At 44.1% G+C, this 144,179-nt stretch overlaps 4 protein-coding genes across 4 annotated transcripts; 2 read left to right on the plus strand and 2 right to left on the minus strand.

Annotated features, from left to right (window-relative positions):
* The first annotated feature begins 622 nt into the window (after nt 1-622).
* On the plus strand, nt 623-86,724 carry LOC120031455 (sodium bicarbonate cotransporter 3-like). The gene is made up of 25 exons (XM_038977220.1): nt 623-714; nt 28,352-28,433; nt 39,830-39,973; nt 40,158-40,296; nt 40,395-40,555; nt 40,702-40,890; nt 49,168-49,277; nt 52,607-52,764; nt 52,942-53,029; nt 53,161-53,307; nt 53,477-53,577; nt 57,096-57,270; nt 57,394-57,527; nt 64,117-64,362; nt 70,971-71,076; nt 71,748-71,909; nt 72,076-72,189; nt 78,910-79,071; nt 79,752-80,003; nt 80,275-80,343; nt 80,654-80,827; nt 81,009-81,140; nt 82,730-82,812; nt 83,594-83,701; nt 84,567-86,724. Exons 1-25 carry the CDS (start codon nt 670-672, stop codon nt 84,646-84,648), a joined length of 3,363 nt encoding a protein of 1,120 aa, XP_038833148.1. The 5' UTR covers nt 623-669; the 3' UTR covers nt 84,649-86,724.
* A 12,210-nt stretch (nt 86,725-98,934) lies between these two features.
* On the minus strand, nt 98,935-104,151 carry si:dkey-11p23.7 (V-set and Ig domain-containing protein; the record flags this gene model as incomplete). Its single annotated transcript, XM_038976491.1, has 3 exons — nt 103,743-104,151; nt 103,171-103,546; nt 98,935-98,947 (listed from the first exon to the last, which is right to left on the minus strand). Coding segments are annotated over exons 1-3 (798 nt in total), but the record flags the coding sequence as incomplete, so codon positions are not given.
* A 3,706-nt stretch (nt 104,152-107,857) lies between these two features.
* Nucleotides 107,858-113,087, plus strand: siglec15l (sialic acid binding Ig-like lectin 15, like). Its single transcript, XM_038977243.1, has 9 exons — nt 107,858-107,940; nt 108,314-108,709; nt 108,830-109,183; nt 109,276-109,344; nt 109,892-109,936; nt 110,026-110,124; nt 110,232-110,270; nt 110,451-110,524; nt 111,699-113,087. Exons 1-8 carry the CDS (start codon nt 107,898-107,900, stop codon nt 110,480-110,482), a joined length of 1,077 nt encoding a protein of 358 aa, XP_038833171.1. The 5' UTR covers nt 107,858-107,897; the 3' UTR covers nt 110,483-110,524; nt 111,699-113,087.
* A 20,350-nt stretch (nt 113,088-133,437) lies between these two features.
* Nucleotides 133,438-141,218, minus strand: cmtm6 (CKLF-like MARVEL transmembrane domain containing 6). Its single transcript, XM_038977254.1, has 5 exons — nt 141,091-141,218; nt 140,540-140,669; nt 134,440-134,616; nt 134,165-134,263; nt 133,438-133,952 (listed from the first exon to the last, which is right to left on the minus strand). Exons 2-5 carry the CDS (start codon nt 140,660-140,662, stop codon nt 133,788-133,790), a joined length of 564 nt encoding a protein of 187 aa, XP_038833182.1. The 5' UTR covers nt 140,663-140,669; nt 141,091-141,218; the 3' UTR covers nt 133,438-133,787.
* Nucleotides 141,219-144,179: the final 2,961 nt, after the last annotated feature.

A 144,179-nucleotide genomic window follows, 5' to 3' on the forward strand; every position in this document is an offset into this window, starting at 1 on the left:
ACAGGTGTAGTAGACCTTACTGTGAAATGCTTACTTACAGGCTCTAACCAATAGTGCAAAAAAGGGTATTAGGTGAACAATAGGTAGGTAAAGAAATAAAACAACAGTAAAAAGACAGGCTATATACAGTAGCGAGGCTATAAAAGTAGCGAGGCTACATACAGACACTGGTTAGTCAGGCTGATTGAGGTAGTATGTACTTGTAAATATGGTTAAAGTGACTATTACTTGTAATGTATATAAAGTGCTGTTCAGATTTTCAAAGGTGGGGTGAAGTGTCTCAGAAAACCAATATGAGTTCACTATTTTCCTTACCATCAGATGAACTCATGGGCCAAAAGGCTTGACAGTAAAACCAGAGATAGGCCAGACAATCAACACAGCATCCTTGCTCTTTCACCAGCCCCTCCGGGATAGGCGTGTCGTATACGCCCATTTGTCTTTTCTACTCTTATCATTGGTCAAAGGAAACCGGCTCCTTGGATATGAAAGGAGAACATAAACTGCCAATCAAAATAGGGCGGGTTATGCTCTGTATGTAAAAATTGCTACGTTAGGTTAGTAAAAATGTCAGTCAGTCGAGTTAGTGTCTGTGACACGTCAAAAAAGGGTATTTCGGTTTTCGATATTCAAATTCTCCCAGAGGATAGGGGACAGAAATTTGGACAAATGGAAGAAGAGGCCAGTGAACAGATGCGACCCCTCTTGACATCCGTAAGTAACAAGTCGTGGTCACGTTTTTTGTTTTGTTCACCTTTTTTAAAGTTTCTGGAAATTACTTGTTAGCTTGGTGGCTAGCAGTTCAGTTGAGGGCGCATTTCTCAAGAGAAAGGAATGGGTACGAAATGGGGGTGGGGGTTCATTTATGCTTTGCCACCAAGGCATATCGAGATGGAAGTGACAATAAACACGTAGTTAGCTAACTTACAATAGGAAACAACTTCATTGCTGTTACTTAATACGTGGTATAAACGTGAGACATAGGTATGCACATATGTTTTCCTTTGTAATTGTGGTTGGGTACCATGTGTGTGCCAGGAAGTAGCCTATATGTCGTCGGTCTCTCTAGCGATGATTCAGAGGCGAAGGATGTTGAAACTGAGAGGAAAAGCTTTTATTGTTAAGAGGACATGTGCGCGCGCCCGGGGTGGTCAGAGGGTATCACCTCGTGGACTCCCAATGTCTCATGTCTCCCCCTCTCTCTACCGTAGCTACAGGACGTTTACTGTAGCTAAAACTTCTTATGGTACATTTCAATGTTTAAATCCACCGTTTCATCACTATTGGATCCCTGACCTCAAATTATTTTATTGAAGATACTGAGTTATCTTGAAAGGCAGTTTACCATTGTGTCACACGGGGGTATTTCCCTGTTCTCCTCCTGACATTCGAGTTCAGCAGTGTCATATTCATTAATTGTTTTCTGTTGCAAAATGTTTTGCTACAGTGTTTCCTAACGAATAAGACCCTGACGATTGTGTGCAGTTGGGAGAGATGGTAGTCCATATCCGGGCCAGAACTTTGTTGAGCTGACTGGACCACATATGCGAGCCACAAATTGACCATTGTCTGTACCCTTCTTTTCTGTCCCCTCTCAATATCAAGGCTCAATATTTCCCAATCTCTGTCACGATTCTGTCTGTCTGTGTGTGGTCATGAAGTTAACCTACCAAATAGTATCTAGATTTACACTTTTCTAACGGGGAACTAGCCTATTCCTTTAAGTCCTCTCTCTCTCAGCATGTGTATGTTTATAGCTTGGCTGTATCACAAACTGATGTTGACATTCATAAAGCCTAGACAACACTCTACTGCATGAGTCCATGGCTAACAATACAGCTTGTAGTCCTAAAACCTGGAAATGAGCTACCTCTGGCTCGTTCATCCATGGGGAAAAATGAATTGCGAAACAATAGGATTTTGCAATAAAGGCAGAAAATAAGGTCTGCGGTTAATACAGGCTCAGGAGATCTGATGTGTTTTTTTTCTGAGATCATAGCAGACAGTTAACATGACCTTTATTAATGATGAAGCCTTTATGTGCTTTGTGTTTTATTTAAATGTACATTAATTCACAGTGACATTAGCTGATGATGATTCTCATAGAACAAAACGTATAACATCTCCTTAACCTGTGTTTGCAACAGACCCTTCGGCGTTTATCCACAAACCCTCCAAAAACACCATTCAATTCCCCTATAGGCTTTGTTGAACTAACCTATGGCGGAGTTAGTGCCCACAGAAAGACGCAATTACCATTTTTCTCAGTACAGCCACACATGGGCTATAGCCCAGAAAAGATCACATCTGGTAACATACCCCCACTTGTACTAAGTAGGCCTAGATCATATCTGTTGCAGACATGTCAAATCGCTAATAAAGAACAGGACCAGACTTGTTATAAACCTACACATAGTCAACACTTGAGTAAAAAATACATAAAACAATATGTTTTATTTTCACATACAAGGTGCAATTGCAGTGAAATGTGTTATCAGGGTCAGCCATAGTAGTACGGCACCCCTGGAGCAAATGTAGGTTAAGTGCCTTGCTCAAGGGCACGTCTGACAGATTTTTCATCTTGTCGGCTCGGGTATTCGAACCAGCGAGCTTTTCGGTTGTGGGACCAACGCTCTAACCTAGCTGAGTGGGTGTGGTGGGAAATTATAATCCCATTTCCAACACTTTGCCATGTGAATGACGCAGCACCTTTTCTTAGATCATATATTCACATGGTTTGAATATAGGTTGCTATTGGTACAGTAGGCTGTTATATGGGCGGCAGGTAGCCTAGTGTTTAGAGCATTGGGCTAGTAACCGAAAGGTTGCTAGATTGAATTCCCGAGCTGACTAGGTAAAAATCTGTCATTCTGCCCCTGAACAAGGCAGTTAACCCACTGTTCCTACGCTGTCATTGTAAATAAGAATTTGTTCTTAACTGACTTGCCTAGTTAAATGAAGGTTAAATATAAAAAATTGCAGACATATAGATAGATAGATAGTAAAACGATGCTGCCGAGTACAGGTAGTTTGTGAATGGGTATAGAAATCCACTGTATTCTGCCTCCATGGTGATACTTTCTGATTATGTTTGTGGGACGCTTCCTTGCTGTGTAGACTCTGGAGCGTCAAATATTTCTTATTGCGTGTGGACCCTGACCTCTAAACAAAACACAACAACATGACAGCGTGTGTGGGGCATGTTATGTAGTATCACTGTGATTGTCTTTTTAAAGTTTGAAGTGCTCAATGCTGTCACGTGCAAGACAAAGTTCCATTACAGACATTGAATTATCAGACTAACTCTGTGAGATTTGAAGTAGTCTCCATCGCTTAACATTGTTGATATGCTGACTAGTTACTAGCTAATTACCAGGCACACGGCTGCTTTATTGTAGTGGGCATAATCTGTGATTGCTAATCCTATACTACAAAATTGACCCTTTACGCCTCTGATTTGGGTCAAAGGTGTTGATGTAAATGGTTGGGTAAGTGGGCACATGTCTAGCCCTTTCTAAAGGGAGCTTTGACACCAGGAAGCATCATTGTGTCTGTCTGGAGACTCAGCAGCTCGGGTGCTGGCAGGGCTGAGCAGACAAAAGCAGGGGTAAAGCCAGCTGACTGACACAGGCACACACTGGGAACGTCAGAACTCACTCCCACACACTGGGGACTGCTGGACACAGTCATGAGCTCAGCAGGTTGAGGCCTACTGCAGTCTGGTACCCTGGGCTCTGGGACTGGGACCTCCCCCTGCAGCTTGTGGCTGCTAACAGGACAATAGCAAGGACCTCCCCCCTCCTGGTTCAGCTACACTCCTGACTGCACTGGAGCTGCTCTATTTGTCACCATGAGACAGAGAGCCAGAAGCCTACCATTTGTGCATGTTTATGTCATAACATAGGCTACATGCTCAGACACAAGTCATATTAGGGGTCAAGTCCCAAATGATAAGCATTTGTGTTCTTAGTCCACACTTCCATGTCAAGGAGCTAGCGAAATGTGAATGAGTTCTTAGTCCTGTCTGGAAATGGAATGATCATGACATCACCTGTTTACCATTTGAACACTTTGTTTTCCAAGCTTTCCAAGTTCCAACCCCTTCTGTGAGGACAGCCAGGGGTTCATGAACTTTGATTTCTTGTCCAGTCTTTTCTGCCTCAGGGCTTCCAGGAAGGACACTAGAGTAGGGCTCTCCAACCCTGTTCCTGGAGAGCTACCCTCCTTTAGATTTTTGCTCCAACCCTGTTCCTGGAGAGCTACCCTCCTGTAGGTTTTTGCTCCAAACCTGTTCCTGGAGGGCTACCCTCCTGTAGGTTTTTGATCCAACCCTGTTCCTGGAGAGCTACCCTCCTGTAGGTTTTTGCTCCAACCCTGTTCCTGGAGAGCTACCCTCCTGTAGGTTTTTGCTCCAACCCTGTTCCTGGAGAGCTACCCTCCTGTAGGTTTTTGCTCCAACCCTGTTCCTGGAGAGCTACCCTCCTGTAGGTTTTTGCTCCAACCCCAGTTGTAACTAACCTGATTCCTCTTATCAACCAGCTAATTATTAGAATCCCAGGTGCGCTAGATTAGGGTTGGAGTGAACCTACAGGACAGTGGGGTTGGAGAGCCCTGCTTTAGAGACCTTACTGGGACAAATCAAAACCAAACGTTAGTCTACTAAAAGGTGATTTATATAAAATAAAATTCAGAAAAGTGAATGCACAGAATGAATTCTACAATCACATCTTTCCGATCAGATGTAAATGGGGTCTCTAATGGAATTTCTCTGACTCACACAGACCTGCCTCATTCAGGATGTCACTATGATTGGAGGCCTCTTGACCTGTTATTACACTGTAGTAGAGGGCTGAAGGGGACATGTTCGTCTTTTCAAGGTCTATTGAGTTACGCCTGGTGTATTAAGGTTAGGCTATGTTTCCCACGGTGGAGGCTGATCTCCATCTGTCTCATTTGGTTCTTCCTCTGACTGTTTTCACTTCCCTGTTGAGTACAGTGAGTCATGCAAATTAGTCTTACTGACTTCCCTCTCTTGCAGACGGCATACAAACACTTAGAACAGAGTGGGAGATAGGTAGCAATTGTATGGTTTTCTGTACGACTCATCAGCAAGTGACCGAACCTGCTAGAAGATAATTCGCAGTATTTCTATTTTAATCCTATTTTTTTGTTTTTGATGCATTGGCAGTGTTTAGACAGGCAGCTAATTCTGATCTTTTTTTCACTAATTGGTCTTTTAACTAATCAGATCAGCTCTGAAAACATATGTGAAAACATTTGTGATTGGTCAAAAGACCAATTAGTGAAAAAAATATCAGAATTGGGCAGCCTTTGTGAACGCAGCCCTATTTACCCATGGTCATGGCCACTGGCCTCCCGGGTGGCGCAGTGGTCTAGGGCACTGCATCGCAGTGCTAGCTGCGCCACCAGAGTCTCTGGGTTCGCGCCCAGGCTGGGCTGGGTTCGCGCCCAGGCTCTGTCGCAGCCGGCCGCAACCGGGAGGTCCGTGGGGCGACGCACAATTGGCATAGCGTCGTCCGGGTTAGGGAGGGTTTGGCCGGTAGGGATATCCTTGTCTCAGTATGTAAAAAAATGTAATAAAATGTATGCACTCTACTGTAAGTCGCTCTGGATAAGAGCGTCTGCTAAATGACTAAAATGTAAATGTGAAATGTCATATTTTTTGCTCCTATCAAAACACCAAACAGAGCTGATTTTGACTTTTTTCTGCATCGTGTTGAACATCTCCCTCACACAGACTGTACTGTGTCTGCCGGTCGGTATGACCGTCCCTGCTATCAGGAACTGAATAATTAAGCTATTGAGACTGAACCCTGAGGAACTCCACCCCCCTCTCTCTCGTGCTTTCTCTCCCTTTGACTCCAACCCCCACCTTTATCTCTCCCTCTCTGGTGTGTGTGCCAGACTGACAGTGATTGGTTGACGGGGGACATTAGAAAATCAGCCTGACTGGATTGGTTGCTGAGCGAGCAGCCGGTTAATAGAGTGCATTGGTCTGTCCCCTTTTTTCCATGCACCTCTCACTCTTTCTTTCTCCACCTCTTCTTCTTCGCACTTGTGGGATGGTCTTTGGGAGATGCATGGCTATCTGGAGATGCATAGATTCTGAAATGCACCGTGGAAGCTTAAAACCTAGGATACATTTACATTCCTACCCCTCCATTAAGAACAGGAGTTACCCTGCCTGCAGTGATTCTTCCCCGTTATGGAGAAGGGGGAAGGAGAGCATGTGCTGCAGAGGGTAAGTCTGTTTACATCTGTGAGGAGAGATGAAGAGCAATCGGGGGAGACAGGAAGTAAGAGGGGAAGATAAACAAGAGAGGTGGGTGGCAGTAGTGTGAAACGGAAAATAGTTTCTATTCAGCGTTTGGTAGGTTTTGCTACATCCTCGAGTCTGTTTCACAGCTGTTAAAATGTTTCACTACCTTTTTTTTATGTCACATTTTATACTGTGTGTGTGTGTGTGTGTGAGAGAGAACTATCCTTGTGGTACCAAGTCCCCGCAAGGATAGTAAAACAAGGACATTTTGTCAGTCCCTATGAGGAAAAATGCTAATTTAGGGTTAGGCATAGATTTAGGGAAAATAAGATTTTGGATGGGAATCAATTCTTTGGTCCCCACAAGGATAGCAATACCACACTGTGTGTGGCCTCAATGTATTACTTTATAGGTCTAGATTGCAATCTACAAGTAGTCAGGAGTTTAGTGGGTTCATGTTGCGTTTGTATCCATTTCTTTTCAGCTGGTTGTCCTCAAATGGAACAGGGGATTGAGTGAGAACAAGAGAGAAGCAGTTTGAGTAACTTGGCTGGTTTACTGACTAGCATGATACAGCACTTGTTTCACTGTGAATGGTTCAATGTGAGAGTTTGAGGATATTACAGTACAGATGACAGGTTGTGTGTTTGCTCGCCATTTGTTCATATATACATTCTGATATCTCAGATGGCTTGGTGGTGATGGTGTGTTTTTCTTTGCATGCCTGTATATCATTATCCTGATCAAAAGTAGGTTAAGTGGCGGGTTCAGAAAACGTTCAGATTAGGCATCAGGAGACTGTCATCAGAAAGTGGAAGGGATAAGGAACACCTAGGCAGTTGCACAACTGAATGCATTCAACCGAAATGTGTCTTCTGCATTTATCAGAGGTGTGGGGGGCTGCCTTAATCAACGCCCACATCATCAGCGCCCGGGGAGCAGTTGTTGGTTAATTGCCTTGCTCAAGGCCAAAACGGCAGATTTTTCCAGTTTGCTGGCTCGGGGATTCAAACCAGCAACCTTTCGGTTACTGGCCCAACACTCTTAGCCATCAGCGTAGCAGTAGAGTAGAACGACTTTCATGTTTTCTTCCGCTGTTATTTTTATTAGTGATTTTAGACCTACAGTTTTGTGTATAGGCCTCTTCAGTGTAATTGCGATATGGGTGTGTGTAGGCCTATATGAGTCGTATATCACCCAGGCCTACCCAGAGCGGATTAAGTGTCAGCAATAGCAGCACCGGTGGGTTGTAGCCTGGAGACAGAGCTAAAGAAAGCCCCATGGGTTGTCCTCCTGACTACTTGACTGAAACAGAATTAGAGGGATGTTACAGGGGCCAGTATCTCATTCATAGGATGTTACATACACTCATAATCTCTCATTCATAGGATGTTACATACACTCATAATCTCTCATTCAGAGGATGTTACATACACTCATAATCTCTCATTCAGAGGATGTTACATACACCTCTCAGCACGAGGGACTTTACATAACATACGGGAACCCATGGGCACTAAAGTGACGTTCATAGCAGCACATCAAATTTGGTGTCAAGTGAAAGCTGAGTAATTTATTAAGTGAAGGTATATATTAATTGTTTGAATAGGCAAAGGATCTGATTTCTGGTGAAACAGATGTAAAATGGGTCTTCAAAAACATCTACCAGGAAGTCTTAAAAAGGTATTAAAATACAGTGTGTGTGTGTTGCATTCAAAAACTATTCAGACCCCTTGACTTTTTCCACATTTTGTTACGTTACAGCCTTATTCTAAAATTGATTAAATATATATTTTTTTATCATCAATCTACACACAATACTCCATAATGACAAAGCAAAAACAGTTAAAAAAAAAACATTATGACAAATGTATTCAGACCCTTTACTATGAGACTCGAAATTGAGCTCATGTGCATCCTGTTTCCATTGATCATTTTTTATTTAACCTTTATTTAACTAGGCATCATCCTTGATGTTTCTACAACTTGATTGGAGTTCACCTGTGGTAAATTCAATTGATTGGACATGATTTGGAAAGGCTCACACACCTGGTGTGTGCATACACACACACAGACAGAAGTATGTGGACACACCCCTTCAAATGAGTTGATTCGGCTATTTCAGCCACACCTTGCTGACGGGTGTATAAAATTGAGCACACACCCATTCAATTCTCCATAGACAAACATTGGCAGTAGAATGGCCTTATTAAAGACCTCAATGACTTTCAATGTGGCACCGTCATAAGATGCCACCTTTCCAACCAGTCAGTTTGTTAAATTTTTGCCTTGCTAGAGCTGCTTTGGTCAACTGCAAGTGCTGTTATTGTGAAGTGGAAACGTCTAGGAGCAACAACGTCTCAGCCGGGAAGTGGTAGGCCACACAAGCTCACAGAATGGGACTGCCGAGTGCTGATGCGCCTAAAAATTGCCTGTCCTCGGTTGCAACACTCACTATCGAGTTCCAAACTGCCTCTGGAAGCAATGTCTGCACAAGAACTGTTCCTCAGGAGCTTTATGAAATTGGTTTCCATGGCCAAGCAGCCACATTACAAGCCTAAGATCATCATGCGTAATGCCAAGTGTCAGCTAGAGTGGTGTAAAGCTCGCCGCCATTGGACTCTGGAGCAGTGGAAATGCCTTCTCTTGAGTGATGGATCATGCTTCACCATCTGGCTGTCTGACGGACGAATCTGGGTTTGGCAGAAAACGCTACCTGCCCCAATGCATAGTGCTAACTGTAAAGTTTGGTGAAGGAGGAATAATGGTCTGGGGCTGTTTTTCATGGTTCTGGCTAGGCCCCTTAGTTCCAGTGAAGGGAAATCTTAACGCTACATTATACAATGACATTCTAGACGATTCTGTGCCTCCAACTTTGTGGCAACTGTTTGGGGAAGGCCCGTTCCTGTTTCAGCATGATAATGCCCTTGTGCACAAAGTGAAGTCCATACGGAAATGTTTTTTTGAGATCCGTGTGGAAGAACTTGACTGGCCTGCACAGAGGCCTGACCTCAACCCCATCAAACACCTTTGGGGTGAATTGGAACGCCGACTGCGAGCTAGACTTAATCGCCCAACATCCGTGCCCGACCCCTGCCAACTAATATCAACATTTTATATTTAGTTTTGCAGAAGTGATTTGCCTTCTGTAAGTTACTGAAATATTGCCTAGTGTCTTGTCATTCTGTTACCAAAAACCCATGTGTCTCTGACATTTTCTAATTTCACTCCCTCATGAGGGAGGAGAATGAAAGTTCACAGAAGCAACAATTTAAAGGCAGACCTACCAATTAGTTAGTGTTTTTACTCATTTGGTTTGTGATTTTTAAAATGCACCATTCTCTTACCAAATCAGTAACAGAATTTCCAGTTTTCCACTAATGCCGGCCGTCGGCTATAGAGTCGACTAGACATATTTTCAGCCGGGTACTTTTTCCATTTAGATTAACTAGGCAATTAGATAGTCAGAAAAAAAAAGTCTGCCGAGCCCTCTCCCGCAAGAATGAATGATATGCATATTTTAGTGATCTATTGATAGGACAGGCACCTGTCAGTCACAAAGTTGTCAGTAACAAAGTGATCGAAGACAGAAATACTGCTGGCAAAGCTATTTATACCTAACCCAAGATAGTTAATCTGTGTCGTTTACCAGGGGAGCAAATGAAGCATAGTGGGTAGAACAAGCAAGGAGGTGGGCAGAGCCCAGCACGAGCTAGCAGGATCCCATTGTAGCATGTATTTCATATTTCCGTTAGGGAGCGCCTCCTCTGAAGCACGCGTGTGCACAGACTCAATTCGACTTTGCAGTCCAAAACAACGCCATTTTTTATTACTACGGCAAAGCGACAAGTCTTTACAACTTAGTGCACTTTGTTAGTAACAGATTTTTGTTTTGGCAACAGAAAAATGTATTGTGATCAGATGTTTCATCAATGAGAATGTGCATATAGGCAGCCCAGTTTCACCTAGTTCCATCCTCTCCCACTACCTGCGACTGGACTTCCTCTCACTAACATTTGGTGAGAAAATGTTCTAAACAGATGCTTCAGCTTTATAGCCCCTGTGACATGTCTGGGTTTCTCCTTCTGTCTATGCTGATGGTGTGTGTGGTTGCAGTCAAATGTTTTTACACGCAGGGGAGAGCGCATACATTTGCACATCCATATAATGTGAGTGAATTTGCTCGTCCCATATAATGTGGTAACGATGAGTCTCCTGGGCTAGACTTTTCAGTGCATTTTGCTATTTGTATTTGAACAATACGATTGGCTGTTCATTTCAAGCTCCAGCAGCGTCACAAATTCTCGAGCACTCGGCGTCTTGATTAGTAATGAGTACATTTCGCCACACTCACAATAACATCTGCTAACCATGTGTATGTACCAATACAATTGGAGTTGATGCCTTCACACAGCACATGCGTGCTCTCCAGAGTAAAAAGAAGTGCCCATCAATCTACTTGCTGAGCTTATTTATTTTAAGGAAAGTGATTTACAAAAGTAAACCTTCAATAGTGAACATACTAGCAATACACTTGCCGCTGTTGAGTCTGCAAAAAGGAAGTTACAAAAAGACACCTAGCATTCGTCTTGGCTAGCCTACTGTAGCCACAGGTGGACATCTCTTCTGGAACATCTGTATTAAAAGGGGCAGCGTCCTATTTTCAAATCTTCTCAATTACACTTTAGAAACAAATGCATGCAATTACTCCAATGCAATTATAAAGAATAGAGTAATGACTTGCATTGCTAAATTATACTACACGGCTTTTTAATGCATGTCTTAATAATCCAAAAAAGCCTATAGGCCCTGCACGACCTCAATGTATTGAACTACAACATGTCCAGGACAGTATAAATTCTGTTCGGGACAGTAGATTTTTGACCAACAGGGAAAAAGTAAGCGTTGGACTCTGGCCACGGAGTGGTGGCGCATAGGCTGTTTACTGTGCTTTGATTGACGAACAGCAAGCTTGACTAGTTTATAAAAGGTGACGAACTGAGTAAAGTTGATCTTGTGTATATCCCTGCCATTTATAAGTCCTATAACATAGTTCTATATCCATGGTATTGCACTAAACATGTTGTTTTTATTATGGATATGAAGTCCATCAGGACTTGCCAGGCAGTGACGTTACAGTGAGTGACTCCTCAGTATCCTAACAAATTGCATTGTTAAGAGCGCTGCTCATTTGTCTCCCTAATTTGCATTCTGGTATGCTTTTTTGCGATGTATGTTCAGATAAATTATGAATAGATTAGATAGTGAATCCTCCTCACTGCAGGAACAATAGGTAGTCAAGTGGAGAAATGGCCTCACTCTAGTCCAAATGATAATAAAAGAAAACGGATTAAATTGTTTTAAAAGTGAATGATACCTATGGTATTTTCGAAGATATTCATTATAGGTCTACTGATTTGTGTCAGCAATGGATTAGTCGACTGCTGCTTTCCGCTGCCCATGTTTTAACACCTGTTTCATTCTCCAATCATACCTGTATTGAAGATAGCTGGGAATGTTCTAAAAACCTGTTTTCGCTGTGCGTGTGAATACATTTTAGAATAAGGCTGTAACATAACAAAATGTGGAAAGTCGAGGGGTCTGAATACTTTCCGAATGCACAGTATATCCACCAATCCCCCACATGTCAATTGCTCTTGCTGACTAACCTTCACACACAATACCCACCCCTAACAGACACCAGTTAGTCACCCACACCAACCCCTCCTTACTAATAACTATGCTTTTGTCCAATTTAGACTTCAAACTTAACATAAACAATCAACTAAGCCTCCATAATACAGAACTACAGTAGAAGATGTAGACTACTTCTAACACACCAACTATGACAACAAAACACAGACCATGTTTATGCCTAGCTCCAGTATATTTATTTTCTCATCATGGAGTCATGGAAAGATTTAGCAAAGGTGACTTATACTAGTTCCTTGTGCTGAGCTTGATGTTGATGCTCCTTCTGTTGTTGACGGGATTGGACTATGTAAATAGAACACACAGTGCATTCGGAAAATATTCAGACCCCTTCACTTTAGCCAGATTTTGTTACATTACAGCCCATCTAAGATGGTTTAAATCTTTTTTTAAATTCCTCAATCTACACACAATGCCCTATAATAACAAAGTGAAAACAGGTTTTTAGAAATGTTTGCAAATGTATTAAAAATATGAAGGATACCTTATTTACATAAGTATTTAGACCCTTTGCTATGTGACTCAAAATTGAGCTCAGGTGCATCCTGTTTCCATTGATCATCCTTGAGATGTTTCTACAACTTCATTGGAGTCCACCTGTGGTAAATTCATTTGATTGGACATGATTTGGAAAGGCTCACACACATGTCTATATAAGGTCCCACAGATGACCGCATATCAGAGCAAAAACTAAGCAATGAGGTTGACGTAATTGTCCGTAGACCTCCCGAGTCAGGATTGTGTCGAGGCATAGATCTGAGGAAGGGTACCAAAACATTCTGCAGCATTGAAGGTCCCCAAGAACACAGTGGTCTCCATTCTTAAATGGAAGAAGTTTGGAACCACCAAGACTCTTCCTAGAGCTGGCCATTCAGCCAAACTGAGCAATCTGGGGAGAAGGGCCTTGGTCGGGGAGGTGACCAAGAACCCGATGGTCACTCTGAAGGAGCTCTAGAGTTCCTCTGTGGGGATAAGAGAACCTTCCAGAAGGACAACCATCTCTGCAGCAATCCACCAATCAGGACTTTATAGTAGAGTGGCCAGACGGAAGCCACTCTTCAGTAAAAGGCACATAAGAGCCTGCTTAGAATTTGCCAAAAGGCACTTAAAGGACTCTGACCATGAGAAACAAGATTCTCTAGTCTGATGAAATCAAGATTAAACTATTTGGCCTGAATGCCAAGCGTCGCATCTGGAGGAAACCAGGCACCCTTCATCACTTGCGGTGAAGCGTAGTGGCAGCATCATGCTGTGGGGATGTTTCTCAGCGGCAGGGACTGGGAAACTAGTTAGGATCGAGGGAAAGATGAACGGAGCAAAGTACAGAGATCCTTGATGATTACCTCGGACTGGGGTGACGGTTCGCCTTCCAACAGGACAATGACCCTAAGCACACAGCCAAGACAACACAGGAGTGGCTTCGGGACAAGTCTCTGAATGTCCTTGAGTGGCCCAGCCAGAGCCCGGACTTGAACCCGATCGAACATCTCTGGACAGACCTGAAAATAGCTGTGCAGCGACACTCCCCATCCAACCTGATAGAGCTTTAGAGGATCTGCAGAGAACAATGGGAGAAACTCTCCAAATACAGGTGTGCCAAGCTTGTAGCGTCATACCCAAGAAGACTCGAAGCTGTAATCGCTTCCAAAGGTGCTTCAACAAAGTATAGAGTAAAAGGTCTGAATACTTATGTAAATGTGATATTTCCGTTTTTGTTTAGTTTTTATATACATACATACATACATTTGCAAAAAATTCTAAACCTGTTTTTTGCTTTGTCATTATGGGGTATTGTGTGTAGATGGATGGAACAAAAATAAATGTAATCCATTTTAGAATAAGGCTGTAAAATAACAAAATATGGGAAAAGTGAAGGGGTCTGAACGTTAGCCTCTGCGGTATTTAGTCATCTAGCTAACGTTACCTCTGCTCGTCGTCCGGGTTTGGCCGGGGTAGGCCGTCATTGTAAATAAGAATTTGTTCTTAACTGACTTGCCTAGTTAAATAAAATAAACACCTTTCACACTCTTGCCTACATCTGCCAGATCTAAGGTGTAATCATTAGTTGCAAACGAGAGTTTCTATTGGACAAATTCAGTCATGTTTTAAGAAATGGTTTTCAACAGAATCGACATAATGAATAGTTCCCTGATCACCTTCATACAGTTCACTTTCATAGTAGCCACATAGAAACAGCATTATCACTTTTCTCGTTGTATAATTCCTTCTCGCATCTACACGTTCTCCTCCTCTCACCTTTTTCCTTTGCTTGTGGACTGGTCACACAACAGCTGTCTGTGACCAAACGAAAACCTTTCCAAGCCAAACCTTCATACCATAACCGCTACACACAGCCTACATCGTTGTCACCATATTAGCTAACGTCATAGTCAACATGACTACTAGAACTAACGCGTTAGTAAACCCACTACAATCATGCAGTGCAATTTATCAGTTACACTGGCAGGCCCCGGTGGCGTTAAATTAATAAAACCAAAAGCTTACCTTGGAAGAGTTCCGTTGTTGGATAGCCAGCTAGCTAACATAGCCTACTGCGGACCGATGTCCGTTGAAAAGTCGTTTTTTAAATTTGGTCAGTCTGAATCGATCGTAATGTCTGTTTCACATGTTTTTACAGTAGAGTACAATTTACTGTACTGAACTACACTGTGTACAAAACATTATGAACACCTGCTTTTTCCATGAGACTGACCAGGTGAATCCAGGTGAAAGCTATGATCCCTTATTGATGTCACTAATTAAATCCACGTCAATCAGTGTAGAAGAAGGGGAGACAGGTTTAAATAATTTTGTTAAGCCTTGAGACAATTGAGACGTGAATTGTGTGTGTGTGCCATTCAGAGGGTGAATGGCCAAGACAAAATATTTAAGTGCCTTTGAATGGGGTATGGTAGTAGGTGCCAGGCGCACCGGTTTGTGTCAAGAACTGCAAGGTTGCTGGGTATTAACGCTCAACAGTTTCCCGTGTGTATCAAGAATGGTCCACCACCCAAAGAACATCCAGCCAATTTGACACAACTGTGGGAAGCTTTGGAGTCAACATGGGCCAGCATCCCTGTGGAATGCTTTGGACACCTTGTAGAGTCCATTCCCCAGCGAACTGTTCCGAGGGCAAAAAGGGGGTGCAACTCAATACTATGACGGTGTTCTTAATGTTTTGTACACTAAGGTGTGTGTGTACTGTACTGAACTATGCTGTAGTGTGATGTCCAAACTTAGCCTTCTATGATTGGTACAGATTTGGGCCTGACCAACCAAATTTGGTCTTGTTTGGGGGCAGAGTTTATTAGAATAATTGCCAGTGTGTACAATAATACCCAGACATGCTAAGGAGGATACTACATGTTTCTACCTTTGGGTACCTATTAAGGATGCATCACCATGAAGAGAATGGCAATTTATAATTATACATTTCTGTATAGATCAGGGACTCGTTATGTCATTCTGTTGCCGGGTGTTATTCCACTTCACTTACTGTAGTTGAAACTCAATGTATCATCATAGCTGACAGCCCATTCTTTCTGCAGACATCTTTGAATATTAATTCTGAGTGGATGTTTAACGTGAGTTTTTGGAAAACGTGGTTAAATAAAGATTTTACCGTCATTCTGTTACCAAACATTTGCACTTTTTTCCAGAGTAAATGTGTTTTTGTAACATTCAGTGGAGATTAGGGATGTAATGGTACAGGTATTCTTATCAAACCGTTCGGTCCGCACTGAACCCGAATTGATACATACATTTTTTTTATTAATAAGTAAATTGAGTAAATCTGAGCTCAAAACGTTTCAGGCACTTCCATTAAAACAACTAGAGCCTATGTGCATGTTGTAATCAAAATTCTAATCTTAATTGGCGCATTTCAAACTGTCCTTTTGTGAAGCGCAGCTGGGGACTAGTTCTGTATGATGGTGAGTGGTGGGGTTGATTTAAACCTGAATCCTCTGTTTAAATCTCCAGTTTGGGAACATTTTGGCTGTAAACGTTAAAGGTAAAATAATAAAACGTTAACAGTATCTCACCACGCTCAACAAGAATAGCCTAGCTGCCAACACCTCATATGTTGACAAATTTATGCCTACATCACCCCAGTACACTGGAGCAAGATGGAAATGTAAATTAACCACAACACGACATCGCTTCCCTTCTGCAGCCCTTGGCAGCTGACTGACCAGGCTAAATAAATTATAAGAGCCATAGGTAGGCTATGTTTATATTTTTTGTCTTCGGTTTATAGCTGTGGATATGCACCCATTCTTGGTGTTTGAGAATGGGGGATTTCAGCACCTTGTCCTCGAACCATGTTTACGAACTTCCTTTTTCTGTTTTTTATGCATTTCAGCAAACGGGTAGGCCTAGTACCCTCTCTGTATAAGCAAGCCAAAGCTTTCAATGAATTGGCCAATGCATCATGTGTTGCGCTTACTTAACAGTGACAGCCCATCACATAACCCGGAAAGGGTGCTTATCTGGCACTAATGGAGGCAGTGACATGGTGCATTTTGTAACCAAGGTGGAAGTGAGAATTTGCCACAGACGACTGGGGAAAAATAGACTTAAATGGCACTGGACAAGAAGGCAGACGTTTTACGTGCCCCCAATGTGTTTCTTAAAAAAATAAAAAATAAAATATTTGCGGCGTTTAACTTATTTTGTACATAATGTTGCCGCTACTGTCTCTTATGACCGAAAATAATTTCTGGCCATCAGGACTGCGATTACTCAACACTGACTAGCAGAATCCTTTTTTCCCTTTCACGAGTCTGACGAACCCGCCGCGAACGATATACTGCTTTCTTGGGAACAGACCCAGATCCCTGTGATTTGTGTGAAGAAGAGGCAGAGAAAAAGGGGTCAGAGGCCGGGCTGCCTTCTGAGAATTCGTAGGCGATCGAATAAACCCCTACTTCCTTCCATTCTGCTAGCAAATGTGCAATCTTTGGACAATAAATTGGATGACCTACACGCAAGATTAAACTACCAACGGGACATTCAAAACTGTAATATCTTATGCTTCACAGAGTCGTGGCTGAACGACGACACTATCAACATACAGCTGGCTGGTTAAACGCTGCAGGATAGAACAGCGGCGTCTGGTAAGACCAGTGGCGACAGACTATTTTTGTAAATAACAGCTGGTGCACAATATCTAAGGAAGTCTCGAGCGATTGCTCGCCTGAGGCAGAGTACAGGTGCATCAAAGCGGGGACCGAGAGACTGAAAAACAGCTTCTATCTCAAGGCCACCAGACTGTTAAACAGCCACCACTAACATTGAGTGACTGCTGCCAACATACTGACTCAACTCCAGCCACTTTAATAATGGAAAAATGTGTGTAAAAAAAAAAAAATGCTTCACTAGCCACTTTAACTTCTCTTGGGTAGGGGGCAGCATTCGGAATTTTGGATGAAAAGCATGCCCAAATTAAACTGCCAGCTACTCATCCAGAAGATAAGATATGCATATGATTAGCAGATTTGGATAGAAAACACTCTGAAGTTTCTAAAACTGTTTGAATCATGTCTGTGAGTATAACAGAACTTATTTAGCAGGCGAAACCTCGAGGACAAACCATTCAGATTCTTTTTTTTTTTGAGGTCACTCTTTTCAATGAGGTTTCATTGGGAAACCAGATTTCTAAGGGACCTTCTTGCAGTTCCTACCGCTTCCACTGGATGTCAACAGTCTTTAGAAATTGGTTGAGGTTATTCCTTTGTGTAATGAAGTAAGGCCATCTTGAAGGAGGGTCACTCGAAGTGTCCTGTTTGAAGCGCATGACCAGAAAGCTAGCTACATTTGGTTTTAATCCTGTATTGAACACAGATCATCCCGTCTTCAATTTGATTGATTATTTACGTTAAAAAATACCTAAAGTTGTATTACAAAAGTAGTTGGAAATTTTGGGGCAAAGTTTACAGGTAACCTTTGAGATATTTTGTAGTCACGTTTCACAATTTGGAACCAGTGTTTTTCTGGATCAAACGCGCCAAATAAATGGACATTTTGGATATATATCGACGGAATTAATCGAACAAAAGGACCATTTGTGATGTTTATGGGACATATTGGAGTGCCAACAACAGAAGCGCGTCAAAGGTAAGGCATGAATAATATTTTGATTTCTGCGTTTTGTGTCGCGCCTGCAGGGTTGAAATATATGCTTCTCTCTTTGTTTACAATGGTGCTATCTTCAGATAATAGCATCGTTTGCTTTCGCCGAAAAGCCTATTTGAATTCTGACATGTTGGCTGGATTCAAAACCGGTGTAGCTTTAATTTGGTATCTTTCCTGTGTGATTTAATGAAAGTTTGATTTTATAGTAATTTTTTGAGTAATTAATTTGAATTTGGCGCTCTGCATTTTCTCTGTCTTTTTGCCAATTTTTGGGGGGATATAAATATGAACTTTACCGAACAAAACATACATGTATTGTGTATCATGAAGTCCTATGAGTGTCATCTGATGAAGATCATCAAAGGTTAGTGATTAATGTTATCTATATTTCTGCTTTTTGTTACTCCTCTCTTTGGCTGGAAAAATGGTAGTTTTTTTCTGTGACTTGGCTCTAACCTAACATAATCGTTTGTGGTGCTTTCGTCGTAAAACCATTTTGAAATCGGACACTTTGGCTGGATTTACAACAAGTGTATCTTTAAAATGGTGTAAAATACTTGTATGTTTGAGGAATTTAAATTATGGGATTTCTGTTTTGAATTTCGCGCCCTGCAGTTTCACTGGCTGTTGACGAGGTGGGACGCTACCGTCCCACATACCCTAGTGAGGTTAAACAATGCCACTTAATATAATGTTTACATACCCTACATTACTCATCTCATATGTATATACTGTACTCTATACCATCTACTGCACCGTGCCTATGCCGTTCTGTACCATCACTCATTCATATATTTTTATGTACATATTCTTCATCCCTTTACACTTGTGTGTGTATAAGGTAGTTGTTGTGAAATTGTTAGGTTAGATTACTCGTTGGTTATTACTGCATTGTCGGAACTAGAAGCACAAGCATTTCGCTACACTCGCATTAACATCTGCTAACCATGTGTATGTGACAAATAAAATGTGAAGTGTCTTCACTGTCATTTTCAACCTCTCCCTGTCCGAGTCTGTAATACCAACATGTTTTAAGCAGACCACCATAGTGCCTGTGCCCAAGAACGCTAAGGTAACCTGCCTAAATGACTACCGACCCATAGCACTCACATCTGTAGCCATGAAGTGCTTTGAAAGGCTGGTCATGGCTCACGTCAACACCATCATCCCAGAAACCCTAAACCCCCTCCAATTTGCATACCGCCCCAACAGATCCACAGATGATGCAATCTCTATTGCACTCCACAATGCCCTTTCCCACCTGGACAAAAGGAACACCTATTTGAGAATGCTATTCATTGACTGCAGCTCAGCGTTCAACACCATAGTGCCCTCAAAGCTCATCAAAAATCTAAAGACTCTGGGACTAAACACCTCCCTCTGCAACTGGATCCTAGACTTCCTAACGGGCCACCTCTAGGTGGTAAGGGTATGTAACAACACATCCGCCATGCTGATCCTTAACACAGGGGCGCCTCAGGGGTGCGTGCTCCGTCCCCTCCTGTACTCCCTGTTCACTCATGACTGCACGACTCCAACACCATCATTAAGTTTGCTGATGACACAACGGTGGTAGGCCTGATCACCGACAACGACGAGACGGCCTATAGGGAGGAGGTCAGAGACCTGGCCGTGTGGTGCCAAGACAACAACCTCTCCCTCAACTGATCAAGATAAAGGAGATGATTGTGGACTACAGGAAAAACAGGACCGAGCACGCCCCCATTCTCATCAATGGTGCTGCAGTGGAGCAGGTTGAGAGCTTAAAGTTTCTTGGTATCCACATCACCAACAAACTAACATGGTCCAAGCACACCAAGACAGTCGTGAAGAGGGCACGACAAAACCTATTCCCCCTCAGGAGACTGAAAAGATTTCGCATGGGTTCTCAGATCCTCAAAAGGTTCTACAGCTGCACCATCAAGAGCATCCTGACTGGTTGCATCACTGCCTGGTATGGCAACTGCTCGGCCTCTGACCGCAGCAGTGCGAACGGCCCAGTACATCACTGAGGCCAAGCTTCCTGCCATCCAGGACCTCTACACCAGCGGTGTCAGAGGAAGGCCCTAAAAAATGTCAGACTCCAGCCACCCTAGTCATAGACTGTTCTACTTGCTAAAGCACGGCAAGTGGTACCGGAGCGCCAAGTCTAGGTCCAAGAGGCTTCTTTACAGCTTCTACCCCCAAGCCATAAGACTCCTGCACACCTAATCAAATGGCTACCCAGTCTATTTGCGTTGCCCCCTCTCCCCCTCTTTTACACCGCTGCTACACTCTGTTGTTATCATCTATGCATAGTCACTTTAATAACTCTACCTTCATGTACATATTACCTCAACTAACCGTTGTCCCCGCACATTGACTCTGTACCGGTACGCCCTCCCTGTATATAGTCTCGCTATTGTTATTTTACTGCTGCTATTTAATTACTTGTTACTTTAATTTCTTATTCTTTTTTTAAACTGCATTGTTGGTTAGGGGCCGTAAGTAAGCATTTGTTGTATTCAGCGCATGTGACTAATAAAATTAGATTTGAATGACCCTCCAACTGGTAATTACTAGTGCGAAACACGTCTTTAATCCTGAGCACCCATTTTACATACTTTTGTCATTTAGCAGAAGCTCTTATCCAGAGCGACTTACACTAGTTGAGTCCATACATTTTTCTTATTTTTCTCCCACATGGTGACCTCTGATGTCACCCAGTAAGGAAATGGCCTTTAACAGCATTTTTGGCAGTTAAATAGATTGCGTTTTATTTTTTTATAGTTTGGTTACAATCATGATAGCTGTACTTTTAGTTTATGGTTGACGCAGCTTGTTGGCCATTAGCCAATCAGCGTTTCTCAACAAGTTCAAATGACATGAATGCATTCAGCTGTTATTTACAACATCACAACTGGTAAATTCCCCACCTCCCACATGGTTACAAACGCAGCATCAGAGTGGAAACTTGAGGCCCTACATAACAATCCTGTCACAAGAGGCAATGCCAAGAACATTGTGAATGGCATTTCATTTTCCTGCTGTACTGAAACCGATCCAAACCGTGACCCCAAAACCACAATACGTACCGAACCATGGGTTTGGTGAACCGTTAGAACCCTTATTGTAAATTGTTAAAAGTAGTCCTTGTGCATAGAGTTGTGGTTTGTTTGTTTAACTTTACAATCAATTACATTTTTTTGGCATACTTTTAAAGTAACATCCAAGTCACTGTTACCGTGGAATTGCCCAGACCCAGACTTGTCAGCCCTCCAGACATTATTCCCAGAAGAATGCTCTGCTTCCTGGGCCCTCGCCCTCCCATGGATTGTCTGACTGTTTGTTTTGTGCCACCATGGAGCCTAAAAATGTTTTTTTTTGTGTGAGAGAAATTTAAAACCGATGAATAGAGTCGTCTGCCTTGATTATCAAAGCCATCTATTTCCTTCTACATTGTATTATATAAAAATTTCAAAAATTGGGGTTTTTAATTTAACCTTCATTTAACTAGGCAAGTCATTTAAGAACAAATTATTATTTACAATTACTGCCTACCTCTGCCAAACCTGGATGACGCTGGGCCAATTGTGTGCCGCACTATGGAACTCCCAATCACAGCCGGATGTGATGCAGCCTGGATTCGAACCAGGGACTACAGTGACTCCTCTTGCACTGCAATGCAGTGCCTTGGACGGCTCTGTGTTTGGAGGATGACACCGATGTCAGTGTCGGGTCACAGGGCACTTGAGGACACTTTGGAATCTGACGGTAGCTCACTGTAGCTTATTGCTTTCACTTTTTTCCTAGGGTTGGGTGGTATCCAGATGTCCATACCTTCATGCCATGCCTGTGCCATCCCGGGATATATGGTATTACTGGTAGTGCACACAAGGGGCGCTATTAAAAAAATGTACATCGAAAAAGTCCCAAAACATCACTTACCAGAATGCTAACAAGTGCTAGGGAATTCTTATAGAGGATGCTAGGTAAGTGCTAACGAGCGCATGCAAACATTTACTACTAGGACAGACAACCCAGCTCATAAAGTTATGCTAGTATCTCAAAACAGTTTTCAGCATGCACAAAACAAATGTTAGGGAGCAGGGATCTTAATCCCGGAGGAGATGTTCTCTGCTGCTCTTACCAAGAAGCTTGATCTTGCGAGCTAACATGTTAGCCACTTTGCTCCGTTCATCTTTCCCAAATCAAATTTTATTGGTCACCTACATATGGTTAGCAGATGTTAATGCGAGTGTAGCGAAATGCTTGTGCTTCTCGTTCCGACAATGCAGTAATATCTAACAAGTAATCTAACAATTTCCCAACTACCTAATGCACTCATCTAAAGGGGTGAATGAGAATATGTACATATAAGTATATGGATGGCCGAGTGGCATGGGCAAGGTGCAGTAGATGGTATAAAATATGGTATATACATGTGAAATGAGTAATGTAAGATATGTAAACATTATTTATTTAAAGTGGCATTGTTTAAAGTGACCAGTGATCCATTTATTAAAGTGTCCAGTGATTGGGTCTCAATGTAGGCAGCAGCCTCTGAGTTAGTGATTGCTGTTTAGCAGTCTGATGACTTTGAGATAGAAGCTCGATCCTGACTAGTCTCTGTCTCTGCTGCTGAAAAACATCCCCACAGCATGATGCTGCAACCATCTTTCACCGTAGGGATGGTACCAGGTTTCCTCCAGATGTGACGCTTGGCACTCAGGCCACAGAGTTCAATCTTGGTTTCATCAGACCAGAGAATCTTATTTCTCATGGTGAGTCCTATAGGTGCCTTTTGGCAAACTCAAAGTGGGTTGTCGTGCCTTTTACTGAGGAGTGGCTTCCGTCTGGCCACTCTACCATAAAGTCCTGATTGGTGGAGTGCTGTGTGGCTCAGTTGGTAGAGCATGGCGCTTGCAACGCCAGGGTTGTGGGTTCATTCCCCACGGGGGGACCAGGATGAATATGTATGAACTTTCCAATTTGTAAGTCGCTCTGGATAAGAGCGTCTGCTAAATGACTTAAATGTAAATGTAAATGTGCTGCAGAGATGGTTGTCCTTCTGGAATCCCATCTCGACTGAGGAACTCTAGAGCTCTGCCAGAGTGACCATCGGGTTCTTGGTCACCTCCCTGACCAAGGCCCTTCTCCCCTGATTGCTCAGTTTGGCTGGGCGGCCAGCTCTAGGAAGAGTCTTGGTGGTTCCAAACTTCAATTTAAGAATGGAGGCCACTGTGTTCTTGGGGACCTTCAATGCTGCAGAATGTTTTGGTACCCTTCTTCAGATCTGTGCCTTGACACAATCCTGTCTCTGAGCTCTACGGACAATTCCGGCGACCTCGTGGCTTGGTTTTTGCTTTGACATGCACTGCCAACTGTGGGACATTTATATAGACAGTGTGCCTTTCCAAATCATGTCCAATCCACTGAAGTTGTAGAAACATCTCAAGGATGATTAATGGAAACAGGATGGACCTGAGCTCAATTTCGAGTCTCTTAGCAAAGGGCCTAATACTTATGTAAAATAAGACATTTCCTTTATTTCTAAAAACCTGTTTTCGCTTTGTCATAATGGGGTATTGTGTGTAAATTACTGAGAAAAAAACTGAATTTAATCCATTTTAGAGTAAGGCTCTAACGTAACAAAATGTGGGATAAGTCAAGGTGTCTGAATACTTTCCGAAGGCGCTGTACATAAGTGCACACATTTTGATTCTGGCTAGTGGTCTAGCAAACTATCATAAAACACCCTAAATATCCCTCCACGTTGGATTTGATAGGTACAAAACAGTTAACAATATCCCATGTTCAAATGCTTCAAATGCAACAATCTATATCTTCCTGACGAATGTCTTACATTTTGGGTGCAGCAACCTACATTTAGTATAACCTAATGTTCCAAATCCCACGTAGCCTAGCTTTTTAACTATAAAATAATTACGGATTGATTTATTAGCACCCCAAATGTGCCACGTGGACCGATTTGACATCTGACCTCCAGACCGGCTGCCCACTGTTCCCCACATGCTGTTTAATTTGTGTGGGTGCCCCCCACCCTTTTAAAGCAGCTCTCAGGACACACCCACAGCTAAAAATAAAGAAAAATATATTTGGACCACACTCCTGAAAGCAGATGCAAATTGTGAACACGCGTACTTACACACATTCAAGGGCTATTTGGGCACACACCCAGACTGTGTCTGCTCAGACCCGTAGGACAATTTGGGCACCCATCCAGACTGTCTGCTCAGACCTGTAGGACTATTTGCGTTCACTGCCACCTCGATTCCCCACTCCAACCACCAGTCACCATCCAGTGATTACAGCAGGACTTGGGTGCTCTTTAGTTGGAGGGGGTTCCGACACTCTGCGGAGTCTGCCAGCCATGGACTTCTGGGGAGATATTGTCAATTTAAAGACCACCACAGCAGCCAAAGCTCCATGTGTGGTATGTGTGTTCTGGTCTGTATTAGGAATAGGCATGTGCTTTTTTTCATAGCGGTGTGGTTTTTAATACTGTTGAGTTTTTTGAGAGCCTATTACTGTACCAGTGATGGAAGAGGTAGGAACCCAAATAACAAGCAAACTATCTCCAAAAGTTAAGCCCACTGAATTACTACTGAATTACTCTGAAACCATCGTATTTTAGCTATTTCAGTAGAAGCAGCACTTGCTAAATGGGTAGTTTTCTAGAAGTTCCTTCCATATGGTTTAGCTAGCAGGCCCAGCAACCGTACTAGCTAAGTCAATACCTTTCCACTAAATTAACTTATTGCTTTATGTTCTAATGCAGCACATTCAAGCTTTAAAAACCATGAATATAAAAGTGCCGTGGGGCAGAAGTTCAGAGTGGTAGTGGTGGTAGTAGTATTCTAGGTAGGCTCCAACTGACTGGATTGTTAGTGCTTTCCAGAGCAGTAGCACTGGACCACATGCCTTATTTAATCATCAGGAGGTAGCCTAGCTATTTAACCCTGTGTGTCTAATTATATTTACAAGGCACACCTTGGTTCTAGAAAAAATGTTGGCAGACATTTTTAAACTCTGAACTCTGATGTAGTGCCCTGAAATAGTGCACCACGCCTAGAATAGCCATGAAAATGACAGGTCAGTCAGTGGCATCAATCATATGTGACAGGAGGCTGATCTGCCTAGAAAGTTAGTAAAACGTTGCCAACTGCCACTTAGTTTAATATCTGTCTGTTGAGTTGGTCTCTAATAAATAGACCTAGAGTCTACTTCAATGAGTTCAATAAGTAGTAGACTAAACCCAACAGGTTGGACTTCTGTTGGGTTCATAGCTGTTACAGAACAATTGTCCCTTGTTAGGAGGAGAATGCAGAGTGATGTAGAGACCAAGAGGGAATGCAAACTGGAGAGATGGATAACACAACTTGTAAAGTATAAGTAACTAAAATCTAAACACTATGCGTCTGTGTCGTGTGGCTAAGACAGTCTGTCTTTGGACTCGGGGTGTGCTGGCTTGTGCCCAACACAAATATTTACCTAGCGCTTACCCCCGCAGGTGCTGTCCAGCCACCTAGGCTTTATTCAGCAGGGACATCCCTCTGAGTCATTCCCCTTGGCTATAGCGTTCAAAGGCCTTTCTCCTGTTTAGGCTGATACAGTAGGATACACTGTCTCTTATAATTAATCTAACCTGGTAGGCTTAAGAGAAACACCTGAAACTAGATCCCCCTACATACTGGTCTTGTCAGGAGGTTATCTTCTGCACTGTTCAACCAATCCAGTAAATATGGAGGAGTTAAGATGGAGTGTCACCTTGTTAACGTCCAAAAGCTGAAGTCTCGTCCTCGTTTTCCATTTCCCCTGAAAAGCCGTGGTAATGGCATCTCCCATATCAACTGAACCATGACAGTTTGGAGTTGTTCTTGTATGTGGTGTAGTTGTATGGAAAATGCAGGGTCTTTCCCATGACAGTTTAACCTCTCTGGGATATTCGGGACGGTAGCGTCCCACCTCGCCAACAGCCAGTGAAATTGCAGGGCGCCAAATTCAAAACAACAGAAATCCCATAATTAAAATTCCTCAAACATACATACAAACATACAAAACTTGTTGTAAATCCAGCCACAGTGTCCAATTTCAAAAAGGCTTTACGACGAAAGCACACTGAACGATTATGTTAGGTCAGCACCTAGTCACAGAAAAACACAGCCATTTTTCCAGCCAAAGAGAGGAGTCACAAAAAGCAGAAATAGAGATAAAATTAATCACTAACCTTTGATCTTCATCAGATGACACTCATGGGACTTCATGTTACACAATACATGTATGTTTTCTTCGATAAAGTTCATATTTATATCCAAAAACCTCAGTTTACATTGGCGCGTTATGTTCAGTAGTTCCAAAACATCCGGTGATTTTGCAGAGAGCCACATCAATTTACAGAAATACTCGTCATAAACATTGCTAAAAGATACAAGTGTTATGCATGGAATTATAGATAAACTTCTCCTTAATGCAACCGCTTTGGCAGATTTCAAAAAAACTTTACGGAAAAAGCACACCATGCAATAATCTAAGTACGGCGCTCAGACACAAAAACAAGCCATATAGATACCCGCCATGTTGTGGAGTCAACAGAAGTCAGAAATAGCATTATAAATATTCACTTACCTTTGATCTTCATCAATGCACTCCCAGGAATTTTTGTTCCACAATAAATGTTTGTTTTGTTCGATAAAGTCCATTTATGTCCAAATACCTCCTTTTTGTTTGCGCGTTTAGTACACAAATCCAAACTCAGGAGGCGCGGGCAAGTCCAGGCGAAAGTTCAGACGAAAAGTCCTATTACAGTTTATAGAAACATGTCAAACGAAGTATAGAATCAATCTTTAGGATGTTTTTATCATAAATCTTCAATAATGTTTCAACCGGAGAATTCCTTTGTCTGTAGAAATGCAATGGAACGCAGCTAACTCTCACGGGAGCGCGTGAGACTGAGCTCATGGCACTCTGCCAGACCCCTGACTCAAACAGCTCTCATTCCCCTCTCCTTCACATTAGAAGCCTCAAACAAGGTTCTAAAGACTGTTGACATCTAGTGGAAGCCTTAGGAAGTGCAATATGACCCCATAGACACTGTATATTCGATAGGCAATGACTTGAAAAACTACAAACCTCAGATTTCCCACTTCCTGGTTGGATTTTTTCTCAGGTTTTTGCCTGCCATATGAGTTCTGTTATACTCACAGACATTATTCAAACAGTTTTAGAAACTTCAGAGTGTTTTCTATCCAAATCTACTAATTATATGCATATTCTAGCTTTTAGGCCTGAGTAGCAGGCAGTTTACTCTGGGCACCTTTTTATCCAAGCTACTCAATACTACCCCCCCAGTCCCAAAGAAGTTAAGAGGCTATCAGAATATACCTATGATTTCTTTGTTGGGTCCAGTCTTGAAGCAGATGAAGCTCTACTATTATACTATTGCCTGTGTGGTCTTAGTGAGATGGCTGGATTAAGTAGTCCTATTGAATTTGACTGCTGCGTTAAAAGGTGTAACCTAATAGGAAGTGTAAGACCAAGAACAGGAAGTTAACTTCACACGGCTCCAACTGTCACCCAATGTGACCTGTATTACCCTCTTCCATTGTGTATCTCTGGTGCTGTGCTGCGTTGTCAATAGGAGTGACTACGTAGGCCCACTTTTTAAAGTGCCTCATTATTTCCTTCCTACCCACTAGTGTCTAGGTTGTTGAACAATTCTTTCAATGCTTAAAGATGCACTATGAAGAAATCACTCCTGGTTGCTAAAATTCTAATAGTTTGCCTAATTTCAGTTTGACAAAACGAGCAAATATAGTGTAGAGAATCATTGTACCATTAAAAACTGCTGTGAAATATATATTTTCCATAACCAAAAGTATTGTTTGCAGCTGGAGTGCAAAACCGAAAGCAAAAGACGCAAAAACAAAACTGAAGAACGGGAAGCATAGAGCACGTAGACCATATCTACCGCTTCTTAGACTAGCTTTTAGTGAGAATGACAGATCTATAACTCACATTTCTATGTGAATTTTGTCAGGTCTCTCAAAACGTTACATATTGCAGCTTTGAAACAACTTGCTCTTTGGGAACTATGAAGATTTAGGCTATTGAATGAATAAATGTCCTTTCTCTCTGCATCTCCACCATATGTACATTCCGTTCTCTTTTTGTGTTTTGTTTCAATCTGCCCAATGAATTTGTATTTCTCCTTGTCGTCTCCAGGGGAACGATGATGAGGCGGTGGTGGACCTGGGGAAGACAAGCTCCACCATTCACACCAACTTTGAGAAAGAGGAGCTAGAGAGTAAGTCTGATTTTAGTGTTTATATATACACACAAAGTATCACATGGGCCCGGATCCTATTCATGTTGACAGTATACACTGAGTACACACGGAGCAGTATCAAGGAGGACCATGTGTAATGACATTGTTGTATGGCCATAGGACAGAGGGGATTCTACAAATGCATGTTCTCACTCACACACACGTGTTTTTACTCATGCACTGTAATATCGTGAAAAATCCAGAGTCACGTTTGTCTGGCTTGGTCTGGTAATTGAGGTATGCATGACTTCCACCCACATTCCACTGAGCTCTGACTGCAGGGGAAAAGCCCTGGCACAATTTCCAGACTTTATAGGATCCATGATGGAATTCTTAACAATTTATCTTACACACACACACAAGCTGTAGCTGCATCCCCTCCCAAGAAACTGTGTTTGGGGAGACCAGGCTTTGTGAGATGAGCTTGAACACTAATAACTTGTAACCCCTGGTTAATGAGGTAGAGAACAGTGTAACTTGGAACCCAGGTTAATGAGGTAGAGAACAGTGTAACTTGGAACCCTGGTTAATGAGGTAGAGAACAATGTAACCCTGGTTAATGAGGTAGAAAACAGTGTAACCCTGGTTAATGAGGTAGAGAAGAGTGTGAGAGTGTAATGTTAGCTGCTCCCCCCCCACCCCACCCTGGTTCCAGCTCTAACAGCATTACTGAGGATTAGCCTGCAGCTCTGGCCTCCACTAATTTAATAGAGCCTTCTCTTTCACTCCCCCTTCATTCTTTCTCACACTCACTCACTCATTCTCTCTAGAACACTACAACTCTTTCACTCATTCACATAATCACACGGTTGGTACAGGCAGACCCAACCTCCATGTTCCCCTTCCGCTACTCTGTCCCTCCTCTCTCCTAACCTCCATACTTCTCGAAAGTAATATTTACTTGTGTTTTGTTATACATCATAATCAATGTTCCCCCTAAGCTGTGTGTGGGTGCTCCACTCCCCAGGACTGCCTTGCAGAAGAAATACCAGCCCGCACAGAGACTCACGAGGTTGAACTTCACTCTGCTAGTTTCCCTGTTAGTTTACACCAATGTTTCCCTCTACTGTAGGAATTGTGACCAAATCGACATTTTTAAATGCAACATAATGAAATGAACCTAACTATGCAAGACCGTCTGAGATTGTTTTAGGCAGATCGCATCAGAGGAGGATTCTATTGCATTGACCTGCACGAGTGGTCGTGAGCAGATGCGTTTGTTTTGAGACTCTTGTTAATTTGTTCATGTCCTTTGCTAATTAGTGCATTATTAGCCCAGTTATAGCAATTTCTGGTCAGCAATGGGTAGTGATAAGTGATTGCTTCCTACAAGAGCACAAAACATATACATTTCTAGCCATCTTTGAAAAGCCAGTCAGGTAAAGAGCTTTTTAATATCTTAAAGGGGCAGTGATGTATTTTGAGAAGGGCTTGAATAAGCTACGTAGTCAATAGGCAGATGGTAGCATACATTTTTGTCTGATAATGGTATGCAAATAATGATTTTTGATTTGTAAAGGGGTTTCCTCATCAAAAAGCACAATAAAACATTTTCAGTCACCTCCTTGTCTGAAGGACAAGTTGCTAAACAGGTTAATTTCCAGCGTTGCACAAGTCTCATGGAATGTAGGCTGACGTTGAACACCACACAGTGGCTGCTACTGTAGGCTGTATCGTAGACACCACACAGTGGCTGCTACTGTAGGCTGTATCGTAGAACACCACACAGTGGCTGCTACTGTAGGCTGTATCGTAGAACACCACACAGTGGCTGCTACTGTAGGCTGTATCGTAGAACACCACACAGTGGCTGCTACTGTAGGCTGTATCGTAGAACACCACACGGTGGCTGCTACTGTAGGCTGTATCATAGACACCACACAGTGGCTGCTACTGTATCGTAGAACACCACACAGTGGCTGCTACTGTAGGCTGCATCGTAGACACCACACAGTGGCTGCTACTGTAGGCTGTATCGTAGAACACCACACAGTGGCTGCTACTGTAGGCTGTATCGTAGAACACCACACAGTGGCTGCTACTGTAGGCTGTATCGTAGACACCACACAGTGGCTGCTACTGTAGGCTGCATCGTAGACACCACAGTGGCTGCTGCTGTAGGCTGTATCGTAGAACACCACACAGTGGCTGCTGCTGTAGGCTGTATCGTAGAACACCACACAGTGGCTGCTACTGTATCGTAGACACCACACAGTGGCTGCTACTGTAGGCTGTATCGTAGACACCACACAGTGGCTGCTACTGTAGGCTGTATCATAGACACCACACAGTGGCTGCTACTCTAGGCTGTATCGTAGACACCACACAGTGGCTGCTACTCTAGGCTGTATCGTAGACACCACACAGTGGCTGCTACTGTAGGCTGTATCGTAGACACCACACAGTGGCTGCTGCTGTATCGTAGAACACCACACAGTGGCTGCTACTGTAGGCTGTATCGTAGACACCACACAGTGGCTGCTACTGTATCGTAGACACCACACAGTGGCTGCTACTGTAGGCTGTATCGTAGACACCACACAGTGGCTGCTACTGTAGGCTGTATCGTAGACACCACACAGTGGCTGCTACTGTATCGTAGAACACCACACAGTGGCTGCTGCTGTATCGTAGACACCACACAGTGGCTGCTACTGTAGGCTGTATCGTAGAACACCACACAGTGGCTGCTACTCTAGGCTGTATCGTAGAACACCACACAGTGGCTGCTACTCTAGGCTGTATCGTAGAACACCACACAGTGGCTGCTACTGTAGGCTGTATCGTAGAACACCACACAGTGGCTGCTACTGTAGGCTGTATCGTAGACACCACACAGTGGCTGCTACTGTAGGCTGTATCGTAGACACCACACAGTGGCTGCTACTCTAGGCTGTATCGTAGAACACCACACAGTGGCTGCTACTGTAGGCTGTATCGTAGAACACCACACAGTGACTGCTACTGTAGGCTGTATCGTAGAACACCACACAGTGGCTGCTACTCTAGGCTGTATCGTAGACACCACACAGTGGCTGCTACTGTAGGCTGTATCGTAGACACCACACAGTGGCTGCTACTGTAGGCTGTATCGTAGACACCACACAGTGGCTGCTACTGTATCGTAGACACCACACAGTGGCTGCTACTGTATCGTAGAACACCACACAGTGGCTGCTGCTGTATTGTAGACACCACACAGTGGCTGCTACTGTATCGTAGACACCACACAGTGGCTGCTACTGTATCGTAGAACACCACACAGTGGCTGCTGCTGTATCGTAGACACCACACAGTGACTGCTGCTGTAGGCTGTATCGTAGAACACCACACAGTGGCTGCTACTGTAGGCTGTATCGTAGAACACCACACAGTGGCTGCTACTCTAGGCTGTATCGTAGACACCACCCAGTGGCTGCTGCTGTATCGTAGACACCACACAGTGGCTGCTACTGTAGGCTGTATCGTAGACACCACACAGTGGCTGCTGCTGTATCGTAGAACACCACACAGTGGCTGCTACTGTAGGCTGTATCGTAGAACACCACACAGTGGCTGCTACTGTAGGCTGTATCGTAGACACCACACAGTGGCTGCTACTGTAGGCTGTATCGTAGAACACCACACAGTGGCTGCTACTGTAGGCTGTATCGTAGAACACCACACAGTGGCTGCTACTGTAGGCTGTATCGTAGAACACCACACAGTGGCTGCTACTGTAGGCTGTATCGTAGACACCACACAGTGGCTGCTACTGTAGGCTGTATCGTAGACACCACACAGTGGCTGCTACTGTATCGTAGAACACCACACAGTGGCTGCTACTGTATCGTAGAACACCACACAGTGGCTGCTACTGTATCGTAGAACACCACACAGTGGCTGCTACTGTATCGTAGAACACCACACAGTGGCTGCTACTGTATCGTAGACACCACACAGTGGCTGCTACTGTAGGCTGTATCGTAGAACACCACACAGTGGCTGCTACTGTAGGCTGTATCGTAGACACCACACAGTGGCTGCTACTGTAGGCTGTATCGTAGAACACCACACAGTGGCTGCTGCTGTATCGTAGAACACCACACAGTGGCTGCTGCTGTATCGTAGAACACCACACAGTGGCTGCTACTGTAGGCTGCATCGTAGAACACCACACAGTGGCTGCTGCTGTAGGCTGTATCGTAGACACCACACAGTGGCTGCTACTGTAGGCTGCATCGTAGACACCACACAGTGGCTGCTACTGTAGGCTGCATCGTAGACACCACACAGTGGCTGCTACTGTACCACACAGTGGCTGCTACTGTATCGTAGACACCACACAGTGGCTGCTACTGTATCGTAGAACACCACACAGTGGCTGCTACTGTATCGTAGAACACCACACAGTGGCTGCTACTGTATCGTAGAACACCACACAGTGGCTGCTACTGTAGGCTGTATCGTAGAACACCACACAGTGGCTGCTACTGTATCGTAGAACACCACACAGTGTCTGCTACTGTATCGTAGAACACCACACAGTGGCTGCTACTGTAGGCTGTATCGTAGAACACCACACAGTGGCTGCTACTGTATCGTAGAACACCACACAGTGGCTGCTACTGTATCGTAGACACCACACAGTGGCTGCTACTGTAGGCTGTATCGTAGACACCACACAGTGGCTGCTACTGTAGGCTGTATCGTAGACACCACACAGTGGCTGCTACTGTAGGCTGTATCGTAGACACCACACAGTGGCTGCTGCTGTAGGCTGTATCATAGACACCACACAGTGGCTGCTACTGTAGGCTGTATCGTAGACACCACACAGTGGCTGCTACTGTAGGCTGTATCATAGACACCACACAGTGGCTGCTACTGTAGGCTGTATCATAGACACCACACAGTGGCTGCTACTGTAGGCTGTATCATAGACACCACACAGTGGCTGCTACTGTAGGCTGTATCGTAGACACCACACAGTGGCTGCTGCTGTATCGTAGACACCACACAGTGGCTGCTACTGTAGGCTGTATCGTAGACACCACACAGTGGCTGCTACTGTATCGTAGACACCACACAGTGGCTGCTACTGTAGGCTGTATCGTAGAACACCACACAGTGGCTGCTACTGTATCGTAGACACCACACAGTGGCTGCTACTGTATCGTAGACACCACACAGTGGCTGCTACTGTAGGCTGTATCGTAGACACCACACAGTGGCTGCTACTGTAGGCTGTATCGTAGACACCACACAGTGGCTGCTACTGTATCGTAGACACCACACAGTGGCTGCTACTGTAGGCTGTATCGTAGAACACCACACAGTGGCTGCTACTGTATCGTAGACACCACACAGTGGCTGCTACTGTAGGCTGTATCGTAGAATACCACACAGTGGCTGCTACTGTAGGCTGTATCGTAGAACACCACACAGTGGCTGCTGCTGTATCGTAGACACCACACAGTGGCTGCTACTGTAGGCTGTATCGTAGACACCACACAGTGGCTGCTGCTGTATCGTAGACACCACACAGTGGCTGCTACTGTAGGCTGTATCGTAGACACCACACAGTGGCTGCTGCTGTATCGTAGACACCACACAGTGGCTGCTACTGTAGGCTGTATCGTAGACACCACACAGTGGCTGCTGCTGTATCGTAGACACCACACAGTGGCTGCTACTGTAGGCTGTATCGTAGACACCACACAGTGGCTGCTACTGTAGGCTGTATCGTAGACACCACACAGTGGCTGCTACTGTAGGCTGTATCGTAGACACCACACAGTGGCTGCTACTGTATCGTAGAACACCACACAGTGGCTGCTACTGTAGGCTGTATCGTAGAACACCACACAGTGGCTGCTGCTGTATCGTAGAACACCACACAGTGGCTGCTACTGTAGGCTGTATCGTAGACACCACACAGTGGCTGCTACTGTATCGTAGACACCACACAGTGGCTGCTACTGTAGGCTGTATCGTAGAACACCACACAGTGGCTGCTACTGTAGGCTGTATCGTAGACACCACACAGTGGCTGCTACTGTAGGCTATCGTAGAACACCACACAGTGGCTGCTACTGTATCGTAGACACCACACAGTGGCTGCTGCTGTATCGTAGAAACACCACACAGTGGCTGCTGCTGTATCGTAGACACCACACAGTGGCTGCTACTGTAGGCTGTATCATAGACACCACACAGTGGCTGCTACTGTAGGCTGTATCGTAGAACACCACACAGTGGCTGCTACTGTAGGCTGTATCGTAGAACACCACACAGTGGCTGCTGCTGTATCGTAGACACCACACAGTGGCTGCTACTGTAGGCTGTATCATAGACACCACACAGTGGCTGCTACTGTAGGCTGTATCGTAGAACACCACACAGTGGCTGCTGCTGTATCGTAGACACCACACAGTGGCTGCTACTGTAGGCTGTATCATAGACACCACACAGTGGCTGCTACTGTAGGCTATCGTAGAACACCACACAGTGGCTGCTACTGTAGGCTGTATCAGACACCACACAGTGGCTGCTACTGTAGGCTGTATCGTAGAACACCACACAGTGGCTGCTACTGTATCGTAGACACCACACAGTGGCTGCTACTGTATCGTAGACACCACACAGTGGCTGCTACTGTATCGTAGACACCACACAGTGGCTGCTGCTGTATCGTAGACACCACACAGTGGCTGCTACTGTAGGCTGTATCGTAGAACACCACACAGTGGCTGCTACTGTAGGCTGTATCGTAGAACACCACACAGTGGCTGCTACTGTATCGTAGACACCACACAGTGGCTGCTGCTGTAGGCTGTATCGTAGACACCACACAGTGGCTGCTACTGTAGGCTGTATCGTAGACACCACACAGTGGCTGCTACTGTAGGCTGTATCGTAGAACACCACACAGTGGCTGCTACTGTAGGCTGTATCGTAGACACCACACAGTGGCTGCTACTGTAGGCTGTATCGTAGACACCACACAGTGGCTGCTACTGTAGGCTGTATCGTAGAACACCACACAGTGGCTGCTACTGTAGGCTGTATCATAGACACCACACGTGGATGCTACTGTAGGCTGTATCATAAAACACCACGCGGTGGCTGTATCGTAAAACACCACGCGGTGGCTGTATCGTAAAACACCACGCGGTGGCTGTATCGTAAAACACCACGCGGTGGCTGTATCGTAAAACACCACACGGTGGCTGTATCGTAAAACACCACGCGGTGGCTGTATCGTAAAACACCACACCACGCGGTGGCTGTATCGTAAAACACCACGCGGTGGCTGTATCGTAAAACACCACGCGGTGGCTGTATCGTAAAACACCACGCGGTGGCTGTATCGTAAAACACCACGCGGTGGCTGTATCGTAAAACACCACGCGGTGGCTGTATCGTAAAACACCACGCGGTGGCTGTATCGTAAAACACCACGCGGTGGCTGTATCGTAAAACACCACGCGGTGGCTGTATCGTAAAACACCACACGGTGGCTGTATCGTAAAACACCACACGGTGGCTGTATCGTAAAACACCACGCGGTGGCTGCTACTGTAGGCTGTATCATGGAACATCTATTTCAAAAGCTAAAAAAAGCTTCTATGTAAAAATGTTAAGAGATGCATTTTCCCCATAATGCTAGGGCACTGTGACGATGGTCCTATGTACTCTGTCACAAATCTAAAACCTTTGATAAAGCACCAGACATGGTTTATGAGAAGGACATTTATTTATTGATGATAATGTGGGGCAGCGATGTTCTTTTTGTTGGTCGATCATCCATGAACGAGAAGTAACAAGCGGTTTGAGTTGTCTCCCGATGTTTAATATAGGCTCTTTCTGGTCATACATTTGGTGATACCAAGTTCTAGATACAATGTGATATTGTTTACTAATTAAAACGTGAAGGTAGATGGTCAGAAATGTGTATGATTACCTTGTATGTCCTCGTTTTGAAGAGGGTTCTGTTCATAGTTAATGAATGGTACGGGTGGCGCGGTAGGAGCTTAAACCCGGGGACGTACGTTTTTATATCCCAGATAGTATTTATGCTATGAAGCTGTGTTTCCCAGCCCTGGTCCTCCAGGACCCCCAACAGTAAACGTTGTAACCCTGGACAAACGCCTCATTCAGCTCATTGAGGGCGTGATGATTTAGTTGATTCAGGTGTGCTTGTCCGGGGTTACAATAAGAGTGTACTGTTGGGGGTACTGGAGGACCGGGGTTGGCAAACACTGCTCTAAAGCATGGGTTTAGCATAGCTACTGAGGTGTGCTGGTGTATGTATGGTACTGTATTTAATGTGCTTTGAATGTCAATTGACCAGATATGTGTAAGGGTTTCCCGTTTTAGTTGCATCATGGGTATTGCTATTGTGATACAAGCTGTATCACAACTGGCCGTGATTGGGAGTCCCATAGGGTGGTGCACAATTGGCCCAGCATCGTCCGGGTTTGGCCGGGGTAGGCCGTCATTGTAAATAAGAATTTGTTCTTAACTGACTTGCCTAGTTAAATAAAGGTTACACATAAGAAGCCTGTCCTCTCATTGTGGGACAGGACAGGGAACAGGTCAGCATGCTGCTGGGGTTTGTTTGAAGAACTCTATTTGATCCAGTTTATTGTTTTATAAATACTTGTACATTTCATCGGCTGTTATTATCTTCACTTGCAAATAAAAAGTGTCACTCTGGGCAAGAAATAATGTTCTGCCTTGATGCCTTCTCACTGTAGAATCCTACCGCCAGGTCTCACAGCCACTCTGGTAGGACTACATTATGATCGAATGGCCACGGTAGCCTACTTGGCCACGGTTAAAACTAACTTAAAGCGGGTACAGCCTCAGGGTTCACAGTAAACGCAAAACGGTCACGTTTGTGCTCAGCATAACTGAAATTTGCTCAGTGCCGGAAATAATTTGAGGAAGGGAACATTGATCATGAGCCTGCCTAAGAGCCTTGTCTCACAGGTCAGACGATTGTTTCTGAAAGCCTGGAAATAGTGAGGTTTGGTCCCTAACTACTGGTTGTCTATAGTGGGAGGTAACAGGTGTTGACGTCAAACTGTATTGGTCACGTGCTACGTAGACCAGGTTTAGACTAAAAGTGAAATGTTTAATTACATGACCTTCCTAACCACACAGAGAGAAAATAATAATAGAAAAGTAAAATACGTAATAATAAATCCACAATGAGTAACGATAACTTGTCTATATTCAAGGGGCCCCAGTTGTGAGTAGATATGCACGGGTACGAGGTAGGCCTACATAGTAATTGATGTGCACTGTGTCTCAGTGGAGACCTTGGCAGCCTGCAGGAGACCTGACCCCAGCCAGCGGCAGTGTTATGGAGACAATTGTTTATCTACTGGCTGTGTGCGTGTGTGGCCCAGGGACTCCTCCTACTGCGCAGAACATTACAGCTGACAACCCAGAGGTGCTAATGGAAACCACAGAGGACAACCTCTGACCTGAATGTTATTTATTCCTAGGAACGCCCAGAGATACAATAAAGATGTTAGCTCGAAGCCTGGAACAATAATGATTTTAGTTATATTATTAGGGTTGTTGTGTGTCTCTGTCATCCATGTAAATGGAAGGAACTAAGTACTTTTAGACAGGAAACCCTGCAGGGGTATCAGCTGAGTGTCACAGACCTTTTTCAGCTGATCCAGACACCAGAGAGGAACTGGGGGGATTAGGTAGTGTTTCTCTCCAGACACCAGAGAGGAACTCGGGGGATTAGGTAGTGTTTCTCTCCAGACACCAGAGAGGAACTGGGGGGATTAGGTAGTGTTTCTCTCCAGACACCAGAGAGGAACTGGGGGGATTAGGTAGTGTTTCTCTCCAGACACCAGAGAGGAACTCGGGGGATTAGGTAGTGTTTCTCTCCAGACACCAGAGAGGAACTCGGGGGATTAGGTAGTGTTTCTCTCCAGACACCAGAGAGGAACTGGGGGGATTAGGTAGTGTTTCTCTCCAGACACCAGAGAGGAACTGGGGGGATTAGGTAGTGTTTCTCTCCAGACACCAGAGAGGAACTGGGGGGATTAGGTAGTGTTTCTCTCCAGACACCAGAGAGGAACTCGGGGGATTAGGTAGTGTTTCTCTCCAGATACCAGAGAGGAACTCGGGGGATTAGGTAGTGTTTCTCTCCAGATACCAGAGAGGAACTCGGGGGATTAGGTAGTGTTTCTCTCCAGACACCAGAGAGGAACTGGGGGGATTAGGTAGTGTTTCTCTCCAGATACCAGAGAGGAACTGGGGGGATTAGGTAGTGTTTCTCTCCAGACACCAGAGAGGAACTGGGGGGATTAGGTAGTGTTTCTCTCCAGACACCAGAGAGGAACTGGGGGGATTAGGTAGTGTTTCTCTCCAGATACCAGAGAGGAACTGGGGGGATTAGGTAGTGTTTCTCTCCAGACACCAGAGAGGAACTGGGGGGGATTAGGTAGTGTTTCTCTCTATGCTATGCTTCCCATGCTAGGCTCACAGCTCACCTTGCGTGGCACCCACAGCATGGGACACTTCATTTAGGGAGGTCACAACTTAAGTCTTCAGAGATTTATTACTGCTAAAAACTCCCCATGGCTCATAATAGGGAAAGCATTTGAAGACACAGGCCCCCACTCACAAATACTATGTTTTTAGTGTGATTTTTCTTTTATATATATATATTTTTTTATTTTTTTATTTTTTTTCCCCCCCATAGCTTAGTGGGCTATGACATATTACATGTGACAGGGGTGTGATGAAGACCCACCATGCTGTAGTCCTCACCTCCCTCCTGGTCCATTTATCTGCTCTGTCCAGACTGACGTCAGTAGTATGCCATCCAGAACGGTTTAACAGTCCCAGGTCTCAAAAGATAAAGTGTGTTTATAAGCACAAAGGGCAGGCTACATGTCCTTCTCCTTTTTTAGCCTTCTCTCCTTTCCCCATGTCCTGACAACGAGTAGAGAGCAGCGGGTCTTAGGCAGTGACGTCCTTTCTATCCATTCTTAGCTGCTGGCAGAATGGCACGTAACTCGTCCATTCATTTAACACTTCAGGTATGGCCACTTGACACGCCAGAAATTGAGAGGAGGGTAAGAGGGAAGGTTTACCATTGTGTGTGACGTACGTAAACAACAGACAGGAAGGCGTGTGTGTGTGTGGGGGGGGGGGCACAGTCTGTGATGGTAACTCAAGGGTGGCTGCAGTGTATGAAAACAACTGCATTTGTCTCTTGCCATTTTGGGCCTGTAAAGAAAGGGGATCTAAAGATTGTAGAATGCTGAAATCAGTGTATATACCCAGCCCAACTGCAGATAAGACTATTATACATGGTAGACCGTGATTGACCATGCCTCTCTCTACCTTGTTCCCAGGTCACAGAGCGGTCTATGTGGGCGTCCATGTTCCTCTGGGCAGAGAGACCAAACGAAGGCACCACCGCCACCGCGGCCACAGACACCACCGCAAGAGGAGAGACCGCTCGGACCGTGAAGATGGACGAGAGTCTCCTTCCTATGGTAGCTAAGACCAGTTCACTCTCCAACGTCTGCTTCATTCACTGTCCTCAGATCAGCTCTATTGCCATATCTCCATTCTCCAGCCGTGTTTCCTATACCAAGCCTTTTACTGTCCTTATTCCACTAATATTCCCCTTGGTTGTACTACATTACCCATCTTCCACCTGTACCCCCTGTGTTTCAGACACCCCGTCCCAGCGGGTCCATTTCATCCTGGGGACAGAGGATGATGATGAAGAGCACATGCCCCACGACCTGTTCACTGAGCTGGACGAGCTGTTCTTCCGGGACGGACACGTCTACGAGTGGAGGGAGACAGCCAGGCACGACGCACACCCTTCCTCACTACTCCTAGTGGATGTTTCCTCATCCAACCACATCAACAGCTCCTTTAATCTGATGTGTGTGTGTGTGTGTGTAGGTGGTTAAAGTTTGAGGAAGACGTGGAGGATGGAGGGGAGCGTTGGAGTAAGCCCTATGTAGCCACGCTGTCTCTACACAGCCTCTTCGAGCTCCGCAGCTGCATCCTCAACGGCACTGTCATGTTGGACATGAGAGCTAACACTATTGAGGAGATCGCAGGTGAGTGTGTATGTATGTTTCTGCAGACATTATACTGTGTGTGTGTGTGTGTCTGAAAGTTGAATGTGTTGAATAAAGCATGTAACTGTTGAATAAAGCATGTAACTGTTGAATAAAGCATGCGGTCTACCCTGTACCCCCCATAGACATGGTGATAGACAGCATGGTGGCGTCAGCTCAGCTGGAGGAGGGGTTGAGGCAGAAGGTGAGGGAGGCCATGTTGAAGAGACACCACCACCAGAACGAGAAGAAGCTCAGCAACCGCATCCCTCTGGTGCGCTCCTTCGCTGACATCGGCAAGAAACAATCTGACCCACACCTGCTTGAGAGAAACGGTGAGGGCCCTCGCTGCACCTCTCCTTTTTCCTCTTCTGCTCTTTATCCCCTCATTTCAGCTCTTCTATAAAATAATGGTTTATTTACACCCTTTTTTACTGCAGTTTAGCCGTGTTTTGACAGATTGAATGTACAGTGGGGCAAAAAAAGTATTTAGTCAGCCACCAATTGTGCAAGGCCTGTAATTTTCATCATAAGTACACTTCAACTATGACAGACAAAATGAGGGGGAAAAATCCAGAAAATCACATTGTAGGATTTTTAATGAATTTATTTGCAAATTATGGTGGAAAATAAGTATTTGGTCAATAACAAAAGTTTATCTCAATACTTTGTTATATACCCTTTGTTGGCAATGACAGAGGTCAAACGTTTTCTGTAAGTCTTCACAAGGTTTTCACACACTGTTGCTGGTATTTTGGCCCATTCCTCCATGCAGATCTCCTCTAGAGCAGTGATGTTTTGGGGCTGTTGCTGGGCAACACGGACTTTCAACTCCCTCCAAAGATTTTCTATGGGGTTGAGATCTGGAGACTGGCTAGGCCACTCCAGGACCTAGAAATGCTTCTTACGAAGCCACTCCTTCGTTGCCCGGGTGGTGTGTTTGGGATCATTGTCATGCTGAAAGACCCAGCCACGTTTCATCTTCAATGCCCTTGCTGATGGAAGGAGGTTTTCACTCAAAATCTCACGATACATGGCCCCATTCATTCTTTCCTTTACACGGATCAGTCGTCCTGGTCCCTTTGCAGAAAAACAGCCCCAAAGCATGATGTTTCCACCCCCATGCTTCACAGTAGGTATGGTGTTCTTTGGATGCAACTCAGCATTCTTTGTCCTCCAAACACGACGAGTTGAGTTTTTACCAAAAAGTTATATTTTGGTTTCATCTGACCATATGACATTCTCACAATCTTCTTCTGGATCATCCAAATGCTCTCTAGCAAACTTCAGATGGGCCTAGACATGTACTGGCTTAAGCAGGGGGACACGTCTGGCACTGCAGGATTTGAGTCCCTGGCGGCGTAGTGTGTTACTGATGGTAGGCTTTGTTACTTTGGTCCCAGCTCTCTGCAGGTCATTCACTAGGTCCCCCCGTGTGGTTCTGGGATTTTTGCTCACCGTTCTTGTGATCATTTTGACCCCACGGGGTGAGATCTTGCGTGGAGCCCCAGATCGAGGGAGATCAGTGGTCTTGTATGTCTTCCATTTCCTAATAATTGCTCCCACAGTTGATTTCTTCAAACCAAGCTGCTTATCTATTGCAGATTCAGTCTTCCCAGCCCGGTGCAGGTCTACAATTTTGTTTCTGGTGTCCTTTGACAGTTCTTTGGTCTTGGCCATAGTGGAGTTTGGAGTGTGACTGTTTGAGGTTGTGGACAGGTGTCTTTTATACTGATAACAAGTTCAAACAGGTGCCATTAATACAGGTAACGAGTGGAGGACAGAGGAGCCTCTTAAAGAAGAAGTTACAGGTCTGTGAGAGCCAGAAATCTTGCTTGTTTGTAGGTGACTACAATAATTCCACTATAATTTGCAAATAAATTCATTAAAAATCCTACAATGTGATTTTCTGGATTTTTTTTCTCATTTTGTCTGTCATAGTTGAAGTGTACCTATGATGAAAATTACAGGCCTCTCTCATCTTTTTAAGTGGGAGAACTTGCACAATTGGTGGCTGACTAAATACTTTTTTGCCCCACTGTATGTACTATGCACATGTTCTTTTATGAAGTGGGTTGCGTCTTTAAGGAGGTGTCATTTGGCTGAGGTAACTGAGTGACAAGACGATGGGCAAGATCTGATTGGTGCATGGGCCTTTTACTAACATGTGATTTTCCCATCATGACTGTTCTTGAACACTGCAGTGATAAGTCTGAGTTTGTTTTGTGTGCTAGATTGTGTTTTCTCCTGGAAAGATGGTTTTGTGAATAGTTTTTTGTGTTGAACTGTTGTAATAGGCTAATATTTAATAACTTAAAACCAAAGTAAATCTGTGCACATGCCATCATGTAGCAATTAAATCACAGTTGAAGATTATTGGTCAGCTTCCCCCTTGCTTGTGATTGGTCCGTTTGAGTGACCTATAGTATATCCTTATTAAAGTGTGATATAACCTTATTTATTTATTGCGTTTTTGTAACATTGTTGCAAAAGGTTGCTAAACAGTGTTTTGGTGTGTGTTCTGAACATGTTCGCTGCTGTTTGTGGGCAGTTGGCATTATGACAGATGTTAATTGATCTTGACTTAATCTCTCCTGGTTTACTGCGGCTCCATGTACGTTGTGCAAATGTTCCATGTGACATTTTGGGATGTACTGAATATGCCCCTGCTCTTTGTCTTTGACATCCACTAACAAGACACTTCCAAGGCCTGGGCTTTGTAGCATGAAGAGCATCGTTCCCAACACACATTTAGGATTTCTACCCTTCTTGATTTATTTTTCCTCTCCCTCTTTCCTTTTTCCATCCTGTCTTCTCTCCTTTCCCAACTACCCTTGCCCCCTCTATAGGAAGTCTATCCACCTCCGCCCCTCCCTCCTCAAGGGAGTCCAGGGGGTCTCAGTTCCTCAGCCGCTTCCTGCTCAGTGCCAGCACCCCCTCCTCCCCCCTTAGCACCCCCCAGAGCACCCCACCCCTAGCCAGATGCAGATCCTCCACCCCTCCCTGCCTGTCATCCACCCCTCTGACTGACCCAGACCTAGACTCAGAGATTGGCGTGGCAGCTGGTGAGGGTAGGAGCTGGAGTATCCCCAGTGTGGTGGTCCATGCTCCAGATGTGGAGGAACTGAAGCTCCGGTCCTGTCTAGTCAAGGACCACAAGGAGGAGTCTGAGGGTGCAGACCCTGCCCCCACCTCCAGCAGGTTAAATATTATGCAAAAAGCTTGAAACCCTCCCTCCATGCCTTCTTCACCTTACATAATCTGACCCCTCTCGGTCCTTAACATTGTATGTGTCTGTCTGTGTGCGTGATGACTTGTGAAGCACTTAACTTATTATGGCTGGGGGCAGTATTGAGTAGCTTGGATGAATAAGGTGCCCAGAGTAAACTGCCTGCTACTCAGTCCCAGTTGCTAATATATGCATATTATTAGTATATTTGGATAGAAAACACTCTGAAGTTTCTAAAACTGTTTGAATGATGTCTGTGAGTATAACGGAACTCGTATGGCAGGCAGAAACCTGAGAAAAAATCCAACCAGGAAGTGGGAAATCTGAGGTTGGTCGTTTTTCAACACATTCCCTATTGAAGATACAGTGGGATATTGGTCATGTTGCCCTTCCTAAGGCTTCCACTAGATGTCAACAGTCTTTAGAACCTTGTTTGATGCTTCTACTGTGAAGGGGGGCCGAATGAGAGGGGATTGAGTAAGGTCTGCCATGAGCTGACCATGCGCGTTCACGTGAGAGTTAGCTTGCGTTCCATTGCATTTCTGAAGACAAAGGAATTCTCCGGTTGGAACATTATTGAAGATTTATGTTAACATCCTAAAGATTGATTCTATACTTCGTTTGACATGTTTCTACGGACTGTAACGGAAATGTTTGACTTTTCGTCTGCTCCTAGTGAACGCGCTTCGTGACTTTTTGGATTTGTTTACCAAACGCGCTAACAAAAGGAGCTATTTGGACCAAAATGATGGACATTATCGAACAAAACAAACATTTATTGTGGAACTGGGATTCCTGGGAGTGCGTTCAGATGAAGATCATCAAAGGTAAGTGAATATTTATAATGTTATTTCTGACTTCACAATATGGCGGATATCTTTATGGCTTGTTTGGGCTCTGAGCGCCGTACTCAGATTATTGCAAGGTTTGCTTTTTCCGTAAAGCTTTTTTGAAATCTGACACAGCGGTTGCATTAAGGAGAAGTTTATCTAAAGTTCTATGCATAACACTTTTATTTTCATCAACATTTATGATGAGTATTTCTGTAAATTGATGTTTTGGAAGCAAAACATTACTGAATGTAACACGCCAATGTAAACTGAGATTTTTGGATATAAATATTAACTTTATCGAAGAAAACATACATGTATTGTGTAACATGAAGTCCCATGAGTGTCATCTGATGAAGATCATCAACGGTTAGTGATTAATTATATCTCTTTCTGATTTTTGTGACTCCTCTTTGGCTGGGAAAATGGCTGTGTTTTTCTGTGACTTGGCTCTGACCTAACATAATCGTTTGTGGTGCTTTCGCTGTAAAGCCTATTTGAAATCGGACACTGTGGTAGGATTAACAAGAAGTGTATCTTTAAAATGGTGTGAAATACTTGTATGTTTGAGGAATTTTAATTATGGGATTTCTGTTTTGAATTTGGTGCCCTGCACTTTAACTGGCTGTTGTCATATCGTCGCAGCCATAAGATTAAAGAGTACATTTCATCAAAATAAAACCAGATGTTTTAGACTTAGTTATAGTGAAACATATCAATTCTGGTCTTCATTTCCACAGTTGGTTGCGAAAGGGCTATATTTTGATTTACTATTAATCTCACCCCCCCCCCCCCCGGCGGTTGCATCACACCTTGAGAAGGTTCCTCTACGTCATCTCAAGGGAGCGGTTCGGTATGAAATACACTCCCTTCTGGATGTGCTTGGTGGTACCACCTCGAGGCTTACTATAAAAACAGGTGACCGCACGCCTTATTTGGCAATGGTCTTGGTAAGTGGAGTGTGCCAAATATATATTTTGCATGACGCTTCCTTGACTAGACTACTGACGTTACACAAAATTCTAAAGGCAGGAAGGCACATTTCCGCATATGACCAAATTCAACGTTTTTGCTTACCGTTTCATGCATCTTTTACGAAGAAAAAAAAACATGTAGGCTATGAGGATTATGCATTTATTTGTAGCTACATCCATCGTTACAAGACATAGATGACAATGGCTCATAGTTCAATGGTTGTGAGTTCTAATCCCACGTGGGGCAGAGATGTGTACAGTTGAAGTCGGAAGTTTACATACACTTAGGTTGGAGTCATTAACTCGTTTTTCAACCACTCCACACATTTCTTATTAACAAACTATAGTTTTGGCAAGTCGGTTAGGACATCTACTTTGTGCATGACGCAAGTAATTTTTCCAACAATTGTTTACACAGATTATTTCACTTATAATTCACTGTACCACAATTCCAGTGGGTCAGAAGTTTACATACACGAAGTTGACTGTGCCTTTAAACAGCTTGGAAAATTCCAGAAAATTATGTCATGGCTTTAGAAGCTTCTGATAGGCTAATTGACTTAGGTTGGAGTCATTAAAACTCGTTTTTCAACCACTCCACACATTTCTTATTAACAAACTATAGTTTTGGCAAGTCGGTTAGGACATCTACTTTGTGCATGACGCAAGTAATTTTTCCAACAATTGTTTACACAGATTATTTCACTTATAATTCACTGTACCACAATTCCAGTGGGTCAGAAGTTTACATACACGAAGTTGACTGTGCCTTTAAACAGCTTGGAAAATTCCAGAAAATTATGTCATGGCTTTAGAAGCTTCTGATAGGCTAATTGACATACTTTGAGTCAATTGGAGGTGTACCTGTGGATGTATTTCAAGGCCTACCTTCAAACTCAGTGCCTCTTTGCTTGACATCATGGGAAAATCAAAAGAAATCAGCCAAGACCTCAGAAAAAAATTTGTAGACCTCCACAAGTCTGGTTCATCCTTGGGAGCAATTTCCAAACGCCTGAAGGTACCACGTTCATCTGTACAAACAATAGTACGCAAGTATAAACACCATGGGACCACGCAGCCATCATACTGCTCAGGAAGGAAGTTAAAGCTTGGTTCTGTCTCCTGGAGATTAACGTACTTTGGTACGAAAAGTGCAAATCAATCCCAGAACAACAGCAATGGACCTTGTGAAGATGCTGGAGGAAACGGGTACAAAATTATGTATATCCACAGTAAAACGAGTCCTATATCGACATAACCTGAAAGGCCGCTCAGCAAGGAAGAAGCCATTGCTCCAAAACCGCCATAAAAAAGCCAGACTCCGGTTTGCAACAGCACATGGGGACAAAGATTGTACTTTTTGGAGAAATGTCCTCTGGTCTGAAGAAACAAAAATAGAACTGTTTGGCAATAATGACCATCGTTATGTTTGGAGGAAAAAGGGGGAGGCTTGCAAGCCGAAGAACACCATCCCAACCGTGAAGCACAGGGGTGGCAGCATCATGTTGTGGGGGTGCTTTGCTGCAGGAGGGACTGGTGCACTTCACAAAATAGATGGCATCATGAGGGAGGAAAATTGTAGCTATATGGAGCAACATCTCAAGACATCAGTCAGGAAGTTAAAGCTTGGTTGCAAATGGGTCTTCCAAATGGACAATGACCCCAAGCTTTCTTCCAAAGTTGTGGCAAAAGGGCTTAAGGACAACAAAGTTGGAGTTGGAGCCCTTTTGGAGTGGCCATCACAAAGCCCTGACCTCAATCCTATAGGAAATGTGTGGACAGAACTGAAAGGCCTGTGCGAGCAAGTAGGCCTACAAACCTGACTCAGTTACAGCAGCTCTGTCAGGAGGAATAGGCCAAAATTTACCCAACTTATTGTGGGAAGCTTGTGGAAGGATACCCAAAACGTTTGACCCAAGTTAAACAATTTTAAAGGTAATGCTACTAAATACTAATTGAGTTTAAATTAAACTTCTGACCCACTGGGAAAGTGATGAAAGAAATAAAAGCTGAAATAAATCCGTCTCTCTACTATTATTCTGACATTTCACATTCTTAAAATAAAATGGTGTTCCTAACTGACCTAAGACAGGGAATTTGTCATTAAATGTCAGGATTTGTGAAAAACTGAGTTTAAATGTATTTGGCTAAGGTGTATGTAAACTTCTGACTTCAACTGTATATAGATGGATGGATGGATAGATGAATAGATAACATTTTTATTTACAATATTCATCCTGTGCCCACACTTATAATTCTGAAAAGTGAACGCATGCCTGTGAGAGGGGTGACCCTGGTAGTAGTTGTAGGTTTTTATACAGTACCCAAGACTATTAATTTGAGTTAATTTGACCAAGAGCTACTGCATGAATACTGCAATGTGGATTGGATTGAATTGAGCTCCTAATCTTCATTATCTAGGTGATGACTCGCTTTTTCCCCCAACACAATACCGCAATAAATGTTAGTCCACATTTCAATGTATTATTATTATTTTTTGCACCACATTGGGGATTTTAATTTACACCGCCAGTGGCAGTAGATGTCAGGAACTTACCACCTTTCCACTGAGAGCTGACTGTCCAGAACCATATTTGCTCGAGATGCACATCATTTTATTATCAGCACGTGCCAGTGGACTTCTGGTGAGAATGCCTTAGTCTTGGGATCAGGTACTACTACGTTTACCCACCCACAAAAATGAATATTTATGAGCAATTTCCCCACTACCCACAACTTCTCACCTGAAAATGTGAACGGTTTGGGCAAAAGCTGAATTTTGAGTTGAGTTACCCTTTTACAAAGTTTGGTAACTGTTTACATTAAGTTGGCCCTGTGTTATTGTAATCAGGCACTATTACCCCCATTAACACGGGCTAATAAATTATATCAGGGTTTAATGTGAGGTGTGCTCAGGATTCACCCCCATATGCACACAGACGCTGCACAGTATTACACAGAGTTCCATAAGTCCTAGTTTCAATTGGCAAGGTTCATAGACCGTAAGATGAGAGGTCAAAATACGTTTTTACAGCAAGAGGCTGAGGCTATGACGTGTGTGTGTGTGTAAATACCAATACGTGAGTGTGTTCTGTTTTTCCCAGCTTTAAATGTGCTGTCTAACTGGACCATGTGGTGTATCTTGGCTGACTGGTTCAGTAAGAAGCAGGGGATTGATGCAGACAGGCAGGGCCCCATTGGAGCACATTCCACCACTAATCTCCCTCTGAAACCTTTCTGTCCAACTCCAGCCTCTGTAGGGTTGGTCCTGTAAACACAGAGGATGTCTTTGGGTGTCTACCTAATTGACCCCCCCCCCCCCCCCCCAAACACTGTTTAGTTATATGACTTTGTTGTGATACGTGGAGTTTCTCACCCAGCATGTACAGAGCAGCTGCATGTCTGAACAAACTCTCAAACTCACGGAGTCACACATACATAGCCCCCGCTCTCCTTCTCAGACACATATAATTGTGTACGTCTACAAATTGTACCAATTCCCCATTCATATCGGCCATACACACAGTTAATTTTTACTGTTCAATTGACCACTGGTTTCTTCTTCCTCCCCTTGGGCAGGCCTCCTGGCATCCCCCCAGTCAGCTCCTGGGAACCTGGAGAACAGTAAACCGAGTGAGAGCCGCATCAACGGAGGAAGCAGAGAGAACAGCACTGTGGATTTCAGCAAGGTAACGTCTCTCCTCCCACTGCCGAGCAGTGTGTAGACCCACGTTCACGAGGACAGACAAGTAGAGCTCTGCTACCCGACCCGGGCCCGACATTATACATTGGGTTAGGCCCGAGTAGGGCCTTTTTTTAATCATTAACTAGGGTACAGGCAGGGCTCGTGTATCACTAAATTGATCACAAACATTTTGAAGCTGAGCCATTCGCTCATGCTCTGCTGTGCAATAGTCATATCTGACAATGATCATAACATGGTGGCAGAAGTGCTTCAACCTCGTCAAATATAAGACAGGAGAGATTATTTCACAGAAAATATTGTTCCTTGAGTTTTGTTAGTGACAAAGTAGCTAACTGCTCTGTCATGTCTCATCATTGAGCAGAGCAGCCCTAGCAAAGCCGCTGCTATGGATACTCACTCAGAGCCGCCATGAGCAGAGTGCATGCAGAGCGAGCTGCGCGCAGGGTGAGATTGACAGAGCAGCTAATGGATTTACTAATGGAGGAAGTTACTTTTGATTTCGGTCAGGGACGGAGCTTTAATTTGGTTGAAGCAATCGGGCCTGGGTAGGACCTGAACGTCACAGCATCGGTAGGGCTCGAGCTTAAAATTCATGCCCATGCAGGGCTCTACAGAGAAGTCAATATGGCAGCCGCTGGCTTCAAAGCCTCTGATTGGCCAATACATAGCATCAGAAATCCAGGGTTTATACAGTGCATTCAATAAGATTTCAGATCCCTTGACTTTTTCCACATTTTGTTATGTTACAACCCTATTCTACAATTATAAAAAAAAAATTTATCCCTCAATCTACACACAATACCCCATAATGACAAAGCAAAAACAGGTTTTTAGAAATAAAATAACTGAAATCACATTTTACATAAGTATTCAGACCCTTTACTCAGTACTTTGTTGAAGCACTTTTGGCATTGATTACAGCCTCAAGTCTTCTCAAGCTGAGAAGATCCTCTCAAGCTCTATTTTCAGGTCTCTCCAGAGATGTTCGATTTGGGTTCAAATCAGGGCTCTGGGTGGGCCACTCCAAGGACATTCAGAGACTTGTCCCGAAGCCACTCCTACATTGTCTTGGCTGTGTGCTTAGGGTCGTTGTCCTCTTGGAAGGTGAACTGTCACCCCAGTTCGAGGTCCCGAGCGCTTTGGAGCAGGTTTTCATCAAAGATTTCTTTCCTTCGATCCCGACTAGTCTCCCAGTCTCTGCCTTTGAAAAACATCCCCACCGCATGATGCTGCCACCACCATGCTTCACCATAGGGGATGGTTCCAGGTTTCTTCCAGACGTAACACTTGGCATTCAGGCCAAAGAGTTCAATCTTGATTTCATCAGACCAGAGAATCTTGTTTCTCTTTGTTTGAGAGTCCTTTAGTTGTCTTTTGGCAAACTCCAAGCGGACTGTCATGCCTTTTACTGAGGAGTGGCTTCTGTCTGGCCACTCTACGATAAAGGCCTGATTGGTGGAGTGCTGCAGACATGGGAGAACCTTCCAGAAGGAAAACCATCTCCACAGAGGAACTCTGTCAGAGTGACCATCGGGTTCTTGGTCACCTCCCTGACCAAGGACCTTTCCCCCCCATTGCTCAGTTTTGGCCGGGCGGCCAGCTCTAGGAAGAGTCTTCCAAACTCCTTCCATTTAAGAATGATGGAGGCCACTGTGTTCTTGTGGACCTTCAATGCTGCAGAAATTATTTGGTACCCTTCTTCAGATCTGTGTCTCAACACAATCCTGTCTCGGAGCTTTACAGACAATTCCTTCCACCTCATTGCTTTGTTTTTGCTCTGACATGCACTGCCAACTGTGGGACCTTATATAGACAGGTGTGTGCCTTACCAAATCATGTCCAATCAATTGAATTTACCACAGGTGGACTCCAATCAAGTTGTAGAAACATTTCAAAGATGAATTTCTAAAAACCTGTTTTCGCTTGGTCATTATGGGGAATTCTGTGTAGATTGAGGTAAATAATGAATTGAACGTGACAAGTGGAAAAAGTCAAGGGGTCAAATATACAATGCATTCGGAAAGTATTCAATCTCATTTGAAATAATACATGGTGGCGCTGGATATTGAACAAAGGGACTGGTTTCCGCTCCTTGGGGGACTGATGGGTATGAGAACAGTGTATTATGAGGATGATGTTATAATAAAAGTGGTGACATCATGGATCCAGATTGGACCCTAGCTGAGTGAGCTGAGTTTATGGTGTGATCTGAATTAAGTTGTGCCCCTGTTTGTCCCGCCCTCAGCAGACTTGCCACTGTAGTTGTGGTTCCCGGGGCGGGGGTGCCAGGAGGCCTGCAGTAAGTTCTCTCTCCTGTCAATCACTGGCCCTGGCCAATCAGTGCTGTTGTGTTGTCCCTGGCTGATCCATGAGACTGTTGTACCGTACCGTGACGTGACTGTACATGACATGTTACCTGCCAGTGCTGTGTGTGACTGCAGTGTTGTGACTGTGTTGATCTGTCTGTAGTGGTCCGACCGTTGTTCAGAGAATCTGATGTTTTGATTATCTTTTTTTGTGCAGCAGTACGGCTGTCAGCAGCACAGATATAGTTACAGCAGCAAACGCACATATTCTATGTGATTTATTATTTATTAGGTGTCCTGTTTGATCAAATCAAATTTATTTATATAGCCCTTCTTACATCAGCTGATATATCAAAGTGCTGTACAAAAACCCAGCCTAAAACCCCAAACAGCAAGCAATGCAGGTGTAGAAGCACGGTGGCTAGGAAAAACTCCCTAGAAAGGCCAAAACCTAGAGAGGAACCAGGCTATGAGGGGTGGCCAGTCCTCTTCTGGCTGTGCCGGGTGGAGATTATAACAGAACATGGCCAAGATGTTCAAATGTTCATGTATTACATGTATTTATTTTTGTCCTCTAACAAAACATATATTTTAGAAATGAGTTGCTCAACTGGACCTTGATAAACTGACTGCAACGTGTTTGAACAGGGCTGTATCAAAAGCCTGCACACCCATCAGCTCTCCAGACTGAGGGTTGACCACATGTGTTTATACGGTTGCCTAACAGAGATTCTACCTTGTGGGTTAAGTGCCTTGCACAACGACAGGAGATGGTAGACTACATGGGATCAGAGTGCAGCCTCCAAGTGTTGATACCACATTTCTGCCCAAAAATATATACTTCTATTTAAACACCACCAATTGTTGGTCATGGGAATTTAGTTTAAAGTCCTGAAATTCAATCTGTCTAAATGTGTATGAACCCTGCATGGCCAATACAATTCAACTTCAGGAACATCCAAGCAGGTATTCTTCCTGTTTAAACCTGTGACCTTCAACCTCCCAGGTGGACATGAACTTCATGAAGAAGATCCCTCCGGGGGCGGAGGCGTCCAACGTGCTGGTGGGAGAGGTGGAATTCCTGGAGCGACCAATCATAGCCTTCATCAGGCTGTCCCCCGCCGTGCTGCTCACTGGTCTCACTGAGGTGCCCGTACCCACCAGGTAACAGTGTGTACATACACTTATCTGAATCGTATGACAGGCATCTAGTTATTTTGACTGTGAAGGAGTTATGGCAATAGATGACAATTTTGGAAAAATATATTGTGTGTTGAGGGGGGTGTGCGGTGGTGTGTGCTTGGATGGACTCTGATTCTATCCTGCTCTCCTATTGGTCAGGTTCCTGTTCCTGCTGCTGGGTCCGTTTGGGAAGGGTCCTCAGTACCACGAGATCGGCCGCTCCATCGCCACACTGATGACAGACGAGGTGAGGAGCACTACAACACAGCTCTGGATTGGTCCAATTTCAACCTTGGCCAATCACCAATTGGTCCCATGCTGGGGCGTCAGAAGCAGCGACATGTCGTTTGAGAGACTGCTGTTGTCGTCCTGTGCCAGGTCTTCCATGATGTAGCGTACAAGGCCAAAGACCGGAACGATCTGCTGTCAGGGATAGATGAGTTTCTTGACCAGGTGACCGTCCTACCCCCAGGAGAGTGGGACCCTACGATACGAATCGAGCCCCCCAAGAGTGTCCCATCTCAGGTGAGGGATCTGGACGATATCAGTTGGCTGCTATTGAACGTGTGAGACATGCTGACGGGTAATATTGTAAGAGAACCGCTGTGGACACGGTGTGTGTACAGTACGGATGGTTAGAATGTTGAGGGCTGTGCAGTAACCTGGCCTGTGGGGGGCTTTTCTCTCTACACAGGACAAGAGGAAGATGCCCTCATTGCCCAACGGCTCTGCCCATAATGAGTCCTTCAAGGAAGACCAGCACCAAGCAGGACCAGAGCTACAGAGGACAGGGAGGTGGGTCTCTCTCACACACTAACACACACAATGGGTTTTCTTTAAGTCCCTTTTGATGAAAAGGAGCTGCCAGACTGAGTGGTCACCTTGGCAGCTCATTATAAAAGCATTATAAACATGAAGAGAGCTGTTCACTAGAGGTCTGGAAAGTCTTTCATGTGTCTGATGTAGAAGCTGAAGAGATCTACTGCAGCCTTTCATCTAGCAGCACTTCACCAGTACTCCACAACCCCACACACACCAGTACTCCACAACCCCACACACACACACACCGTCTACACACCAGTACTCCACAACCCCACACACACACACCGTCTACACACCAGTACTCCACAACCCCACACACACACACCGTCTACACACCAGTACTCCACAACCCCACACACACACACCGTCTACACACCAGTACTCCACAACCCCACACACACACACACCGTCTACACACCAGTACTCCACAACCCCACACACACACACACCGTCTACACACCAGTACTCCACAACCCCACACACACACACCGTCTACACACCAGTACTCCACAACCCCACACACACACACACCGTCTACACACCAGTACTCCACAACCCCACACACACACACCGTCTACACACCAGTACTCCACAACCCCACACACACACACACCGTCTACACACCAGTACTCCACAACCCCACACACACACACCGTCTACACACCAGTACTCCACAACCCCACACACACACACCGTCTACACACCAGTACTCCACAACCCCACACACACACACCGTCTACACACCAGTACTCCACAACCCCACACACACACACCGTCTACACACCAGTACTCCACAACCCCACACACACACACACCGTCTACACACCAGTACTCCACAACCCCACACACACACACCGTCTACACACCAGTACTCCACAACCCCACACACACACACCGTCTACACACCAGTACTCCACAACCCCACACACACACACCGTCTACACACCAGTACTCCACAACCCCACACACACACACACCGTCTACACACCAGTACTCCACAACCCCACACACACACACCGTCTACACACCAGTACTCCACAACCCCACACACACACACCGTCTACACACCAGTACTCCACAACCCCACACACACACACACCGTCTACACACCAGTACTCCACAACCCCACACACACACACCGTCTACACACCAGTACTCCACAACCCCACACACACACACCGTCTACACACCAGTACTCCACAACCCCACACACACACACCGTCTACACACCAGTACTCCACAACCCCACACACACACACCGTCTACACACCAGTACTCCACAACCCCACACACACACACCGTCTACACACCAGTACTCCACAACCCCACACACACACACCGTCTACACACCAGTACTCCACAACCCCACACACACACACCGTCTACACACCAGTACTCCACAACCCCACACACACACACCGTCTACACACCAGTACTCCACAACCCCACACACACACACCGTCTACACACCAGTACTCCACAACCCCACACACACACACCGTCTACACACCAGTACTCCACAACCCCACACACACACACCGTCTACACACCAGTACTCCACAACCCCACACACACACACACCGTCTACACACCAGTACTCCACAACCCCCCACACACACACACACCGTCTACACACCAGTACTCCACAACCCCCCACACACACACACACCGTCTACACACCAGTACTCCACAACCCCCCACACACACACACACCGTCTACACACCAGTACTCCACAACCCCCCACACACACACACACCGTCTACACACCAGTACTCCACAACCCCCCACACACACACACACCGTCTACACACCAGTACTCCACAACCCCCCACACACACACACACCGTCTACACACCAGTACTCCACAACCCCCCACACACACACACACCGTCTACACACCAGTACTCCACAACCCCCCACACACACACACACCGTCTACACACCAGTACTCCACAACCCCCCACACACACACACACCGTCTACACACCAGTACTCCACAACCCCCCACACACACACACACCGTCTACACACCAGTACTCCACAACCCCCCACACACACACACACCGTCTACACACCAGTACTCCACAACCCCCCACACACACACACACCGTCTACACACCAGTACTCCACAACCCCCCACACACACACACACCGTCTACACACCAGTACTCCACAACCCCCCACACACACACACACCGTCTACACACCAGTACTCCACAACCCCCCACACACACACACACACCGTCTACACACCAGTACTCCACAACCCCCCACACACACACACACCGTCTACACACCAGTACTCCACAACCCCACACACACACACACCGTCTACACACCAGTACTCCACAACCCCACACACACACACACCGTCTACACACCAGTACTCCACAACCCCACACACACACACACCGTCTACACACCAGTACTCCACAACCCCACACACACACACACCGTCTACACACCAGTACTCCACAACCCCACACACACACACACCGTCTACACACCAGTACTCCACAACCCCACACACACACACACCGTCTACACACCAGTACTCCACAACCCCACACACACACACACCGTCTACACACCAGTACTCCACAACCCCACACACACACACACCGTCTACACACCAGTACTCCACAACCCCACACACACACACACCGTCTACACACCAGTACTCCACAACCCCACACACACACACACCGTCTACACACCAGTACTCCACAACCCCACACACACCGTCTACACACCAGTACTCCACAACCCCACACACACGCTGTCTACACACCAGTACTCCACAACCCCACACACACACGCTGTCTACACATCAAGCCAGAGCTAGTCATGAAGCAGGGTTAAACAGTCAAACCGTTCACTCTCCAATAATACTGAGACCACACCATAGTGTATGTCTAGTTCATGAAAAAGACCAACAATATACTAGATTTCTTTCTGAATCCTTACTTTTACTAACTGGTCTTCAATTGTGCTTATTTCATGGGAACTACTAAGTAGAGTTGTATATTATTGCGCAGCAGTTACTGTGTAATGTTGAGTAATGACATTCTGCTCGTTGAAGAAGTTAGATAGTTAATAACTATGGCATTAAGGGTGACATCACTTTAAAGAGTCTATGCAGGCTTTGGGCATGCTGTTCTTGACCCCTCTCTGAAACATGACCTGAAGAGGAGCCGTGTCTGTGACAATTATTTATGTCTCCTCAGCTGGCACGGTTTCCATTGCTGGCTATATTCCAACTGCCTACTACACTTAGTCTGTCCAGTTTTTTGAGTTGGCTCTGATTTAGAGTTGTCCCCAATATTAAAATTGGCCTCTGATTTAGAGTTGTCCTCAATACTAAAGGTGCAGAGATGATATCACATTTCTCTAGCAATTAAACTATTATTAAAACTCCCTCACTGGCTTCCCTGCTCTCTGACGTCTTCCCTCTCTCTCTCCCCCTCCCTCCCTCTCTCTCCTCTGTCAGGATCTTTGGGGGCCTGGTGATGGATGTAAGGAGGAAAGCTCCGTTCCTGTGGAGAGATATTAGGGATGCTCTGAGCCTGCAGTGCCTGGCCTCTGTACTGTTCCTCTATTGTGCCTGCATGTCCCCTGTCATCACTTTCGGAGGCCTGCTGGGCGAGGCCACCAAGGGAAACATCGTGAGTGATGTCACCAGAAACCCAGATATTGTATTTGTCTACAGTTATTGATGACTTTGCGATAGAAATGTGTAATTGCTCGCCGTCTTTGCCTAATCTCCCCTCACTCTCACTCACACCCAGAGTGCGATCGAGTCGTTGTTCGGGGCGTCTCTGACGGGCGTGGCCTTCTCCATGTTTGCGGGCCAGCCACTCACCATCCTGGGCAGCACCGGACCAGTCCTGATCTTTGAGAAGATCCTCTTCAAGTTCTGCAGGTGAGTGTGCAGGCTACTGCTGGAGCCGTGTCCCAACTGTCTCAAACACCTCCTCAGGGTTCGTATGGTCATGAAAGTCCTGGAATTTTATTGAACCTTTATTTAACTTCTCTGGGATATGTGGGACGGTAGCGTCCCACCTATCCAACAGCCAGTGAAATTGCAGGGCGCCAAATTCAAAACAACAGAAATATCATAATTAAAATTCCTCAAACATACAAGTATTATACACCATTTTAAAGATAAACTTCTCGTTAATCCAGCCAAAGTGTCTGATTTCAAAAAGGATTTACGGCGAAAGCACACCTTGCGATTATGTTAGGTCAGTACATAGCCACTGAAAAGCACAGCCATTTTTCCAGCCAAAGAGAGGAGTAACAAAAAGCAGAAATAGAGTTAAAATGAATCACTAACCTTTGATGATCTTCATCAGATGACACTCATAGGACTTCATGTTACACAATACATGTATGATTTGTTCGGTAAAGTTCATATTTATATCCAAAAATCTGAGTTTAGGCGGGACGCTACTGTCTCACTTGGCCAAAAGTCAGAGAAAATGCAGTGCGCCAAATTCAAATAAAATACTATAAAAATCTAACTTTCATTAAATCACACATGAAAGATACCAAATTAAAGCTACACTGGTTGTGAATCCAGCCAACATGTCAGAATTCAAATAGGCTTTCGGCGAAAGCAAACAATGCTATTTTCTGAGGATAGCAACATTGTAAACAAAGAGAGAAGCATATTTCAACCCTGCAGGCGCGACACAAAACGCAGAAATAAAAATAATATTCATGCCCTACCTTTGACGAGCTTCTGTTGTTGGCACTCCAATATGTCCCATAAACATCACAAATGGTCCTTTTGTTCGATTAATTCCGTCTATATATCCAAAATGTCCATTTATTTGGCGCGTTTGATCCAGAAAACACCGGTTCCAACTTGGCTAAAAAATATCTCAAAGGTTACCTGTAAACTTTGCCAAAACATTTCAAACTACTTTTGTAATACAACTTTAGGTATTTTTTTACGTAAATAATCGATAAAATTGAAGATGGGATGATCTGTGTTCAATACAGGATTAAAACAAACTGTAGCATGCTTTCTGGTTATGTGCCTCAAACAAAAAGTACACTTCACTCGACTCTCGTTCTGAACAGGGCTACTTCTTCATTACACAAAGGAAAAACCCTCAACCAATTTCTAAAGACTGTTGACATCCAGTGGAAGCGGTAGGAACTGCAAGAAGGTCAATTAGAAATCTGGATTCCCAATGAAAATCCATTTGAAAAGACTGACCTAAAAAATAAAATAAAAATCTGAATGGTTTGTCCTCGGGGTTTCGCCTGCTAAATAAATTCTGTTATACTCACAGACATGATTCAAACAGTTTTAGAAACTTGAGTGTTTTCTATCCAAATCTACTAATAATATGCATATCTTATCTTCTGGGGATGCGTAGCTGGCAGTTGAATTTGGGTATGCTTTTCATCCAAACGTGAAAATGCTGCCCCATATCCTAGAGAAGTTAACTAGGCAAGTAAGTTAAGAACAAATTCTTATTTACAATGATGGCCTACCCCGGGCAAACCCTAACCCGGACGATGCTGGGCCAATTGTGCACCGGCTTGTGGGACTCCCAATGACGTCCGGTTGTGATACAGCATGGAATCGAACCAGGGTCTGTAGTGACGCCTCTAGCACTGAGATGCAGTGCCTTAGACCACTGCGCCACTCAGGAGTCTAATATAAGTTGTGTAATTTTAAAATTGGGTTTCCAGGCCTGGAAAAGTTTTGGAAAATGATAAATTCTCAAAACGTTTTCGAAATGTCATGGAAATTCATTTTAAAAAAATTTTTTTTTTTAGGCACCGTTTTACATTTATCAATCAAATAAAAATCTACATATCAGCCAGGATCGGAATGACACTAGCGCGTCGGTGTTTGCGAGCATCATCTGCATAGTGCTAGACTAGTGGGCAGTTGCTCAAGAAGAGCGAGACAGTCAGGACCTTACAGCAGCAGGTAGGCCTAGCCTATAAAATATGATAGAACAAATTAACTAGGTAGCCAATTCAAAACATGTCCTCTATCCTCTAGTTAACTGTTTAGCTATTATTAGCATGTATGAATGTTTTCGTTATCTCCCCAAAAACTTTCCACCGATACTCGCGAATAAGGCCATACAAAGTTGATTTGAACTCTTTTGAACAATTCATGATTCATTTAAACGATTCCAGTTTGGATAAATAAATTATTCGCTTTGCTATTGTATTAGTTGGGATTCGGTTCAATCGTGGTGAATTGGATCATGTGAATCAAAGTAATTATTTGTAAATAGTGAACATTAATTTTAGGAAAAAATATTCTATGTAGCCTTTTTTTTAGATTATGTGGCTGCAATACTTCCTGTTGATTTGGGCATCCAATGTATGGAACATTACAACTCAACTTTGCTGGCTGACTAGCATCTATTAACACTTCTAAGATAAATATGACTAAACAGCTGAATAAAATATTTGTAGCCTACCATAGCCATTTGATCTTTTGAATTAACAAATGATTTCAAAAGACATAACATTTATTTGGTTGTAATGTTGCAATGTTTTACATCAAGGGAGGTCAACCATCCTCCAGGATAGCTACTGAGAGTGCAGGCTTTATTCCAGTCCCCCTCTAACAAACCATTAGAAATAAGATGCTCCATCGGACCTTGATAAACTGGCTCTGACGTGTTTGAGCAGGGCTTGATCAAAAGCCTGCACTACCAGTGGCTCTCCTGTCCTAAGGGTTGACCACATGTTTTATACAGTTTCCTAATACGTATTATAAACTCAGCAAAAAAAGAAATGTCCTCTCACTGTCAACTGCGTTTATTTTCAGCAAACTTAACATGTGTAAATATTTGTATGAACATAACAAGATTCAACAACTGAGACATGTGACTAACAGAAATGGAATAATGTGTCCCTGAACAAAGGGGGGGTCAAAATCAAAAGTAACAGTCAGTACCAGCTGCATTAAGTACTGCAGTGCATCTCCTCCTCAAGCCCTTTTTGCCAGTCCTGTCTGTTCCAGCGACAGTGGGTTTGTGCCCATAGGCGACGTTGTTGCCAGTGATGTCGGGTGAGGACCTGCCTTAGAACAGGCCTACAAGCCCTCAGTCCAGCCTCTCTCAGCCTATTGCGGACAGTCTGAGCACTGATGGAGGGATTGTGCGTTCCTGGTGTAACTCGGGCAGTTGTTGTTGCCATCCTGTACCTGTCCCGCAGGTGTGATGTTCGGATGTACCGATCCTGTGCAGGTGTTGTTTCACGTGGTCTGCCATTGCGAGGATGATAAGCTGTCCGTCATGTCTCCTTGTGGTGTGGTCTTAGGCGTCTCACAGTACGGACGTTGCAATTTATTGCCCTGGCCAAATCTGCAGTCCTCATGCCTCCTTGCAGCATGCCTAAGGCACGTTCACGCAGATGAGAAGGGACCCTGGGCATCTTTCTTTTAGTTTATTTCAGAGTCAGTAGAAAGGCCTCTTTAGTGTCCTAAGTTTTCTTAAATGTGACCTTAATTGCCTATTGTCTGTAAGCTGCTAGTGTCTTAACGACCGTTCCACAGGTGCATGTTCATTAAACAAGCATGGGAAACAGTGTTTAAACCCTTTACAATGAAGATCTGTGAAGTTATTTGGATTTTTACTAATTATCTTTGAAAGACAGGGTCCTGAAAAAGGGACGTTTCTTTTTTTGCTGAGTTTACTTTGTGGGGGGGTTAAGTGCCTTGCTTAACAACAGGACATGGTACATGGGATCAGAGAGCAGCCTCCCAGTGTTACCACATTACGCTGACGACAGGAGATTGTATATGGGATCAGAGACTGACTTTTTTATACATACATAGAGACGCCGCCAATTGTTGGTTGACGGAAATGTTAAGTCATGGAGACGTCATGAAATTCCATGTGTCAGAATATGAACCCTGCCTCTTTCTCGTCTCCTTTCCTTCCTCAAACACCTCCTCTTGTCACCTTTCCTTTTCTTGTCTCCTTTCCCTCCTAAGAACACCTTCTCTTGTCTCCTTTCCTTCCTTCATCTGGAAGGATTTGATGAGCAATATGATGGGAACCTATACAGTCCAGCACTAACAACAAATTTAAAGGTGGTCTGCAACTTGAAAGCCTGTTCACATTGTAAAGGTACAGGGCTGGTGGCCAGACTACTGTAAACCAGATCTGGAAATGGTGTTACTATAGCGCCATCTGCTGGTAAAGAGAAGACTGACACCTACACTCAACTGAAACAGAAGAGGACCATCGTCTGTAATCAAGTTGTGGTGTATAATGGTATTAGCCCCAAGTACTCAAGGAGAAAAGATCATGCCATGGGTTAAGATAAATTATCTTTCATCTACTGGACAATAACTGATGTTCCCACTGGAGGTAAGCGGTATGAGCTAAACGCCCAGTCTAATATGCAGAATATTTTATTTTATTTAACCTTGTTTAACTAGGCAAGTCAGTTAAGAACAAGTTCTTATTTATAATGACGGAATAAGCAGACTTTCACCTCAATGTTATTTTTAATTCAACCAATGATTTAACAAGTTGAAAACAATGCTACTGTGTATGTACACCTCTGTCTCTGGTTGATGTGTCATGGGGAAGAGGAGGGATGTAGGTCTGTCTCTGGTTGCTGTGTCATGGGGAAGAGGAGGGATGTAGGTCTGTCTCTGGTTGCTGTGTCATGGGGAAGAGGAGGGATGTAGATCTGTCTCTGGTTGCTGTGTCATGGGGAAGAGGAGGGATGTAGATCTGTCTCTGGTTGCTGTGTCATGGGGAAGAGGAGGGATGTAGGTCTGTCTCTGGTTGCTGTGTCATGGGGAAGAGGAGGGATGTAGGTCTGTCTCTGGTTGCTGTGTCATGGGGAAGAGGAGGGATGTAGGTCTGTCTCTGGTTGCTGTGTCATGGGGAAGAGGAGGGATGTAGGTCTGTCTCTGGTTGCTGTGTCATGGGGAAGAGGAGGGATGTAGGTCTGTCTCTGGTTGCTGTGTCATGGGGAAGAGGAGGGATGTAGGTCTGTCTCTGGTTGCTGTGTCATGGGGAAGAGGAGGAAGCCGCTGTGGTGGTTGGCGTTGTCCCAGACCTGGGTGCTGGCCCACAGCATCATTTGCAGACTGTCTCCCTCCTCCAGCAGCAAAGTGGCTCCGTTAGACGCCGTGTCGCTGCCCTCGCCGGACGGACTCTTGTGAGCGGCCAGAATGACTTTGCCACCGTTCTTATACAGCATGGAGCTCAAGGTGAAGTCTGTAGGAGCGTTGGCCGTGAACCGGATGTTGTGGACTCCACGAACCGGAGCCGTGAATTCACCTGAGAGGACAGGGTTGTTTTTAACAGGGGAAGAATGAGGAGAGGGTTAAAGTGTGTGTGTGTTTCCTGTCTCTACGTTGTATGCACCACCAACATTTATCAAGACCTCTCTGTAGACCAGCTTTTTGTTAAAGTCTCCTGCCTTTTGGAGTCTATTGCCTCCCAGTGATGCTGCGAACGCCACCTTAGGAATGTCTGTGGAATGCACATTTCATTCATTTATCAACACATCAATATTCCAGATCACATACCAGTGGTTGTCATGTAATTGTCTACGTATCTGCGTGTGTGCAACCTCACCACATTCTTATCAGTTACCACACTCCACACAACAGATGATGCTTTCTCACCTTTCAGTGCCTGCAGCTCTTTCTCCATGGATTCCATTCTCTCTCTCATAGCTAGAAACAAGGAGAATACACAGCCACTTTCACTGTAGAAACATCTATCTTTATACACACCCCCACTCTCTCTTCCACTGCACATACACAGTGGCAATTCAGGCTTACACACACACAACCTCAATTGTCACAGCATAATGTTTCCCAGGTCCATCTTACCGAGCACGCTGGCTGTTAGGTCAGACTTGGCCTTCAGCTCTGCCACAGTGTCCATGATCTGTCTGAACATGGAGGGGATGTCCTGGTCCCCCCAGGTGGGCTGAGCTGTGACCCACAGAGACAGCCAGGCCAGGGCCAGCAGTGGAAGGCTGCAGGGTGCCATTATAGCTCTCCTCTGTGTGTGTGATCAACAGGGTCGCAGAGAGAAGAGGAAGAATGTAACATGGCCCACACTCTCCTGAGCTCTTATAGAGACAGACAAACACCCACTCTCTGTCATACATACACACACACACAGAGATGTTACAAGCAAACAGAAATTCCCTGAGTCATTGCTTTTTCTTAACCTAGTTCTTCAATAAGGTAAATAGTGTATGTCCCCGTCCCCCCCAGTCTGGAAATCCAGACCTTGTGTACCTGGTCAGGGTTCAAGAGGTGACCTGATCTAGTATTGCTGAATCAGGCCAAAATGACTTTTCAGGATGAGGGTTGTTGCTTATTCAGTTTTAGGATTCCTACTTCTGTAAGTTTGAAATTATTTCTCTTTTTTGTGACATATCAGGGTTGTATAGGACCAATGCCAGTACTTTAAGTTGTCCATATGAGTTTAGTATTGTGTGTGTGTTGTCTCCCTAACCCTCTGTCCCCATCTCCCCTTGTCCAGTGACTACGACCTGTCCTACCTGTCCTTGAGGACCAGCATCGGCCTGTGGACGGCCTTCCTGTGCCTCGTCCTGGTTGCCACGGACGCTAGCTCCCTGGTCTGTTACATCACCCGCTTCACGGAGGAAGCCTTCGCAGCGCTCATCTGCATCATCTTCATCTACGAGGCCCTGGAGAAGCTGGTTCACCTGGGGGAACTCTACCCCATCAACATGAACAACAAGCTGGACAACCTCACCTTCTACATGTAAGAACGCTGAGCTACAACCTCAACGCTGAGCTACGACCTCACCTTCTACATGTTAGAACGCTGAGCTACGACCTCACCTTCTACATGTTAAAACGCTGAGCTACGACCTCACCTTCTACATGTTAGAACGCTGAGCTACGACCTCACCTTCTACATGTTAGAACGCTGAGCTACGACCTCACCTTCTACATGTTAGAACGCTGAGCTACGACCTCACCTTCTACATGTTAGAACGCTGAGCTACAACCTCAACGCTGAGCTACGACCTCACCTTCTACATGTTAGAACGCTGAGCTACGACCTCACCTTCTACATGTTAAAACGCTGAGCTACGACCTCACCTTCTACATGTTAGAACGCTGAGCTACGACCTCACCTTCTACATGTTAGAACGCTGAGCTACGACCTCACCTTCTACATGTTAGAACGCTGAGCTACGACCTCACCTTCTACATGTAAGAACGCTGAGCTACGACCTCACCTTCTACATGTTAGAACGCTGAGCTACGACCTCACCTTCTACATGTTAGAACGCTGAGCTACGACCTCACCTTCTACATGTTAGAACGCTGAGCTACGACCTCACCTTCTACATGTTAAAACGCTGAGCTACGACCTCACCTTCTACATGTTAAAACGCTGAGCTACGACCTCACCTTCTACATGTTAGAACGCTGAGCTACGACCTCACCTTCTACATGTTAAAACGCTGAGCTACGACCTCACCTTCTACATGTTAAAACGCTGAGCTACGACCTCACCTTCTACATGTTAGAACGCTGAGCTACGACCTCACCTTCTACATGTAAGAACGCTGAGCTACAACCTCAACGCTGAGCTACGACCTCACCTTCTACATGTTAGAACGCTGAGCTACGACCTCACCTTCTACATGTTAAAACGCTGAGCTACGACCTCACCTTCTACATGTTAGAACGCTGAGCTACGACCTCACCTTCTACATGTTAGAACGCTGAGCTACGACCTCACCTTCTACATGTTAGAACGCTGAGCTACGACCTCACCTTCTACATGTTAGAACGCTGAGCTACGACCTCACCTTCTACATGTTAGAACGCTGAGCTACGACCTCACCTTCTACATGTTAGAACGCTGAGCTACGACCTCACCTTCTACATGTTAGAACGCTAAGCTACGACCTCACCTTCTACATGTTAGAACGCTGAGCTACGACCTCACCTTCTACATGTTAGAACGCTGAGCTACGACCTCACCTTCTACATGTTAGAACGCTGAGCTACGACCTCACCTTCTACATGTTAGAACGCTGAGCTACGACCTCACCTTCTACATGTTAGAACGCTGAGCTACGACCTCACCTTCTACATGTTAGAACGCTGAGCTACGACCTCACCTTCTACATGTTAGAACGCTGAGCTACGACCTCACCTTCTACATGTAAGAACGCTGAGCTACGACCTCACCTTCTACATGTTAGAACGCTGAGCTACGACCTCACCTTCTACATGTAAGAACGCTGAGCTACGACCTCACCTTCTACATGTTAGAACGCTGAGCTACGACCTCACCTTCTACATGTAAGAACGCTGAGCTACGACCTCACCTTCTACATGTAAGAACGCTGAGCTACGACCTCACCTTCTACATGTTAGAACGCTGAGCTACGACCTCACCTTCTACATGTAAGAACGCTGAGCTACGACCTCACCTTCTACATGTAAGAACGCTGAGCTACGACCTCACCTTCTACATGTTAGAACGCTGAGCTACGACCTCACCTTCTACATGTTAGAACGCTGAGCTACGACCTCACCTTCTACATGTTAGAACGCTGAGCTACGACCTCACCTTCTACATGTTAGAACGCTGAGCTACGACCTCACCTTCTACATGTTAGAACGCTGAGCTACGACCTCACCTTCTACATGTTAGAACGCTGAGCTACGACCTCACCTTCTACATGTTAGAACGCTGAGCTACGACCTCACCTTCTACATGTTAGAACGCTGAGCTACGACCTCACCTTCTACATGTTAGAACGCTGAGCTACGACCTCACCTTCTACATGTTAGAACGCTGAGCTACGACCTCACCTTCTACATGTTAGAACGCTGAGCTACGACCACACCTTCTACATGTAAGAACGCTGAGCTACGACCTCACCTTCTACATGTTAGAACGCTGAGCTACGACCTCACCTTCTACATGTTAGAACGCTGAGCTACGACCTCACCTTCTACATGTTAGAACGCTGAGCTACGACCTCACCTTCTACATGTTAGAACGCTGAGCTACGACCTCACCTTCTACATGTAAGAACGCTGAGCTACGACCTCACCTTCTACATGTAAGAACGCTGAGCTACGACCTCACCTTCTACATGTAAGAACGCTGAGCTACGACCTCACCTTCTACATGTTAGAACGCTGAGCTACGACCTCACCTTCTACATGTTAGAACGCTGAGCTACGACCTCACCTTCTACATGTTAGAACGCTGAGCTACGACCTCACCTTCTACATGTTAGAACGCTGAGCTACGACCTCACCTTCTACGTGTTAGAACGCTGAGCTACGACCTTGTACATAGTTCAAAGGAAGTGTACTCTGCACATCCAAACTACCTCAGGTGTTTTAGTTAGGTCAGTTGTAGTAGGGGTGATGGTTAGGTCAGTTGTAGTAGGGGTGATGGTTAGGTCAGTTGTAGGAGGGGTGAGTGATGGTTAGGTCAGTTGTAGGAGGGGTGAGGGATAGTTAGGTCAGTTGTAGGAGGGGTGAGGGATAGTTAGGTCAGTTGTAGGAGGGGTGAGGGATGGTTAGGTCAGTTGTAGGAGGGGTGAGGGATGGTTAGGTCAGTTGTAGTAAGGGTGAGGGATGGTTAGGTCAGTTGTAGTAGGGGTGAGGGATGGTTAAGTCAGTTGTAGTAGGGGTGAGGGATGGTTAGGTCAGTTGTAGTAGGGGTGAAGGATGGTTAGGTCAGTTGTAGTAGGGGTGAGGGATGGTTAGGTCAGTTGTAGTAGGGGTGAGGGATGGTTAGGTCAGTTGTAGTAGGGGTGAGGGATGGTTAGGTCAGTTGTAGTAGGGGTGAGGGATGGTTAGGTCAGTTGTAGTAGGGGTGAGGGATGGTTAGGTCAGTTGTAGTAGGGGTGAGGGATGGTTAGGTCAGTTGTAGTAGGGGTGAGGGATGATTAGGTCAGTTGTAGTAGGGGTGAGGGATGGTTAGGTCAGTTGTAGTAGGGGTGAGGGATGGGTAGGTCAGTTGTAGTAGGGGTGAGGGATGGGTAGGTCAGTTGTAGTAGGGGTGAGGGATGGGTAGGTCAGTTGTAGTAGGGGTGAGGGATGGTTAGGTCAGTTGTAGTAGGGGTGAGGGATGGTTAGGTCAGTTGTAGTAGGGGTGAGGGATGGTTAGGTCAGTTGTAGTAGGGGTGAGGGATGGTTAGGTCAGTTGTAGTAGGGGTGAGGGATGGTTAGGTCAGTTGTAGTAGGGGTGAGGGGTGGTTAGGTCAGTTGTAGTAGGGGTGAGGGGTGGTTAGGTCAGTTGTAGTAGGGGTGAGGGATGGTTAGGTCAGTTGTAGTAGGGGTGAGGGATGGTTAGGTCAGTTGTAGTAGGGGTGAGGGATGGTTAGGTCAGTTGTAGTAGGGGTGAGGGATGGTTAGGTCAGTTGTAGTAGGGGTGAGGGATGGTTAGGTCAGTTGTAGTAGGGGTGAGGGATGGTTAGGTCAGTTGTAGTAGGGGTGAGGGATGGTTAGGTCAGTTGTAGTAGGGGTGAGTGATAGTTAGGTCAGTTGTAGTAGGGGTGAGGGATGGTTAGGTCAGTTGTAGTAGGGGTGAGGGATGGTTAGGTCAGTTGTAGTAGGGGTGAGGGATGGTTAGGTCAGTTGTAGTAGGGGTGAGGGATGGTTAGGTCAGTTGTAGGAGGGGTGAGGGATGGTTAGGTCAGTTGTAGGAGGGGTGAGGGATGGTTAGGTCAGTTGTAGTAGGGGTGAGGGATGGTTAGGTCAGTTGTAGTAGGGGTGAGGGATGGTTAGGTCAGTTGTAGTAGGGGTGAGGGATGGTTAGGTCAGTTGTAGTAGGGGTGAGGGATGGTTAGGTCAGTTGTAGTAGGGGTGAGAGATGGTTAGGTCAGTTGTAGTAGGGGTGAGGGATGGTTAGGTCAGTTGTAGTAGGGGTGAGGGATGGTTAGGTCAGTTGTAGTAGGGGTGAGTGATAGTTAGGTCAGTTGTAGTAGGGGTGAGGGATGGTTAGGTCAGTTGTAGTAGGGGTGAGTGATGGTTAGGTCAGTTGTAGTAGGGGTGAGTGATAGTTAGGTCAGTTGTAGTAGGGGTGAGGGATGGTTAGGTCAGTTGTAGTAGGGGTGAGGGGTGGTTAGGTCAGTTGTAGTAGGGGTGAGGGGTGGTTAGGTCAGTTGTAGTAGGGGTGAGAGATGGTTAGGTCAGTTGTAGTAGGGGTGAGGGATGGTTAGGTCAGTTGTAGTAGGGGTGAGGGATGGTTAGGTCAGTTGTAGTAGGGGTGAGGGATGGTTAGGTCAGTTGTAGTAGGGGTGAGTGATGGTTAGGTCAGTTGTAGTAGGGGTGAGGGATGGTTAGGTCAGTTGTAGTAGGGGTGAGTGATGGTTAGGTCAGTTGTAGTAGGGGTGAGTGATGGTTAGGTCAGTTGTAGTAGGGGTGAGGGATGGTTAGGTCAGTTGTAGTAGGGGTGAGGGATGGTTAGGTCAGTTGTAGTAGGGGTGAGGGATGGTTAGGTCAGTTGTAGTAGGGGTGAGGGATGGTTAGGTCAGTTGTAGTAGGGGTGAGGGATGGTTAGGTCAGTTGTAGTAGGGGTGAGGGATGGTTAGGTCAGTTGTAGTAGGGGTGAGGGATGGTTAGGTCAGTTGTAGTAGGGGTGAGTGATGGTTATGTCAGTTGTAGTAGGGGTGAGGGATGGTTAGGTCAGTTGTAGTAGGGGTGAGTGATAGTTAGGTCAGTTGTAGTAGGGGTGAGGGATGGTTAGGTCAGTTGTAGTAGGGGTGAGGGATGGTTAGGTCAGTTGTAGTAGGGGTGAGGGATGGTTAGGTCAGTTGTAGTAGGGGTGAGGGATGGTTAGGTCAGTTGTAGGAGGGGTGAGGGATGGTTAGGTCAGTTGTAGTAGGGGTGAGGGATGGTTAGGTCAGTTGTAGTAGGGGTGAGGGATGGTTAGGTCAGTTGTAGTAGGGGTGAGGGATGGTTAGGTCAGTTGTAGTAGGGGTGAGGGATGGTTAGGTCAGTTGTAGTAGGGGTGAGAGATGGTTAGGTCAGTTGTAGTAGGGGTGAGGGATGGTTAGGTCAGTTGTAGTAGGGGTGAGGGATGGTTAGGTCAGTTGTAGTAGGGGTGAGGGATGGTTAGGTCAGTTGTAGTAGGGGTGAGTGATAGTTAGGTCAGTTGTAGTAGGGGTGAGGGATGGTTAGGTCAGTTGTAGTAGGGGTGAGTGATGGTTAGGTCAGTTGTAGTAGGGGTGAGTGATAGTTAGGTCAGTTGTAGTAGGGGTGAGGGATGGTTAGGTCAGTTGTAGTAGGGGTGAGGGGTGGTTAGGTCAGTTGTAGTAGGGGTGAGTGATGGTTAGGTCAGTTGTAGTAGGGGTGAGGGATGGTTAGGTCAGTTGTAGTAGGGGTGAGTGATGGTTAGGTCAGTTGTAGTAGGGGTGAGGGATGGTTAGGTCAGTTGTAGTAGGGGTGAGGGATGGTTAGGTCAGTTGTAGTAGGGGTGAGGGGTGGTTAGGTCAGTTGTAGTAGGGGTGAGTGATGGTTAGGTCAGTTGTAGTAGGGGTGAGGGATGGTTAGGTCAGTTGTAGTAGGGGTGAGGGATGGTTAGGTCAGTTGTAGTAGGGGTGAGGGATGGTTAGGTCAGTTGTAGTAGGGGTGAGGGATGGTTAGGTCAGTTGTAGTAGGGGTGAGTGATGGTTAGGTCAGTTGTAGTAGGGGTGAGGGATGGTTAGGTCAGTTGTAGTAGGGGTGAGGGATGGTTAGGTCAGTTGTAGTAGGGGTAAGTGATGGTTAGGTCAGTTGTAGTAGGGGTGAGGGATGGTTAGGTCAGTTGTAGTAGGGGTGAGGGATGGTTAGGTCAGTTGTAGTAGGGGTGAGGGATGGTTAGGTCAGTTGTAGTAGGGGTGAGGGGTGGTTAGGTCAGTTGTAGTAGGGGTGAGTGATGGTTAGGTCAGTTGTAGTAGGGGTGAGTGATGGTTAGGTCAGTTGTAGTAGGGGTGAGGGATGGTTAGGTCAGTTGTAGTAGGGGTGAGTGATAGTTAGGTCAGTTGTAGGAGGGGTGAGGGATGGTTAGGTCAGTTGTAGTAGGGGTGAGGGATGGTTAGGTCAGTTGTAGTAGGGGAGAGTGATGGTTAGGTCAGTTGTAGTAGGGGTGAGGGATGGTTAGGTCAGTTGTAGTAGGGGTGAGTGATAGTTAGGTCAGTTGTAGTAGGGGTGAGGGATGGTTAGGTCAGTTGTAGTAGGGGTGAGGGATGGTTAGGTCAGTTGTAGTAGGGGTGAGGGATGGTTAGGTCAGTTGTAGTAGGGGTGAGGGATGGTTAGGTCAGTTGTAGTAGGGGTGAGGGATGGTTAGGTCAGTTGTAGGAGGGGTGAACGGTGTCGGTTAATGTTCAGTCTCTGTCTCAGATGTCAATGTTCTCCGCCGGTTAACGCCACGCCTGAGATCCAGCAGGTCTGGAACCACAGCGGGGTCGCACCAGAATCCATATCTTGGACCCAACTGGATGTCGATGTAAGTTGTGTGTGTTTTTCTGTGTGTCTGTGTTTGTGTGTGTGTCTTTCCTTGTGTCTGTCTGTGTTTGTGTGTCTGTGTTTGTGTGTGTTTTTCCGTGTGTTTGCGTGTGTTTTTCCGTGTGTCTGTGTTTGCATGTGTGTTTTTCCGTGTGTCTGTCTTTGTGTGTCTGTGTTTGCGTGTGTGTTTTTCCGTGTGTCTGTGTTTGCGTGTGTGTTTTTCCGTGTGTCTGTGTGTGCGTGCTTATGGGGCGTCCATGGTACCTTCTTATTGTTGTATTCTGTCTCGTACTGTTTTCCATTACAATAGTAAAATTATATTGATTTCATGCAGCCTCCCGGGTGGCGCAGTGGTCTAGGGCACTGCATCGCAGTGCTAGCTGCGCCACCAGAGTCTCTGGGTTCACGCCCAGGCTCTGTCGCAGCCGGCCGCAACCGGGAGGTCCGTGGGGCGACGCACAATTGGCATAGCGTCGTCCGGGTTAGGGAGGGTTTGGCCGGTAGGGATATCCTTGTCTCAGTATGTAAAAATGTAATAAAATGTATGCACTCTACTGTAAGTCGCTCTGGATAAGAGCGTCTGCTAAATGACTAAAATGTAAAATGTAAATGCATGGACATAAAGTTGATTTTGACATCCCTCAACTGTCCTTCCCCCGGTCTGTGTTGTAGGAGTGTTCTAGGCTGCGTGGGGAGTTTGTTGGGCCAGCTTGCGGCCTCCATGGTCCCTACATCCCTGACGTCCTCTTCTGGTCCGTCATCCTCTTCTTCACTACCTTCTTCCTCTCCTCCTTCCTCAAGCAGTTCAAGACCAAGCTCTACTTTCCCACCAAGGTTTGGCATTAGAGTAGGAGTGATGTGTCTGTCAGGGTTGTGTACTAGTGAGTTTAGGTCCTACCACTCTGCTCTCTCCTTTGGTTTGATCCTCTATACTTGAACTTTTACCTCTTTTCTTTTCAGCTGTGCACTCCTTCTCACTCTCTGTCCTTCTGTGTTCCAGGTACGGTCGACCATCAGTGACTTCGCGGTCTTCCTGACCATCATGATCATGGTCCTGGTGGACTACCTGGTGGGCATTCCCTCCCCCAAACTGAATGTGCCTGACCGCTTTCAGGTACAGATTGGTTTCAAACAGTTAACTCTGAATTCCGTTTAGTTTGGGCCTTTAAATTGTTTAACGTTAAAAAAAAGTCTAAATTATTATATCTGAATACTTATTATTATTATTATTGTGTTAAGTGACACGACAAACAATGGACATTATGTGAGAGTTGTAAAAATCTGTTTGACTAAATGTCAATGTGGTCATCAAAATGCATATTAAATCATTTGAAAACATTAACGTGGCAATTTGTTAACCTTGTGTAAAAAATCACAATACTGAATGTGACATTACGGGGTATAAGTCCAAATGTAAGACAAGTGCCATGCTAAGAATGTTCAAGTCTGTGGGACAGACCTTTTTGTGAAACCCCCGAAATCGGTGTGTTCACATTTGCTCTTGGCGGAAGGTATTCCTCAACCGATCAGAGTACGATCGATGTGACATTGTATTGCTAAGAAGTATTGGAAAGTCCTGAGGGTGTTTCATGGTCATCGGACGTCTTTTCACTGAAATATCAGGTGAAATGTTTTTCCCTCACTTCTGTCGTTCAGGTGTTTTCAGAGAAACGGGAAAAAAACACAGCCGGTTACAAAGTAGAGCTTCATAGCTACGTTCATGGGTTGTCAGGGATTGGTCCAAATTCCCATTTCGCCACCCACATTTCCATGATGGGTGCTAGCTTGCTAGCTGTGTGGGAGTGGCTGACGCAGTTCGCTGAGGCAATAAGCCAGGCGAGAGGCAGCGCTGCTCTGCAGTGGCTGTAATGTGCCAGCAGTGAATTTTGTGATTGATTGGTTTTATTCTTTCAAGTATAAACTACCAGAATTCAGTGGCAACAGCCTTACAATTGATTAAAACACTGTTATTTAGCTATGACTAGGCTAATAATTTGCTGCAGCTCATCCTCTCATCACCAAAGTAACTCAACACCAAAAATAACATTACAATATAACCTAACTCCATTGTAGGTCTACCTTTTAAAAGTAAGCTATGTTATTATGCTAGTAGCCTTCTGTGTTCCAGTTCAGTGTGTGTGATAAAGTAGTATCAAAAGTTATCATTTCATAAATGGTTTAAAATTGTTACTAAGTTTTGCATAAAGCATTAAAATAAGAATATGACCACCTTACCTGAAATTATTGGTCTTAAATTTGGGATCATTTGCTTAATATGGCATTTTAATTGAATTAATTTTACTTGTATTTGAATCATCTCGGTGTCCTCCGTCAGTCCTGAAAGTTCCTTAACAGTAGCTAGGTTTCCATCCAATTAGCGACATGAAACAAATCTGCGTATTTTCCCAGCAGTGGTGTTTTCACCAAACAGCGTGTGATGACGTAGTCCACACAAAATGAAATTTTTCGCGTACTGAATAAAAAATCTAAAGTTCAATGTATTTCCATCGCATTGTCAACTCTACAAAAACTGTTGCGTAAAATAGAAAATGTGCTTACTCTGGTCTTGGTACATGCTCTCCAGCCAACAGCTCTGATACAGTTCGGGAAGGCGGTGCGGGTAGGCTAGTCTACATTTATAGATTCTGTAGAAGAACAAGTTTTTATTTGCCAAGCGGCAGTCAAGCATTGACCATCATGTTGCCAGAATAAGACCCTCAATATTTATTGGAAAGGAGCATCAAGCTCATCACTGTGCACTTTCACCACCCTGTGAAGTTCATCACAACTTATTTCATCTGTAGCCTAATAAACTGCATGTTTTCCTGAGTTGTAGTGGGAGGATCACACACCATCTCATCGAGACTCCAAGTTTACTTTGATATGATGGTTATTCTATCAATATTTGTGTATAAAGGTGTTTCCACCACCATTACTTGCATAATTAATTTTAGACACAAAAAGATTGCACCATGTCAAACGAACTGATTATCTGTCAGCATTTATACAATTGTACCGAAACTTCCTGTTTTCATCACAGCTGTCATAATTATTTTCACGTAGTCTTTACTCGCGTAAAACCTGTGGATGGAAACGTGGTTAATTTGACAAGCCTATCTTGAGATATTGAACAAAACGTGTTGAATCTAAGAATCCAGACAGGTGGTTTGGTGCCAATATTAACGAGGGATTAACATCGACCTGTCCAACATTTTTTACCTTTTCCGATAACTTATTTTCAAGTTCTCAGCAATGGTCAGTCCTAGTTATAAATTGATTTGCATTTTAATGAGGGAAATAAGTATTGGACCCCTCTGCAAAACATGACTTAGTACTTGGTGGCAAAACACTTGTTGGCGATCACAGAGGTCAGACGTTTCTTGTAGTTGGCCACCAGGTTTGCACACATCTCAGGAGGGATTTTTTTACCGACTCCTCTTTGCGGATCTTCTCCAAGTCATTAAGGTTTCGAGGTTGACGTTTGGCAACTCGAACCTTCAGCTCCCTCCACAGATTGTCTATGGGATTAAGGTCTGGAGACTGGCTAGGCCACTCCAGGACCTCAATGTGCTTCTTCTTGAGCCACTCCTTTGTTGCCTTGGCCGTGTGTTTTGGGTCATTGTCATGCTGGAATAACCATCCACGACCCATTTTCAATGCCCTGGCTGAGGGAAGGAGGTTCTCACCCAAGATTTGACGGTACATGGCCCCGTCCATCGTCTCTTTGATGCGGTGAAGTTGTCCTGTCCCCTTAGCAGAAAAATACCCCCAAAGCATAATATTTCCACCTCCATGTTTGACGGTGGGGATGGTGTTCTTGGGGTCATAGGCAGCATTCCTCCTCCTCCAAACACGGCGAGTTGAGTTGATGCCAAAGAGCTCCATTTTGGTGTCATCTGACCACAACACTTTCACCCAGTTGTCCTCTGAATCATTCAGATGTTCATTGGCAAACTTCAGACGGGCATGTATATGTGCTTTCTTGAGCAGGGGGGCCTTGCGGGCGCTGCAGGATTTCAGTCCTTCACAGCGTAGTGTGTTACCAATTGTTTTCTTGGTGACTATGGTCCCAGCTGCTTTGAGATCATTGACAAGATCCTCCCGTGTAGTTCTGGGCTGATTCCTCACCGTTCTCATGATCATTGCAACTCCACGAGGTGAGGTCTTGCATGGAGCCCCAGGCCGAGGGAGATTGACAGTTCTTTTGTGTTTATCGCACCAACTGTTGTCACCTTCTCACTAAGCTGCTTGACGATGGTCTTGTAGCCCATTCCAGCCTTGTGTAGGTCTACAATCTTGTCCCTGACATCCTTGGAGAGCTCTTTGGTCTTGGCCATGGTGGAGAGTTTGGAATCTGATTGATTGGAATCTGATTGATTGATTGCTTCTGTGGACAGGTGTCTTTTATACAGGTAACAAACTGAGATTAGAGAGTGTGCTCCTAATCTCAGCTCGTTACCTGTATAAAAGACACCTGGGAGCCAGAAATCTTTCTGATTGAGAGGGGGTCAAATACTTATTTCCCTCATTAAAATGCTAATCAGGCCTCCCGGGTGGCGCAGTGGTCTAGGGCACTGCATCGCAGTGCTAACTGCGCCACCAGAGTCTCTGGGTTCGCGCCCAGGCTCTGTCGCAGCCGGCCGCGACCGGGAGGTCCGTGGGGCGACGCACAATTGGCATAGCGTCGTCCGGGTTAGGGAGGGTTTGGCCGGTAGGGATATCCTTGTCTCATCGCGCTCCAGCGACTCCTGTGGCGGGCCGGGCGCAGTGCGCGCTAACCAAGGGGGCCAGGTACACGGTGTTTCCTCCGACACATTGGTGCGGCTGGCTTCCGGGTTGGAGGCGCGCTGTGTTAAGAAGCAGTGCGGCTTGGTTGGGTTGTGCTTCGGAGGACGCATGGCTTTCGACCTTCGTCTCTCCCGAGCCTGTACGGGAGTTGTAGCGATGAGACAAGATAGTAATTACTAGCGATTGGATACCACGAAAATTGGGGAGAAAATGGGATAAAATTTATTTAAAAAAATAAAAATGCAAATCAATTAATAACATTTTTGACATGTGTTTTTCTGGATGTTTTTGTTGTTATTCTGTCTCTCACTGTTCAAATAAACCTACCATTTAAAATTATAAACTGATCATTTCTTTGTCAGTGGGCAAACGTACAAAATCAGCAGGGGACCTACTGGTTTACTGTGTGTGTTGTGACCTCCTGGTTTACTGTGTGTGTGTTGTGACCTCCTGGTTTACTGTATGTGTTGTGATCTACTGGTGTACTGTGTGTGTTGTGACCTACTGGTTTACTGTGTGTGTTGTGACCTACTGGTTTACTGTGTGTGTTGTGATCTACTGGTTTACTGTGTGTGTTGTGACCTACTGGTGTACTGTGTGTGTTGTGACCTACTGGTTTACTGTGTGTGTTGTGACCACCTGGTTTACTGTATGTGTTGTGATCTACTGGTGTACTGTGTGTGTTGTGACCTACTGGTTTACTGTGTGTGTTGTGACCACCTGGTTTACTGTGTGTGTGTTGTGACCTCCTGGTTTACTGTATGTGTTGTGATCTACTGGTTTACTGTGTGTGTTGTGACCTCCTGGTTTACTGTATGTGTTGTGACCTACTGGTTTACTGTGTGTGTTGTGACCTACTGGTGTACTGTATGTGTTGTGACCTACTGGTTTACTGTGTGTGTTGTGACCTACTGGTTTACTGTGTGTGTTGTGACCTACTGGTTTACTGTGTGTGTTGTGACCTACTGGTGTACTGTATGTGTTGTGACCTACTGGTTTACTGTGTGTGTTGTGACCTACTGGTGTACTGTATGTGTTGTGACCTACTGGTTTACTGTGTGTGTTGTGACCTACTGGTGTACTGTGTGTGTTGTGACCTCCTGGTTTACTGTATGTGTTGTGACCTACTGGTTTACTGTGTGTGTTGTGACCTACTGGTTTACTGTGTGTGTTGTGATCTACTGGTTTACTGTGTGTGTTGTGACCTACTGGTTTACTGTATGTGTTGTGACCTACTGGTTTACTGTGTGTGTTGTGACCTACTGGTTTACTGTGTGTGTTGTGACCTCCTGGTTTACTGTATGTGTTGTGACCTACTGGTTTACTGTGTGTGTTGTGACCTACTGGTTTACTGTGTGTGTTGTGACCTCCTGGTTTACTGTGTGTGTTGTGACCTACTGGTTTACTGTGTGTGTTGTGACCTACTGGTTTACTGTGTGTGTTGTGACCTACTGGTTTACTGTGTGTGTTGTGACCTACTGGTTTACTGTGTGTGTTGTGATCTACTGGTTTACTGTGTGTGTTGTGACCTACTGGTTTACTGTATGTGTTGTGACCTACTGGTTTACTGTGTGTGTTGTGATCTACTGGTTTACTGTGTGTGTTGTGACCTACTGGTTTACTGTGTGTGTTGTGACCTCCTGGTTTACTGTGTGTGTTGTGACCTACTGGTTTACTGTGTGTGTTGTGACCTACTGGTTTACTGTGTGTGTTGTGATGTCCTGGTTTACTGTGTGTGTTGTGACCTACTGGTTTACTGTGTGTGTTGTGATGTCCTGGTTTACTGTGTGTGTTGTGACCTACTGGTTTACTGTGTGTGTTGTGATCTACTGGTTTACTGTGTGTGTTGTGATGTCCTGGTTTACTGTGTGTGTTGTGACCTACTGGTTTACTGTGTGTGTTGTGATGTCCTGGTTTACTGTGTGTGTTGTGACCTCCTGGTTTACTGTGTGTGTTGTGACCTCCTGGTTTACTGTGTGTGTTGTGACCTACTGGTTTACTGTGTGTGTTGTGACCTACTGGTTTACTGTATGTGTTGTGATCTACTGGTTTACTGTGTGTGTTGTGACCTACTGGTTTACTGTGTGTGTTGTGACCTACTGGTTTACTGTATGTGTTGTGACCTACTGGTTTACTGTGTGTGTTGTGACCTACTGGTTTACTGTATGTGTTGTGACCTACTGGTTTACTGTATGTGTTGTGATCTACTGGTGTACTGTATGTGTTGTGACCTACTGGTTTACTGTATGTGTTGTGATCTACTGGTTTACTGTGTGTGTTGTGACCTACTGGTTTACTGTGTGTGTGTTGTGACCTCCTGGTTTACTGTGTGTGTTGTGACCTACTGGTTTACTGTATGTGTTGTGACCTACTGGTGTACTGTATGTGTTGTGACCTACTGGTTTACTGTGTGTGTTGTGACCTACTGGTTTACTGTGTGTGTTGTGACCTACTGGTTTACTGTATGTGTTGTGACCTACTGGTTTACTGTATGTGTTGTGACCTACTGGTTTACTGTATGTGTTGTGATCTACTGGTGTACTGTATGTGTTGTGACCTACCGGTTTACTGTATGTGTTGTGATCTACTGGTTTACTGTATGTGTTGTGACCTACCGGTTTACTGTATGTGTTGTGACCTACTGGTTTACTGTATGTGTTGTGACCTACTGGTTTACTGTATGTGTTGTGATCTACTGGTGTACTGTATGTGTTGTGACCTACTGGTTTACTGTATGTGTTGTGATCTACTGGTTTACTGTGTGTGTTGTGACCTACTGGTTTACTGTATGTGTTGTGATCTACTGGTTTACTGTATGTGTTGTGACCTACTGGTTTACTGTGTGTGTTGTGACCTACTGGTTTACTGTGTGTGTTGTGATCTACTGGTGTACTGTATGTGTTGTGACCTACTGGTTTACTGTATGTGTTGTGACGTACCGGTTTACTGTATGTGTTGTGACGTTCCGGTTTACTGTGTGTGTTGTGACCTACTGGTTTACTGTATGTGTTGTGACGTTCTTTCCTGACCGTGCCTGCTCCTCTAGCCCACGTCTGAGAACCGTGGCTGGCTGATCTCCCCGCTTGGGACCAACCCCTGGTGGACCATGCTGGCTGCAGCCATCCCTGCCCTGCTCTGCACCATCCTCATCTTCATGGACCAACAGATCACCGCCGTCATCATCAACAGGAAGGAGCACAAACTCAAGGTGAGAGACAGACTGGAAGACTGATATCTAGATAGAGAGGTTGTGACAGAGGAAGACAGGCTGATATCTAGAGAGAGAGAGAGGTTGTGACAGAGGAAGACAGGCTGATATCTAGAGAGAGAGGTTGTGACAGAGGAAGACCGACTGATATCTAGAGAGAGAGAGAGAGAGGTTGTGACAGAGGAAGACCGGCTGATATCTAGAGAGAGAGGTTGTGACAGAGGAAGACCGACTGATATCTAGAGAGAGGTTGTGACAGAGGAAGACCGGCTGATATCTAGAGAGAGAGAGGTTGTGACAGAGGAAGAAAGACTATCTAGAGAGAGAGGTTGTGACAGAGGAAGACCGACTGATATCTAGAGAGAGAGAGAGAGAGAGGTTGTGACAGAGGAAGACAGGCTGATATCTAGATAGAGAGGTTGTGACAGAGGAAGACAGGTTGATATCTAGAGAGAGAGAGGTTGTGACAGAGGAAGACAGGCTGATATCTAGAGAGAGAGAGGTTGGCCCCTCTCCTGACTCTCACCCCCTCCCTGGTTGGCCCCTCTCCTGACTCTCACCCCCTCCCTGGTTGGCCCCTCTCCTGACTCTCACCCCTTCCCTGGTTGTCCTCTCTCCTGACTGACTCCCCCTCCCTGGTTGTCCTCTCTCCTGACGGACTGTCTCACCCCCCCCATCAGAAAGGCTGTGGCTACCACCTGGATCTTCTGGTGGTGTCTGTGATGCTGGGGGTGTGCTCCATCATGGGCCTGCCCTGGTTCGTAGCGGCCACCGTGCTCTCCATCTCCCACGTCAACAGTCTGAAGCTGGAGTCAGAGTGCTCGGCCCCCGGGGAACAGCCCAAGTTCCTGGGGATCAGAGAGCAGAGGGTCACCAGCTTCATGATCTTCATCCTTATGGGCTGCTCTGTCTTCATGACCTCAGTGCTCAAGGTGAGATGACTCTGTTATAGACTGGTAGGATGTTCCAAATCAAGAAGAGATGCTCTTATAGGATAGCAGGCTGGTGCCCAATTTCTTGATCAGATCCTCAACATCCTTTCACTGTTTTGGAACATCATTTATTTTTGATAGCAGAGTGATGAGGAAAGGGAAGTATTATTTGGCACACCCCAGTGGTTTGTGGGTAAAGAAATGAGAAAAGGGTGAGGACTATGATTAAATTACTAAAAAGTACCTTCTGTTCCCTGTGTTGTCTTTCTAGTTCATCCCTATGCCAGTCCTCTACGGGGTGTTTCTCTACATGGGTGTGTCCTCACTCAAAGGCATCCAGGTCAGTCTGTGTGGTGTGTTATGTCATGTGATCAGTGACGTAGGTTTACACTGCAGTGTTGCCCCCCCCCCCCCCCACACACACTTGCTCAACGGTACATCTGAACCACAGGAGGTTGTTGGCACCTAATTAAAGAGAACAGACTAGTGGTAATGACTGGAGCGGAATAAGTGGAATGGTATCAAACACATGGTTTCCAGGTGTTTGATGCCATTCCATTTGCTGTTTTGGACATTATTATGAGCTGTCCTCCCCCCAGCAGCCTCCTGTGGTCTCAACATGGTTGTGTTGTGGTTGTCCTCTCCTGTAGTTCTTTGACCGTATCAAGCTGTTCTGCATGCCAGCCAAGCACCAGCCGGACCTGATCTACCTGCGCTACGTTCCCCTGTGGAAGGTCCATGTGTTCACCCTGGTGCAGCTCACCTGCCTGGTGCTGCTGTGGGTCATCAAGGCGTCCGCCGCCGCCGTCGTCTTCCCCATGATGGTAAGAATATGGATATGCTGTTAGTATGGCGCTAGAAAGACACTTCACAGAAACACAAGTATGAACTGAAGACAGAGAATACGTCAAGCAAAGAGATGGCACAGAATTGGATTGTCAGGATGATGCCATTTTAATGAAGAGTTAAAAGTACAAGTCACTGATTTTGTTTTGGTGTCTCTAGGTGTTGGCCCTGGTGTTTATACGGAAGCTGCTGGATCTATGTTTCACCAACAGGGAGCTGAGCTGGCTGGACGACCTGATGCCTGAGAGCAAGAAGAAGAAGGAGGACGACAAGAAGAAGAAAGCCAAGGAGGTGTGCGTCCAACTACTGCAGAGAGCTGTGATAGTCCCACTGTTCTCACAGACTACTGCAGAGAGCTGTGATAGTCCCACTGTTCTCACAGACTACTGCAGAGAGCTGTGACAGTCCCACTGTTCTCACAGACTACTGCAGAGAGCTGTGACAGTCCCACTGTTCTCACAGATTACTGCAGAGAGCTGTGACAGTCCCACTGTTCTCACAGACTACTGCAGAGAGCTGTGACAGTCCCACTGTTCTCACAGACTACTGCAGAGAGCTGTGACAGTCACACTGTTCTCACAGACTACTGCAGAGAGCTGTGACAGTCCCACTGTTCTCACAGACTACTGCAGAGAGCTGTGACAGTCCCACTGTTCTCACAGACTACTGCAGAGAGCTGTGACAGTCACACTGTTCTCACAGACTACTGCAGAGAGCTGACAGTCCAACTGTTCTCACAGACTACTGCAGAGAGCTGTGACAGTCCCACTGTTCTCACAGACTACTGCAGAGAGCTGTGACAGTCCCACTGTTCTCACAGACTACTGCAGAGAGCTGTGACAGTCCAACTGTTCTCACAGACTACTGCAGAGAGCTGTGACAGTCCCACTGTTCTCACAGACTACTGCAGAGAGCTGTGACAGTCCCACTGTTCTCACAGACTACTGCAGAGAGCTGTGACAGTCCCACTGTTCTCACAGACTACTGCAGAGAGCTGTGACAGTCCCACTGTTCTCACAGACTACTGCAGAGAGCTGTGACAGTCCCACTGTTCTCACAGACTACTGCAGAGAGCTGTGACAGTCCCACTGTTCTCACAGACTACTGCAGAGAGCTGTGACAGTCCCACTGTTCTCACAGACTACTGCAGAGAGCTGTGACAGTCCCACTGTTCTCACAGACTACTGCAGAGAGCTGTGACAGTCCAACTGTTCTCACAGACTACTGCAGAGAGCTGTGACAGTCCCACTGTTCTCACAGACTACTGCAGAGAGCTGTGACAGTCCCACTGTTCTCACAGACTACTGCAGAGAGCTGTGACAGTCCCACTGTTCTCACAGACTACTGCAGAGAGCTGTGACAGTCCCACTGTTCTCACAGACTACTGCAGAGAGCTGTGACAGTCCCACTGTTCTCACAGACTACTGCAGAGAGCTGTGACAGTCCCACTGTTCTCACAGACTACTGCAGAGAGCTGTGACAGTCCCACTGTTCTCACAGACTACTGCAGAGAGCTGTGACAGTCCCACTGTTCTCACAGACTACTGCAGAGAGCTGTGACAGTCCCACTGTTCTCACAGACTACTGCAGAGAGCTGTGACAGTCCCACTGTTCTCACAGACTACTGCAGAGAGCTGTGATAGTCCCACTGTTCTCACAGACTACTGCAGAGAGCTGTGACAGTCCCACTGTTCTCACAGACTACTGCAGAGAGCTGTGACAGTCCCACTGTTCTCACAGACTACTGCAGAGAGCTGTGACAGTCCCACTGTTCTCACAGACTACTGCAGAGAGCTGTGACAGTCCCACTGTTCTCACAGACTACTGCAGAGAGCTGTGACAGTGCCACTGACACTTTCCCTCTGTTTCCCTGGTTACAGGAGGCTCAGCGCCTGCTGGAAGTGGAAGAGGGCATAGCACACCCCTACGACGGGCCGGGCATCCTCAAGACCCTCAAAGTCAGGTTAGTGGTTGGGGACAATTTTGATGCAGTATATCAATGTCCATTATACTTGGAGGAAGTCACGGCCCATTCACCATAGCCCATCAGTGCTGTTCCTCACGGGTTCTGTAATGTATTTAGAAGCACTTTGGAGAACTATGGACTTGTATATTCATGTAACAGGGAAGAGTAACCCCTTTTGAAGCACTGACCCGTCTCTCCCAAAGCAGGTGTGACAGCAGTGTTGAGTTGGACATGCCACACGACGCAGAGGAGAGAGCAGGGGTTGGTCTCAGTCTCAGGCCTGCTCTAGTCTCACCATGCACCACTCATACAGCTGCTCTCCCACCTGGTTGATTAACTGCCCATGACCACCTCGGACCGGTTTCATTCCACACCGCTGTTTCCTCCCCTCTGAAGGGCTTATGGAAGTGGACAGCCTTGTGGAATGAAATACAGCCCTCGTGTTTGATTTGTTGTTGAACATGACCCCCTGACCCTCAGCCCCATAACAACCACAAAGACAACCACCAGAAAAACGACCAATCACAGACTGTGCTTGCAATCAAGCGACTATTTCATCCAACTATTATATTTGAAGTAATACTAAATAGCTAATTTCCCTTAGTATTGCAATTTATTATGGTTATGATAGTTTTCTAAGGGTCCTCTGTAATACTGTATGTTGACTGCAGCCAAGCAAAGATCATTCATGAGCTTGTTTCAGAAATGAGACTCACACTGAGGGGGGGGGGTGTCCTTGTACGCCTGCTGAGGGTGGTTTGTGTTTCTTCCCCTGCAGTTTGGACCCCTCTATGGTAAACATTTCTGATGAAATGGCCAAAACCGCCAATTGGAAGTCTGTCTCCATGAACTCTGACAGTGCCAAAGCTCTGAAACATAGTGCCAGGTAGCTATAACTCCTCCTCGGTATGGTTCAGGTGTTCATCCTTCCTCTTCCTGTCTGGCTGCTGGGGCCAAACCCAGAAACATGCTCCCATCCCTCTCAGAAAATCACACCCTGATAATCATTTTGACTAAATATTTAAACCAACAAATAAATACTTTTCTATTTAAATATTTTGAAAATGAATTCTGAAACTATTTAAAAATGTACATTAATTTCATGCACTTATCAATATGTGTCTCAATCACATGCTTTTAAGTGTGGGGGAATATTGATGAAACCTTGTATACGGCTATTATTGCTTACTCTCAAGATTGAGGGCCAGAGAAGGGAGCAAGTGTTCCCTTTTGGAATCCAGCCTCGTGTTTCTATGTCTCCACCCTATTGTCCTATATAGTCCAGAAGTTGAACCCATACCTTTTTGTGCTTGACAGTATATTAACCTTTGAATAACCTTTCAATGAACTAAGAGCGTAAAGGCTAATTTTAACACTCCCACCCACAATCGAGATACTATGATGCACCAACTTGCAAATCAATAGTACTGGATGTATGGCAAATGTCTTAGAACTGCCAATATTTTCAAAGAAACCAAAGATAAGAGCATTTGGATCCACCTGGGGTACGTTCAGTCTTGCAATGTTGCATTTAAACATTTTGCAACATTGCACGTTGTGTGGCAAATGGGTGGTGAGTGGGTTCATATTGGGTTATCATTTGTTGAATGAGTTTGGAGGATTTAACTTAATGAAATTCAAGTTTAATTCATTAATTGTAAACAGCTATATTTAAATATAATTATAATTTTTCAATGAATGAACTGAATTTCGGTGGTGGTGATGATGATAGTGTTATTTTCTTTTCCCAGCCAGGCGAAGGTTTCCTGTGTGAAGATAAACTTGGAGAATGACCAGGGGGAGAAGTATGGGGATGCTGAGACCTCCTTATGAGGGAGGGACGGGAGGAGCAGGGAGAGTGCCACGTCAGCCCCTAGCCCACCAGGTGGCGTTGTCCTCCTGTCCTCCCACACAGCAGGGGCCAGTGTCCTTCATGGCCCTGTCCGTTGCCCTAACAGCTGCTACCATACCAATGCCAAGGGGGCACACAAAGACACAACCACTTCTACTTAGCCATGTTTCTTTAGTTCTTATTGTGAAATTAGTACGAGGGAAATTTGTCTTTTAATTTGATCATCGTTTTAAGGTGAAAAAACATTAACTTTAGATTCAGGTGTGCCTTTTTTAAGGAACCACTTGGTCTTCTTGGAATGACTTTCATCAGGCTTTTTACCAACATGTCCATAGTCTGTCTCTGTGATATGGTGTACAGTCTGTCCTCGTAACAGTTCGAGGGCAATGCATTATGAATGCATGTAGTGGCCTCTATGGCCCTTAGTGCATTATATTAGAAGAGTTGCTGTAAGCATTTCAAACAAGACTGTCCCCAGGTGGTTCATAGGAAGCAGTAGGCCTAACAGCAGTCCAAGCACCCCGGGTGGCTTGACCACAGCGACGGCTACTACTCACAGCACTCTATCTGGCTCACTCTGAACAATAGACACTTTCTGTTTGAGAAAGCAGGTGACGCTCAACAAAAGATCCAAATACATTTAGAGCACATATTAGATTTAATGGTGGGTGTGTGGGCACTCGGGTGTGTGGGCACTCGGGTGTGTGGGCACTCGGGTGTGTGGGCACTCGGGTGTGTGGGCACTCGGGTGTGTGGGCACACGGGTGTGTGTACAAGTGTAAGAAACTTAAGAGCAGCTTAAGATGGCTTTTCACAATATCAGAGTCATGTGTACGATGTGCTGTTGATTCAGATTATCAGTCACAGTAGTTTGAAAGGCTGAAGATGTTCTGTCAAAGTGAACATGACAGACCACAGCATAGCCCATAGTTTGCAGAATATTTCTTGAATTAATTGGCAAACATCTCTTACTAATCTTAAACAATCCCAAATTGGAAACGGACTATAATAAGATGAAGTTTCAAAAACACATTTCTCGATTGAGCGGTCTTGTTATTTTGGAGTAATGGTGTGTCCGTGTCCATACATACATAATGGTGGACTTGAAAGGAAGAAAATATGTATAGAGTAAGTCTATAGAGGTTTCTAAAACTGATGCCTTCTTCAGGGCAGGTTTAAAGCTGTTCAATAGTGTTACTGTACATGGCTGTGGTAGCCTGGGTTTAATCTAGTGTAGTGCACCTGCACCAAGGAGGTCTTACCAGAGCTGTAGCCTCCCCTTGGTTATGATGACGAGGGGAACCCACTTTTATCCATTTAAACGGTTTACATCCAATGGAATATTTTCTGTTATGGGGTATATATTTTAGATTGTCTATATATATATATTTTTATCATTGTTATTATCTATATCATTACAAAATGTAATGCATTTAATTTATTTTGAATTGGTCAGCGTTGCAGAGTTTGGGAGGGGGCGGGAGGAGGGGGCAGTGTCATTGTTTGTTGCTGGCCGGTAATTAATGTTCTTTATTTCCTGTCTTTATATCTGTGCACTTTAGATACGCCTGCCGCACAACGAGAGGGGTGGGCAGGCTATATGTACCTTTTTATACACATGTATCTATTTAGATCAGTCTCAGGAACCAATGGGCTCAATGATGCCCTTGTCTCTTTCTCTCACCGTCTCTCTGTCAGTCTCTTTTTTTCTCTCGCTTTCTCCCTGCCTCTCTCTCTCGGCCTCTCTCTCTCGGCCTCTCCCTCTGTGTTGTCTCTCTCCCCCTCTCTCTGTGTTGTCTCTCTCCCCCTCTCTCTCTCTGTGTTGTCTCTCACTTTCACTCTGTTGCTCACTGACTGACTCCCTCATTGTCAATCCACTAGTGTTGCTAGAAGATGTTGCTGTGTGTTTCTCTGCCCCTCCCTTTCAGCTGTAAACCCTTTTTTCCTATTTGACACTGGACAACACTGTGATAGGTGGGTTTCTCTGTGCTCTTCTTTTATTGGCTATTCTGTTGTAGGCTGTTTTGTAAAAAAAAAAAAAAAAAAAAAGATCTTAAGTCATTTTTTCCGGTGGATTTAGTGTTAATGAATAGCAATGCTTTTGGTTGATTATCCAATATGTATACTGTTACAGGAGTCCAACTGGGAAAGGCATCAGTCTGCTGTTCATGGCTCTGTGATTGAGTTTAATTCATGAGTTTGGATTATGTGATTAAATTAGTTTTATTTAAATCTATAGTGTTATACAAATATGGAATGAAGGTTATGAAACATTGGGTGTAAGTCGTACGGGGGGCAAGAATTTGTTTTGACTTCAATAAAGAGGAGACTCCTCAAGTTCAATAACTGACTGCTTCCATCTGAACACCTTGATGAAAACAAAAAGTCATTTCAAGAAAAAGTGCATCTGTTTTAACAGCTGCGTTGCCCTCTGGGTCAATGATGGGCCCCATAAGTATGAATGTTGGGATCGTCATACGTTCTTGTTCCTTCTGACTTTGTGCTACCAGTGGTGTAAAAAGACTTTTAAATATTACTTAAGTCATTTTTTGGGGTATCTGTACTTTTCTTTGCTAGTTATATTTTTTACAACTTTTACTTCACTACATTCCTAAAGAAAAGAATGTACTTTTTACTCCATACATTTTCCCTGACACCCAAAAGTACTTGTTACATTTTGAATGCTTAGCAGGACAGAAAAGGGTTCAATTCACACTTATCAAGAGAACATCCCTACTGCCTCTGCTCTGGCGGACTCACTAAACACATTCTTAATTTGTAAATGATGTCTGAGTGTTGGAGTGTGCCCTGGCTATCCGTAAATTTAAATAACAAGAATTGTACCGTCTGGTTTACTTAATATAAGGAATTTTTAATTAGTCTAACTTTTGCTTTGATACTTAAGTATATTTTAGCAATTACATTTACTTTTGATACTTAGGTATATTTTAAAACCAAATGTAGACTTTTACTCGAGTAGTATTTTACTGGGTGACTTTTACTTGAGTCATTTTCTATTAAGGTAACTTTACTTTTACTGAAGTATGACATTTGGGTACTTTTTCCCATCATTGGCTCTGCCTTGGTGCGCATTATCTCTTGGTAGTTGAGTACTTAAGCAGGCTGGGACTAGGAAACGTGGCCTACTGGGGAGCTTGTTAAGAGCAGTCCAAGGTGCCTTTTTCTCACTATCTTCCCTACACAGTACAACAATACAACACAGAATAAACTGTCATAGTACTGCTATGTGAAACTCCTAAACCAGTGACGATCACTGAGGACAGGCAATCTTTCAGCACCGTGTGACTAGACATTTCAGTCCCCTATAAAGTGGATTGGATTGGCCTCATGTTGCCATTAGGTTTGATATCAGTGAAGTTTTTAATTAATTGTTCTTAAACTGTACAATGAATGGTATCTGTACTATTCCTATGAGGTTGGGATGGCGGGAACTGGGGGATAACGCAAATGAACGATTACATTTTTTTGTAATGGAAATGAAGTTGTTGAAGGAAAGCAATAAAGGTTACTACATTGTAGCTGTATTGGTTGGCCTCAATCTTTGACAAGTTGTTGTAGCTACATTGCTTGGTGATGAACAGAAGTAGTATTGTATCACTGATCTGCTAGTACACTAAAATGCATACAAAACATACAGCTCACGCTACAGACTGAAAGTCACTATTTTGATTTAAAGGGGCAATCTGCTGTTGCTTTATCCATTTTTAGACTTTTTAAATTAATATCCATTGAGTCTTGAATATACAGTGCATTCAGAAAGTATTCAGACCCCTTGACTTTTTCCACATTTTGTTACATTTTACAGCCTTATTCTAAAATGGATTAAATAGTTTTTTCCCTCATCAATCTACACACAATGCCCCATAATGACAATGCAAAAACAGGTTTAGAAATGTTTGCGAATGTATTACCAATAAAAAATAAAAAAAATCACATTTTACAAAAGCTGCTGCTATTTTACGCTGCTGCTACTCAGACCCTTGACTCAGTACTTTGTTGAAGCACCTTTGGCAGCAATTACAGCCTCGAGTCTTCTTGGGTATGACGCTACAAGCTTGGTACACATGTATTTGGAGAGTTTCTCCCATTCTTCTCAAGCTCTGTCAAGTTGGATGAGGAGCGTTGCTGCACAGCTATTTTCAGGTCTCCAGAGATGTTCGATCGGGTTCAAATCCAGACTCTGGCTGGGCCACTCAAGGACCTTGAGACCACTCTTGTCCCGAAGCCACTTCACTACAGGGAAAGGAGGACCGAGCACGCCCCCATTCTCATCGACGGGACTGTAGTGGAGCAGGTTGAGAGCTTCAAGTTACTCGTTGTCCACATCAACAACAAACTAGAATGGTCCAAACACACCAAGACAGTCGTGAAGAGGGCACGACAAAGCCTATTCCCCCTCAGGAAACTAAAAAGATTTGGCATGGGTCCTGAGATCCTCAAAAGGTTCTACAGCTGCAACATCGAGAGCATCCTGACCGGTTGCATCACTGCCTGGTACGGCAATTGCTCGGCCTCTGACCGCAAGGCACTACAGAGGGTAGTCCGTATGGCCCAGTACATCACTGGGGCTAAGCTGCCTGCCATCCAGGACCTCTACACCAGGCGGTGTCAGAGGAAGGCCCTAAAAAATGTCAAAGACCCCAGCCACCCCAGTCATAGACTGTTCTCTCTACTACCGCATGGCAAGCGGTACCGGAGTGCCAAGTCTAGGACAAAAAGGCTTCTCAACAGTTTTTACCCCCAAGCCATAAGACTCCTGAGCAGGTAATCAAATGTCTACCTGGACTATTTCCATTGTGTGCCCCCCCCCAACCCCTCTTTTTACGCTGCTGCTACTCTCTGTCATATATGCATAGTCACTTTAACTATACATTCATGTACATATTACCTCAATTGGCCCAACCAACCAGTGCTCCCGCACATTGGCTAACTGGGCTATCTGCATTGTGTCCCGCCACCCACCACCCGCCAACCCCTCTTTTACACTACCGCTACTCAGTTCATCATATATGCGTAGTCACTTTAACCATATCTACATATACATACTACCTCAATCAGCCTGACTAACCAGTGTCTGTATGTAGCCTCGCTACTTTTATAGCCTCGCTACTGTATATAGCCTGTCTTTTTACTGTTGTTTTATTTCTTTACTTACCTATTGTTCACCTAACACCTTTTTTGCACTATTGGTTAGAGCCTGTAAGTAAGCATTTCACTGTAAGGTGATTTTCACATTTCACTGTAACACCTGTTGTATTCGGCGCACGTGACAAATAAACTTTGATTTGATTTGCATTGTCTTGGTTGTGTGCCTAGGGTCATTGTCCTGTTGGAAGGTGAACCTTCACCCCATTCTGAGGTCCTGAGCACTCTGGAGCAGGTTTTCATCAAGGATCTCTCTGTACTTTGTTCTGTTCATCTTTCCCTCAATTGTGACTAGTCTCTCAGTCCATCCTGCTGAAAAGCATCCCCACAGCATGATGCTGCCACCACCATGCTTCACTGTAAGGATTGGTATTGGCCAGGTGATGAGCGGTGCCTGGTTTCCTCCAGACGTGACGCTTCATTAGACCAGAGAATCTTGTTTCTCATAGTCGGACTCCTTTAGGTGCCTTTTGTCAAACTCCAAGCGGACTGTCATGCCTTTTACTGAGGAGTGTCTTCTGTCTGGCCACTCTACCTTAAAGGCCTGATTGGTGGAGTGCTGCAGAAATGGTTGTCCTTCTGGAAGGTTCTCAAATCTCCACAGAGGAACTCTAGAGCTCTATCAGAGTCACCACCGGGTTCTTGGTCACTAACTTCTTCCATTTAAGAATGATAGATGCCACTGTGTTCTTGGGGAACTTCAATGCTGCAGAAATGTTTTGGTACCCTTCCCCAGATCTGTGCATCGACATAATCCTGTCTCGAAGCTCTAGGGACAATTCCTTCGACCTCATGGCTTGGTTTTTGCTCTGACATGCACTGTCAACTGTGGGACATTTATATAGACAGGTGTGTGTGTGCCTTTCCAAATCATGTCTAATTCATTGAATTTACAGTATCACAGGTGGACTCCAAGTTGTAGAAACATCTAAAGGATGATTAATGGAAACAGGATGCACCTGAGCTCAATTTTGAGTCTCATAGCAAAGGGTCTAAATACTTACGTAAATAAGGTATTTGTTTTTTATTTTTAATACATTTGCAAAAATGTCTACAAAACTTATCGCTTTGTCATTATGGATTAAAACATTGAATCAATTTTAGAATAAGTCTAACAAAATGTGTAAAAAGTTAAGGGATCTGAATGCACTGTAACTTATAAATGCCTCAGAAAAATACGAGGTCAAATCATGACGTCAGTAATCTTCAGGTCGGAAAGTTGGCGCTCTAGAAAGGGGCCCTAGTTCCCAAGTTGGAATTCCAAGTTGGATGACCTTTCAAATCGATATTTCCCCATCGGAGAAAAAAAAAAATCCCCCAGAGTTCCCTGTTGTTTTGAACGTGGCATTCATCATTTTATTATTTTAAATGTATCCATTGAGTCTTGAAGAATATAACTTATAAATACTTTGAGCTTAGTTCAGTTGATGTTCCCCATCAGAACCCGAAAGCTTGTTTTATTCCTTAGTAAACAATATAAATGTAACCATGTTATAGCCTCAAAACATGGTAAAACTTTTATGTTGATGTCATGGATGGTCAGTACTGGTATCCATTGCTCTCTCCATGAATTTGAGTGGTAACATTTATCCAGCCCCACCCCCTCAGTGGCAGGGTGTCTGCTTTGTTATTGTTGGAAGTGCAGATTGCCACTTTAAAATGAAGCAGCAGTCGGTGTTGAGTCCCTCTATTCTAGTGACTACATCTGGTTCCCCTCAATACCAAATAGGCTTCTCTGCACAAACTCAGATTTAAGTGTTCAGATATTTCAGATGACTATTCAGTTTGGTTTGTGCTTCTTCTATGGAAATCGTGTGCACAATGATTTGAAAGCTCATTTACTATTCAAAGTGACTGTTTTTGGTACACTGTACACACACACGTTTGGTGTTGATGATAAGAAACCCCTTAAAATAAAGCCCAATCACCCCCATGTTATACTATATTTTAAACTGGGTGGTTCGAGCCCTGAATGCTGATTTGTCTGAAAGCCGTGGTATACCTCAGGTATGACAACTTTTATTTTTACATCTAATTACGTTGGTAGCCAGTTTATAATAGCAATAAGGCACCTCGGGGGTTTGTGGTATATGGCCAATATACCACGGCTAAGGGCTGTATCCAGGTACTCTGCGTGGCCATGTACCATTTATATTAGGGGTCAACCGATTATGATTTTTCAACGATTTATTGGAGGACCCAAAAAAGCCTATGCCGATTTTTATATATATATATGTGTGTGTGTGTGTGTAATAATGACAATTACAACAATACTGTATGAACACTTATTTTAACTTAATATAACACGTAAATAAAATCTAGTCTCAAATAAATAATGAAACATGCTCAATTTGGTTTAAATAATGCAAAAACACAGTGTTGGAGAAGAAAGTAAAAGTGCAATATGTGCCATGTAAAAAAGCTAACGTTTAAGTTCCTTGCTCAGAACATGAGAACATATGACAGCTGGTGGTTCAATATTCCCAGTTAAGAAGTTTTAGGTTGTAGTTATTATAGGAATTATGACGCGTCGACTATTTCTCTCTATACCATTTGTATTTCATATACCTTTGACTATTGGATGGTCTAATAGGCACTTTAGTATTACCAGCCCAATCTCAGGAGTTGATAGGCTTGATAGGCATAAACAGCGCTGTCAAGCATTGCTAAGAGCTGCTGACAAACGCAGTGAGTTTGAATGAATGTTTACGAGCCTGCTGCTGCCTACCACCGCTCAGTCAGACTGCGCTATCAAATCATAGACGAGCCTTTGGGCATTAATATGGTCAAGTCCAGAAACTATAATTTAGAAAACAAAAAGTTTATTTCAGTGAAATACGGAAACGTTCCATATTTTATCTAACGGGTGGCATCCATAAGTCTAAATATTGCATTACACAACCTTCAATGTTATGTCATAATTATGTAATATTCTGGCAAATAAGTTCGCAACGAGCCAGGTGGCCGAAACTGTTGCATATACCTTTACTCTGCGTGCAATAAACGCAAGAGAAGTGACACAATTTCCCTAGTTAATATTGCCTGCTAACATTAATTTATTTTAACTAAATATGCAGGTTTAAAAAAATATATAGTTCTGTGTATTTATTTTAAAAATTCTTATGGCTGCAATCCCGTTAACGAGATCAATATGACAACAGCCAGTGAAAGTGCAGGGTGCCAAATTCAAACAACAGAAATCTCATAATTAAAATTCCTCAAACATACATGTATCTCATACCATTTTAAAGGTAATCTTTTTGTTAATCCCACCAAAGTGTCCGATTTTCAAATAGGCTTTTCAGCGAAAGCACCACAAACGATTATGTTAGGTCACCACCAACTCAAAGAAAAATTCTGCCATTTTTCCAGCCAAAGAGAGGAGTCACAAAAAGCACAAATAGAGATAAAATGAATCACTAACCTTTGATGATCTTCATCAGATGACACTCATAGGACTTCATATTACACAATACATATATGTCTTGTTCGATTAAGTTCATATTTATATCCAAAAACCTCTGTTTACATTGGCGCCATGTTCAGAAATGCCTCCAAAATATCCTGAGAAATTGCAGAGAGCCACGTCAAATAACAGAATACTCATCAACTTTGATGAAAGATACATGTTTTACATAGAATTAAAGATACACTTGTTCTTAATGCAACCGCTGTGTCAGATTTCAAAAAGCTTTACGTCAAAACACAATATTCAATCATCTGAAAACAGCGTTCAGCCACAAAAGCAAGCCATACAGTTACCCGCCCAAATTGTGCAGTCAACAAAACTCATAAAAAGCATTATAAATCTTCACTTACCTTTGCTGATCTTCGTCGGAATACACTCCCACTTCCACAAGAAATGTTTGTTTTTTTCGGTAATGTCCATCATTTATGTCCAAATAACAATTTTGTCGTGTGTTTGGTATACAAATCCAACGTCAGGGAAGCGCGTTCACTAAAACCTGATGACATGTCCAAAAGTTCCGTAACAGTCCGTAGAAACATGTCAAACGATATATTGAATCAATCTTTAGAATGTTTTTAACATAAATCTTGAATAACGTTCCAACCGGAGAATTACATTGACTTCAGATGAGCGATGGAACGGAGCTCCCTCTCATGTGAACGCGCATGGTCAAAGAATGGTCACCTCATGGCAGACCTAACTAATTCTCCTCTCATCCGCCCCCCCTTCACAGTAGAGTCATCAGACAAAGTTCTACAGACTGTTGACATCTAGTGGAAGCCGTAGGAAGTGAAAACTCATCCATATCTCGCTGTGATTTCAATGGGAGCTTGGTTGAAAATCTACCAGCCTCAGAATTTCCACTTCCTGTTTGGATTTTTTCTCAGGTTTTTGCCTGCCAAATGAGTTCTGTTATACTCAGACATAATTCAAACAGTTTTAGAAACTTCAGAGTGTTTTCTATCCAATACTAATAATAATATGAATATATTAGCAACTATGACTGAGGAGCAGGCCGTTTACTCTGGGCACCTCTGTGCACCTTTCATCCAAGCTACTCAATACTGCCCCTGCAGCCATAAGAAGTTAAGAAAGGCATTGATGTTTATGGTTAGGTACATTTCTGCAATGATTGTGCTTTTTTTCGCGAATGCGCTTTTGTTAAAACATCACCTGTTTGGCAAAGTAGGCTGTGATTCGATGATAAATTAACAGGTGCCGCATTGATTATATACAACGCAGGGCAAGCTAGTTAACCTAGTAATATCATCAACCATGTGTAGTTAACTAGTGATTGTGAAGATTGTTTTTTTATAAGGTAAGTTTAATGCTAGCTAGCAACTTACCTTGGCTCCTTGCTGCACTCGCGTAACAGGTGGTCAGCCTGCCACGCAGTTTCCTCGGAATGCAATGTAAGCGTCCATAATCACATTTGACAGTGATGCAGATTACCGATTGTTATGAAAACTTGAAATTGGCCCTAATTATTCGGCCATGCCGATTAATCGGTCGACCTCTATTTCATATTACTACCAATGGCCATGTACCACACCCCCCTCGGGCCTTATTGCTTTAAAATACCTCAACCTGGTTGACTAGAGGTCATAAAAGACAGTTGTGCCATGCACAATGCAGACAATGTTTTACAAACATTTTAAAGAAGTGGGGTCGACTCCGTTTCATTTTGTCATTTAAAATCATTTAAAACTGAATTTCAACATTACTTTTAAAGATATACAATTCAACATCAGAGTGCCGACATGTAGTAATGGCAAAAAGCTATTAAATGGAATTGGATGTGTCATAGTGCAGGTGCTATGACCATTTACTTAACCTTTCCTTTGTCACCTTTCACCCTCACATCCCAGTCTTCCAGGCCTCTGTCTGCTTCCATGCAAAGAGTTGTCAGATGTCAAGAGTTTGACTGTCAAATGTGTCAGTGTTTCCAAAGGAAAAAGGAAGACAGAGTCTAACTAGAGTCAGTTAACTGAGGGAAGGTGAAGAGAGTGTTTCTGCCCCAAGGTAAGAGGATACGTTAAGCTTCTACAAATGTAGCATACCAATGTTAGTTGCTTTTTTAAATAACTCAATTAATTATTCTGTATAAATCTGTAATAATGCTTAAATATAAAAAACAATTAAAGGTAATACATGGAAAGTAATGAACAAGAGTGGTGTTTACAAAAAATTTATTTCTGAAGAGATCCCCAAGGCCGGCTCTAGGCATAAGCAACATAAGCGGGAGCTTAGGGGCCCCGAACTCAGTCGGGGTCTCAACTTACTGTTGAGAGTTAGAATAGTAGAATACACAAGGTGCAAACTTGAAATGTGGTTGTGCATCAACAGTTTTTCACTTGTTTTGTCATTCACTGACAGTCACTCAATTAGCCACGTCAGGTAACAATTCTAGATTGGAAAGTTGGTCTAGCCAGTTATCTTGTAGTAATCATGGCCAAATACCAACCGGGCACGCAGGGCACATTCTCAGGGGTCCTGACCGCCATGGGGCCCCATTGATTTTGTTAGTCACTCTCACTCAGATATCATTAACATGGCATAAGTCATGGAAAAATGTGTAGAATTGCATGAAATTAGCTTTAAAACTGAAGAAAGAAAAAAGTCTCCACCCTAAGGTAAAATGGGAACAATTGCAGGAAATGTGCTTTAAAACTACAAAATGTCTCTCATCCCCATGGCAACATGTGTAGAATTGCAGGAAATGTACTTTAAAGCGTACATGTTTCTCTCCGCCATCAAAAGGGGGGCCACTAAAACTATTTTGCTCGATTGGAGATACCCAAATATACACAGTGTACAAGTACTAGGACATCCAGCCAAATTGACACAACTGTGGGAAGCGTTGTAATCAACATAGTCCAGCATCCCTGTGGAACGCTTTCGACGTCTTGTAGAGTCCATGAAATGAGGCTGTTCTGAGGGCAAAGGGGGTGCAATTCAATATAAGGAAGTTGTTCCTAATGTTTTGTACACTCGGTGTATTTACTGTATTAACTTTAGTAAAAATCTGTATAATCGTCTGAGGAGTAAGGCTGGAATTCACTTGTCACAGATTTAGGCTCAATCGTTTTCACTCAAAGTATTTATGCTATTGCCTATTTATGTTGAAACTAGCCTTATCCATCAACTTTGGCTACACACATTTCTCAAATGACAGGACCTGTCAGAGATGCAAATGACTTCCTGTCCTCACAGACCTGCCATGGCAACAACAGGAGTTGGCCTGTAGGCCTCCTGTTTCCAATGTTGTCTTTGCCAAAGCATATGGTCAAATTTGGGCTAAGGGAAATTGGTTGATATGTAAACAACCCACAGTGTGCCTAACCAAAGCTGCTACCTAAACATACAGTACCTCAACAACCCACAGTGTGCCTAACCAAAGCTGCTGCCTTAACATACAGTACCTAAACAACCCACAGTGTGCCTAACCAAAGCTGCTGCCTTAACATACAGTACCTAAACAACCCACAGTGTGCCTAACCAAAGCTGCTACCTAAACATACAGTACCTAAACAACCCACAGTGTGCCTAACCAAAGCTGCTGCCTTAACATACAGTACCTAAACAACCCACAGTGTGCCTAACCAAAGCTGCTACCTTAACATACAGTACCTAAACAACCCACAGTGTGCCTAACCAAAGCTGCTACCTAAACATACAGTACCTAAACAACCACAGTGTGCCTAACCAAAGCTGCTACCTAAACATACAGTACCTAAACAACCCACAGTGTGCCTAACCAAAGCTGCTACCTAAACATACAGTACCTAAACAACCACAGTGTGCCTAACCAAAGCTGCTACCTAAACATACAGTACCTAAACAACCCACAGTGTGCCTAACCAAAGCTGCTGCCTTAACATACAGTACCTAAACAACCCACAGTGTGCCTAACCAAAGCTGCTGCCTTAACATACAGTACCTAAACAACCCACAGTGTGCCTAACCAAAGCTGCTACCTAAACATACAGTACCTAAACAACCCACAGTGTGCCTAACCAAAGCTGCTGCCTAAACATACAGTACCTAAACAACCACAGTGTGCCTAACCAAAGCTGCTGCCTTAACATACAGTACCTAAACAACCCACAGTGTGCCTAACCAAAGCTGCTACCTAAACATACAGTACCTAAACAACCACAGTGTGCCTAACCAAAGCTGCTACCTAAACATACAGTACCTAAACAACCCACAGTGTGCCTAACCAAAGCTGCTACCTAAACATACAGTACCTAAACAACCACAGTGTGCCTAACCAAAGCTGCTGCCTTAACATACAGTACCTAAACAACCACAGTGTGCCTAACCAAAGCTGCTGCCTTAACATACAGTACCTAAACAACCACAACCAATGGCCACATAAATATTAGATGACAGGACTGTTTTGCTATGTTTCTGAAATTGTAACAAATTAAAAAAATATTTGCCTTCACAGCCCAGTTACCTGCCAACCTCCACGACCCATCTGACACCACCCCTGCTCCCGTCTGGCTTTAGCGGCCATGGCCCTCGTCACAACCATGGGAGTGGTGCCAGTCATTCTCCTGGTCCTGGCAGCCTTTGACTCAGGTGAACCAATCCCATACAGTATCTCTCTACACGACTGTGACCTGTTTTATGACCTTTTACAAAGTTACGCTGTCATTAGAGATGCTGTAAATGCTGAAGAAAATACAAACTGGGTTCATCTCAATAAATTAATCTCCTCGTCTCCTTTGAAAAACTGACTGAACAGGGTGGAAGCAAATTCATTCACCATATAGCTTTCACCTATCCTGTCAATATACAGTACCAGTCCAAAGTTTGGACACACCTACTCATTCAAGGGTTTTTCTTTATTTTTACAATTTTCTACATTGTAGAATAATAGCGAAGACATCAAAACTATTAAATAGCACATGGAATCATGTAGTAACCAAAAAAGTGTTATAAAATATATTTGAGATTCTTCAGAGTAGCAACCCTTTGCCTTGATGACTTCTTGGCATTCTCTCAACCAGCTTCACTTGGAATGCTTTTCCAAAAGCAGCCAACAAGTGCTCAGCAAGTGCTTAACGAGCCATGCTCATGGTCCAAGCACACCAAGACAGTTGTGAAGAGGGCACGACAACACCTTTTCCCCCTCAGGGGACTGAAAATATTTGCCATGGGTCCCCGGATCGTCAAAACGTTCTACAGCTGCACAACTGAGAGCATCCTGACCAGTTGCATCACTGCCTGGTATGGCAACTGCTCGGCATCTGACCGTAAGGCGCTACAAAGGGTATTGCGTACGGCCCAGTACATCACTGGGGCCAAGCTTCCTTTCATCCAGGACCTATATACTAGGCGGTGTCAGAGGAAAGCCTCCAAAAAATGTCAGACTCCAGTTACCCAAGTCATAGACTGTTCTCTCGGCTACCGCACGGCAAGCGGTACTGGAGCTCCAAGTCTAGGACCAAAAGGCTCCTTAACAGCTTCTACCCCTCAAGCCATAAGACTGCTGAACAATTATTCAAATGGCCACCAGGACTATTTACATTGACACTCCCCTTGGTACCGGTACCCCCTGTATATAGCCTCGTTATTTCTTTTGTTACTTTTTATTATTTTTTACTTTAGTTTATTTGGTAAATGTTTTCTTAACTCTTTCTTGAACTGCATTGTTGGTTAAGGGCTTGTAAGTAAGTATTTCACGGTTCCTGTTGTATTCGGCGCATATGACAAAATAAAGTTTTATTTTATTTTAGTCAGAATTCCACCAGTCTAATGTCCATTGTTCATGTTTCTTGCCCCAAGCAAGTATCTTCTTCTTATTGGTGTCCTTTAGTAGTGGTTTCTTTGCAGCAATTCAACCATGAAGGCCTGATTCACGCAGTCTCCTCTGAACAGTTGATGTTGAGATGTGTCTGTTACTTGAACTATGTGAAGCATTTATTTGGGCTGAAATTTCTGAGGCTGGAACTTATCCTCTGCAGCAGAGGTAACTCTGGGTCTTCCATTCCTGTGGCGGTCCTCATGAGAGCCAGTTTCATCATAGCGCTTGATGGTTTTTGCGACTGCACTTGAAGAAACTTTCAAAGTTATTGAAATTTTCAGTATTGACTGACCTTCATGTCTTGAAGTAATGATGGACTGTCGTTTCTCTTTGCTTATTTGAGCTGTTCTTGCCATAATATGTACTTGGTCTTTTACCAAATAGGGCTATCTTCTGTATACCATCCCTACCTTGTCACAACACAACTGATTGGCTAAAACGCATTAAAAAGGAAAGAAATTCCACGAAGCACACCTGTTAATTGAAATGCATTCCAGGTGACTGCCTCATGAAGCTGGTTGAGAGAATGTCAAGAGTGTCCAAAGCTGTCATCAAGGCGAAGGGTGGCTACTTTGAAGAATCTCAAATATAGAATATTTCGATTTGTTTAACACTTTTTTGGTTACTTCATGATTCCATATGTGTTTTTTCATAGTTTTGATGTCTTCACTATTATTCTACAATGTAGAAAATAAACCCTTGAATGAGTACAGTAGGTGTGTCCAAACTTTTGACTGATACTGTAGCTTTCACCCATCCTGTCCTTTCAGATTACTGGAGATGAAGGAAAGGAGAATAGGAGAGGAAGCCACTTTACACTATTGAGATGCGCCTGTTGTGTTGAATGAAAGGAAAACAGGCTGATCAGGCCTGTAGTATGTCCCCCTCTGCTGGTATGACACTAGTAGTATTGGAGCGTTCTCCATCTCTGTCATCAACAGCACATAGTCACCTAAAATCCAATTTCCTTTATTAGTTAAACAATATGGAACACAGACTCTTAAGTCTGTTGACATGTTTGAGGATTTTTGTTGATTAAATAATCTTATCCTGGAGCAGAATTGTTTTGTTTGCATATGAAAATGGCTGTTTTATCAGTTTCTACCCTCTTTAGCGTCCACAGCACTCTCTTTTCCTAATAGCTTTGGCAAAGAGTTCATCACTGCGTTCCCGGAGAACATCGCCTTTTATCATCCCACTCAGCCGTACAACAGAATTGTAATCACAGCACTACACAGTGACACCACGGTAATTGTGAAAATGAAGGAACTGGGTTCCACAGATACCAGGAACCTGAATGCAGCACAGGAAGTTGTGATTCAGGCAAGTTGGAAAAGGGCAGAACTCAAGAGGTCAAAGTTCTCTAACAACACAATCCATGTGACCAGCAACAACGACATCAGTGTCCTTGCCATCAGCCAAAGAGGTGAAAGCATCCAGACCACGGTAGTCCCACCGGTGGAGAGCTTGGGTACAGAGTACCATGTCCCCCCTATACCTGAGATGAAGCATCCTCAGCCTCAAATAGACCCAGGGAACCATTTGTTTAGGCTCATCATCATAAACAATAAAGAAACTAACGAGGTCACCATCTCAGGGCCAGCAGGTGAGAACGAGACTGTCTCACTCCAGCCTTTCCAACTGGTTCAACTCTGGCTCAATAGATTGCTGCCAGAGCCACACGTGTTGGCCGACCACCCCGTGGTGGTTCTGTACAGCCACCCATGCGCTGCCACAACTAACTGCACCTGTAGTTTTCTGTTCATCCCTCTGTACCCCGTCACAGCATGGGGGTCAGAATACCTCGTGCACCCCTCTTTGGAGAATGGAGCTTTGAATGAAACTACCTTTCTGCTGACGACCAACCAAAGTGTGAGTTTACTCAGCGAACCCCCCACAGAGCCCCTCCAACTGCAGTCTTCCCGCGAGCTGCCCTTCTATCCCTTCCTCCCTGGTGGCTCCTCCCTGGTCAAGACCTCCAGTCTTGTCTCCCTGACTCTCCACAGGCCAGGCCTACTACTCAGCCTCATCCCAACGCATAGCTTCTCCTCCTGCTACCTCCTCCACTCCCTCAATGCCATGAAGAACCAGGCCCTGTTAGTGGCCCTCACAGCCCAGACAGAGGGGGTGCATCAGGGGAACACAGCCCTGGATGTCACATGGACTCCCATGATGGGGACCGAGTACTCCTGGGCACTCGTTGACTTTGGGACAAAATACAGGAAGCATGTCATCTGGCATAGTTCCTCCAAAATGGCTGCTTACTACTTGGGAGAGACAAACGGCATGGTTTTTGGGAATCCGGCTGCCAGCATCAGCACAGATCCAGGTATGGTGTTGTAGAGGTTTCATAGAGTTGTATTGCTGTGAATTATGCATATCATTCATGTCTGTCGTATGCCAGTTTATTTATAGGAATATATTGATTGCTCTCTCGTGTGTGTGTGTGCGTGCTCGTTTGTATGCACAGATTCTAAGGGCTGTTTGCTGAGGCCAGAGGTTGTGGCACTTGGGGACGAGCAGGGTGGCTGGCCCGAGTCTCTGAAGTACTGCCAAGATCAGGGCTACAGTCTGGTCAGCCTGAACACAGAAGAGTTTCTACTTCAAGTGACCAATAAACTGAGGGAGTCTGAGACCCAGATTCAGGGACAGACGCAGGGTCAGGTGTGGATAGGCCTCCGTCGGAGCTCACTGACAGGACAGTGGTACTGGCTGAGCAAGGATGCTGTGTCCTTCAGCCACTGGGCCCAGGATGAGCCAGGGACCACCATACAGGGCCAGTGTGCCATGATGACACTGGACCCCCAGGGAAACTATACCTGGAGCGACCAGAGCTGCTGTGAAGCTCTCCCAGCCGTCTGCTACAGAGAGCCACTACACTTCCCCCTTCAGTAGAGCTCTATACTTGACTACGGCCCTTTCTGTAGGACCCTTCATACATTATACTCACTAGATTCAAGCCCCTTTGTGAAGGGCATTTCATAAGATATATTCTCTAAACAGCTATACTGTATGTCTCAATCCAGAATGATTGAAACTGACTGTCTGGTGTTTCTCTTCCATATGTGGAGTTGAGGCATATATCTGGATAAAGTCATTCTGATGTCTCTGATCTAGGACTTCTAGACAAATAAGACTGTTTTTACTTGTTATTCATATTACAGGTCCAAACCTGATTGTATCAAATCTATGAAACATAGCATATTTTTTTAATCTACTGTAGTCTTGTGTAAAGTCTTTGATAAGGTGTAACATATGGATTGAAATACTGAGGAGTTAACTAGATAAATGTTTTCCTTTTGCAAATGCTATAGACTGGTTGGTTGTTTAGCTGCAAAACCGAGACGTGCGCAATTATGGGGCGAAACACGTGGTTGGCTTAGACTATTGACAACATGTAAACTATATTTCATCTCCAAATGTTTATAAAAAATAAATACATTTGCACAATGAGCACTTGTCTCTCAAATACATTGTTAGTTATTGGTTAGCTAGATAGCTCATTTTAGCCATATTAGCATAGATGTGACATCAGTCAAAACGCCTCAACAAGACATGGTATCAAGAACAAGATAAAGACTTGCTCAAACAAGACACCTAAAGTACTATTCCCCACATGGCAGCTTCTTGTTATATTACCTTAAATGACATTAAATGTGGCATATTTGTAAAACAAGCTATGCTTGTGCTGTATTCTTTAAACCACCATAACCACAATAAAAAATACCGTCCTCACCTTTAAATGTACAGCGGTTTTGTGTGTAGCCCCCATTTTGAGGCTTGACAAATAGTTAGATGATCACAACATTTCAACCAATGAGTTAGATTCATAAACAATAAACTAATGATTTACACTCTTCATTACATATAAACCCTTGGTAGGGAATGAGGTGGGTTCTAATTACATGCAAATAGGTCCATAATGTATTGTTTATTGAAGACAAATGGAAAAATGAATGAGAAGTTAAAACATTTGGATTAGTGTGTATGCGTATGCAAACAGTGTATCATTTGAACCAGCATCTGAGCCATGCTGGGCCTCCTCCCTGCGGCAGCCAGACTACCATCCCCAGCAGCAGGAGCACCTTGAACCCCAGGGAGAGGGAGAGCAGGAGCAGCAGCGGAGGGGCCTCCCCAGAGACCTGCACCTGCCTGGGGGGCAGCATGTACAGGGTGGCCTGGTCCTTCCCCAGGGGGTTGGAGGCACTACATGTGTACTGCTGCCCAGGGAGGACATCCCGGAGCTGGCTGGTGGTGTGATGTTGCTCGAAGGACTCCTGGGAGAGGGGAGAGATGTCGGAGCCTTCCATGAGCTCGTCAGGCCCCAGCCACTGGACGTCAGGTAGGGGAGAGCCCTGGACACGACACTGAGCCCTGTAGCCAGCTTCCTCACTGCCCTCCACTGACAGGCCCAGGATTCGTGGGGCAGCTAACCATGAAAGCCATGGCAAACACAGACACCCCAAATCATTACAATCATATCCATGAAATACGCATAAATCCATCTACAATTAGACAAACAGACAAACCCATACAGAGTTGACATTAGATCGCTTTCAAGGTCTAAAACAAACTGTGTAGTACTACATTCTACAGTGTACTCATCATATACAGAATCCCCCTACCCTCCACTCTAAGCCGTGTGCCCATCTTATCCTCGTAGCTGGCGTGTGCGTGTCCGGGGACCTCCACACGGCAGTAGTAGCGTCCGTTGTCCTGCAGGGCAGCGCTGTTGATGCGCAAGGAGAGGTCGTGCTCTCGGGGGTTCCCCTCCAGGCGATAACGCTGGTCCTGCTGGGGGCCTGGCTGGCAGGTCTTGGCCCCAGTGGGAGAGGAGCAGTGGTAGAGCACCGTAGAGCCCTGGCCGTGGCCCAGCCGCCACACCACCTGCAGGGAGGAGTGCTGCGTGTGGTGGGGGTGGGTGAAGGAGCAAGGCAGCACCACCGGGTAGCCCTCCATGGCACGTACCTCCGCCTGAACCTTCATGGACCAGCCGTCATCGTTCGAAGCAGCGCCCAGGGCTGGATGTGTCATAATATATGCTATTAATGCTCAGGAAAGATGGAGAACTGGAGCTGATATATGATACTTTAAATTGCATAGTGATACAAACTTTGTATGTTTAATCAAACTTTAACTATGGTTTAAAAACACATTTTGAAAACTGGAATCGTTCCGTATTCCTGTAAGCAAAATGTCAATCTGAAAGTGGTGTCCAAATCCGCCATGCTTTGAAAATGAGGAAGGATTAACAGACTTGAAGAAAAAAGTTCACTTTGATCTAACTTTGCTTTCTGTTTTCCATTTGCTTCTGAAAAAAGCAGTGCAAAATTATACCTCTGAATAGTGTGACCCCACAGTTTGTCTGACAAATATTTGATCCACATATGCTGTAGTCGCGAGTCCGTCTGTAGCTTACTTACCTTCCGTGAAACACAATAGGAGATTCACCATTCTGCAGAGTGACCGGGTGTCCATGCTGAGACTGCTGTATTAAGGATAGAGTATGCAGGGAGGATTCTATGTTTGTCACCTCACCTGACTCACTGTTTCTCAGACACTGTCCCGTGGCTGCCAGTCATTCCAGTACAGATCATATGAGATTCTAGAGCGTATTTCCCTCATCTAACACACTGTCCTATAAACAAAAAGTATTCATAAACCTTGACTTTTTCCACATTTTGTTGTGTTACAAAGTGGGATTAACTTGGATTTAATTTAATTGTTGGTCAACGATCGACACAAAACTCTCTATGTCAAAGTGGAAGAATAATTATGGAAAAAATGTATTCATAAAAATAAATAAACGCTAATATATCTTGATTTGATAAGTATTCAAGCCTCTGAGTTAATATATGTTAGAATCACCTTTGGCAGCGATTACAGCTGTGAGTTTTTCTGGGTTTGAGTTTTTCTAAGAGCTTTGCACCCCTGGATTGAACAATATGTGCACATGTATGTATTTATTTAAATCTTTAAGTTCTGTCAAGTTGATTGTTGATCATTGCTAGACAGCCATTTTCAAGTCTTGCCATAGATTCTTTAAGTCAAAACTTTAACTAGGCCACTCAGGAACATTCAATGTCGTTTTGGTAAGCAACTCCAGTGTATATTTTGTCTTGTGTTTTAGGTTATTGTCCTGCTGAAAGGTGAATTTGACTCACCGTGTCAAAAAGGAGTTTAGAAAGGATTTTACCTGTGTTTAACTCTCTTCGTTTTGTTTTGTTTTATCATAAAAACTTCCTTGTCCTCATAACATGATGCAGCCACCACCATGATTGAAAATATGAGGAGTGGTACTCCGTAATGTGTTGTTTTGTATTTTCCCCAAAATTAATACTTTGTATAGAGGACAAAGTCAATTTCTTTGCCACATTTTTTTGCGGTTTTACTTTAGTGCCTTACTGCAAACAGGATGCATGTTTTGAAATATTTATAATGTGTACAGGCTTCCTTTTCACTCTGTCAATTAGGTTAGTATTGAGGAGTAACTACAATGTTGTTGATCCATCCTCAGTTTTCTCCTATCAAATAGTTTTCTCATATTTTATTATTATCTATTTGTTTACATTTATTTAACTAGGCAAGTCCGTTAAGAACACATTCTTATTTACAATGACGGCCTACACCGGCCAAACCTGGACGACGCTGGGACAATTGTATGCCGCCCTATGGGACTCCCAATTACGGGCCACTTTAATAATGGAACACTAGTCACTTTATTAATGTATACATACGGCTTTACTAATTTCACATGTATATACTGTATTCTATTCTGCTCTATTTTAGTCTATGCCACTCTGACATTGCTCGTCTTAATATTTATATATTTCTTAATTCCATTCTTTTACTTTTAGATTTGTAGTTGTAAATGAGAACTTGTTCTCAACTGGTCTACCTGGTTAAATAAAGGTGAAATAAAACAAAACAATTTGTGTGTATTGTTGTGAATTCTTAGATACTACTGCACTATTGGAGCTAGAAACACAAGCATTTCACTACACCTACAATAACATCTGCTAAACATGTGTATGTGACCAATACAATTTTATTTTATTTGATGTAAAACTGTAACTGTTTTAAAATCACCATTGGCCTCATGGTGAAATCCATGAACGGTTTCCTTCCTCTCTGGCGACTGAGTTAGGAAGGATGTCTGTATCTTTTGTAGTGACTGGGTGTATTGGTACACCATCCAAAGTGTCATTAATAACTTCACCATGCTTTTTATTTATACCCATCTACCAATAGGTGCCCTTCTTTGCAAGGCATTGGAAAACCTCCCTGGTCATTGTGGTTGAATCTATGTTTGAAATTCACTGCTGAACTGAGTGACCTTCCAGATAATTGTATGTGTGGTAGAGATCAGATAGTCATTCAGAAATCACATTTTTACTCCTGAATTTATTTAGTCTTGTCATAACAAAGGGATTGAACACTTATTGACTCAAGACATTTCAGCTTTTAATTTAAAAAAAAATACTGAACAAAAATATAAATGCAACATGCTGCAATTTCAAAGATTTTACAGAATTAAAGTTCATATAAGGGAATTGGTAAATTGAAATAAATTCATTAAGCCCTAATCTATGGATTTCACATGACTGGGAATACAGATACTGTATGCATCTGTTGGTCACAGATACCTTAAATAAAAACTAGGGGCGTGGATCAGAAAACCAGTCAGTATCTGGTGTGACCACCACTTGCCTCATGCAGCATGACACATCTCCTTCACATAGAGTTGATCAGGTTGTTGATTGTGGACTGTGGAATGTTGTCTCACTCCTCTTCCACGGCTGTGCGAAGTTACTGGATATTGGCGGGAACTGGAACATGCTGTCGTACACGTCGATCCAGAGCATCCCAAACATGGTCAATGGATGACATGTCAGGTGAGTAATGCAGGCCATGGAAGAACTGGGAAATGTTCAGCTTCCAGGAATTGTGTACAGATCCTTGCAACATGGGGCCGTGCACTATCATGCTGAAACATGAGGTGATGGCAGAGGATGAATGGCACCACAATGGGCCTCAGGATCTCATCACGGTATCTCTGTGCATTCAAATTGTCATCAATAAAATACAATTGTATTCTTCGTCCATAGCTTATGCCTGCCCATACCATAACCCCACCGCCACCATGGGGCACTCTGTTCACTAACCGGGATGTTAACAAATTTGTGAGTATGGAACATTTCTGGGATCTTTGATTTCAGCTCATGAAACATGGGACCAACACTTTATATATTGTGTTTTATATTGTTGTTCAGTGTAATTTGTAAAAATGTCTAAAAACATACTTCCACTTTGATATCATGGAGTATTGTGTATTCAATTTAATCCATTTTAAATTCAGGCTGTAACACATCAAAATGTGGAACAAGTAAAATGGTGTGAATACTGTCTGAAGGTGCTGTAGGACTATATTACTGTATATTGCTCAATTCTCACTAGACTAAACAGAGGTCCCCTATTGTTCCAGTCTTAAGGCTTTCTATAATAGATACCAGGTAAAGAGGCTCAGGAAACATATCTTAAATTCACATAAGAGACCTAAAGAAATAATACACTTCCATTTTTAATGCACTTCTGCTCAGCCAAGCCCTCATACTTGTTTCACAGTCAGCACGAAACGGGAAAGGGCTATTCTCATGTTGTACATTTCACAACTCTGTTTCCTGATTTGAGGCATTGTGTTTGTAGAAATTCCTCTCCGTGACTTGACTTTCTTTCTCTCCAGTGCTAGTGGGATACGTATCTATTTGATCACCTTTAGGATGTTGCAGGCTCAACTCTTCTCTCTCGTCTCTGTCATTACAGGTAGGCCAAACTCCAGCTTGACCTATTTCTATTCACATCCACTTTTTCATTTTGGTGAAACATTCCTATTTAAGCTTTAGCATTCTTGAATCATTTGGAAATAAAGGAATTATCCATCTTTACTGTTGTAATATTGATGAGTATATGTTTATACAGTATCATAAGAGATGATTTGTTGATCCTTTGGGTAGTGACGTGTGTGTTTAAATAAAGTACAACAGAATATCAACAAGGAGCAATAGATTGCCTGTTGAACCAATTAGAATACAAGTTTAAAAAAACACTTGAGATCAGAAAAAACAAACATGAAATATCCATAATATGGTTGATTTCTCTAATTTCTCTAATTGTGAACTAATATTCCTCCCACTAGGCACCTTCTCACAACAGTGGTCCATGACAGTTCCCCCTGTAGTGAATAGCACCATAGGAGGAGATGTGGTCCTACCCTGCTCCTTCACCCACCCCAAGCAACAAGACTACTCCAAAGACATCACAGTCCAGTGGATCACCAGACAATTCCATGATACGCCCTTCTTCCAATGCAAGGTGACAAATGTTACTACGGGTGGAATGAATGAATGCTCAGTTCCAGAGTCATACCAACGCTTCTCAGTCAAAGGAGACCCTAAGCAGAGGGATCTCTCTCTCCTCATCAGAGATCTGGCGGTCACAGACAATGGAGTATACTTCTGCAGAGTGGAGCTGGACTATTACTGGGGTTATGGGAAGTGGCAGACTGCCAGCGGCACACAGCTCAATATCATTGGTAAAGGTCTCTCACTACGTTGTCAGCAATAAAATATGTTTTATTGAGGGTCTGGTGGTCTAGGAAAATGAAACTCTTTACCACAATGATACTCATGCAAGGTTTGTGCTTTGTCCCTAGCTAAGGCCCAGATTCTCAGCCTGTCTTGGGTAGAGGCGTCCCTCGGACCAGGCAACGGGAGCCTCAGGTGTGTAGTTGAGGGGAACCCCCCATCCACCATCACCTGGTTCTCCTCCTCTAAGGGCAACATAGACCCAGGTGTCAGCATCATAGGAACCCACCCATTTCAGTGGACCAGTTCAATCCCCTACTTCACCCAGGAAGTGTACACCTGCAGGGCAGAGAACAGCCTGGGGAGGGCAGAGAGACGGTTCCCCCCTGGACCCACTGCGCTGACCGTAGCCCTCTCTGTGTGTGGGGTCCTGCTTCTGCTGCTGCTCCTTGGCGGGGCTTTATTTAACCTGAGAAAAAGAGGTAGGTGATCTCTGTAAGAAAATAAATACTAGTTAAGATATATTTTTGGTGTATTTACAGATTCATATACTATCTCTGGTCTTTTCCAAAAGGATACCTGAGATACTGCAATTCAGAAAAGATTAAGCAGCAATCTGAGTTGTGCACAGATCCTACTATAGGTAAGGGGTCTTACTCTTTTCTAGACAATCTGAGTCTTTGAATAGTATTTCTGATCAGTAATAATTTTTCCTCAGAGTTTGAGTTGAAAGCCAGTTTAAGTTGTAAGCTATTCAGTACATTTTTACATTTTTGTAATTTAGCGGACGCTTTATCCAGAGCGACTTACAGGAGCAATTAGGGTTAAGTGCCTTGCTCAAGGGCACATTGGCAGATGTTTTACCTAGTTTGCTCAGGAATTCGAACTGGCCCAACACTCTTAACCCGCTAGACTACCTGCTGCCTATCACCACACATATGCTTCCCTATGTACCACTCCATCAACTTTACTTGTCTACGGCCCACTCATTGTCTGTGTATTCTACACCCTCTTCTCCCGTATCCTTCAATCCCTGCCTGCTGTCCCAAATACACCTCTGTAGAAGTGGGCAACATAGATCGGGTCCAGTATCGAGTCTGAGCATAGCTCTTCATGTCCTCTCATTCAGTCATAAACTTTGTGCGTCACAGCAGTTTACATTTGTACATGTTACTTCTCTGTTTCTAAAGCTGTGGTCAGTGAATCCTCTATCTACGCCAATGTCTCAGAAATGGGTGAGTGGACAAGACCGTAAAGGATTTGCTGATGGTTCAGATCTGTAATGTGTCACATCGTTTATTACTGTCGTTCTCTGCACAAACAGAAAGCCCACAGTCGTTGCATAAACATGATTCACCAGAAGATGGCGACATTGAGCTAAATCTGGTATACGCAACCATTCAACTGAACACCACCACTCAATGTAAGTATTCAATTATTGCAATTTTGGGCCATGAATTCCATAGGTATACCACTAAGTACCAGAACCAGCTCAGATAAGCTTGTGAAATTGCCCTCTTTTCTTTTAAGCACCCCAAAGAAGCTCTCGTGTCCCCATACCAGATGAAGGTGAATTATTGTTTATCCTTGACATAGTGCTTTTCTTGAAGGTGACACAAGAAAGTCTAAGATTGCATAATAAAGCTGAAACAGCAATGTCCTTAACATGACATAACATGATATAATGCCAACCCTTCACTCTTCATTGTCATTCCATTATTCTGATTATGCTGTCCATTGTCATTTCAGGTGTCCACTATGCTATTGTGAGGGTATGCTAGGGTGAACTGCCGAGGCACCACAGAGAGAATGCAACTCTAGAGGTATGTCATAATGAAACTGACCTCCCTCATTCTGACAGACATTTCCCAAGACACCTTCAAAAAAAAATCTACGAGAGTTTGGCAGTCAGTCTTATTGCCATTGTTCACAACATTGGGACAACTTGGTAGATTTCGTTTTTATATTGTTATTCTTATGGAAGTGTTATTGTAACTGTATTGTTATTGTAATTGTCAAAAATGTTACTCAATAACAACTGTTATTGTTCTGGAGCGCCATTACATCATTATACTTCTGGGTTTCCTTTCAAAGAAGTGAAGCGTTCCTTTTAAACACACGTCACATGAACCCAAAGAGGAACTCCAGTGCAGTCATTCGCCTCAACCTCCACAGAACCAGCTGATGCTATCTGGGCAAAACTTGAGTGTACCTGTGGTTGAGTGTGGTCAACCACCGGCTCTGCAAGGAACTCTGTAATCCAACTACTGAAGGGTTTTCTCATATTGGTGTATAATAATAATAATATTCATAATAATACATAGTATTTATATAGCATTTTTCAAGGACGCAAAGTCGCTTGGGTCCATGTCCATGTTCTTACCATGTGGTGCATCACTAAACGAAACTAAACGTCCCTGCAGAACCATGAAGCAGAAAGCGTTTGGTGCATCACTAAACTAAACGTCCCTGCAGAACCATGAAGCAGAAAGCGTGTGGTGCATCACTAAACTAAACGTCCCTGCAGAACCATGAAGCAGAAAGCGTGTGGTGCATCACTAAACTAAACGTCCCTGCAGAACCATGAAGCAGAAAGCGTGTGGTGCATCACTAAACTAAACGTCCCTGCAGAACCATGAAGCAGAAAGCGTGTGGTGCATTTGTACATGTAAATGTATTGGTTTCCTTTGGCTGCAGTGTTTCTGATGTTCTCAAAGTGTCATGGAGGATCTAGTTCCTCTGGACCACATGCAGAGAGTAATTCATTCAGGTTCTTAAGATTGTACAGCTGATGCATAAGACTGTTTGGCTTGCCATGATAATGTCCTTTTAGGGTGTGGTTTGGTCTCCATATCTGGCTTCACTTGCTCGTATGGAGACTAGGCCTACTGGTATGCACAGCCAGAGTGTGTCTGTCTGTGCCTGTGTGTCTGTGCGCGCGCGAGCGCCTTTATGTGGTAATGTTTTCTAAGCACTCTTTCCCATTCTGCTCTGTAGCAGTCGCGGGACGTGGTGACAGAGAAGAGCATCCTGCCCTCGTCTCCATTGTAACAGCTGTTTATGGATGGGGGGAGCCAGAAACAAAACCCTACTGCTGCAAACCATCGAAATATGAAAAACTCCTTCCTGATGGGGTTCAGTCTTACTTCATCGCTATCCATTTTGTTATGTAGCTTGATTGACATGGGCCTAACATTTGTGCTTAGTTGGTTATTTTTGGTAAGTGTCTGTGGGTGCCTAGGGACAGTGGGTTAACTGCCTTGTTCAGGGGCAGAACGACATAATGATGTTTAAAGCATGAAGATGTAAATAATACACTACACTGAATCTATTTTAGCATGGCCTGGGGTAGTCCCATTAGTGCAGTCCCCTTGGGATAGGATGGTGAGCCTATAGTTTAACACCTGTTGACACCACATGGTTACCAATTCAACCGCAAAACCTACATTAGGTCTGACCATAAAGTAATGTGAGCTTCTTGCTTGCTTGTGCAATGTGGGTGGATTTTTTTTTCAATTAACCTGGGACAAATACAATTCAGCTGTGATATAGTACGGAGGTCGAATAGGTATGGGTCTATGGTGCAGGCTACAGTGATATAGGGCCTAACGTGTCATTAACAATAGTAGGCATAAGTTTGATGAACTTCAAACATATTCAGATTGATAGCCACATGCTTAATCAACTTCTACAGATCAACTTCAACCATCATGTGAACACTATTTATGTGGAGACTGTAAGTGCCTCATTATTTACATCCATAACACACGCGGTGACGCTGCCAGTAGCTTGAAATGAGACCCAATCGTGCGGGAGTGATTTGCGGACAATACGTGTTTTGATAGCACTTTCTCTTCCAGTCAGTCATTTTATGTCCATGGGCGAGTTTGTTTTTCTTTACCCGGTGTCTAACACATTTTAGTCCATTCCATTGGTCCTTAAATAAATTCACCACTCACCTGGGGCCATGCAAAACGAACTGGCCCATCGAGTAAAAGCAACATTGTAGCTGTTGAAGTTGAAAATTGCTACTGTTTCCTGGAAACCCCACCCCAACTGAATCTCACCCTCAATGAAGTAGGGTTACCACAGCCGCAAAGTCTAAATTGGCTATCGTAAAAATGTATCGTAAAATAACCTGCAATTGTGCTTTTTGGTCTTAATTTAAGGTTACGGTTAGGCATAAGGTTAGGATTCGGTTTAAAATCACATTTTAAGAAGATTTGTAGAAACAGGCGGGGTTTATGACTTTGTGGCTGTGGTAACTAGTAACAACAATGACGTAGACGAAGCACAGTAGTAGCAGCCGCCTGTGATTCCTGGGCCACAATAAACTAGTCTAGACTATTTACACTGTATTGTATTTATTTATACATTTCAAAATGTCTCATACTGTTGTTACTACCACCACCACGACGACATCGTCTTCAGGCGAAGGTTTCTTGAATTTGGGCTATACTCGCTCTGTACAAGGATTACTGAAAATCGCCCAATTGGTAAGAGCTTTTGATCAGATATGTATACTGATGTTCTGCACAGAATTATACCATTTTTTTGTACGTTTTTATTTTTAATGTTGGGATTGGGTTGTATTTTATATTGCTTACTGTCTGCTGTCTTCGTGATCTTTAATCCAAAATGTGGAGAATGCACTCAAAAGTTGAGGATAAAGGGGAGCGAGGTGCGTAACAGAAACTCTGATTCATTCGTATGCTAGCAGCAGTAGTGGAAAAAGTACCCAATTGTTGTAAAAGTAGATACCTTAATAGAAAATGACTCAAGTAAAAGTGAAATTCACCCGGTAAAATATTGTTTGAGTAAAAGTGTAAAAGTATTTGGTTTAAACTATACTTAAGTATCAAAAGTAAATGTAATTGCTAAAATATACTTTAGTATCAAAAATAAAAGTCTAAATAATTTCAAATTCCTTATATTAAGCAATTCACACGGCATCATTTTCATATTTTCTTTATTTACTGATAGCCAGGGGCATGCGCTAACACTCAGACATCATTTATAAACGAGGCATCCGCCAGATCAGAGGCCATGGGGATGACCAGAGATGTTCTCTTGATAAGTGTGTGAATTAGACAATTTTCCTGCCCTGCTAAGCATTCAAAATGTAACGAGTACTTTTGGGTGTCAGGGAAAATGTATGGAGTAAAAAGTACATTATTTTCTTTAGGAATGTAGTGACGTAAAAGCTGTCAAAAATATAAATAGTAAAGTACAGATACCCCAAAAAACTACTTAAGTAGTACTTTAAAGTATTTTTACTAAAGTACTTTACACCACTGTCTACTAGGTGGCTTTCTCTGACGGTTAGGCTACGACTAGGCTACTACACAAAATATTAACATGCAAACATGAATTAGGCTAATACTAGTGGAAACCAATAGCCTTTATAACATGAATTAGGCTAATACTAGTAGAAACCAATAGCATTTATAACATGAATTAGGCTAATACTAGTGGAAACCAATAGCCTTTATAACACGAATTAGGCTAATACTAGTGGAAACCAATAGCCTTTATAACATGAATTAGGCTAATACTAGTGGAAACCAATAGCCTTTATAACAGGAATTAGGCTAATACTAGTGGAAACCAATAGCCTTTATAACAGGAATTAGGCCTATACCAGTGGAAACCAATAGCCTTTATAACAGGAATTATGGTTAATACTAGTGGAAACCAATAGCCTTTATAACAGGAATTAGGCCTATACCAGTGGAAACAAATAGCCTTTATAACAGGAATTATGGTTAATACTAGTGGAAACCAATAGCCTTTATAACAGGAATTATGGTTAATACTAGTGGAAACCAATAATAGGAATTAGGCTAATACTAGTGGAAACCAATAGCCTTTATAACAGGAATTAGGCCTATACCAGTGGAAACCAATAGCCTATATAAAAACTACAAGTTTATTGGAATACTAAAATATATTTAAATGACTGAGACAATCTACACTGGGCCCCCCCCCATACCCCCCCCCCCCCCCCCCCCCCCCCATGCTTATCATCATCTCTCAGAATGTCCGAATTTTGTCATTAATGACACTTTATTACACCTTCATAACAAAGGTTGTGAAATCAGGGCTTCAGGGAAATCACACGAACGTTGTCTGTTCTCCCCTCTTTATATCTGTGTTTGTCACAGTAGAATACAGTGGTTTGCATCTTAATCTTCACTACTTTCTGTTACAGGCTTGCTTATTTATAGTCATCATCACAGAAATGATGGTGGTGTTTCAGAGGAAAAATGGAGGAAGCTGGTTATGGGTGTTATTTCCTGTTTACAGTAGTGTTTAGTGGCTAATGACTTTCAGCCTCTCCCTTGTGGCTTAATAATGTCAATGTTATTCCATATACCCTGCAACTGCCCTACAATATGAAGCAATAAAGCATGTTTAACGGCATGTGAACGGGAAAATTGTGAACTTTGAACATCAGCCATGTGAGAGCTGGGTTGTGTTGAAAACTAGATTCTGGACCAACCTACTGTTACCAGAATTTTTATTTTTATTTTATTTCACCTTTATTTAACCAGGTAAGCTAGTTGAGAACAAGTTCTCATTTACAACTGCGATCTGGACAAGATAAAGCAAAGCAGTGTGACACAAACAACAACACAGAGTTACACATGGAATAAACAAGAGTACAGTCAATAACACAATAGAAAAAATAAAGTCTATATACAGTGTGTGCAAATGGTGTGAGGAGGTAGGCAATAAATAGGCCAGAGTAGCGAAGTAATTACAATTTAGCAGATTAACACTGGAGTGATAAATGAGCAGATGATGATGTGCAAGTAGAGATACCGGTGTGCAAAAGGGCAGAAAAGTAAATCAAAACAATATGGGGATGAGGTAGGTAGATTGGGTGGGCTATTTACAGATGGACTATGTATAGCTGCAGCGATCGGTTAGCTGCTCAGATAGCTGATGTTTAAAGTTAGTGAGGGAAATATAAGTCTCCAGCTTCAGTGATTTTTGCAATTCGTTCCAGTCACTGGCAGCAGAGAACTGGAAGGAAAGGCGGCCAAATGAGGTGTTGGCTTTGGGGATGACCAGTGAGATATACCTGCTGGAGCGCGTGCTACGGGTGGGTGTTGTTATCGTGACCAGTGAGCTGAGATAAGGCAGAGCTTTACCTAGCATAGACTTATAGATGACCTGGAGCCAGTGTGTCTAGTGGCGAATATGTAGCGAGGGCCAGCCGACTAGAGCATACAGGTCGTAGTGGTGGGTGGTATAAGGGGCTTTGGTAACAAAACGGATGGCATTGTGATAGACTGCATCCAGTTTGCTGAGTAGAGTATTGGAAGCTATTTTGTAGATGACGTCGAGGATCGGTAGGATAGTCAGTTTTACTAGGGTAAGTTTGGCAGCGTGAGGGAAGGAGGCTTTTTTGCGAAATAGAAAGCCGATTCTAGATTTGATTTTGGATTGGAGATGTTTAATATGAGTCTGGAAGGAGAGTTTACAGTCTAGCCAGACACCTAGGTATTTGTAGTTGTCCATATATTCTAGGCCAGAACCGTCCAGGGTAGTGATGCTAGTCGGGCTGGCGGGTGTGGGCAGCGAACGATTGAAAAGCATGCATTTGGTTTTACTAGCGTTTAAGAGCAGTTGGAGGCCATGGAAAGAGTGTTATATGGCATTGAAGCTCGTTTGGAAGTTAGTTAACACAGTGTCCAAAGAAGGGCCAGATGTATACAGAATGGTGTCGTCTGCGTACAGGTGGATCAGGGAATCACCCGCAGCAAGAGCGACATCATTGATATATACAGAGAAAAGAGTCGGCCCGAGAATTGAACCCTGTGGTACACCCATAGAGATTGCCAGAGGTTCGGACAACAGGCCCTCCGATTTGACACACTGAACTCTGTCTGCGAAGTAGTTGGTGAACCAGGTGAGGCAGTCATTTGAGAAACCAAGGCTGTTGAGTCTGCCGATAAGAATAAGGTGATTGACAGAGTCGAAAGCCTTGGCCAGGTCGATGAAGACGGCTGCACAGTACTGTCTTTTATCGATGGCGGTTATGATATCGTTTAGTACCTTGAGCGTGGTTGAGGTGCACCCGTGACCAGCTCGGAAACCGGATTGCACAGCAGATTAGGTACAGTGGGATTCTAAATGGTCAGTGATCTGTTTATTAACTTGACTTTCGAAGACTTCAGAGAGGCAGGGCAGGATGGATATAGGTCTATAACAGTTTGGGTCTAGAGTGTCACCCCCTTTGAAGAGGGGGATGACCGCGGCAGCTTTCCAATCTTTAGGGATCTCGGACGATACGAAAGAGAGGTTGAACAGACTGGTAATAGGGGTTGCAACAATGGCGGTGGATAATTTTAGAAAGAGAGGGTCCAGATTGTCTAGCCCAGCTGATTTGTACGGGTCCAGGTTTTGCAGCTCTTTCAGAACATCTGCTACCTGGATTTGGGTGAAGGAGAAGCTGGGGAGGCTCGGGCAAGTAGCTGCGGGGGGAGAGCTGTTGGACATGGTTGGGGTAGCCAGGAGGAAAGCATGGCCAGCAGTAGAGAAATGCTTATTGAAATTTTTGATTATCATGGATTTATCGGTGGTGACCGTGTTACCTAGCCTCAGTGCAGTGGGCAGCTGGGAGGAGGGGCTCTTGTTCTCCATGTACTTTACAGTGTCCCAAAAGTTTTTGGAGTTAGAGCTACAGGATGCAAATTTCTGTTTGAAAAAGCTAGCCTTTGCTTTCCTGACTGACTGCGTGTATTGGTTCCTGACTTCCCTGAACATTTGCATATCGCGGGGACTATTCGATGCTATTGCAGTCCCGTATTGCAGACTAAGATACATTTTTAACACAGGAGTTGCAGTGTTGATATGGTGCCAAAATGCTCCACGATTGGAATCATACTGGGACATGGAAACAAATTGTTATTTGTCTGTGTGTTTGCAGGTAGCCCTCCTGATTGCGTTCCTGTGTGTACACTGTGCACGAGGTTGGACTGATTTCTCAGCCTTTCGGTACTTTGAGGTGGTGACGCTATGGTTCCTCATAGCTTTCCTCATCTTCTACCTCATGTATGTGTTCAGACTGCAGAGTAAGATCCCCTGCATCAACTGGACAATGACGGTGAGTGGCCCTGCAAATGACACACGCCTATACACACACACACATTTACATTTTTTACATTTGAGTTATTTAGCAGACTCTCTTATCCAGAGAGACTTACAGTAGTGTGCATAATCTTTTAAAACTTTTTTTGTACTTTTTCCACAGACACGCATTCCAACACTTAATCTATACCGTTCATTGTTTCAGGAGTTACTGCATTATGGCGTTGGGACCATCCTGGTCTTCATTGCCTCTATTGTTGCAGCTGTTAAGAGTCGCGGTGTGTCTGAACTAGAAGCTGGTTCGGTGAGTAACATAGCAGATGCTTTCCTGTTTTCTGGTGCTCCATTCCACAGCTGAAGAATGTTCATTCATTTTATCTATCCTAGTATCTCAGTATTTAGCTGAAGATAATTGAGAGACCTTGTTTGCAAAAATGGAACCTTATATCTAAGCTCTCCATAGTTTATTTCTGTTTGTTATGTGGTGAGTGTGTGGGAGTTCACTTTAAAGCAGCCACGTGGCTATTAAAGGGGAGTGGAAACACTAGGCTTTAGAACACCAGCAAACTGGAACTGTAAATCACCATATTGCCATTGTTGCATCACTGGCAGGATTTCACAAAAAGGCTGAATCTGAAAACTGTCTGAAAGACCATGAACTCTGCATGGTCTCTGCATTAATGAGCTAAATTTGCTAAATTTGCTGGTTTCAAACCATATCTGAAAATGTTATACATATTTTGAAAGCTGAGAAACAGCCCTTACAAACTATATTACATACAGTAGCACCACATCAATCAAATGGTAATCAGTTAAGAAAAATCTGATACGAAAATCTATGTTTTTTCCCCCAAACAACTGCTAATCAGAATAGTAATATGTTCTACTATGAATGAGTTCCAGACGTTTTAGTGAACGGTGGTATTTTTCTAGAATTCTATGGAATGTTCTGTTATCAGACACTTTCTTATATGGATTGTATATTAAACACAAATGTGAACCTAAACATATTACAAATGGTATTTAGTCTTACATATGATAAGGAAAGACATACATACACAAGTAATATAATATGAATAAATCAAGAACTTTATTGAAAAAACTGAGGGGAAAACATCATCTAACTCAAGCCTGAAAACAAAGTGCAAGTCACATCGAAAATTGGATGACAAAATATGATAAGAATAAGGAATATAATAACAATAATTGGCTTTGACAACTTCAATTTCTTCTGCACATACATTCCACTAGGCTTATAGCCTTATTCAGGAAGAGTCAGAATGGGAACAAATTAAAAGCATGCAAGAGAGGTGAAATGACCAGCCAGTAGTTCAGATTGTCACTGAAGACTAGGAGTCCCTTTACTAGTTATTGTCTATGTCTGCAATGAGTCACACTCACTGGAGTACCACAACCTAAAGTAATTGATCCCCCTACAATGCATAACTACTTGCCCTTGCATTCTGGTGCAACACAAACAAACCACATCATAATCTCCTTTCTATCTTTCCTGTAAAAAATCCAACAATTTCTAGAGTTGTCCTCCAGTACAATGAAGTTTACCTAGGCTGTGAGGGTGAGGGTGTGGTAGTCCCTTGGCCCTGTCTGACGCCTAAGCAGCATGTTGTCCAGTCTCTACAGCCCCTATCTTCCTTGGCCCTGTCTGAAGCCTAAGCAGCATGTTGTCCAGTCTCTACAGCCCCTATCTTCCTTGGCCCTGTCTGCAGCCTAAGCAGCATGGTGTCCAGTCTCTACAGCTCCTATCTTCCTTGGCCCTGTCTGCAGCCTAAGCAGCATGGTGTCCAGTCTCTACAGCCCCTATCTTCCTTGGCCCTGTCTGACGCCTAAGCAGCATGTTGTCCAGTCTCTACAGCCCCTATCTTCCTTGGCCCTGTCTGCAGCCTAAGCAGCATGGTGTCCAGTCTCTACAGCTCCTATCTTCCTTGGCCCTGTCTGCAGCCTAAGCAGCATGGTGTCCAGTCTCTACAGCTCCTATCTTCCTTGGCCCTGTCTGAAGCCTAAGCAGCATGTTGTCCAGTCTCTACAGCCCCTATCTTCCTTGGCCCTGTCTGCAGCCTAAGCAGCATGTTGTCCAGTCTCTACAGCTCCTATCTTCCTTGGCCCTGTCTGAAGCCTAAGCAGCATGGTGTCCAGTCTCTACAGCCCCTATCTTCCTTGGCCCTGTCTGCAGCCTAAGCAGCATGTTGTCCAGTCTCTACAGCCCCTATCTTCCTTGGCCCTGTCTGCAGCCTAAGCAGCATGTTGTCCAGTCTCTACAGCCCCTATCTTCCTTGGCCCTGTCTGCAGCCTAAGCAGCATGGTGTCCAGTCTCTACAGCCCCTATCTTCCTTGGCCCTGTCTGCAGCCTAAGCAGCATGTTGTCCAGTCTCTACAGCCCCTATCTTCCTTGGCCCTGTCTGAAGCCTAAGCAGCATGGTGTCCAGTCTCTACAGCTCCTATCTTCCTTGGCCCTGTCTGAAGCCTAAGCAGCATGGTGTCCAGTCTCTACAGCCCCTATCTTCCTTGGCCCTGTCTGCAGCCTAAGCAGCATGGTGTCCAGTCTCTACAGCCCCTATCTTCCTTGGCCCTGTCTGCAGCCTAAGCAGCATGGTGTCCAGTCTCTACAGCCCCTATCTTCCTTGGCCCTGTCTGAAGCCTAAGCAGCATGTTGTCCAGTCTCTACAGCCCCTATCTTCCTTGGCCCTGTCTGCAGCCTAAGCAGCATGGTGTCCAGTCTCTACAGCTCCTATCTTCCTTGGCCCTGTCTGCAGCCTAAGCAGCATGTTGTCCAGTCTCTACAGCTCCTATCTTCCTTGGCCCTGTCTGCAGCCTAAGCAGCATGGTGTCCAGTCTCTACAGCCCCTATCTTCCTTGGCCCTGTCTGCAGCCTAAGCAGCATGGTGTCCAGTCTCTACAGCTCCTATCTTCCTTGGCCCTGTCTGCAGCCTAAGCAGCATGGTGTCCAGTCTCTACAGCCCCTATCTTCCTTGGCCCTGTCTGCAGCCTAAGCAGCATGGTGTCCAGTCTCTACAGCTCCTATCTTCCTTGGCCCTGTCTGCAGCCTAAGCAGCATGGTGTCCAGTCTCTACAGCCCCTATCTTCCTTGGCCCTGTCTGAAGCCTAAGCAGCATGTTGTCCAGTCTCTACAGCCCCTATCTTCCTTGGCCCTGTCTGCAGCCTAAGCAGCATGTTGTCCAGTCTCTACAGCTCCTATCTTCCTTGGCCCTGTCTGACGCCTAAGCAGCATGGTGTCCAGTCTCTACAGCCCCTATCTTCCTTGGCCCTGTCTGCAGCCTAAGCAGCATGTTGTCCAGTCTCTACAGCCCCTATCTTCCTTGGCCCTGTCTGAAGCCTAAGCAGCATGTTGTCCAGTCTCTACAGCTCCTATCTTCCTTGGCCCTGTCTGAAGCCTAAGCAGCATGGTGTCCAGTCTCTACAGCTCCTATCTTCCTTGGCCCTGTCTGCAGCCTAAGCAGCATGTTGTCCAGTCTCTACAGCCCCTATCTTCCTTGGCCCTGTCTGCAGCCTAAGCAGCATGGTGTCCAGTCTCTACAGCTCCTATCTTCCTTGGCCCTGTCTGAAGCCTAAGCAGCATGTTGTCCAGTCTCTACAGCCCCTATCTTCCTTGGCCCTGTCTGCAGCCTAAGCAGCATGGTGTCCAGTCTCTACAGCCCCTATCTTCCTTGGCCCTGTCTGAAGCCTAAGCAGCATGTTGTCCAGTCTCTACAGCCCCTATCTTCCTTGGCCCTGTCTGAAGCCTAAGCAGCATGTTGTCCAGTCTCTACAGCCCCTATCTTCCTTGGCCCTGTCTGCAGCCTAAGCAGCATGTTGTCCAGTCTCTACAGCTCCTATCTTCCTTGGCCCTGTCTGAAGCCTAAGCAGCATGTTGTCCAGTCTCTACAGCCCCTATCTTCCTTGGCCCTGTCTGCAGCCTAAGCAGCATGGTGTCCAGTCTCTACAGCTCCTATCTTCCTTGGCCCTGTCTGCAGCCTAAGCAGCATGGTGTCCTGTCTCTACAGCCCCTATCTTCCTTGGCCCTGTCTGCAGCCTAAGCAGCATGGTGTCCAGTCTCTACAGCCCCTATCTTCCTTGGCCCTGTCTGAAGCCTAAGCAGCATGGTGTCCAGTCTCTACAGCTCCTATCTTCCTTGGCCCTGTCTGAAGCCTAAGCAGCATGGTGTCCAGTCTCTACAGCTCCTATCTTCCTTGGCCCTGTCTGAAGCCTAAGCAGCATGGTGTCCAGTCTCTACAGCCCCTATCTTCCTTGGCCCTGTCTGCAGCCTAAGCAGCATGGTGTCCAGTCTCTACAGCTCCTATCTTCCTTGGCCCTGTCTGAAGCCTAAGCAGCATGGTGTCCAGTCTCTACAGCCCCTATCTTCCTTGGCCCTGTCTGACGCCTAAGCAGCATGGTGTCCAGTCTCTACAGCTCCTATCTTCCTTGGCCCTGTCTGCAGCCTAAGCAGCATGGTGTCCAGTCTCTACAGCTCCTATCTTCCTTGGCCCTGTCTGCAGCCTAAGCAGCATGTTGTCCAGTCTCTACAGCTCCTATCTTCCTTGGCCCTGTCTGCAGCCTAAGCAGCATGGTGTCCAGTCTCTACAGCCCCTATCTTCCTTGGCCCTGTCTGCAGCCTAAGCAGCATGGTGTCCAGTCTCTACAGCTCCTATCTTCCTTGGCCCTGTCTGCAGCCTAAGCAGCATGGTGTCCAGTCTCTACAGCTCCTATCTTCCTTGGCCCTGTCTGAAGCCTAAGCAGCATGTTGTCCAGTCTCTACAGCCCCTATCTTCCTTGGCCCTGTCTGCAGCCTAAGCAGCATGGTGTCCAGTCTCTACAGCTCCTATCTTCCTTGGCCCTGTCTGAAGCCTAAGCAGCATGGTGTCCAGTCTCTACAGCCCCTATCTTCCTTGGCCCTGTCTGAAGCCTAAGCAGCATGGTGTCCAGTCTCTACAGCCCCTATCTTCCTTGGCCCTGTCTGAAGCCTAAGCAGCATGGTGTCCAGTCTCTACAGCCCCTATCTTCCTTGGCCCTGTCTGAAGCCTAAGCAGCATGGTGTCCAGTCTCTACAGCCCCTATCTTCCTTGGCCCTGTCTGCAGCCTAAGCAGCATGGTGTCCAGTCTCTACAGCTCCTATCTTCCTTGGCCCTGTCTGAAGCCTAAGCAGCATGGTGTCCAGTCTCTACAGCTCCTATCTTCCTTGGCCCTGTCTGCAGCCTAAGCAGCATGGTGTCCAGTCTCTACAGCCCCTATCTTCCTTGGCCCTGTCTGCAGCCTAAGCAGCATGTTGTCCAGTCTCTACAGCCCCTATCTTCCTTGGCCCTGTCTGAAGCCTAAGCAGCATGGTGTCCAGTCTCTACAGCCCCTATCTTCCTTGGCCCTGTCTGCAGCCTAAGCAGCATGGTGTCCAGTCTCTACAGCCCCTATCTTCCTTGGCCCTGTCTGAAGCCTAAGCAGCATGTTGTCCAGTCTCTACAGCCCCTATCTTCCTTGGCCCTGTCTGCAGCCTAAGCAGCATGGTGTCCAGTCTCTACAGCCCCTATCTTCCTTGGCCCTGTCTGCAGCCTAAGCAGCATGTTGTCCAGTCTCTACAGCCCCTATCTTCCTTGGCCCTGTCTGCAGCCTAAGCAGCATGGTGTCCAGTCTCTACAGCCCCTATCTTCCTTGGCCCTGTCTGCAGCCTAAGCAGCATGTTGTCCAGTCTCTACAGCTCCTATCTTCCTTGGCCCTGTCTGCAGCCTAAGCAGCATGTTGTCCAGTCTCTACAGCTCCTATCTTCCTTGGCCCTGTCTGCAGCCTAAGCAGCATGTTGTCCAGTCTCTACAGCTCCTATCTTCCTTGGCCCTGTCTGCAGCCTAAGCAGCATGTTGTCCAGTCTCTACAGCCCCTATCTTCCTTGGCCCTGTCTGCAGCCTAAGCAGCATGGTGTCCAGTCTCTACAGCCCCTATCTTCCTTGGCCCTGTCTGCAGCCTAAGCAGCATGGTGTCCAGTCTCTACAGCCCCTATCTTCCTTGGCCCTGTCTGCAGCCTAAGCAGCATGGTGTCCAGTCTCTACAGCTCCTATCTTCCTTGGCCCTGTCTGCAGCCTAAGCAGCATGTTGTCCAGTCTCTACAGCCCCTATCTTCCTTGGCCCTGTCTGCAGCCTAAGCAGCATGGTGTCCAGTCTCTACAGCCCCTATCTTCCTTGGCCCTGTCTGCAGCCTAAGCAGCATGGTGTCCAGTCTCTACAGCTCCTATCTTCCTTGGCCCTGTCTGCAGCCTAAGCAGCATGTTGTCCAGTCTCTACAGCCCCTATCTTCCTTGGCCCTGTCTGAAGCCTAAGCAGCATGTTGTCCAGTCTCTACAGCTCCTATCTTCCTTGGCCCTGTCTGACGCCTAAGCAGCATGTTGTCCAGTCTCTACAGCTCCTATCTTCCTTGGCCCTGTCTGACGCCTAAGCAGCATGGTGTCCAGTCTCTACAGCCCCTATCTTCCTTGGCCCTGTCTGCAGCCTAAGCAGCATGTTGTCCAGTCTCTACAGCTCCTATCTTCCTTGGCCCTGTCTGCAGCCTAAGCAGCATGGTGTCCAGTCTCTACAGCCCCTATCTTCCTTGGCCCTGTCTGCAGCCTAAGCAGCATGTTGTCCAGTCTCTACAGCTCCTATCTTCCTTGGCACTGTCTAACTAGCTGCAAATTGAATCAGACACTAGCCAGTTGATTTTAGCTCTTAGCTAATGCCAATGACAAATGCTCTTCAAATTGCCAATATGAGCATTTTATTTTTTAGTTAGTGAACACAACATTAACATGGAAAAGGACAAGAGAAGAGCTAGCTAAATCAACAAAATAGCTAGCTAGTTGCCTCAGCTTGGCTGACTGTCTACTCAGCTTGTTATCAAATCAATTTAATTTCACAGACTCATCTTATCAATCAAAAAAAGTACTCTAAAATGTCAATTTTATAATGACCAACATAAAAATGCTTTCTATACAGTTTCTTGCCTTAATATTTTTGTCCTGGTCTCAATGACAAAGCAAACAAGGTTGTGAGAAACCTTTCAGGTCCAGTGGAGACAAGGCGTCTCCTGGGTTTTAGCATTGGCGTCAGTCGTTACTATAGCAATTCAAGATGGCGCTACTCTAATAAACGTTGTTCAATATCAAAATCCCAATTGAGATGTTTCTATGTTAAATGCACATGTTTAGTATGTGTGGATGGAATACATCTCTTTACTTCCTAAAGTGTTTCCATTCACCTTTAAGGAGTTCACCCCATCCTGTCAAGTACAGTTTGGAGATCTAAAAAGTCTGTTAATAATCATTCTCCTAAAATGGTCTTTTCCTCTTACACTTGTACCCAGTAACCAGCTTGGGGACTTACAGCTGTCCCCTCAATGCTTGACAGATGACCAACGTGTAGGGTTTTTATAGGGGGATAATGAGGCATCGTTCTTGTTGACCTTTACAGGCATTTGGCTTCATCGCCACATTCCTACTGGCTGTCAGCATATGGACATCCTATAAGGTCACATGTGGTTCCCAGCCAACCAGTAAGTCTGAAATTCTTTGAAATCCTTATGGGGTTTTCCCTCAGTTGCCTAGCGACATGTACCGAGCCTTCGAAAGACAGACGCTCAACCGAAAAGGAATTCAATTATAACCTGTAATCATATCATGAAATAGTTCCTCTTTTTACACTGGTAAACAATATCACTTTGCATATTTGCTACAGTGGAGCTTTCTTTTGCAACGCAGATCAGGAGTTAATTCCATTCCATTTCCTGTGCTGCCGGCTATTACGTAGTGCTGTTACAAGGGCTAGGAAGTGCTTTTTGTTCTTAGTTGACTAAACTTTGGTTAACTAGTGTTTCCTCTATCTCTAACTGTAGGTGCTTCTGTGTAAAACGGATCTATCATTTCTACCCCTGAAGTACCAAGATGACTTCATTGTCGGTGTGCTGTGCAACAGTAACTTCTTACCCCAACAACTGGCCCGGGGCCCATTAAACAATCAGAACTTCAGCTTAGCCCGAGACTGGTTTCACTTCAGGATAGTTACAAGTTAGCCAGTTAACTTTGTTAAACACTCTATTTTGTACAGTTTACAAAGAAAGCTTAAAGTAATTTCTCATTCTTTGAGATACACGACCGGTCAGTTGTTAGGGATAAGAAGTCATCTGTGTGTGCTCTGAAGAGCAGGCAGCTGTTGTTTCATGTAAGTGCCTCCATAGTGTTTAAACTAAGGGCTAGGCTGAGAGCCAGACCAAACCACCCCTCCATCTTCAATGGTCGCTATTTCAATGCTTTGAAATCAAAAGAGGACATAAGCTGTTTTTCAGTGTTGCCCAGAAGATTTTTAGAGTTCGATATGTCAATGCCACCCCTGTTTACATTATTTATTTGAGAGCAAATTTTTATGATAAAGTTTTGTGCTTTTATGTTCACGCTTACTACTGTCACAGTATTATAGGCTGCTTTTGAGAAGAATATAATCATAAAAAGGTCAACCTTTAGCCTCACACTATCACATGTATTTAAACATCTCTTCTTTATCTGATGTGTTTGACTTTGTATATGGGTTTATATTTCAAACATGCTTTTGTTTCACTGAAGTAAAAGGGAAACTCAACAGCATCCATGTCTCTGAATCCTTGTTTGTTGAAAATAAGACATTGAGACCAGTGGAGGCTCCTTAGAGGAGGAAGGGGAGGACCATCCTCAGTGAATTTCATAAAAATTGTGAAACATTAAGTTATCCTTTTCAGATAAAATTAAATATATTCACGTCACCCCAAAAATAGATTAAAACACACTGTTTTGCAATGAAGGTCTGCAGTAGCCTCAACAGCACTCTAAGGTAGCAACATGGTATAGCCGGAGGACAGCTAGTTTCCATCCTCCTTTGGGTACATTGACTTTAATACAAAACATAAGAGGCTCGTGGTTCTCACCCCCTTCTATAGACTTACATAGTCATTATTTCAACTTCTGGAGGAAGATCTCAAACCTATCAGAGCTCTTGCAGCATGAACTGACATGTTGTCCACCCAATCAAAGGATAAGAGTATGAATCTAGTACTGCAAGCATAAACTACAGCTAGCTAGCACTGCTGTGAGTAGTTGACTCAAAGAGAAAGACAATAGTTGAGCAGTTTTGAAAAATGTAATTCTTAAATAAAGGAGACGCAAGAGCGAGCTAGCTATATTTCATATTTTTTTCACTTACTTAGCTAGCGAATGCAGCTAGCTAGTTTAGCCTACTCAAAGACCCGGCTCAAACAGAGAGAGGTGCTATGTTACCTAGCTGGCTATCCAACACTGGAACTTTTCCAAGTCAAGGTAAGCTTTTGGTTTTATTAATTTATTGCCACTGGGGCCCGCAGGTGTAACTGCTAAACTGTTAGCTAACTGTACACTGTTCTGCATGATTGTAGCAGGCTTACTAATGTGTTAGTTCTAGCAGTTGTGTAAAGTAAAAATACACAAAATGTTTTTGGGGGTATCTGTACTTTACTATTTATATTTTTTACAACTTTTATTTCACTACATACCTAAAGACAATTATGTACTTTTTACTCCATACATTTTCCCTGACACCCAAAAGTACTCGTTACATTTTAAATGCTTAGCAGGACAGGAAAACTATCCAATTCACACACTTATCAAGAGAACATCCCTGGTCATCCCTACTGCCTCTGATCTGGCAGACTTGACTCAACACATGCCTTGTTTATAAATGATGTCTGAGTGTTAGAGCATGCCCCTGGTTATCAGTAAATTTAAAAAACATAAAATGATGCCGTCTGGTTTGCTTTATAAGGAATTTGAAATTATTTATACTTTTACTTTTGATACTTAAGTATATTTTAGCAATTACATTTACTTTTGATAATTAAGTATATGTAAAACCAAATACTTTTAGACTTTTACTTAAGTAGTATTTTACTGGGTAACTTTTACTTGAGTATCTTTACTTTTACTCAAGTATGAAAATTGGGTACTTTCTCCACCACTGAGTTTTAGTAGCTATGTTGACTTGACGTTAGCTAATATGGTGACAACGATGTAGGCTGTGTGTAGTGGTTATGATATGAAGGTTTGGCTTGGAAAGGTTTTTTCGCCTGGTCACAGACAGCTGATACGTTGTGCACAGAAGTAAAATTTTTTTTTAAAAAGGTGAGAGGTGAGCGCGTAGATGCGAGAAGGAATTATCCAACGATCACAGGGATCATGGGGTTTATATGTGGCTGCTATGAAAGTGAACTGTATTTGTGTGTTAACAGGGGTGTATTTATTCTGTGAATTTTTATTGTCCAATATAAACTCTTGTTTGCAACTGTTGGACTAATGATTACACCCCAGATCAGCTAGATGCAGGCAAGATTGTGCAAGGCGGTATTAAATGTGACAATGTCTGTCACATTGATTCCTCAAATTTCTCTCGACCTGTGCACCTACAGTACTTTGTAAACTTCCATTCATAGGCTAGGTTGTTACAACCTCATGATTGGTATAGGGAACATTAGAGTATCACGTAGTAGCCTAAACCTATCGATGTTACATTGAGCAGGGTGAATGGAAAATGAATGACAGTCATCCAATATGCTGTAATAGAAAAAAGGCCATGCTCATAAAAAACAATTGCGTCCTCCCTCATCTTAAACGGCACCGACCGCCACTGGTTGAGAAGTTGTTGAACATAAAGCGTTTTCTCTCAGAGTGGTAGATACGAATTGTAGAACCTGATCCTTGACCTACATGTGCATTACTGTTTCTTATAGTATACTGTGTGTGTATATACACTACCGTTCAAAAGTTTGCAAAGAAAAAGCCATATCTCAGACTGGCCAATAAAAGATTAAGTTGGGAAAAAGAACACGGACACTGGACAGAGATATGGCTTTTTCTTTGCAACTCTGCCTAGAAGGCCAGCATCCCGGAGTCGCCTCTTCACTGTTGACGTTGAGACTGGACAGAGGAACTCTGCCTAGAAGGCCAGCATCCCGGAGTCGCCTCTTCACTGTTGACGTTGAGACTGGACAGAGGAACTCTGCCTAGAAGGCCAGCATCCCGGAGTCGCCTCTTCACTGTTGACGTTGAGACTGGACAGAGGAACTCTGCCTAGAAGGCCAGCATCCCGGAGTCGCCTCTTCACTGTTGACGTTGAGACTGGACAGAGGAACTCTGCCTAGAAGGCCAGCATCCCGGAGTCGCCTCTTCACTGTTGACGTTGAGACTGGTGTTTTGCGGGTACTATTTAATGAAGCTGCCAGTTGAGGACTTGTGAGGCGTCTTTCTCAAACTAGACACTCTAAAGTACTTGTCCTCTTGCTCGGTTGTGCACCGGGGCCTCCCGCTCTTTCTATTCTGGTTAGAGCCAGTTTGCGCTGTTCTGTGAAGGGAGTAGTAGACAGCGTTGTACGAGATCTTCAGTTTCTTGTCAATTTCTCGCATGGAATAGCCTTCATTTCTCCGAACAAGAATAGATTGAAGAGTTTCAGAAGAAAGGTCTTTGTTTCTGGACATTTTGAGCCTGTAATCGAACCCACAAATGCTGATTCTCTAGATACTCAACTAATCTAAAGAAGGCCAGTTTTATTGCTTCTTTAATCAGAACAGTTTTCAGCTCTCCTAACATAATTGCAAAAGGGTTTTCTAATGATCAATTAGCTTTTTGAAATGATAACCTAACACAATGTGCCATTGGAACACAAAGTGATGGTTGCTGATAATGGGCCTCTGTACGCCTATATTCCATTAAAAAATCTGCCGTTTCCAGCTACAATAGTCATTTACAACATTAACAATGTCTGCACTGTATTTCTGATCAATGTGATGTGATTTTAATGGACAAAAAAATTGCCTTTTCTTTCAAAAACAAGGACATTTCTAAGTGACCACAAACTTTTGAACAGTAGTGTATCTATACCCAATGCCCCCTTCCCCTGTTCAAGTGTACAAAATCCCCAGCTGAAAATGTCCATACACTTCCATTAATGACCTGGGAAAGGTCCAAGACATTCCTGTGTTGCCGGGTGGGACATGGCCTAAACACAGGGAAATACTGATTAGTACCTCCTCACTATTCCTGGTGGAGGCAAGGGAATTCACTTTAAAGTACACACTCTTAGAAAAAAGGGTTCTGCAGCTGTCCCCATAGGAGAACCCCTTTTGGTTCCAGGTAGAACTCTTTTGGGTTACATGTAGAACCCTCTGTGGAAAGGGTTGTACTCTTTAAAAGAGGATGGTATTATTACATGTTGTTGACAAAATCATGTTGTCTTCCTGAGTTTCAGACTTATGTGTTAATGTAAATGGAGGACATATTCTTATTTTAAAAAACTGCTGCTGCCCAAACTTTTGTGGTCTCGTGACGATCTGATATCAACCTACTCTATTGGCGCAGAGAGGCCTGGTACAGAGAGACCTGGTACAGAGAGGCCTGGTACAGAGAGACCTGGTACAGAGAGGCCTGGTACAGAGAGGCCTGGTACAGAGAGACCTGGTACAGAGAGACCTGGTACAGAGAGACCTGGTACAGAGAGGCCTGGTACAGAGAGGCCTGGTACAGAGACCTGCCAGGAATATGGCAGCAGAGACATCAGTACCACTACCCCCATGCAATATGGTGTCCATTGTTGGCCTGTTGATCAAACCCTCCATGAAAGCTCTGTTTGGTTTCAGCTACATACACGTCATTAAAAGGCAGCCTAGTCCAGTCTGAGAAGGGAGAAGGAAAGGCGGATGGGAGGGAGGGAGCAGTGGAAGTGAGATGTCTGTGGAAATGTTGTTTGGGTTTGAGATGGGAGGCTAGTAGGGAGAACATTACTCACACTGTGCTGGCTCCAGCAGCCCTGCTCTCCCTGGGGCCCCATTTGTTTACTTTCAGCAGCCCAAAGTAGCAGCTTCATGTTCACCAACTGCATTTATTCTGACATGCTGTTCTATGAGCTCTATAGCTCCATCTGCCTCACAATATAAGCTGAGGAAATTAATTCATGTTATTCAGTTTCATTAGTGGAGGTAATTTACATAAGCATGAGCTGGGGATAAAATCCATGGCATGACTTTGGTCTCAACCCACCTATATAATACAGAATCTCTGAGCTGACTAAGTGAAAAATCTGTCAATGTGCCCTTGAGCAAGGCACTTAACCCTAATTGCTCCTGTAAGTCGTTCTTGGTAAGAGCGTCTGCTAAATGACTAAAATTTTAAAAATGAAGTAAAAGGACACTATTGACTTTAAAAAAAAAATGAAAATGAAAACTGCATTAAAATGATAAGCTTTGGATTTAGAATAGCATGACCTCAGGGATGATCATCTTATATCTTTAAGTGGTTGACAACTCCTTAAAAACGGTTTATATTATGGTTCGCATTCCCTAAAAGCAATTCCTGTTGAACTACTGAAGGTTTTGTCTCGTGAGTAACATGTGCCCCCTTGTGGACTAACTGAATTCACATGCAGGTTGAGGGGTTGGATCTGTACAACACTACTATCTCTGATACAGTAGATTACAAGTGCTAAATAAGAACAGATATATATATTGCACAGAGGATATGTACAGATGTACGCTCTTAACCAGTAATCCCATGAAACTAAATACTTCAGAAAAGTGATGGCATTTATTGCATGATGAATTATTGACACAATATAGATGTTTTTTCAATTACAAAAATGAAGGCATAAAACATTGGCACAAAACATTGAGTATATATTGCTATCTGTGAATATTACTAGTCAGTATTAAGGCACAGGTTCAGATAAGGGCTATGTATATGCCCCATTAAAACCCTCAACCCTTACACCTAGTCATGTACTGTGTATCTGATAGGATTAGGGCACTAATATCACGTTGCTTTCATCAACAACACCACATGAACAACATCAACCTTTTACAGTATTTGTCCTGAGAAAACACTTATTCTACTGTACTTGGATGGGAATGTCTTGCTTATAAGGGAATTGTCAGTCAGGGGTCACTGATTATAACAGCAGTCGCTTCAATACTAATGTCTTATTCCAATAGTAGAAAAATGGCATATTATAGATGTCTACCCTATTACTTTCTACTATCACCTCAGACATTTCAGATCAGCTGCTGGATTAGCATTTGTTTCACTGTTGATTGACTCTGATTGCATTTTTTAAAGAAATCTGGATTCCTGACCCTATCCAAAATCACATGCTACTTATCAAGTAATACATTGGCCAATCAAATGTGTATGAACTTTTTGGGGGAAAAGAGGTGTCCATCAGTACAATCCCAGGATATTCTCTGAAACAAATGTTTCTACAACCTGGGAGTTAAAGGTAGAGTCAGCGAAATGACGCTGCACACGCAACACTGCAACACTTCACCGTCACACAGTATCTGCACAGGTTCACTTAAACCTCTTACAATGTGGTAGCCACGGGAACAAAACAGCTGACAAGTTTAGACTCGCACGCCAACGCTCTTAGTTGTTGTGGAAATTGACCCACTATGCTGTTCACTTTGTGCATCTACGTCATATCGCTAACCTTACCTTTAAGTTAGCTGTTGACTAAAATATGAACATTGAGGTCTCATTCTAACCTGAAAGTAACTTCATTCATTACACACAAAGTCACATGACTGAACAGAAGAAAAACTGAAAGAAGAAAATAGGACAAGGACAATAAAGGACAATAAATAGTTCAATCTTCCAAAACCCTGACCCCTCCCTCCAAGTTAACTTCTGAAATAAAGAAAAACACATACAATTAAAATACATCAACTGCAGTTGAAAAGGCATTTAAAAACATTACAGATATAGTCAGTTACATTTTAAATATAGCAATCAATGAAACTGTATCTATATGGTATGAACACCAATAAGGAACGTGGAGTTGGACTCATAGAAATACTGGGGAGCTTGCTTGCATGGACTGAAATTTTAAAACCATAGAAATCAATGACTTGGGGTTACTTGTGGGAAATAGGTCTAAAATAAAATGACATGGGGCCCATTAATTTAAAAAAATATATATTTCTGTAAAAGCATTACTGTTCCCTTTGCTTACTAAAGAGTTTGAATTGAATCATATTGTCATTCCTTAAAACTGGCTAATAAATGAGTTAAATAACGTAACTGTACTTTCCGAAATGGATGTGTTGGGTTTGACTGTAAATAACTGGATAAATATTGTTTTTCAACTCCCAACCCATTTTTTAGAGAGATTAGATACAGCATTTTGCATAGCTGGAGCCATCTTGATAAGATTAAGAAAAATATTAGAGACTCAATTGCAAGTACAGATAGGTGCTCATCCCAGTAACACTGAGAAATGCAGTCATGACAGTCAGTGGTAAGGCAATACAGTGATCTTAAAATCTCATAATAGTCTATTCCAGGACTCTCCAACCCTGTTCCTGGAGAAATACAGTCCTGTAGGTTCACTCCAACCCTGTTCCTGGAGAGATACAGTCCTGTAGGTTCACTCCAACCCGAATCTAACACACCTGATTCTAATAATTACATGGTTATAAGCTGAACCAGGTTAGTTACAACTGGGGTTGGAGTGAAAGCATACAGGAGGATAGATCTCCAGGAACAGAGTTGGAGTGAAAACCTACAGGAGGATAGATCTCCAGGAACAGGGTTGGAGTGAAAACCTACAGGAGGATAGATCTCCAGGAACAGAGTTGGAGTGAAAACCTACAGGAGGATAGATCTCCAGGAACAGGGTTGGAGTGAAAACCTACAGGAGGATAGATCTCCAGGAACAGGGTTGGAGAGCCTTGGTCTATTTTTATCAATGAGTGGTCCCATTCCAAGCAGGTCCATGGTCCAAGGAAACAGAATGTATACAGCACAGGCCATGTCTCCTGGTCCCACTGCTGAGAATAAAAGCTCTGAATAAGATGTTAAAACTACTGGAGATTTCTTTCCTTCCTTTAAGCAGATATAAGGTGGCCCTCTGATAGTGTATTGCTTGTTTGCGTGGGAGAAAGAGATACCAGTGTTACACTCGTTTAGGTATCCTTGGGTCTAGTCTGCTTCGTTCTGTTCCCTGTTGAGTTTCTCGGCCTCTGCCACGGGCGCCCCGCCGTTGCTTGCGGCTTGCTGGTTGGTCTTTTTAAAAGGCAAACCCCTGGTCTTCACAAACCAGCCAGCATCCACCAGGAATGCCACAGTGGCCAGGAAGCCAAATGCCTGAAAATAAATAGTAATAAGTTATTACTAAGTATTAACATTAGTAAAACATCTTGTAACAAACACAAAGAAAACGACACTAAACAGTTTGACAAAATGGTTCTCCTTTCAATCTAAACCCAGCTTGGTTTGGGCTGATATTTTGTCTTCATTTGAAAGAACAGTAACCAGGACCCTGAGGTATGAGGACAGTCTGAGTAAAGATCATTTACCACAGCAGCCTTCTCCAGGTCAGTTCCACCATTATCTGAGGCAAACACAATGGAGGCGATGAGGAAGAATGTAGCCATCAAAGCTGTGTACACAAAGTCCTGCAAGAGACAAGTCAGCATGGTTATACACCAGCATACATTTAAATGGGAATACAAGTATCCTCTCACACAAAGTCTTATGAATGATAAACATACAAATGTTAGGCAGGTCAGTGGGCCTCATTTACCAACATATGTGCACAAAATGTGTATATTCACACACACTGAGTACTCACCAGGGAGGGCCAGCAGCTGATGCCCACTCTCTTGTGCAGGGTGGTAGCGAGAAGGATGAGGAGGAGAGCTGTGAAGAGGAAGGCTGTGCAGCTGACAAACTCAAAGAAGTACAGCGGAGAGCATCTCATACAGTTCGTCACTACCTCTTCAAGAATGAAGGCCACAAACGACAGGAGCTGAGGACACACAAGTCAAAACTAACTGATCATGTACTACCCCAGTCTCAACAACAGATGGCACTGTAGTACTACCAGAGCTAAATGGGAAGTTGTGTTTTTTGTCTCGGATATAGAACAGGTTAGGGGTAATTTAGTGTCGTCAAACATGCTTGTGTATGGTTTGAGTACTGATGAACTCAGGATTTTGTCTTCTGACGCTATATTTATATGTTGTGCCAAAATAGTGACATCAGTAGAGTTGACTCAAGAATTGAGTGACTATCATAGCCCTATGTAAATGAGGGTTTATGAAAATGTTGAAATATTTGATGCGAAGTTCAGAGTTGGGCTTGGAGGAAGGGACAACTCTTTAATGTAATCTTCACAATGAGAGGATTCTTCTGGTGTGACCATCACGGTACTCTTAAAGCTCATCACAGCGTGATGGAAGCACCACATACTGGCTCCATTCATACCGCACCACACACACATAGCTTCTTCATGTTGCCATTAGAACGGTGACCAACTAAAAGATCCACCCCTTTACAACACCCACAGACCCCATTTTGATTTCTCAATAGCCACTATTAATAAAGATTCCTAAGAAAGGACACAAGGCCAGCAAAACCACACTAACTGACTCACGCGGTTCCTGACTTTTGTTTTCGTTTCCTTATCGATTGTTTGGAAGGAACAGGCCAGAAAGCATACTGCGCTGAGGATCTGTCCCCACGCCAGACAGCATACTGCGCTGAGGATCTGTCCCCACGCCAGACAGCATACTGCGCTGAGGATCTGTCCCCACGCCAGACAGCATACTGCGCTGAGGATCTGTCCCCACGCCATATAGCATACTGCGCTGAGGATCTGTCCCCACGCCAGATAGCATACTGCGCTGAGGATCTGTCCCCACGCCAGACAGCATACTGCGCTGAGGATCTGTCCCCACGCCAGACAGCATACTGCGCTGAGGATCTGTCCCCACACCAGACAGCATACTGCGCTGAGGATCTGTCCCCACACCAGACAGCATACTGCGCTGAGGATCTGTCCCCACGCCAGACAGCATACTGCGCTGAGGATCTGTCCCCACGCCAGACAGCATACTGCGCTGAGGATCTGTCCTCACGCCAGACAGCACTAAATGGGTACCGAAAACTAAACGGTAGACAGCAAACATGTTCTCACTGTAATACGTGCTGAGCATAATGTGCCATATGTGTGTGTATCTATAAAAACAGTGGCTTAAACTGTACAGTATGTAGGCCTTTGTTCCATATTACAAGGTAAAATGCACCATGGTCCGTTTCCCCCCAGCCATAGTATTAATGAAGCCACAGCTCTATATCTGCAGCTATATTACATGACCAGATAGACAGTCTGACGTCAACACTGTAATAAAGACTGGGCCTCCTACTCAAGAGGACATCTTCTGCAGCACCTTTAACACTTTCTTTAAGGTCTGTTGTGTGTGTTTAACTATTCTTGTGGGGACCAGTTAAATAAAATTAAAAAATCAATTTGGTTGAACCTTTAAGTACCCACAAGAAGAGTAAATAAACAACCATTTTGACCAACTGGGGACATTGTTTGTCCCCACAAGGTCAAATGCTATTTCTAGGGGGTTTAGGGTTAAGGTTAGAATACGTTAAGCGCTAGGAGCTAGGGTTAGGTTTTTGGGATAAGGTTAGGGTATGAGTACGGGTTAGGGAAAATAAGATTTTGAATAGCACTGAATTGTGTGTTCCCACAAGGTTAGCTGTGCAAGACTGTATGTGCTCTCCACAATGTTCTATGAACACACAACTCTAGCAAAGTGTTGTGTTGCAAGAGAAAGAGCAGAGAGTTAAAAATCATTAGAATCCAGGGTTCTTTGTGGCTTTAAGCAAGAAATGCTTTAAATTACATTTAAATCCACAGATATTTATGTGCAATGAGCTTGCCAAGCATTCTTGCAATGTTGATCATATTTGGAGGAATCCATTGTTTCTCTCACACACACACAGTAAGAAGGTCAAACAGCAAGGCTTAAAATAACCCTGGTAATGACATTTTGCATCTGGCTGCTAATTTCATTTGCAGTGCACCGCTAGAAGGTATTGCTAACACCTGACTCTGATTAGTTTGACTAAGGACCCAGTGATCTGAGGAAGACAGAGCCGTGTCATCACTGTCTGTCTCCAGACTGCGGTTGCACAAGAGACAAACTCTGAATCAACTCAGATTTCCTGCTTCAGAAGGAGATGCAATTCATTTAAAAAAATGCCTGGACTTAAGAGCTCAATCGCAAACTATGGCAATTAGTAAACCTCCACCTCTAACCTGCTTACTCACAGGCCAACCTAATAGTACAAGAGGTGCCCTCACCCAAACAAGCCCTCCCTCTGCCCGGAAAGAGTTTGTTTCAAGATCTTGTTAACTGGGGAGAAATACAAGATAGCAGCCATAAACCATGTGATTTGAATTCAACTGAAGATCCCATTTCACTGCAGTTAGGAACGCAGTCAAATAGTTGAAGCCTTGACATTGGGGTCTAGGAATAAGAGTAAGCCATTCATGATATCCAGTTCAAATGTAGACATTTCACAGCTCTGCCACTTGTGATGACCAGCGGGACACAGAAAGGGGTCAAACATGAGTCAACACCAGTCTGCTGTAGTAGCCTCACCCAATTCAACAGAATGCCAAGCTGTAGTATCCTCACCCAATTCAACAGAATGCCAAGCTGTAGTATCCTCACCCAATTCAACAGAATTCCAAGCTGTAGTAGCCTCACCCAATTCAACAGAATGCCAAGCTGTAGTATCCTCACCCAATTCAACAGAATGCCAAGCTGTAGTAGCCTCACCCAATTCAACAGAATGCCAAGCTGTAGTATCCTCACCCAATTCAACAGAATTCCAAGCTGTAGTAGCCTCACCCAATTCAACAGAATGCCAAGCTGTAGTAGCCTCACCCAATTCAACAGAATGCCAAGCTGTAGTAGCCTCACCCAATTCAACAGAATTCCAAGCTGTAGTAGCCTCATCCAATTCAACAGAATTCCAAGCTGTAGTAGCCTCATCCAATTCAACAGAATTCCAAGCTGTAGTATCCTCATCCAATTCAACAGAATGCCAAGCTGTAGTAGCCTCACCCAATTCAACAGAATGCCAAGCTGTAATAGCCTCACCCAATTCAACAGAATGCCAAGCTGTAGTAGCCTCACCCAATTCAACAGAATTGCTTTTAAAGACACCCCCACACATATGCGCGCCACACACACAAGCTGACTTAAGCACGGCTGCTCTTTCATATAGGCAAACACGGAGGCATTTCAATTGTCTAAAATGGTTTCTGACCCAGTCTCCTCTTTAATATGTGAGCTAGGTGATATGTCCAACTGGAGTGCTGTTCTAGACAGGCTATATAGAGCTAAAGATACAGGATCTGATTTCCGCTACCCTCAACTGGATACAGCAGCTCCATAGTGACTGATTTGGACTCTGAAATCTGAAAAACAACTTTGCCGTCTTAGGCCTGACAATCAGTTAAAGGTTCCTGAGGGTCATCTCTCTGCTGACAAATACCCCAGGCCATCACGAAGGGGATGTGGTCTGATGGGTGCATCATCACTGTTGCAACTGTTCTATAGAATGGTCTGACTTTCACATTTCAAGGAATAATCAAGAAAAACAGCTGACAATGGTCACACCCTAAGAAAGACACAAAGGGTTATGATTTACAAACTTGCCTGTTAATTGTGGGATAGACAGCCCACCGTTTCTGTTAATTGTGGGATAGACAGCCCACCGTTTCTGTTAATTGTGGGATAGACAGCCCACCGTTTCTGTTAATTGTGGGATAGACAGCCCACCGTTTCTGTTAATTGTGGGATAGACAGCCCACCGTTTCTGTTAATTGTGGATAGACAGCCCGTAATTGTGGGATAGACAGCCCACCGTTTCTGTTAATTGTGGGATAGACAGCCCACCGTTTCTGTTAATTGTGGGATAGACAGCCCACCGTTTCTGTTAATTGTGGGATAGACAGCCCACCGTTTCTGGGAGCTGGATCCAGTTACATACAAAACAATGAAATGGTAGCATTTGAAAATCTGCATATTCTATTTATTACACGCAGACTATCCACTTACAAGGAACGTGGTATCAACTGGCAAGGCAGATATGTCTAAGTATAAACACCTTTGACATAAACTTGTTCATCTGGTCTTATATCTGGAGTACAAAGTAAACATGTGATGACACCACTAGATAAAAGTCATATTGTCACCAGAGTTGATCTAACCCTGTTTTACTACTTGGTGCCATCAGAACAGACAGACAGGAAGACAACCTTCTGGTCTCTCCTCTGAAATACACGGAGCAAAAATATAAAAAGCAACATGCAAACATTTCAAAGATGTTACTGAGTTACAGTTCATATGAGGGAATCAGTCAATTGAAATAAATGCATTAGGGCCTAATCTATGGATTTCACTTGACTGGGAATACAGATATGCAGCTGTTGGTCACAGATACCTTTTTTTAAAGGTAAGGGCGTGGATCAGAAAACCAGTCAGTATCTGGTGTGACCACCATTTGCCTCATGCAGTGCAACATCTCCTTCACATAGAGTTGGCCAGGCTGTTGTGTGAAGTTGCTGGATATTGGCGGTAACATGAACACAGTGTGGTACATGTCGATCCAGAGCATCCCAAACGTGCTCAATGGGTGACGTCTGGCCATGGAATAACTGGGACATTTTCAGCTTGCAGGAATTATGTACAGATCCTTGCGACATGGGGCCGTGCATTATCATACTAAAACATGAGGTGATGGCGGCGGATGAATGGCACGACAATGGGCCTCCAGATCTCGTCATGGTGTCTCTGTGCATTCAAATTGCCTTAGATAAAGTGCAATTGTGTTCATGGTCCGCAGCTTATGCCTGCCCATACCATAACCCCCCCACCACCACGGGGCACTCTGTTCACAACATTGACATCAGCAAACCGCTCGCCCACACAACGCCATATACATGGTCTGTGGTTGTGAGGCCGGTTGGACGTACTGCCAAATTCTCTAAAACGATGTTGAACATTCAATTCTCTAGCAACAGCTCTGGTGGACATTCCTGCAGTCAGGAATGTCCACCAGAGTCAGTCAGCATGCCAATTGCACACTCCCTCAGAACTTGAGACATCTGTGCGATTGTGTTGTGTTACAAAACTGCACATTTTAGAGTGGCCTTTTATTGTCCCCAGCATAAGGTGCACATGTGTAATGACCGTGCCGTTTAACCAGGTTCTTGATATGCCACACCTGTCAGGTGGATCAATTATCTTGGCAAAGGAGAAATGCACACTAACAGGGACATAAACAAATTTGTGCCAAAAATGTTAGAGAAATAAGCTTTTTGTGCATTAGGAAAATGTCTGTGAGCTTTTATTTCAGCTCATGAAACATGGGACCAACACTTTACATGTTGCATTTATTTTTTTTGTTCAGTGTAGTTGTCACACCCTGACCTTAGAGATCCTTTTTATGTCTCTATTTGGTTTGGTCAGGGTGTGATTTGGGGTGGGTATTCTATGTTCTTTAGTTCTATTATTTGTATTTCTATGTTTTGACCGGGTAGGGTTCTCAATCAGGGACAGCTGTCTATCGTTGTCTCTGATTGAGAACCATACTTAGGTAGCCCTTTTTCCCACATGTCTTTGTGGGAGGTTAACTTTGTTTGTGGCACATAGCCCTTTAGCTTCACGGTTGTTTTGGATTGTTTATTGTCGGCGTCATATAAATAAAGTAATATGTACGCTCACCACCCTGCACCTTGGTCCTCTTCATTCAACGGCCGTGACAGTAGTTTCATGTTATGCTTGGATTAAGACTTGCCCAACACAGTGGAACATTAACAATAACAGTATCATAACAAGAACTATGATAAGAATATTACTTACCACTTCCACCACCTTTATCAAACATCTGACTTTATCCAAATTATCTGTTGGTACAATTAACCACTTTTTGGATTTGGTCTCTGAAACTGTTGTTGGACTGTAGACTGGTTCCGCGGCAGCCATGGCGTGACTGAAATGAATAGATTTTAAGAAAAAAGTACAACTTCAATAAGACTGCAACTATGTACTTCATGTTACAGTGTAGGCCTATCATTTATTAACAGTATCAGACCAGCGGCAAACTACAGAGCGAAAGCGAAAGCGTGGCATTTTGTTAACTTCAAAAGACACGATGGAAGAAATAACTTGGTGTTAAATTTAGGGTAGCCTGTCACTGGACATTTTACAAGTATCGACTGATACTGACTCAATGTAGTCGAAAATTAATCGCCTCCGTACTCAACTCCATCGGGTATCTTGGCTAGGGTAGACTGTATCAAACACTCACATAAGTGAGAACATACAGCTCATAAATATTAAATCAAATTGAAAGGAAAAACTAATAAAGGCTATAGCCTAAGCAACAAAAAAAGTATAAACGATGGACTCACGCGTCAAGTTTGGAGCAACCAACTGAATAGGTATGGCTTGGCGATAGATATCGTACTTCCACGACTTTCCAATGCGATGCCCTTTGTTGTTGCGTTCTTGTTTAAAACCTAGACCCACACTTCCGCAAATGAACGGCTTGTCTACACCCCTGTCGTTAACAGAAGAGTATGGGGGGTGACAAGTGCCAGAATTAAGCATAGGCAACTGTACCACCGTGTGGCTGTTGCCTACCATTGAACGTCTGACTGACATTACATGATACCAACGCCTTACTAACGTCTGCGTGACGCCTACATGTAACTAACATGTCGTCAGGATATATAGTATTTCACATTGTAATACACTACCCCTACATGCCATTGTATTATAGGATATATACATATTTTACATTGTAATAAACGACCCCTATATGCCATTGTATTATAGGATATATACATATTTGACATTGTAATACACTACCCCTACATGCCATTCTGTGCTGGAGCTATGGGTTTATTTTTCCACTGACACTAGGCCTACACATTCACACTCAAACTGAATTGAATGGGGAATGCATAAGTACTTTTCATTGAAGAAGGGAAACAAGGTACAACATACAACTTTGATCAAAGACCTAAAATCATGCCTGACAAGACCAGTGAAATCATAACGGTATCCTAATATAGTCTGGATACAGGAGTAGCCTATTCTACAATAATGTAACTGTATATACTAGTATTATTTATCAAATTGATCAATGAAATTGTAAATGTGGGTGGGTACGCTACTTCAATCAGCGTCACTGCAGCTGTTTTACCACCACCCACACTGTTCTCGCTCCACAAGCAACCACATCCTCTTCTCCTGTTCAACTCATTTGCAGTACCAGTCAAAGGTTTGGACACACCTACTCATTCAAGGGTTTTTCTTTATTTTACTATTTTCTACATTGTAGAATAATAGTGAAGACATCAAAACTATGAAATAACACACATGGAATCATATAGTAACCCAAAAAAGTGTTAAACAAATCTAAATATATTTTATATTTGAGATTCATCAAAGTAGCCACCCTTTGCCTTGATGAAAGCTTTGCACACTCTTGGCATTTTCTCAACCAGCTTCATAAGGTAGTCACCTGGAATGCAATTCAATTAACAGGTGTGCCTTGTTAAAAGTAATTTTTTGAATTTCTTTCCTTCTTAATGTGTTTGAGCCACTTAGTTGTGTTTTTTATGGCAAGAACAGCTCAAATAAGCAAAGAGAAATGGCAGCCCTTCATTACTTTAAGACATGAAGCTCAGTCAATACGGAAAATTTCAAGAATTCTTCAAGTTTCTTCAAGTGCAGACGCAAAAACCATCAAGCGCTATGATGAAACTGACTCTCATGAGGACCGCCACAGAAAAGGAAGACCCAGAGTTAGCTCTGCTGCAGAGGATAAGGTCATACCAGCCTCAGAAATTGCAGCCCAAATAAATGCTTCACAGAGTTCAAGTAACAGACACATCTCAACATCAACTGTTCAGAGGAGACTGCAGGAATCAGGCCTTCATGGTCGAATTGCTGCAAAGAAAATACTACTAAAGGACACCAATAAGAAGAAGGGACTTCATTGGGCCAAGAAACACAAGCAATGGACATTAGACTGGTGGAAATCTGTCCTTTGGTCTGATGAGTCCCTCTGTGAGAGAGGCAGAGTAGGTGAACGGATGATCTGAGTGTGCAAAGAGTGCCAAGAGTGTGCAAAGCTGTCATCAAGGCAAAGGGTGGCTACTTTGAAGAATCTAAAATATAAAACATATTTTGATTTGTTTAACAGTTTTTTGGTTCTTACATGATTCCATGTGTTATTTCATAGTTTTGATGACTTCACTATTAATCTACAATGTAGAAAATTGTAAAAAACTAAAACCCTTGAATGAGTAGGTGTGTCCAAACTTTGGACTGGTACTGTACATACCCCTATGCCCATCTCATTGCAACATGATCCATCCAAGGCCTCAGCTGGACACCTAAAATGTGAAAACTGTAAACAAGACGCTACAGTTGTGTGTGTGTGGATGGAGTTCCAAGAAAAGACATGAGAAGATGGCAAAGGAGATAGTGATGAGAGTGAGAGCATACAGTATGAAAATAAAGACCCCTTGGGATCTACATGTTATCTTGAATACCAGGCAGATGTTTGAGTACAGAATGAAATGGTATAAACTTAACAGGATTAACTTGTTGAGTACACTCTTTGAGAAAGAGTTTCCAACAGGGATCTTTCACAGTCACCAAAAGAGAACCCTTTTTGGTTATAGGTAGAAGTATTTTTGGTTCCATGTAGAACCTGCTGCGGAATGGAGCCCAAAAGGGTTTTACCTAGGCACAGAAGGGTTTCTACCTGGAACCAAAAAGGGTTATCCTATGGGGACAGTGGAAGAATCCTTTTAGGTTGTAGATATCACCTTTTTGAGTGTAGGCCTATATTGCAGTGGTGGTTCTGTGTTTTTTTGTCAAAATGCAACAGGCCCTGTGCGTCTCTGGAGGATCTAGCAAGATAGCGAATGATTGCATAACCTACTCAGTATGACTATAATGAACATGTCTAATTTGCACCTTTATGCAATTATTAAGAGACTAGATACAAATAGGTAATCATGGCGACCAATGTTCTAGCATTAATGAATTGAGGCAAGCAGATCAGAGATGTCAAGGTGGTACCCAAAAATATGCTACAGTATGTGTAGTGTAAATAACAACTACCAATAGACCTTCTAAATTAGAAGCATTTAGTCAATAAAATAATTACTCTGTAAAAGGAGGAATGAAGTTACTCTATTTAACTAATAGCATGAAATAATTGACACAAAAAATGACAGTGTACATGAAATACATTATACATGACATAATAACACAAAGTATATGACTATCACCAATAGGCTAAAACAACGTGGTAACACGTGTCTTCAGTTCAGAATAGGCTCTAAGAGAAAACACAATGTGTGTCTGATACACACAGGAGCTTGGTAGCAAGTTCTCAAAGTATGAACAAATTCACTGTCCTTTTTACCAAATTCAAGCAGAAACTGATACCCAACCTGAATGAACATTTCTTTGCACT

Source organism: Salvelinus namaycush, chromosome 37, assembly GCF_016432855.1.
Source record: "Salvelinus namaycush isolate Seneca chromosome 37, SaNama_1.0, whole genome shotgun sequence".
In the NCBI taxonomy this organism is placed as follows: domain Eukaryota; kingdom Metazoa; phylum Chordata; class Actinopteri; order Salmoniformes; family Salmonidae; genus Salvelinus; species Salvelinus namaycush.

Bases quoted from the DNA above. Each gene is read 5' to 3' on its own strand.
- LOC120031455 (XM_038977220.1), top strand. From the start codon at position 670: ATGGAAGAAGAGGCCAGTGAACAGATGCGACCCCTCTTGACATCC. The intron at 71,077-71,747 runs GTAAGTTGTGTG...TCTGTGTTGTAG, and splicing joins GGACCCAACTGGATGTCGAT to GAGTGTTCTAGGCTGCGTGG. The intron at 83,702-84,566 runs GTAGCTATAACT...TTCTTTTCCCAG, and splicing joins GCTCTGAAACATAGTGCCAG to CCAGGCGAAGGTTTCCTGTG.
- siglec15l (XM_038977243.1), top strand. From the start codon at position 107,898: ATGTTGCAGGCTCAACTCTTCTCTCTCGTCTCTGTCATTACAG. The intron at 109,937-110,025 runs GTGAGTGGACAA...CTGCACAAACAG, and splicing joins CGCCAATGTCTCAGAAATGG to AAAGCCCACAGTCGTTGCAT. The intron at 110,125-110,231 runs GTAAGTATTCAA...TTTTCTTTTAAG, and splicing joins ACTGAACACCACCACTCAAT to CACCCCAAAGAAGCTCTCGT.
- cmtm6 (XM_038977254.1), bottom strand. From the start codon at position 140,662: ATGGCTGCCGCGGAACCAGTCTACAGTCCAACAACAGTTTCAGAGACC. The intron at 134,617-140,539 runs GTAAGTAATATT...GTGTGTCCTCAG, and splicing joins TGATAAAGGTGGTGGAAGTG to CTCCTGTCGTTTGTGGCCTT. The intron at 133,953-134,164 runs GTAAATGATCTT...ATTTATTTTCAG, and splicing joins ACCTGGAGAAGGCTGCTGTG to GCATTTGGCTTCCTGGCCAC.